The sequence below is a fragment of the Molossus molossus genome, unplaced genomic scaffold (assembly GCF_014108415.1).
Source record: "Molossus molossus isolate mMolMol1 unplaced genomic scaffold, mMolMol1.p scaffold_m16_p_16, whole genome shotgun sequence".
Lineage (NCBI taxonomy): Eukaryota > Metazoa > Chordata > Mammalia > Chiroptera > Molossidae > Molossus > Molossus molossus.
The window spans coordinates 50599405-50743583 of NW_023425351.1; the positions used below are offsets into that span (position 1 = coordinate 50599405).

The following is a 144179-nucleotide window of genomic DNA, read 5'->3' on the forward strand; positions in this document are numbered from 1 at the left end:
ACTACTTACAATAGCTAAGATCTGGAAACAGCCCAAGTGTCCATCAGTAGATGAATGATGAATGAATAAAAAAGCTGTAGTACATATACACAATGGAGTACTATGCAGCTGTAAGAAAGAAAAATCTCTTATCCTTTGAGACAACATGGAGGGACCTGGAAAGTATTGTCCTAAGTGGAAACAAGCCAAGCAGAGAAAGACAAATATCATATGATCTCACTTTTATCTGGGATATAATGAACATAACAGTCTGAGGAACAGGCTAGACCAAGAGATGTGGAAGTAGGGTAGAGATTGACAATCCTCAGAAAAGGGGGTGAGGGGGAGGGAAGAGATAAACCACAGAACCTATATGCATGTATGCATAACCGATGGACACGGATAACAAAGCCAGATATGGGGTGGGGGGGATGGAGAGGAGGGTATCAATGGGGAAAAAAGGAGAAACATCTGTAACAAAAATAAATTAATAAAAAATTAAAAACAAAACAAAACAAAAATTAACTTGCCCAAGAGCACACAATTTATAACTGGCAAATAATTCAAACCTAGTTCTTAACCACTAAGTTATCAGTTATTAGGGGAGATACTGCTTAGAAAGTTTGAGCAAAAGATGCCCGGCTGTTGTGGCTCAGTGGTTGAGTATTGACCCATGCACCAAGAGGTTGCCGGTTCAATTCCTGGTCAGGGCACATGCCCAGGTTGTGGGCCAAATCCCCAGTGGGGGTGGGGGACATGCAGGAGGTAGCCAATCGATGTTCTCTCTCATCAATGTTTCTATCTCTCCCTCTCCCATCCCTTCTCTCTAAAAATCAATAAAGAAAAAAAAAAGTGTGAGCAAAGGGGAAGAAAAGGATGATCTCATGTCTAAATGACACAATCAGTAGTGATAAATATGAATTTGAGTGGAGTGAGAAGTAGAATAAGAAGAGTATTAGAATAACTCTTTGTTTTTTTGCATTTGTGAAAGCACTATCCAAGATACTCTGAGTAAAAAACCTGGGACATTTACATTACACTAAATCAATTTCACATTACAAAGGAATTGACCGCTGATGGTCAATAATAACACTTAAAAGTCAAGGTAACATTCTCAATCCTTCCTTTTACTCCATTCTCATTTCTGGGAAAGTCAAGTGAAACATGGAAGATAACAAAAACACCTTCATTTAAAAAAAAAAAAAATCAAGGTGATTTTTTAATTTGGTAACTTTAAAAAGGTCAGTATTTGCCTCAATTTAATATAATAAAGTTTAGCGATGGGAAATAGCTTTAACTAATCAATACTTCCTTAGATTCATACACCAAAGAAAACCTTTCAGGATCCAGCAGCATGCTTTAGTCATGCCATGTTCAATTCACTCAGAGAGATGCAGAGCCTGGCTGATATTGCCAAGTCAATGCTTTCTTCTGGATACACACCTGATTAAAGGCTGCAGGATCAAAGAGCAAACCACTTACAGCAAAGTGCTGCGGACCCAAAAGCTCATCTGTGAATGGATCTACTTAAAACTATTTTAAAGAGTCATCACAAAGAGGGTGCTTATTTTTAGAAATGAGTTTTCTTTTGATACAAGGAAAAATGTTGTCCATTTCCCTTATGTTTATAACAACATTCCAATTTAATCTTCAGTTTAAAAATTCTTTAATTATTGCACAACAGTGTTTTGTTGATTGCACAACACCCACATCTCTGTTTGATACTAAAAATCTAGATTTTTCTACAAGTGTGTGAGCGCAGGGACATTCATCCTATTTCTTTGTGGCAATACACATCAAAGCTATGGTTTACGATTTTAATTCTGCTCTTAGGGGGAAACTATAAACAGGAACGATAAAAAAAAAAATGCCTGTTATGAAAACATTGTATTTTTACTAATTTCATTTTTACTTACCCAAATCTTTTTCTAGTAACAGTGGTGAAGCTGGAAAGAAGCAGGGTATTGCGCAGGTATCTGTTCAAGTCTCTGCTTCGGAGTTCCAGGTTCCTATTCTCCACCACTTAGAGCCATTGAAATGTGCGTATACATAGGTCTTCAAGTATAAAGTAACTAATAGGTGTTGGAATTAGGGTGATGATTAGAATCTCCTACAGAAAGGCTTTTCAATCTAAATCTCCTTTTTTGATTATCAAGACTCACTGAAAAATCTGGAAGTACATATGCCAGAGCACACAACCACATGTTTTTATGTCCAGTCAGACATAAGAACGCAGCATAATGATTCTTGAATAAAAATCAAAATCAAGTTTATAAGAAGAGATCTATGTTCTTTTAAATACTAGACCTCATCTAGCATTCAGTTGATAACAATCACTGTATTTACTTCACTTTTGTTTATAGTGAAATTAAAAGTTGAAAGACAAGTTACCAATTTAAATAAATTATGTGGGAAAAAACACTGCATACCACTTTATATCTTTATATGCCTTCAGCGTTTCTATTTTGAGGAAATATATTGTTCCAATGTAGTACAACTTAAATTTTCTTTGTCTTATATTGTTTTATAAAATTTAAGAGTGAACTTTTAAAAACAAGCAAGCAAACAAACAAAACACAAAAGAAGTTTGTCTGCTCCTAGAAGACAGAACCAAAAAAACATTGGGTAAATTTTAAAAAAAACACACACACATTAGTTTTGCTTCTCTACAATTTAGTCATTATAGTAGAATATAAGTTTCAAACACACAAAACCTCGAGTCTCCTGGTGCATCTTGTGTTACCATCTCTTATTCCACTGGAATTCCTATGTTGGAGAAGAGTGTTCTTAGGATAATTTAGCTAAAAAAAAAAAAAAAGAAAGCTACAATTTTTTCTTGCTGTCTATTCAAATATCCAGAGATGCAAAAGGGAGTTTTTCCACTTTTTTCCCTCAGATGCTCCAGAAGAGAGAAATCTGTTTCAGTTTTTCTTTACTTGATGAATACTGTTTCACCTAAATGTTCATTCTGTTTTCTAAGAAAATGTAGCAGCTTCCTTTAAAAAATTTTTTTTTTCTTTATTAGTTTTAGAGAGAGAGGGAGAGGGAAAGTTAGAAACATCGATAAGAGAGAACATTGACTGGCCACTTTCTGCACACACCCCACTGGGAATTAGGCCCACAACCTGGGCATGTGTCCTGACTGGGAATCGAACTGGTGACCTCTTGGTGCATGGGGCGACACTCAACCACTGAGCCACACCCAGCCAGGCTGTAGCAGCTTCTAAACAATTTTGTCAGTATGGGACTATATATATATGTATACTGTTTAGTCAACTGTTGTTCCAAGAGTTCCTAAGTCACACTAATGGTCAGACAAGAAAAGGTTGCGAGATGATCAAATGGTAAACCTGAAGAATAATGTCCAACTTACATTACAAGGTTGTTTTGGGACTCACTTGAAACGATGCTAATGATTACAGGCCAGGGTTAAGTAAAAGTGGAAATCGGGAGCAAATGAGAGGCATTATTACTGATTATTAATGAAACCTCATTTGAGTCCTACAAGTGTTCGGAGAACAAGGCCCGAAGCACTAAGGTAAGGAGTCATAGCTGGACAGTCAAGCACCTTCTCTATGCCACCTATTAAAACACGGGACATGTCAATCACATCGAGTTCTGGACCGCTGCTGAATCAATGAGACCATCCACCTCCACCCAATTATTTTCTAGGAGTTATACTAACTCACCAGAAGAAATTTAATTTTTTAAGTAAAAAGAACAAAGTTCCAATACTCATTTGTCACAGCTTCTTAGCTTTGTCCCTCTCAATGTAGTGTTGACACGGACAGCAGCACACATGGCACCAATGTGCTGACCTTGGAATACACAAAGATCAAGCTTCTGGTCTGCCATCATGGGATTCATGCTTGAAGCTTTGTTTGTTTTGTTTTGAAGAGTTGTGATGATTTTAAGCTGATCTATGTGCACTCTTCTCTGGTCTCCCTCACATCCAGTGGCATGCACTTAAGAAACAGCTGGCAAAGGTTCAAGGTGCAAATCTGTGGCTAGGAGTGGAGAAACACTAACTGGTTTATTCACAGATGGACCAACAACTCTGACCTGATTAACCAACTGAACAAAGACACAGCTAATCATGTGCTTCCTCTCTATACAGACCATTTCTCTTTAAAATGAAGTGAAAAGCTGTACATTCCCTAGAAGCCAGAGGGAATCACATCAGCACCTCTCTGCTAGACTGCTGTGTTTAGTATTTCCCAAATGTCACCCGTGGACCTGAATGAACAAATGGGTAATGAAAGAGTAGATATCTCTTAGTATCTACTATTATGCCTACTGTTTGGGGAGTACAAAGATGAACAAATCATGGTTGCTGTGCTTAAAGGGCAGTGTAGAAGGCAAGAAAAAAATGTCCACAAATAAACAAAATCCAATGGTATTTTATTCCCGTAGGAAAGCTGCCAGATTTCAAGTCCCGACTAAGGGTGTCTTTCTGTGATCCAATTTTTCTTCCCATGCCATTCTGCACATAGCCATGCCTCTGGACCTCAAACAGCTGCTGTCTAGCACTGACCACATGGGATCTTAGATGTATACCTTTAAGCAATCAGACTTACATATACACACCTAAGTATACTTAGCTTATTCACCTGGAATTGTGCCTAAGTGCCCAAGCTGTTTGCCAGTTCAAAACGTCAACTTCTCCTCATGGCTCAATTGTCTTCACAACACTTAAAAACAAAATTAATCAATCTGGCACTGTTCTCCCAATCTCATCAGACTAAATGGAAGTCAGCAAAAGAGTCACAGTTTTAGAACCAAAATAGGAGATGGCCTTAGATTAATGTTATTCCTTAAAGATTCTAACAGTCAAACAGTTTATTAAAACCATGAAATGAAAAATTAACAAAACATAACAGTGTTTGTGCTACCTCTCCAGGAAGTTAACACTTTTCCAGAGGATGGCTTGATCTCTGAAAGAATTAAAAATGCAGGGGAGTGAATTATGCATGGAAAACACACAAAACAGTTTAACAGCAGGCTATTTTCTAAGAGTCTAATTAATGACTCATTGGAAGTTTTAAACATTTCACTCTAGCAGATGGTCTGGCCCCAACCTTGATTACTTTTCTTACTGATGGTCTTTACTGCTCAGTATTTTACTGACATTTACTGCTGAGGCAAATCTGATTTAGGATTTCAGTTGCTCCTGTGTTAACAAGTGGCACTAGAACCAAAAGGGTTGTCAACATAAGAGACATTCAAACATATGAAGAATTTTTGTGAGTTTATTTGAGCTAAACTAACAACAATTGCCAGGAAGCAAAATCTCAACAGATTGAGATAATGCCCCAGAGAATGGCAGTTGTGCACCTTATTTTATACGTTAGAATCAAAAGAAAAGACGCAAGTGAATTACATGAAATCCATTGGTGATAGATTAGGGAGGCGGGAGAAAGTAAAGCGGGGAAACCTCTGGAATTGGGTGAAAAGTAAAATGATAGACACATGCATCTTTTACATAGGTGGGTACAGGATAGTCCACAGTCAACAATTAACTCCCTAACAGAGGATTTGTGGTCTCTGCAAAGGGTGCCTGTGCTCTGAGGGGCCTGAAAAAGGAAAATTACTTTGACATTCCAAAGATATGTTATCCTAGATGCAAAAAGAAAATAAGCTCAATTAAGGTAAAGATTGACCTTTGTCAGAAAAAATGCTGGCTTAGGACATGACTACCTGCCATAAACTGCTTTTAGCTAAAACGTTTTAATTTCAGACCATCCTTTGTGGTTACTCTAGGTCTTGGAGTTTGCAAGGCTGCCACACAGGCCTTCCCTGAGCTTGTCAGGTTAGCATGTGGCCCCTTTTCGTCCACAGGGTTTACTTCTCAACTGACCTCTTAAAGGTGCTTGAGGTATTTGATTATACCGGAACCCCCTCCTTTGCCTACACATCTACCAGGTGGAAAACAAGAGTGGTCATATGTGGGGATCAACAGTAGGCTGGCAAACAATACAAGTTTAAAATATGGTGAATTTGGAAGTCAATTATTATATATGCTGTCCAGCTGCTTTCCAGACTACTGGAAGTAAAAAAGGAAGGAAAACATTTGAAATCAGTGGTATACGTATTTGCCTCTCTCTGTTTTTATTTCCACCATTACCAAGAAAGAGCCAAGACCAAGAGAAAGACAAGTTTTGAAACTCCTCATGAATTGCAGTGACATGTTTTTTAACAAATCTTCAACTGACCTTTACCATAAAAAATGTATCTTATAACAATACTTCATAAGTCTGTTTTCACATACAATAGTACTTACTCTATTGTATTATGTTTGTGTCTACATCTCAGACATCACCTGTGAACTCATGGAGAGAACGGCTGTGACAGTCTTTTGTTTGTGTCCAACCTCAAGTAGCTAGGCACACAAAAACAGTTCATATTGCCATTAGACAGATTAGGAAATCAGAGAAAAAGAAATATATAATTTTGTCTAAGACCACTTGATAATAACAGAACAAAAATGAAGGGTTTTGGACAAGTACATTTACTTATCAACATTTCTTTTCCCCTTCAAATCCACATTTTTTCCATTATTGCATTCTGAACAAGACTCATTCATTCAATGAAAATTCATTCCGGGTCTAATATGAGCCAGGCATTAGGGATTCAGTAATGAACAAGACAAATGTCATTCATAAACAAATGAAAATAACAGTCTAGAACAGACATTAATCAACTAATTATAAAATAAATTATGTAATTACAAGTGGCGTAAGTAATACAAATGTGACAGACACTGTAACAGAGAAATCTAGCCTAGTCTGGGGCTAAGGAAAATTTTCCTTCAGAAAGGAAATGTCAGGTTTTCCTTGATATCTGAGTTGAGCTCTGGAGAATAAATAAAATACAAACTAGAAGTATGTGAATGCATAGTAAGTGGGACGGAAGGGAGAGAAAATCCTCAGGTAGTGGAAACAGCACTTTAAACATCAAAGCACAGGATACATTGTTGCTCTTCAAAGCAGATTTCAAATGTGCATTGATACCAATTAATAGGACATAATCACAATTACACAGAATAAAAAATAGAGATCATCGCATATAGTAAGGGTGGATATTATTTTACAAAACTTTTGTACCAGTTAAATATATTTATTTTTACAGTACTGGGTTATGATGCAAAACGTTTTTCTCACTCTATGTAGCAGTCAAAATAGCTTGAAGGACTGAGAAGAGGCCACGGGGGCTTGCTGGGCATATAATGAGGCTGATGCTGCAAGCAGATAACATAATGACAGCCCTGTTAAGGATTTAGTCTTTAGGCTAAGAATAATGAAGAGCCACTAAAGGATTTTAAGCAGGGGAGAAAAAAAATGCTACAATGTAAATTTGAAAACATTACTTTAACTCCACAATATGGAAAATAGGTGAGAATAAGGGGTCAAGAATAGTTAAAATGAGAATAATTCAGAAGCTACTATATGCATTAAGTGATGGATAATTTGGGTAAGAATGATGCAGAGTAGATTCAAAACACAAAATATAAAATAACTTTAAAGAATACAAGTGTGCACTGGAAGTTTAATAGTATGAGAGACTACCAAAGATGAGAAAAATCATTCAAATACATTCAATGGACATTTAACATCAAATTAGACACAGTTGAAGAGCTCATTAATGAACTGGAAGACAGATCTGACAAAATTACCTCAAATGCAATGCAGCACAGATGACAGAGATAAAAAAAAATATATGATAGGGAGTGAGGTTTTTCTGGAGTCGAAACTAAAAAACCTGAGAACCAGAAGAAATATCCACAGATAATTTTCTAGAACTATTGTGACACAAAAGCCATTTTCAGACACAGGAGGTCCAGTAAATCCCAAGCAGTATACATTTTTAAAAAAATTCACTTAGATACATCATAGTGAAACTGCACAACACCAATGAAAAGGAAATCCTAAAGCAACCTGAGAAAAGTCTAATTACAAAAGGAAAGAACAAGAAAAACATACAAAATGTCAAAATGTTGAGGTTCCCATATAAATGACAGAATATGGACAAAGATAACTCTCTGGAAAGATAACTGCAGTAAAAGCCTTCCTCATATTGTTTGGGGACATATTAATTTTAAGACTTTAAAACATTCGTGTTGAAATTTCTAGGGTGACCTCCTTAAGAATAAAAATAGAATGTTTAGATGACTAACTAGAAGGAGAGAAAAACAGAATCACAAGAAGGGGGAAAAAATCCAAATTGGAAAATTAGAGAGCTCATAATAAAATGAAAGAAACAAATCTATGTATGTTAGTAATCATAATAAAAGGAAATGAATTTCTCTCTCCATTTAACTGACACATGACCATCAGCCTGGTTCCTAAAACTCCAGATAAGAAGATAAGTCTGTGTTCATAAATACCTCAGTGAATTAATTACGGTATAATCATACAATGTTAATACTACAATGCAGTGAAAAACTGAACTAGAGCCAAATACACCAACATGAATAAATCAGCATGGATGAATCTCAGCATTGAGAAAAGCAAAACAAGATCCAGTACGATTTCAGCTAAATATACGTCAAAACATACAAAACTAAACATTTTCGTTAGGATGGATGGATGGATAGATATAGATAGACAGACAGATAGCATAGATACAAGTGAAAGAAATAACAAAAAAATCACTGTAGTGGTTACTTACAGGGGTAAAGAGGAAACTAAGATTAGTGACGGGTGCACACGCTCTTCAAAATTACTAGGACCACTGTGTTTTGTTGCTGTTGTTAATCCTCACCCAAAGATACTTTTTCCCATTGATTTTAGATAGTGGGAGGAATGGGGGGACGGGCATCAATGTGAGAGAATCATATGATTGGTTGCCTCCCACACACACCCCCTCTAGGGCCTGGGATCAAGCCTGCAACCAGGGCACGTGCTATGCCCTTAACTGGGAATCAAACTCTTGACTCTTTGGTAGAAGCCAACACTCTAACCAAAGCCACACTGATCAGGGCTGGACCACTGTATTTCTTAAGCTAAGTAGCAGGTAGGAGGTATTGGATAAATGGGTATTGGTTTTATTAATTTTCAACTGAATATCTATCTATAAATAGATATATCTATTCTTTTGTATATTTCCTATTTTTAAAAGCATAAACACAAATGCTTGTGAATGCATAAAAACTTTTTAAAAAGAGACAACTCTTTCATGTGAAGTTCATGAACTCTTGTTCTTTGATGCATTCCCAGAGCCTGTAAAAAGCTGCTAACACACATGAGGGTGTCACTATTTATTGAATGGAAACAAAAATAAAAAGCACAAAAAAAATTTTATTAGTACATAATTTATGCTCTCAATATCTTATTGGGATCTCTTACTAGTTATCAAAACTTAAGGTTAAATCCAGAACCAAATAACTTCAAAAATTCATATTAATTAAACAAATGTTGGTAATATATAAAAATGGCCATTAGTTTTTTGTTTTGGTAATCTTCACCCTAGGATACGCCCCTATTGATGAGAGAGAGAAAAACAAACACAAACATTGATGTGCAAGAAAAACATCTATTGGTCACCTACTGTTCACGCCCGGACTGGGAATTGAACCCGCAATTTTTTGGTGTACAGGATGACGCTCCAACCAACTGAGCCACCTGGCCAGGGCTGGCCATTAATTAGTTTTATAGATTTTTTTCTGATTGATACTAGTAATTCATGCTGGCATATCTTTCAAGTTCAAAAAGCAGCAATATGTGAAAAGCAAAAAAGTGGTAGAAAAAGTGAACATTAACTATGCATATAATGGATAACCTTTAAGGAGTGGAACATAAATAGAAAAAAATAATCAGATATATTCATCAAAGATTTTTATATTCCATTAGGTTTTTCTGTTTGGTTTGTTTGTGTGTGTGTGTGTGGAGCAACTAGTATCCAATGATTATACTGGTAGAAAAAAATATAATACCCTTTGCTCCATTTGAAGATAATGGTGTTAAGAGACATAGTTTTGTGGATCAAGAGCCTCACTTACAACTTAGTAAATGTATATCCCTTAACCCACTGTAAATTTAGTCTGGAAGGAGTCATAAGGCAACAATGATGTAAGGAAGGGCAGTGATATAACTGAAAAAATGTTTCCAATGCCTTGCTTCAACATTTACTAGCTATAATTTTAAGTAACCATCTGTGTATGTTTCCTCATCAATAATATACAAATATTTGCACCAACATTTCAGTTGTCCAGGTACTCAAATATTTTATTTCTTAGGGTTGTTTAGAGATATAGATACGAAAATGCCTAACACAGTAAATAATATTAGCTTCCTATCATTCTTCCCTGGGGTTTTTACTCATCCACGAAGGTGCATTAAATAACTATTGGACTTACTTTCAACTGCTGGCTGTTATCACCTAGAATCTTTGCTGTTAATGTAGCTTGGTTGAGCTATATAGTCTTAAGATAAAAAGTGAAGATTAATGTCTCTAAGAACTTTTTGTCCTGGGTCACTGGGTAAGAGGGAAACATATTCTATATAGCCTAAATAATGTATGCAATTTTGCATTATAACTATAGTTCTACTTCTTATATATCTATACTTTTGATCCATGGAATTAGCTCCTACACATGAAGTAAAAAGGGTCTGTTTCTAAGTACTGCCTTATATGCCACGTCTTGGTACTTTCTCCATGAACCTTGACCATTTTGTACTACAAATGATCCTCTAAACTGAGCATTTTCACAACACTGATTATAGATGGAATAAAAAAATCAGCGTTTGGTTCACCCTACCCTGACCAGTATTTCTCCCCATAGCTCTAGTTTTGGGCTACAGTTTAGAACTGCACTGCACACCAGGGGTCTGAAACTACAACACCTGGGCCAAACTAGGCCCGTATTCTCTAAACTTAACTGAATGTCCAGGAATATAAAAGAACAATATGCATATATCTTTTATCTTTGTACCACACCTTGAAAGCAGAACAGACATTTCTGTTATTGGATTTGGTTTTAGTTCAATGACCTAAGAGAAAATGAAACCACTTCTGTGTAAAGGAGACTCAATTGGGACTTTATGTACATCGTAAATACCTTGGGTGTGCAGTAAACTGTGTGTGTGTGTGTGTGTGTGTGTGTGTGTGTGTGTGTCTGTCTGTGTTTAAAATATTCTAGAGGGCATTTACAAAACTCAACTTATACCCTGGCTGGGTAGTTCAAATGGCTGGAGTGCCGTCCCATACACCAAAAGGTTGTGGGTCTGATCCCCGGTAGGTGTGCATAAGGCAGGCAGCCGATCGATGTTTCTTTCTCTAAAATCAATAAAAACATTTTCAGGTGAGGATTGAAAAAATTTCAGTTTCATTATATTAACCAATGTCACCCCAATAAAATAAAAATACTTTTTTTCAACTTATACTCTTTAGTCTCTGTATCTGTCTAGTGTATGACTAAGGAGCCACTTTAATAAATTAAAAAACAGCAATGTTTATTTGTAACAGCCCCCCAAATGGAAACAACCAAAATATTCTTCAAAAGGTACATGGTTAAACAATGTGATACATCAAAACCATGGAATACAACTAAGTAATACAAAGGAATGAACTCCTGACATATCTGACAACTTGGAATGATCTTAAGGGCATTATGAATACAGAAAGCTAATCGCAAAGGTAACAATGTATAATTCCATTTCTGTAAAATTTTTGTAATGACAAAATTATAGAAATGGTGAACAGATTAGTGGTTGCCAGGGATTAGCGTCTGTGGGAATGGTGTGGGATACGTGTGACTACAAAGAGGTAGCATGAAGCCCTGGCTGGCTTTGCTCAGAGGTTAGAGCATTGGCCTGTGGTCCTGAGAGACCCGGGTTCGGTCCCGGCATGTACCTTGGTTGCAGTTTGTCCCTGGCCCCAGTTGGGGTCATGTGGGTGGCAACCACTTGATGTGTCTCTCTCATATTGATGTTTCTCTCTTTCTCTCTCTCCCTCCCCACTCTATCTGAACAAAAAATGAAAAAATGTCCTCGGGTGAGGATAAAAAATAAAATGTCTAAAAAAAAAAAGAGGTAGCATGAAGATCTTCATGATGATAGTTTGAGCTATGCACACACATTGTACCAATATCAATAACCTGGTTGATATTGTACTTCAGTAACATAAGATGAAAATATTGGGGGAAACTAGGTTTAGGCTACATGAGGCCTCTCTGTAATATTTTTGCAACTTCCTGTGGATCTATAATCATTTCGAAATAAAACATTAAAAAACACAGTTGCATACACAAGGAAGCTCACAAGATAATGAAACACAGCCAATTTTATTCAAATTCTCCAAAATGTATACGCAATATGTTGTTTCTAAAATGTATGTCCCCCTTTACATAACTGTTTTATTATTTCATCTTTCTTTTATAGTTTTGTGTGTGTTTTTGTGTCTTTCCTTTACAGTTCTTCAGTAGAAGCCAGAGTCTTGAGTTGCCCAGTTAGGAGCCTAAAATATACAAAAAGATACGGTGAAAAGAAAGTACTTTCTGAAAAAACTTACAAAAAAGTGATACTAGCATTTCCTTTGATTCTAGCAATTCCTGCCAAACCATTCTCTAAAATTTTAACAACCTCTGCAATTACTAAAAGTCAGATGTTCCCCTTAGAACAAAATAAATACATCAAATTACCATCTGATATTTTTGACCAATTATAAAGTATAACAATGACAGTACCACCAATACTATACTAATTGATCCTAAAGCATACAAAAAAAAAAAAAAAAAGAACCCATTATATAAAAGTTATTTTTCAGGCTCAGTCATTCTAGACTTGGTTGGAATAGCCACTGACAATAATTTCCTAATTCATCCTTCTCTTTTATAACTGAAAGACTATTCTAAGGACACAAACCTGTTACTAAAAATTTCAATCAGATGAGGTTCTTGAATGTTTCACAGCTGCTTCCTAAAAACTTCCCATCCTCCAGTTATACATAAACACAATGGCTAACGATCATTAAAAGTGATTTGGGATTCCAAAATTACAAAGCCATTCAAGTTCTTTTAAGGTCTAATATGTAGGATCTCTATCAAAAAGGGGATGTATATTTTTTGACATAAACAGATCTGACATAGTTAAATAAATCAAATTTTAAAATATTAATACTAATAGATATAATAAAACCAACATTTTACAGGAGTGTTGCTTTAGATTTTTAAAAAAATTACAAATTTCAAGCCCTCGAAAGAGGGCTATACTTATAACTTATCTTCTGGTATCAAAATGATGTGTGGAAAACCCTGAGGAAATGAGTTAATGAAGTCACACAAGAAGAGTAAAAGGAAAAGAAACAGTTACAATAGATTAGGAACACAATTTTTTTCAGTTTCCCTAACCAATGCATATAATACATCTAAATAAAATTATTTTCCAATTAGTAATTTCTTAAACAAAATGTTCATACCTCCAATAAACAGAAATACAAAATCAGATACAACTGATACTACTATGTTCTCAAATTAAGTCCATGTAACAGTTACATTACATTCATTATTGCTAAATCCCATATAGAATAGAAAACGTGTGGTTCTTACCTCTGACCTACTATTCTGATTAAGTTTCTTCTCAATATTCATGGCCAACATCTGGCTTCTAAATGAAAGGCTTTTGGTCTTTTCAATCACTTGCTGATAGGGTGAGACTGCATTGTTACCCATAACCACATGACCCTAAAATAAGACAGAGGAAAATTGATCCTGTAATGTTAATGACCAGGTTTCCCAAGTAAGTCTCAAAGCATGATATCAAAACATTACATGACTGTTGCACATATTTTTATGCACTGTAGAGTGATGACAATATTTACCCAATACCAAAAAATAGGTTGCGCCCTGGCTGGTGTGGGTCAGTGGTTAGAGCGTTGTCCCGTGCACCCAAGGGTCTCTGGTTCAATTCCTGGTCAAGGACACATATCTGGGTTGCAGGTTTGGTTCCTGGCCCTGGTCGGGGCATATGGATGAGGCAACCAATCAATGTGTCTCTCTCACATTGATGTCTCCCCCCTAACCCCCCACTCTCCTTAAGAATCAATGCAAAAATATTCTTGGGTAATGAGTCAGTCAAAAAAAAAAAAAAAAAGAGGTTGCTGTTGCCTTCAAAGAATTATTATACATTAAAACAAAACAAATTATTAATAAAATATCCTAATAAATATTCAAGAAAAAGTATAAAATAACCAGCAACTGATAATCTAGTTAATGTAGGACAGTTAACATAATACTCACTAATTTAGAATCAATCTTGGCATCCAGTCTTGCATTTCTAATCAAATTTACAATCCACCTTTCAGCTTCTTCTGGAGTCATGTTCAGTTTATCTGCCAACATGCTAATAAAAAAAAAAGTAAAAACAACATTAAATGAGTCTAAAAACTTAGTTTTAAGTACATATTTTTTAGGTGTTTATGAATTACATTCTCTTAAATATTATGACTCTTAATAACTGCACTGTTCAGTTCGTGTGATTATCCTGTATTATGTATGACCTATCCCATTTTACTAACCAGACTTTAAGATTCTTAAGAAGAGGGAACATATTCTACATTTACAGAAATCCTTCTAGCTTCTAGAAAAGTACCTTAACACTTAACAGGTGCTCAACCAGTAATAATCTAAGGGAGCAAATGTTTCATAATGTATAATGATTATATAATTAAACCTACTACAAGGAGTATCATATACTGAAAAACATAACTAAAACTGAGGGCTGATGTGTATGTTTGTGTTGTAAACTCTGACAGCACGCCTTGCAATCATGTACTATATACATAACCTAAATGGTCCCTGAATTTAAGACAAAACAGGCATGCACATGTGCATACACACACAGCAAGAGGGAGGGGAGGAGGGAAGGAGGTGACAGACACCAAGAACCTGATCTAAAGTCTAATGTCAACCAACCTGCATTTTAATTTTTTCAATTTATGATCAGGTTGAAAAAGAGGCCATTTCAGGGCTCAATTTAACTGGACTAAATGCAAGCTCGAGCTTTGGTAGTAGTAAGTCAGCTTATGGAAGAGTATCTATGTTTGCATGTACAGTACTTAAGATTATATAGTATACATACATGCATATATGGATATTTAAACACAAACATTAACTATCCCTTTTCACCTCTCTTCATTGCAGATAATGCACTTGCCAGGCCCTTCTAATATTATCACTGGTTTGATGAAAAGAACAAGAATATCAGTAAAAAAAATCATTCCTTAGAATTAATTACAAATGAAAATTCCTGACCTGACAGCATGCCCAATTTTAAAATATAAATATTCAAGACATTGACAATCATATAATTATGTAATTCTAGCACTCCCAACCCAAATATAAGTAACCTAGTTAACAAAAATACCTTTATGTGCCTAATATAATCTGTTATCCCTATTTTATAATTTTACTGACAAAGAATTAATAGAATGTCATTCCTAATGTCAAAATTAAGCTATCAATAAAATTATTATAAATTAAATTACAAACTAAATCTGTGAGGACATAATCACTTAAAAATGTATCCCTAAAAATATCATGATAGGTATGAGCTAACTCATGAAACTCCCTGGATTTGTGTGTCAAAATTTTGTTGTTTTTATGACCAATTTTTTGTAAGTATAAATTCTCAGCAAACATAAACAATTAACCCATGACTATTACCTCAATTTCATTTTATTCTCTTTATCACTGTTCTCTAACTAAATCTCATTTTATTTAAGCTCCAAAAAATAGGGAAGTGCGTCATTATACTTAAGTAAGCAGGCATTTTTCTGACTAGGAAAAATTCCTAGAGCTGCTGTTTCCAGTGGCTTCCCAATAAACTCCTTGTGTTTCCTGCTGGTTTCTGACTCATTTCAGAGGCATGTAAATTTCATTCTCTTCTGCATGGCTAAAGTAAGTCAATATCTGATACATTTACCTGAAGGTGCTACTCTATAAAGAACAGGTTTTCTGAAACATACTCAGTATCACCACCTATAGCAATTTATCTTTTGTATGTCTCCTGCACCCCCGAAAATACAACTCTTTAAAGTGAGTCCAAAGCCATTTTACTCTGAAAAGCACAAAGAAAACAATTTGCACTAAATATGTTAAAACTCCAATCTTTAAGATCTCTATATTGTGCTTTTTAAAAGAAACATTATTCCCAGTAAGCTACTAATTATGAATAGTTGATATTATGAAGATTTAAAAAAATTATAATATAAAACTTGTTTATAAAGGCTGTTTAAGTAACTAAAATTATAATGAAACATTCAACCTTGAAGTGTAGGTTATCAAATTCCTCTTCTTGCTGTGCATATCCAATTTAGAAGTCCTATCAATTATCTCTTTAACCACTGTCTCTTACGTAAGTTCCTTACCAATCTACTCTCATCTTTAAAGACTCTTCTCTCCAACCATCCATACTAAATCTTTGTTCATTAAACATGTCATGTTTTTAACCACTTCAGGGCCTTTGCACAAGCTTCAATGAGGAAGTTCAATATCAACAACAGTAGTTTCAGAAAGAATAATCAGTGAAACAACAGAGGAGAAATCATTAAAGAAATAATTCAAGAAAATTTCCCAGAACTGGAGAGCTGGAGTTTCCAAATTAAAAGGGTCCAGTATGAAGAATTAAAATAGACCTATACTAAGGCATATCACTGTGAAACAAAGACAAAAAACAAATCCACCAAATTTCTAAAGAGAAAAACAAAAGACCCATATAAAAGATAAAAAATGAAAATGGTTTCTGACGTCTGTAACAGGAAGTTAGAAAGCAGTAAACAGAAATTTTCAACCACTGTGACAAGAAATTTTAAAACATGTAATACCTGACTATTTAGTCAGGGGCACTGACCTCTTTTTCCTTAGATTGTTAAACAAAAGAATAACAACAGCCAGCACAACAGCCATCTGGTATGAATGAATAAAAAGTATACCTATTTTTTGTCAGACAGACTGGCAAAAAATGTATTTTTGGTGTAGCGTAAAATTTTAGTAATTAGTTTATGTGTGCCATAAAATGAAAAAGATTGAAAATCACAACAATAGAACAATGTCTCCAAAATTCTTAGTTTTCAACCTAAAGTGCATTATTGAAGTATGAGAATAAAATAGACATTTTTAGATATGAAAAAATGTATCTTCAAAGTACCCTTTCTTATAAAGTTATTGAAGAATATGCTTTACCAAAATATGATAGTAAACCAAGAAATAATGTCCAGGAAGGAAACTAAAGCTCTCTAACAGGAGACAAGGGGAAGGGAATCCCCAGGACAAATACATTACAAAGGGAGAGAAAGATGCACCAGGACAGACAGAGATCAACTAGTCCAGGTATTTTTCAGGAAGATAAAACTGATCAAATAATCTTGAGAAGAGATTTATAAACTGGCAAAGAGTTTGAAGTGGAATTAATGATAAAGACATTAAGAAAAACAAAAATGGGGGAGGGGGAAATTAGCAATTATCAACTCCAGGGAAAACAAATACAGAACACTAAAACATATTACAAATCTACCTTATCTGAAACTATTTGGTGCTGATTCAAGAATCTATAGACAATAGTAATTAATTAAAGAGTTCAGAAAAGGCCCCATATACAAACGAAAATTTAAAATGTGTTATGAGTAGCTTTTTAAACCAATAAGAAAAAAGATAGTTTTCCAAAAAACCATGCTGGCTAGCCATTTGGGGAAAAAAGGCAGATAGATGTCTTTCTTACTGTCTATTCCCAAATAAAACTTTAGATGGATTTAAATTGAAGAAGTAAAGCCTTAAAGGTTCTAGAAGAAAACACAGGCAAGTAACATATAAACATATTCTGAGAAAGAATTTTTAAATAAAACAAAATCCAGTATCATAAAAGAAAAAATTAATAACTTTGACTACATAAATATGTAAAATCATTCCTCCAGGGGGAAAAAATACACAGTATCCTAAGTGCTATTTCAATAGACATAGTAAAAGTAAGTACTTCACCCTCAGTTCTATTTCACTAATTAAATATGTTCATGTCTCTAGTATAAAACAAGATAGTTTTCTTGTTCTGGGTAATAATTAAGGCCAGTAGTCTCACTTAAGAACATAAGATATAAGAATCTAAATCCAAAGAACCAATTAGGGTTTCATCAACCCTAGGTGATTTTCTATCAGGTTTTCAAAATTTAGTCTCCCTCCCATACTACACCCCATTCTCCCCAGTGTATGTTAACACATAAGGCGTTTTACATGGTTATCATATTACATCTTTAAATTATCTGGCTTTTCAAATTTTATTCGATAAGCACAATGTATTTCAAATATTACTGACTTCAGCATTAAGCTAGGAAAACCTCTGGTCTTTTTTAAAAAATCCTCACCCAAAGATATGTTTTCTTGTATTTTGTTTTTGTTTATTACTGATTTTAGAAAGAGAGGAAGAAGGAAGACAGAGAAAAACACTGTTCAGCTGGCTGCCTCCCATACACACCCCAAAGGGGGATCAAACCTGCAACCTAAGTATGTGCCCTTGCTGGGAAGTGAACCTGCAATCTTTTTGGTGTAGGGGATGGCGCTCCAACCAATTGAGCCACCCTGCCAGGGCTCTGGCCTGTTTTTCAATGAAGACTGTGGCAAACTATTTAGCATGTCCAAAGTACTGTAGTCTTTTATAAGGATATACTATGACAACCAATGAAATAGTAAGTGTTAAATATAAACTGTGTTTTAACTGTGAGATCAGTAGAAAGAAAACAGAAGAAAATTGAAAAATGATAAATGCTGTGTGAAAATGTAAAATTTTCATTGAATTTTTCAACATCTCATTAGTAAAAAATAAGAGTATGTTATTTTATTGTTAACAAAGAAAAGCAATAATGGCTTTTGAAACTATTTCATCTGCATGTGGAAGTGACCTTTCTATTTCTCTCTAATATTAGGAAGTATAATTGTGAATATAAATTGCTATCTGGTAATAAGAACTTTAAGAAACATATTAAGATAAAGAAATGCTACTAAAACAAGCAAAGTAGCCCTGGCCATTTTTCTCAGTGGTTAGAGCATCGGCCCATGGACTAAAGGGTCTCGGATTTGATTCCCAGGTCAAAGGCGTCTCTGTGGGTTGCAGGTTCAATTCTCAGCCCCCTGTTGGGGTGCATGAGGGAGGCAAACCAATTAATGTGCCTCTCACATCAATATTTCTCTCTCTCTCCCTCCCTTCCACTCTATCTAAAAAAAAAAAAAAAAATCAATGGAAAAATATCCTCGGGTGAGGAATAAGGAAAAAAAAAAGTATCTTTGATGAAGCAATAAAAATTTTTTAAAAAATAAGCAAGTACAAATGATCTCATAACTTAAAGAAATGTGAGAGCAGTTGGCAAATATTTTGTGAAAAGCCAAAACTAAACCCCCTATAGGGAGATTATATTAATATATGCTCCAACATGTTTATCATACACATTCAAAATATTACTTCCATACTTTGTTTTATCTACATTTGAAAACGGGTCCAAGACTTATTCTAGAACAGCTTTTAAATTTCAGACACACACCATATCTAATAAACTATTCAGCTATACTAAATTAAATCCCACCACTGTAATCTTTTTTGACATATGTTGCATACTTTACGGTAATCAGATGCATAACTTATCCTACAAATCTATAGAACTGTATATAAACTGATAAAAACATTCTTAATATGCATTTTAATAAAGATATGACTATCACATATGCCTCCAGTCATTTAGTGAAGAAACTTATCAACAGAGAAATGTTCCAAATCATAAATGAAAAGAGTTGTTTAATAAACAACCATGGTGTTACAATACTATTCTAGTCAGCATTTGAAATGTGTGCACTGGGGAAAAAAGGAGTCCAGAGACAAATCCTTCCCTTCCCTGCTAAAAACAAAACAAAACAAAAAGACCAAATATCAAATAACTTTAAACTAGAGGCAGAGATAGGAAAGCATAAACTAGTGAACAGAGTAATTTGTAATAATTAGTATACAGGGGAAATAAGTCTACTTTGGGACTTAAAGATAAGCCACTTAAAGAGTTATCAGGGTTTACTGAAACTTAATTTCAAATTACTTCTGATTTTGCAATATACAAATTTTGTCCATGTCATCCTAATTACTCTGTATTTTTCTTCAAAACATCTATCATAGTTTATAATTTTATCTTTATTTAGAATCTGTTTCTTCCTCTGGATTTTAAGCTCTGAGGGGTGCTCCCTACTATCTTATCTACCCAATGCCTGGTCAGAAGAGTTGTTCATTCACATTTGTAATATTTTATTCTTGAACAACTTAGTCATACTGTTATTAACTAATTATATCATAATCATTATTCATAGTGTACAAAGTTGAACATTACCTTTTAAAACAGTTCTTGCACATTCTTGAAAAGACAAAATAATAGAAATGAACAGATCAGTAGCTGCCAGGGGTTAAGGAGAGGTGTGTGTGTGGGGGGAGGGGGGGAGGGTAGCTATAAAGAGCAATTTAAGGGATCCTTGTGGTGACAAAATCGTTCTGTATCTGAATATATAAATATTAACATGCTAGTTGTGATGCTGGTTTACAAGAAGTTATCACTGGGGGAAACTATAAAAAGGATGCAGGGAATCTCTATTTCTTACAAATGACTATGAATCTATAATTATCTCAAAATAAAATAATGAAAAAAGAGGTTTTGCATCGAAATTACTCAGGAGCTTTAAAAAATACAGATGCTGAGCCCTGGCCGGTTTGGCTCAGCGGTTAGAGCGTCGGCCTGCGGTACAGAGAGACCCGGGTTCGGTTCTCGCTAAGGGCATGTACCTTGGTTGCAGTTTGTCCCCGGCCCTGGTTGGTCGTGCGGGTGGCAGCCACTCGATGTGTCCCTTCACATCGATGTTTCTCTCTCTCTCTCTCTTCCTCTCTCTCCCTCCCGCTCTATCTGAACAAAAAATGGAAAAATGTCCTTGGGTGAGGATAAAAAAAAAAAAAAATACAGATGCTGAGATCTTATCCCAGAGAATGTTTGTATTAGGCTTTAGGTTCAGTCATCCATTATTTTTCCTTATTTTTTTAAAATTTCCCCCTTGATCTAGAATGCAGTTAGGACGACAACTCACCAATTTAGAGCAATGATTCCCAAGGCTGATTGCAAAAGAATCACCTGGGAAGCTTCAAACCCAGATTCTCAAGCTGTAATCCCAGAGATTCTGATTCAGAAGGTCTAAGTGAAGTCAGAAAAATCTATTCTTTTTAAGTTTAAGAAGTTGTTGCTCAAGTTGTTCAGATGATTTTGATGTAGAACTAGGTTTAAAAACCTCTGGATTAGAGAACAATGATTTATTTTAATATATTGTTTAAAGATAAACATTAGCTCGATTGTTCATTATCATGGAGTTTTTCCCTATTTATAAAAGCCCAACTTAAATGCTTAAAATTATTTTCAGTCATATTCTTAACCCATTAAAATCACGAAGAGGCTTACCCAGGGCTGAATGAATGCCTCCTCACCTTTTCTTGAATCTTAACCTGAGATCTCATTGTTGCTCTAAGAAAAATATATCTTTTTCCACATGAAGCTACACTTTCAGCTCTGCCCCTACTTTCTTAATTCATTATATACTAAATATTAAACCACTGATTTTTTTACTCCATTACTCTAGAACAGTGATTGTCAACCTTTTTCATCTAATGGCACACATATACTACTTACTAAAATTCTGCAGAACACAAAAAATATGTACTTTCTGCCGATAGGACAAAAAAATAGGTATAATTTTGATTCATTCACAGTGGATGGCTATTGTTGTGTTGGTTGTTTTCATTACTTTATTTGACAATCAAAGGGAAAAGAAGTCAGTGCCCCTGACTAGTTCAGGTATTATATGTTAAAAAAATTCTTGCAGCACATCGGTTTAAAATTGCTGCTCTAGCAGGCTATAATTATGTGCCTAAAAAATTGCAACCTGATGCAGTGGTTCTCAATCCTGGATGTGCTTTGGAATAACCATACTTAAGCTACAACATAGTAGCCCCATTACACATCATAGCATAGCATACTTAGAAAATCTGATCCAGAAAGTTTGGAGTGGCTTCCAGGATTCTGTATTTGTAAAATAAAACAACATAAGACTCTACAGAGATTCTGAAACACTGAGTTACACAATGACTTATGGTTTCCATTTTTATGCTCTGGCTCAAGTGATACACACATGACAAATTCGTATAAACCTGTTATTTCTAAAAATATCAATTAGCCCTGGCTGATGTGGCTTGGTTGGGCATTGCTAGTCAGTCATAAAAGGTTTCTGGTTTGATTCCCTGTCAGGGCACATACCCAGGTTGTAGGCTCAATCCCCAGTAGGGGGTGTGCAAGAGGCAGCCAATTAATGTTTGGTTCTCACATCAATGTTTTTCTCTCTTTCCTTCTCCCTTCTAACTCTCTCTAAAAATCAATAAATATATTTAAAACAACATATGTCAATTGTTCACAATGAAAAAATAAAGATTTTACAGTGAGGTGCAATATGATGAATGTAGAAACCTATTATCCCAGACTCTGTCATTAAATAAGACTTAACCAGCTTAATGTCTGAGCCTTAAGTTTCTAGCTACAATCAACAAGAAATTGTAGAGAATCAGTGTTTTGTAGAACTCTGTTTCCAACATTCCACAGAGGTGCCTTAGCAGCTAGGATGGAAACTGAAAAAAAGTACAAGCTAAACAGGGTGAAGGAGCTCTGATTTGATTTGCTTACACAGATTCAGATGACCCATAAACAATGCAAGGGGGTTAGGGGCAAAAACCCCCTGCACAAATATCTGCGCATAACTTGACTTCCCAAAAAGTGAGCTGATCAAAACTTTCTCAATAACATAAGCAGTTAATTAATACATTTTGTATGTTATGTGTGCTATATACTGTACCCCCACAATAAAGTAAACTAGAGAAAATGTTAAGAAAAATAAGAGAAATACTTTTACAGTACTGTATTTATTGGGGGAAAATAACACACGTAAGTGGACCCGTGCGTTTCAAACCTGTGTTGTTAGAGTGAACCATAAATGAATATACATACTCATAGATATATAATATGGGATTTGAAAACAAGTCCTACACACACACACACACAATTTAAAAACCATGATTCTATAATTTGAAACCTGAGCCACAGTTAAAGTGCTCAAAAGCCACATGTGGCTATTGGCTACCATACTGAACAATGCAAAAATAAAACATTTCCATCACTGTAGAAAGGTCTACTAAAAAAGGTCTACTAAAAAGTCCTATTATCAATGATCTAATAATTGTGCAGTGTTAGATTAGAAGTTTGCTATTTCTTCCAGCTCTAAAATTCTTCCCTAACATTTGAAGAAAATGTATTATCCTATGTATTCAAAATCATCTGTTAGTAAACAATCCACAGGTAGTCAAAAATATTTAAACAACATAAGTAAAAAGAAAATACTGTCACTGGAAGAGAGAAACTGGTTTTGGACTTTAGAAAAGACAACATACTGAACAAGAGAAGGTATATGTCAATGCTACATCCAATAAGGAGTTAATATCCAATATAAATAAGGAACTCACACAACACCAAAAAAAAAAAAAATCCATTTAAAAAATAGGCAGAGGAACTGAATAGACATTTCTCCAAAGAGGGCATACAAATGGCCTCTAATCATTAGGGAAATAAAAATTAAACCATAATGAGATGTACACCTGTCAAAAGATGTGGAGAAAAAGAAACCCCTGTGCACTGTTGATGGGAATGCAGATTGGTAAAGCCACTGTGGAAAACAGCATGGAGGTTCCTCAAAAAATTAAAATTGTACTACCATATTATCCAGCAATCTCAATTCTGAGTATTTATTAGAAGAAACCAAAAATATGAGTTTAAAAAGATAGATGCATTCCTATGTTCACTGCAGCATTATTTATAATAGCCAATATATGGAAGCACCCCAAGTGTCCATCAACAGATGGATGAATAAAGATGTGGTATATACAATGGTGTTATCACTCAGCCATAAAAAAGAATAAAAGCTGCCTGGCTGGTGTGGCTCAGTGATTGAGCATCGATCCATGCACCAAAAGGTCACTGGTTCAATTCCCAGTCAGGGCACATGCCCACGTTGTGGGCCAAATCCCCTGTTGGGGGGCATGCAGGAGGCGGCCAATCAGTGTTCTCTTGCATCAATGTTTCTCTCCCTCCCTCCCTCTCCTTTCGTCTCTCTAAAATCAATAAAGAAAAAAATTTTTTTTAAATAAGTAAATAAAATCTTACCATTTGCAATAACATGGATGGACCTAGATGGTTATTATACTGAGTAAAATAACACAGAGAAAGACAAATACCATATGATTTCACTTATATGTACAATCTAAAAAAACAAAATAAGTGAACAAAAAAGTAACAAACTAAAATTGGTAGTCACCAGATGGAAGGGGATTTGGAGGAATGGGTGAAAAAGGTGAAGAAGTACAACTTGGCAATTACAGACAGGCACTAAACTTATCGGAGTGATCACTCAGTTAAGTTATACAAATGTTGTACACCTGAAACTAATATAATATTGTATGGCAACTATAATTAAAAAATAAAACTTAAAGAAATAAAAGGGTACAGTGACGTAAGTCCTACAAATTCTTAGATAATGATAATGTCACATAAAAGTTTATAGCACTAGTCCCACTATATTACGTTACTTGAGCTGTACATCTCTCTTGAGTAGATAGGACAAATACTTTATTTTACTGGTAAGGATAGTAAACTGAATCCTAAGAAGCAAAATAATGAATACAAGGTCCCAGACTTAATAAAAAAAGCTAGAACTGGCACAAACCTTCTTATTCAATGTACCCTCAAGCAAACACCATGACAGAGCATTGTCATGGACAAAAATATGAATTCACTAATAGAAAGGAAAGACATTTATTCAATTGACATATATTTATGAGCATGTATACTGTACAAAGTTAGTATACTGGAAACTAAAGATATAAAGAAGAGAATCACCTTTCAAAAAAAACAACAAAATCCATGACCAAATTCTAATTAAAAATGGGGACAATTCACCCTGGCCAGTTGCTCAGTGGTTAGAGCATCAGCCCATGATGTCGGTTCAATTCCAGTCAAGGGCACATACCTCAGTTGTGGTTTGTCCCCAGCCCTGGTCAGGGTCATGTGGGAGGCAACCAGTCGATGTATCCCTCTCACATTGATGTTTCTCTCTCTCTCCCTTCCACTCTATCTGAAGAAAATAGAAAAATATCCTTGAGTGAGGATTTAAAAAAAGAGGGGTGGGTGGGAATTGACAAGGGAAATAAAATACTACCATCCCTCTTTCATAAGCCCAATTACATTGTCCACCAGAGTCCTGTACAGATATGTGACACCTATCTATTTCACAGCTACAACACACTAGGAATTTGCAAGTATTCTTTAAGGGAATCAGATTTTTTAAATTATAGGTCTGCTCACTATAGTAAAGTACTAAAAAAACTGAAGTCAAGGTTTCAATTCCCATAGGAAAAGCCCCATGATCACACTATACTTCTGGCTCTGAATAACCACTTCAATGACAACCCACTAAAATTAGGCAAGCAAGTATGGATGCCTTAGTGAAAACAAATGTCACTAAAGAAAAACTTTGGTCTACACACAATTCCTAAGAGGCAAACATTAAAGTAGTAAGTTTTAAAATATTTATGGAGTATTTACTGTTTGACTTCATCTGTGGCCAAAGGGCACTGGTTATTTTTCAAATTCTAATACGTAAAATTAGTTTCTAATAAGTTATGTAAGTTTCACATTTTTCTCCAATACTTTTCTCACACAATAGAGACCATTTCAACTAAAATTCACCATAATTTTTCCATGTTTCAACATTTTAAGATGTCATTGGAGTTTACTATATAAGAATTCAAATATATAATCAAATAAAACAAACTCAATTAACTAAAATGATTACCAAATGTGGTCTTTCAAGAATATTTCCGATTTACTAAGGGCTAAATCCTTATTTGAACTCCTGTTGGAAAACCATTCTAAAACTGTATATTTTTCTTTTCTTCCTACTAACAGTATAATAGTACTCTTTTTAAAAAGTAATTGACGATCATAATATTGTCCTGAAGTTATCATTTTCAAAAATCATGTTGTGCCACACACAGAAGCTACAGAGGATATTTCTGAGTCTGCAACCCAGAATTCAAACAAAAGTTAGAATTTTTAATAAATCTCTATCAGACTATTTCCTTTTTTCTTCTAAAGCAAAGGGAAATAAAATAAAATTCAATTAACAGGAATCCTATTAAGTGTAACCTTACAATTAATGGAAATCTCCAGGAATTTAAAAGTATAAAATACAAATCAAATCAGGATGTTCTTACTTAATGCTGATACACTGGTGGATGCGACAAAAAGTCTCAAATATGAAGAGACGAGCATTTTCAATAAAATCCTCAAGACAAGCCACCAAGAAGAAGTCATTCACAAGCACCTATATGTATAAAGTGTAAAAGAAAAAAATTAATGGCACTGACAAGCAATTTTAACTTGACTCAAAAACTATGTACGCCTTACTCAGTTTCCTACTCAGTGGAATTCTCTCATCTAATATCACAAGTTCTATATAAAACATCACTTTCTACCACACTATGTTGACGCCTCTAATAACTTAAACAAGTAAACAAATGCTAAAAGACCTAAAAATTGCAATGTTTCCTTGTTCCATTGATGATATGAATAACCTTATGACAAAGTAGCCTTGTCCTGTCCATTATCCTACATAAATGCTTTGTAGATAGCATATCTTTTCCAGCTATTTTGAATAACTATGAATGGAGTAAAGATATGTATATTTGTGATAGTAAGTAGACTTGGAAATCAACAAAGGAGGTGGCTCCTATTCCACAGATGATAATCATAGTTAAAAAGAACATCTGAACTTAAAAAATGGCAACCAAATGCCCCTCTGCCTTAGCAAGGCCTAGGTATTTAGCAAAACAGATATATACAAATATTTAATAATGCCATATGACATTAGTAATTTGATGACTACATGAACACATATTACACTGGACTGTAATTTAAATTTTGTCCAATGTTTGCTTTACATGATGATTTTCTCTTTCTTAGAGAAATGACATCTTAGTCCTTCAATAAATTTGTCCCATTTTTGTGCTAACATGCAGGTTTAAAAATGAAATTGACAACTAGTAACTTGTAGATTTGGTAAATGCATTTAACAGGCAAATTCTTAGTTTAATTTGTTAAAAATCCATAAATCTAACTTTCAGTTGCTCTGAAGGTACTTTTAGTTTCCACTAACCCAGCAAAGGCATTGTAGTTATTAAAACAAAAAGAAAAAAATCTCACTTTTAGCTTGCCTGGTTTATAGCAAATGTTAAATAATAATGTGAAAAATTCTAAAAATAGGCCCACTAATAATAAAACAAATTGAGAATCACAGTTGTGAATATGCAATTCTAAACAACCTTGCCCACAGATATGAAATATTTCATGTACTTATTCAGGATAAGACATGGAATTATGGGTTGTAAGTATGAATTTATAATTCACCCAGTGTTTAACAAACTGTTCCAACTAAAGTGATACACACATAGCAACAATATTAAAAATGTATTCATCCTAGCACATTTCTAAAAAAAAAAATGACGCTTTAAAATTAATATACATTTCTGATATAATTACTTTAATAAAACACTGCAACATAAAAAATTTAAGAATGCTATTAATTTATTAGTAAAAATTCATACTTACAGATTCACATTCCCTCAGCTTTTTCTGAGCCCCATCAAAGTCAAAGTTAACATATAAACATTCCACAAACTCTGTAATTGGGTCTTTATATGTGTAAGACTCCTGTAAAATAAAGTCAGAGGTCAAACTGGATTTAATTCAGCACTCTTTAGTAGATTACCCCTAGAATATCCCAATCTTCCTATTTTATTTTCTCCTCCCTTACCAATAATTTCTAACAAATTACCTAGTATTTATCTTCTCAAAGAATTGCTTGTATCCTGAATCCAGGCCACACCTTAACCTTTTAATGCCTTCCAGACCACGTTCTGTAAATTCTCGTCCTAGAACCATTCCAAAAGCTTTCAAATTCCTCTACTGCCAAAAGTATCCCTTAATAGTGATGAACTTTACCCAAGTATAAATAACAGTATTTATACCCTACTGAATGAAGTTGTCTTTTTAAATTTAATTTATTCTTATACCAAATAAATATTTAGGTTCTTTTCTAACCAAGTTATTGCTGAGAAACTCACTAAATGAACCAGCAGGACTGCAGCTTTTGTACAACTTGGAAACTACTCTATTGTATTCTATATAAAGGCCACTGCTCTGGAATTATGTAGATAGTGAGCCCCCAAGCAGCACTTCTAGGCTCCAGATACCCTGTACTCTTTGCAATAAGAGCAACACTAATAACAATGTATATTAAGTATCTACTTGGCATAGAGCAGTGTTAATTAAAACCACATCTAACATAAATATTTCTTGAATTTAAAGATAGTAAATGTTCATTTGGGGCTCTTGGGTTTTCCTATCTTCATGTATATTTTCCTTCCATTTTTAAAACATCTTTACTTAAGAGTAGTACTTGAGAAAAAAAGCTTAAACTTCAGGCATATTTTTAAAAGATTTTAATTTCTACCTGTTGAATAACTTTGACTAGATCTTTCAGCACCTGCCGGCGTTTTCGAACATCTTTGTTTGTTATGACTGCTGTAGTCAAATAGCGAAGAATATGTGGACACATCGTCTGAATTGCGTTAAGATACCTAAGGTAAAAATATAAAGGCTAATTATTATCAATAACTCATCCAGTTTCTCTAGACCTATAATTACATATGATTTAAAGAAAATATTCAAACAGCCTATTAGATAGTACTGTATACTGTTTAAGCTACCTAGGATTGTAAACACTTAAGAATGAATACTAAGGCCATCTCCTCCAAAGAAATACAGAACCACAGAACTGATATACATGTATACGTAACCAATGGACATAGACAACAATGCTGGGGGCGGGATTGGGGGAGATTGGGAGGAGGGTGTCAATGGGGGAAAAAGGAGAAACATCTGCAACAAAAATAAATTAATAAAAAAATTTTTTTTAAACCATTAATGACAATGCCAGCTGATATTCCCTAATTTGGAGTGAGACTCACTTAAAAGGCAAATAATCCTATTATCACAGTTCAGTAAAAGAAGTTTTGGAAGATCCTCATACATGCCAGCAGTCTATTCCAAAAGATCGCCAAGCTATGACTTTTGAGTCATTTGTCTATTAGAACCAATGTATGAAAAACTTGTAGGTGCAAATCACTCATCATAATCAGAAAATCAGGCACGTACACAAATTAAAGTATTCAGGAAATGAAAGACTGGAAACTACAAAGAGAATGAAACTGTTACAGGGCTCTGGTTAAATTGGTAGTCCTGGGAATTAGAAAAGGACTAGATGTTAGACAAATGTATTAACCAAGGCCCCGTCGACTTATCAAATACTGCTATTCTGATGACCTGCAGCTGGCCACCCTCTGTCTATAGTAATATTTCTCCTGTATTTGTCCTGTTCAAGTCTCCTTAAATAGCTCCCCAATTTTCATCCAGCAAGTACCTCTGAGTGTCCAGCACCACGACAAGCTCGGAAATATGTCAGTAAAACCCATTTCTCTTAGCTGAATATTCAAGCCCCAAAGTACCCATCCAGCTCCAGCTCCCACCAAACCATCATTGACCGCTTCCTGCTTTCCTTACACCTCACTCCACATGGATTGCTCTCCCAAATACAAACCTGAAACTTAAATTCTACTCATCCTTCAAGGTCAAGCTCAGATACCACATCTTCCAAGTTGCCCTAGACTATAATATTAATAAACCTTTATGTTTTATCATTGTAGATCCCCCATAAAACATTGAACTCTTTAGAGAACCCTAGAATCTGGTAATAACTAAACACAGTATCTAGTCCCACTTAGCCACTCCCTTCAATCCCCTCCAAACAAGGCACGGTATGAAAAGAATTAACACTCACTTAAGAATAAAACAATTTCTAGGAAAAGATAACTAAACAAATTAGCTAAAAAGCTTTATCATCTGAAAATTTAAGCCTGAGATTCAGGCAAAAATTTTAAACTACACCATTGGTTCAGAACAACTGTTTGTCTCTATACTCTTGCCAGAGATTTCATGTACAAGTTCAGGAAAATATGACTGTTTTTCTTAGTATCAGTTTTAAAGTAGGTAATTTTAGTAGGCATTTATGGAACTCATTCATAAATGTATTCATATAGGATAAAAAACTGCACCACATAGATTTTCATTGTTTTTTAAGAGGATGACTTCCTTGGGAAATCATCTCTCTCTCTTTCTGTGTCTATATGGCAGAGGTCAGCAAAATGTATGTAAAGGGACAGATAACAAAGACTTTAGGGTTTGCAGATCAAGAGAGCAAAATTGAGAACATTATGCAGTTACTTATATAAAAAGAAAATAAATTTCCAAAGTATTTTATTGATAGAAGTCAAAAACATAATAGTAGCACATTTAACTTTATTTAATTGGACTCAGAAGTTAGAGATGCCTATTATTAAAATTTATTGCAAATGTTTATCTCCTAAGGTTGATCTGTAGTGAGATTTTACATATTTAATCTTTAAAAATGTTTTTCAAGCACATCAGTACCACCAATTACTGATATCAATTGACAAGCATGTGATATTAATTTAGTATATTTGTCACTTGGCAAGAATTTATACAATTCTGCTAAATTCTTCTTTTGATATTGCTTTTTAATATATCATTGTATTTCAGTTGATTCACTTCCAGTTCAATTGCACAGTTAAATGAATTTTGAAATAAGAAAATTTCCTTTGTAATTACAATGAGGTCTAAAACTTTCTGGAACTGTATTTTGGGCTTGAAAAATATATCTTTTGCAAATTTGTGTGGGAAGGAAGGTCTCATTTTCTTTTAACCTTTGAAAGAGTGAAAAATGTATTAAACGGCTAGACACCTGTGATTCATACTATATTAGCTCTCATCAAAATGACCACTGCAGCATAAGTTTTGCAGATAAGTACTATTTCACTTTGTAATTTTAGGATGAATTTTAATTAAAAAAAAACACAACATTATCTAGGCTATAACAAAAGTTAATTTCCAGAACTATTCAGGACATGATTAATATTGGTTGAGGGCAATTTTTTCTTGTTCAGAAAAATCCCAATCTCACCTCAAGCTCAAAAAAGTGGAATCTAATGAACAAAATAAACTGATGAACAAAACAGATCCAAAGACATGGAAGTAGGGAACAGAGAGACAAACCTAAGAGGGAAGGGGAGCAGGGAAGGGAGGTGGAAAGAGATAAACCAAAACACTTATATGCATATAAGCATAATCAATGGACACAGACAAAAGTGGAGTGAAGGCAGGAAGTAGCAAAGGGAGGAGTGGGGAAAAGGGGGTCAACAGGGGAAAGAAAGGAGGGACAACTATAATACTTTCAACAATAAAGATAAATTTAAAAACAACATTGTTACTGTGAATCCATCCAATTGTTGCATAGTAGGAAAAATCAAGATACTCTATTTTTATTTCTGACATAAATTCATGGACTGAACAGTTACATCCATGGGAGCAAATAAACTCACTGTGGATCCTAATGGTTCAGTAATACACCACAGATTCAAATATTTTCCACAGAGTATATGGTGATGAGTAATGCAGTCAATAACCATAAGCTTTGAACACGTCACATTGTCACAAACTTTGTAAATTTGTCCAACTAAGCCCTTTTCTCTTCCATACATATTTAACACCAAAAGTTTTGGCACAACTTAGCTAATTCCACTTCAGGCTGCACTATATTAGTGTTTTCTTAACTTTGAAAATATTTTTACCTATAGTTCCACACAGCCTATTCATAGAGGCATGTTCTTCAGTCACTTCAAATCCATGAGATTCCTCAAATCAACAACTAAGCCACATTGGTAATATCGTTGACTCATCAAGAGCCAAGGAAAACCACTAAAAATCATATGCATTGTTTTTAATTGATTGTTGATGTTGCTCCCAATATCTTCAACCCTGAAACTGTCCTCACTGAAAGCTAATAGTTTCAAACAAGTTTATTTTTTCTAGACATCTTTCTTTGACTGCTTCAACTGAACATGAAATAGAATTACCATCGGTAAATGGCTTTCTTCAGTTGGCTAACAAGAGTCACTCAGAAATCTACTTTGGCTGAAGTCTCGTTTCCATTAATTTTTGTGAGAAAATTCTGCTGCTAAAATACTGTTTTAAATTTCCGTGCTCACAGTTTGGTAATGGTATTGTTGTACTCTCTTAGTATACCTATAGTGTAAATTCAGTGCTTTACTTTTTAATTTGATACAAAGTAAGTCCTACCCCACTGTGCCTTAAAAGCACATGTGAAGTCTACTTTTGTTTTGACATGACTGAGTATGCACTAGTAATAAAAAAGGCAAAACACTGCAGTATGGTGATGAACAGCATCTGAATCATGGGATTCATAAACAGAACGTGAGGCAAGGAGAGTGCAACAATGTATGATCTCTGTCACAACTTAACTCTGTCAAGGACAATACAGTAGTTCCCTCTTATCCATGATTTTGGTTTGCACAGTTTCAGTTACCTGTGTTCAACCATAATCCAAAAAAATTAAATGAAAAATTCCAGAAATAAACAATTCATAAGTTTTAAATTGCAAGCTGTTCTAAGTATTGTGATAAAATTTCATGCTGTCATGCTCCAATCTGCCCAGAAAGTGAATCATCCCTTTTCCAATATAGTCACACTGTATACAAGGTTGGGCAAAAGTAGGTTTATAGTTGTTCGTATGGAAAATACAATAATTAATAAATAGTAATACAAAAATAAACTCTGGGTTAAGTGTACTCTCAACTGTAAACCTAATTTTGCCCACCCCTGTATGTATACACTACCTGCCCATTAGTCAATAAGTATCTCAGTTATCAGATCCAGTGTTGTGATGATACAGTACTTGTGTTCAAGTAAGCCTTATTTTACTTAACAGTGGTCCTAAAGCCCTTCACATAACTTTTATTACATATATAAAACATTATATGTCCCTCCAAAAAATGTATACACAACTCAATAATTATAAAGCCAGTGTTTATTAAAATATATCTCATTCTTGCCTTGCCCAGTTTTGCTCAGTGGTTAGAGCATAAGCCCAAGGATGGAAGGGTTGCAGGTTTGATTCCCAGTCAAAGGTACGGCCAGTTGGGGTCATGTGGGAAGCAACCTATCAATGAATCTCTCTCCCACCAATGCTTCTCTCTCACACTCTCTCTCTCTCTTAAAAAAAAAAAAAAAATCAATGGAAAAATATCCTCAGGTGATGATTAACAACAAAAATTTTTTTAAATAAGATAAAATACATTTCATTTTCAAAATGTAATAGAATCTACAGACATCCTGTATACATTTTTGGGGGGATAACCTGTACACAGGGTTTGAATATTTATGGTTTCAGGTATTCACTGGGGGTCTTGGAATGTATCCCCCCCCCAGATAAAGGTGGGGACTATTGTATATGGACTAATGAATGTGGCTATGTTCCAATAAAAATGTATGAACACTAAAACTTTAATTTCATGGTATTTTCACACAGCACAAAATATTATTCTTATTTTTTTCCAACCATTAAAACTGTAAAAGCCATTCTTTTATTGCAAGCTATAAGATAAAAAAGGCAAATAGGCCAGATTTATTAGTCCATGGTTCATAGTTTGCAGACCCCTGGTATAGAGCGTTAACATGGCTCTTGACTTCCAAAGATAGCAGGAACTCCCTACCTTCCATGGCAGAAGTGATCCTTCCCATGTATGTATGTATATAGATTGGTACAAAAAGGAGGCGAATGGGGATTAAGGGTGATTCTTGTGAAGTTATCTTAGTTCACATTCTATAGGACCAGTAATTATGTATTTAGTTCAAATATAAGCAAAACCACAGATGAGGTTAATAACCACACATGACCTTTGTACTCTCTCTCTTTTTTTAATCCTCACCGGAGGACATTTTTCAATATTTTGTTCAGATAGAGTGGGAGAGAGGGAGAGAGAGAGAGAAACATCGATGTGAAAGGAACACATTGAGTGGTTGCCACCCGCACGACCAACCAGGGCTGGGGACAAACTGTAACTGAGGTTAATGTCCTCAGCGGGAACCGAACCCGGGTCTCTTAGGACCGTAGGTCAGCGCTCTAACGGCTGAGCCAAACCGGCCAGGGCGACCATTGTACTCTTTTGTTCTACTTCTCTTTCTTATCATCTCCTTCACTGTCATTTGAAATTTAAAGGCCAAATCAATTTTCACCTTCACCGGCCTCTTCTAACTTGTCCAGGTCTCACTGATAACTGTTATATCTACAGCGGGTTTAGCATGTACAATACAACTGTACTTAGTTAAATATATCCTTAGACTACTTCTTGTGTATTTGTTTGGGTTATAAACTATGTAAGAACAGAAACTATACTGTCCTTATATTTGAAATCTAATTTTATTATTTTTTATTTTAATTAAGAGCTTCTGTATTTATTGTATTCTGAAGTTGTAATATCATGATAGGTCAGTAAAACTGGTTTAGTTTATTTTTTGTCTAGTATAACCTTGCTCCAATTGTGCAATTTTATGAAAGTTTTCTACAGCGTTTTCTAATTGCAAGCCAGAACATTAAGTATGCTTCCAAATAAAAACATATTTAAGTATCTATAAGGTGTAGCATGTTAAAGAATATAAAGAATAAAAATTCGGTCCTCAAATATACTTGTAATCTCACTGCGGAGATAAGGCAATTTTAAGTTTTTTGTTTGTTTTAAAGGCATTACATAATTAAATAACAAATACATGGTAGACACTATAGGACTTCATGAAGAAAGTAAACCTGAATTGGCGTTTAAAAAAACAGGCAGACTCTGAATAGGCACAAAAAAGAAAAAGGCACTTCCAGAAAGATAAGCTAAAAAAACACTTCGGAGGAAAAATTTTTGGATGGGGAGCTTAGAGGTCATCCTAAGCTAGAGCAGGTAAAAATACCGCATTAAAAAGATCAGGAACAATTAGAAAATACAGGGGGGAAAAGGCAGAAAGGTCAGTCAAGGATAAATTCTGGACACTAGCTAATAAAACCTGAAATTTTATTTAGAAAACAAATTAAATACTCTTGTGCTAACTAAACTTTAAATCTTTTTATTTTTTAAATTGGAGAGTAACTAGGGCATTGTATTACAAATGAATTCTTTTCCCTAATAACATCTACATTTGGTGGCCAAGCCTCATCTCTAATAGCCTATGAACACTGCTCTATCTTACACCTGATACCTTATCTTATATATTATGTTACATTTAAAAGTTCAACATTTTTCAAATGTGTAAATCATCTCCATTTTAGATTCAGAATAAATTATAGCAGAAATGGTAATATAAATGATGTAAGAGACTTTAACCTGCACTTGAATCTAAACATTTACTTCAAGGACAAAAGTATAATTTATTTCCAAAGTACTTTTTTATATTAAAAAAATAAAGCCTAAAATCACAATCTACATAAATTACCAATTTAATATACATTCTATGAACCACATTAAATTGTATTAGAAGAATATGATACTTTTTCCATTAATTTCTACTATCTATCAGAGACAACTGAAAAACACACACTGATTGTAAACATACAAAGGCAAATTACAAGCTATGTAACTACTCTACTTAAAGAATACCAAGTCCAGGAAAATAGATGAAACAATGATCTGTGAAGCCAACTGAACATATTCTCATACGAAAAAAGTTAGAATTACAAAAAAAATCAAAATAAGCTACCAAAAGTTGGATGATCAAGCAAAGATAATATGAACTGAATTTTTCCTGGGATATCTATATCTATATCTATATATTCCTTCCAAATAATATAGCCTAGAGCCTTAATTTTAAAGCTTTAATGTATAAATGGATTACCTGGATCTTGTTAAAATGCAGATTCTAATTTAACAGAGTAAGGCCCAAGATTCTGCCTGATACTTATGCTGTTGCCTAGGGACCAAACTCAAATAGCACTTTAGAGGGCTTAGAGTCACTTTTATCTAATTTCTTGAAGAGTTACACATAAGCTTTTTCCTTTTTTTTACCATTTTTAGAATTTTTATTTTTTCAAATATAGTTGAAATTCAATTATCATTTTATATCAGTCTCAGATATACAGCATAGTGGTTAGACATTTATATAATTTACAAAGTGATTCCCCCCCCACCCCGCCCCACATATAAGCTTTTTCAATTAACAAGCACATATATACCAAGAAGGGAAAAATTGGCAATAAATTTCAAATGTTAGAAAGAAGTCATTTTTAAGTTTTAAAAAATCTATATAATTTCATGTAATTAAAGCCAATATTATATATTAAAATTAACTTACTGTGGCTGGTAAAGGAAGAGATCAATAATATTATCGCGCCCTTTGGGGTGGTTGAAGAAAACAAACAGAGACCAGTGAATGAGCCATGTTCGCTGTTGAAGAGACTGGAGAGGAGAACTCACAGACTAAAGGGTTAAAAAAAGTACACAAAAGAAATAATACTTGAGAGAGAGGCAAGGTATTAACATTGCTCATCTCAGAATTTTAATTAAAAACAAGAACCTTCTAAGGCATGTGCTAGGGTCATTATGATCAAAGTCTTCATGATCCTCAACATTCAAAATTTCTCCATTTTCAGAGATAGAGTGAATAATGTCCACTAAGACATTTTTACAGAGGCTGTAAATTATACTTATTTCGGAAAACATTTTATTTGTTTGTTGTTAATCCTCACCTGAGGATATTTTCCCATTGATTTTTAGAGAGAGTGGAAGAGGGGGAAAGAGGGAGAGAAAGAGGAACATCAATGTGAGAGAGACACACTGACTGGTTGCCTCCTGCACGTACCCCAACAAGGGCCAGGGACGGAACCTGCAACCCAGCTATGTGCCCTTGACCAGGAACTGAACCGGAGACCCTTCAGTGCACGGGCCAACGTTCTATCCACTGAACCACACCGGCCAGGGCCAGAAAACATTTTAAAAGCAAGAAAGGAGTCCAGCCAGTGTGGCTCAATGGACTGAACACTGTCCCATGGACTGAGAGGTCCTGGTTTGATTCCCAGTCAGGGCACATGCCTGGATTGCGGGCTCGATCACCAGTAGGGGGCATGCAGGAGGCAACCAACAGATGTTTCTCTCTCACATAAATGTTTCTCTCCTTTCCTCTCTCTCTGAAAAATCAATAGGAACATATTTAAAAGCAAGAAAAGAACCAAACACTCCAAAAGAAGTTAGTTTTATTAGACATTATAGATGAAAACTGGCATTTGCTGCAAAGGACTTTCAATAATAGGTAGCACCAATAGTATTGTGTCATTTTCACTGATACAAATAAAAAAGGCACAGTAGCTGTGACAAAAAACTAAGTTATTTTCTCTAAGAGCCAAAAGAAGTGACAGCTTTCTTCAAGAAGATTCAATGAAACCAGTCATCCCACTAACCCACTGCAATTTTTATGTTAGGTTAACAAAAGCTAATCTAAAGTTTCCTTTTTTATTTTTAAATTACACAATATTTTCCATATCATAATGTATGAAGGACACACAGAAATTCCAAAAAAAAAAAAAAAAAATCACCCTTAAAAATGCTGAACTCACATTATTATCTATGGTCTCTTTTAACCGTGTAAGGTCTTCCATGGCTGCATCCCAATTCTGCATTAAGATTTCAGAGGCCAGTTTTCCCCAGAGTGAACTCAAAGCATTTCTATCCGTTGCTGGAACCTGTTTGAAACATCATAATTAATTATATTCTATAGTCTACATACTCATCTAGCCAACTGAAAAACCGGTGGCTCCCTACCCCAAACTCCAGTCATCTAAGTCTTTACTGGATCACACTAATTCAAACCACTTTCATTTAACTTAATTATACTGAAAAGACTCAGGTCTTTAATATTCAGCCTAAATCAGAAAATAAAGAGAAACTTAAAACTAGGATATAGCACCAGTGTTTTTGTGCAACCCATTTCAGATAACTCATATATAACTAATCAAATTTTAGGCACCTAAAATTTTGGAAACAATTAGATTCAGAGACAATTTGTTGCTGAAATCAGTGGAATGAAGATGTAGGAAATCAAGACTTTTGGGTCTCATTTACAATTTAGAGAAATTATTTCCAGAACAATTTTTTTTCTAAATGGAAGGGGTTATGAAAAGATCTACTGGTTAATAACAATTATTATCAAATGAGCATGTGCTGAGAAATAGAAGTTTGTTTTCACATATTACCTGACAAAAACCCTAGAAGGTAAGTAATAATTTATTATCCACATTTTACAAAGGGGAAACTGAGGTAAAGAGTGCAATTTGCCAAAAATTACACTTCAAATCATGAAAGCTATAAATTTTATACTGCAGTCTTAACTTACAAAAGTTGACTGAGGCTCACCTTACCTCTTCTCACCACTGGTAGGTAGAAGAGGGTCACAAACCCAAAACAACTATAATGACTATGCTAAATAACAAAAACGAGTAAAGGACACTCAAAACACGACCAAGATAATTAGATAGAAAAATTCTGAACTGATCAGATGTACTAAAGCAGCAGAGGGTATTGGATGAAGAAAACATTTCTATAGCCCAAGTTAAAATTTTGAATTTCATTTTTCACTGAAGCATTTACATGATAGTATAATTATAAAATACTATTTAGTGTATATATAATTATATATTAAATAAAATTGCATGGGTAGGACTGGAAATCAAACCGCCAATAATTCTGGCTTTACCACTTAGTATAAAGAGCTAAACCATCTGAAGTTTAGCTTCCTCATCTATAAAATGGGGACAGCAATAGAACCTACCTCAGCTGCTGTACAATCCAAATGACATAATGCATGTAATAATATTATAACATCATTTGATACATATAAAAACTCAGGAAATGGTATCAAGTGACAATGAAACTGGAAGTGATTATCAGAGCACTATAGGTTGTCCAAACTATGAGGAACACTCTGCCTATAATAAGATTCTTCCTTTGATGGCAGTAATTAACTCAAATGTAGTCAATAACATTTAGCAAACTCTAAGAACATGCAAATAAAAAATTAATTTGTAAATTAAATTTGGACACGTATCCATGAAACCACTGGTTCTTATTATATGAATATTCATGACAACTTTGTTTGTAATAGACAAAAACAAAGTAATCCAAAAGTTCATAGCAGCTGAATACATAAGCAAATTGTAGTATATGTTCATAGAATAGAGTAAAAGAACCAAACTTTTGGTAGACACAGTAACATGAGTAAATCTCGAAAACATGCTTGTCAAAATAAGGCACGCACAAACATATATATATCATTCCACTCATGAAAATCTAGAACAAGCAAAACTAATGGATAAACCAAGATAAGGTATGACTACAAAGGGATACCAGGGGTCTGTCTAGGGGAAGAGAGAAATTCTTTATCTTGACCTAGTGGTAGTTGCACAGCAGTATCATAGTGGTATCTTGACTCATTGTAATTTAAAAATTGATTTATAAAAATCCATAAAATTACAGTTCAAATAATAAAGGATAAAATGTTTGATCCTTACAAAGAAATCTTGAGTATTAAAATATTTTGTCAAATCTATGATGCCATCAACTTTAAAAATAGACTATTATTTTGTTTGTTAAACCCAAAGCACAACCAATTCAAGACACATTCCAATTTCACAAAATCTATTAAACAGTGGATCTGAAAACCAATATGAAATAGGTATCTTTTATACTGACATTATCAAACTAGGAAAATCAGATCTAAAACTTTGGCCAATATCCTAAATCTTCCAAGCTTTACTCAATCATCACTCAAACTTTCTGAGTCAAGAGAAAGAACCTTTAAACCAAACGGCAAGTACTTACAGTAGGTACATTTTAAATTCTGAGTGGAAAAATAAAAGGCGCTGGCTGGTTTGGTTCGGAGGTTAGAGGACTGGCCTGCAGACCAAGTTGTTGCAGGTTTGATTCCCGGTCAAGGGCACATACCTGGGTTGCAGTTTGATCCCTGGCTATGGGAGGCAACCGATTAATGTGTCTCTCTCACATCGGTGTTTCTCTCTCTCTCTCTCTCTTCTTCCCTTCCTCCCATTCTATCTAAAAATCAATGGAAAAATATCCTCAGATGAGGACCAACAACAATAAAAAAACACTAAAAGATGATCAAAAACAGTCCTTGTATTTTAAATCACTTTTATTTCAAATAGCTGTTGGATGAGGGGCAGGGGTTATATTTTTGAACCAGACCAAAGGCCAGAGTGAGGGCAATAAGAATACAATGTTAATTAACTTTTAAAACAAAAAATGTTAAGAAAATTTCTACCAAATCTGTTTCACTATGTCACTTCAAATTAGTGCATTTCTTAGAGCATAAATCAAAGAAGTTTCACCCCCAAATAGGGTATATCTAAACATTCCTTGATGTATTCTAAAAGCCACCAAGTCTTTTTAAAATAAAGGTAGATTCTAGGGTCACCAGCTTTAATTTATACAACACTGACCTACAATAGGTCACTAGGAGAGTCAAATTCTAATCTCAGATCATAGTTACAATAGTTCTTTCATAGCTTATATTTCTCTAGCCATAGATTCAAAAGAATAACAAATCACCAGAAAAGAACTCAGAAATTAAAAAAGACGATTACAGAAAAAAAACCAAATTAAATAATAAGTAAAACACTGAACAGTATGCATCTCAAAAACAAAACATGATTTTTATCTTTGGTAATAACAAAATTTGAAATACCCAGATTTGATAGTGTTACCTATCTCAATCAAAAGAAAAAGAGAAATAAAATAATTTATATTTTATTAAAATCTAGCTTTGTTAGCCTTTATCAATATGCCAACAGGAGGTAACCAAGTACCTCAAATGTTTTGTGGCACAAAATGGGACAAAATTTTAAAAATGAATTGCATATAATTTCTAAGCACCATCCAATGACTATGTGATAACTGCTCTTAATGTAAAATACTAATTTTCTGTTCAGATCATGGTATTCAATCACTTAACCATGTATCATTTGAGTTCCAGCACAAGATTTGTTAGGCAACATAAAAGCTTAAAACTAACCCAGAATTTTTTAAGATTGGGAACTAACTTGGATCTTCATATTTTAAAAAAGTAAACATAAAAACTCCCCAAACCTTTAAGTATATACCTATCACTTGTAGAAATTTTCAGACTTAATTATAAAACCATACTACGTAAATATAATAATACTATTAAAACTAGAATACGTTGTATGTGTTGGGCTAAAAGCTTTTTGTAGCAGCGCAGCACGTTTCTTAATCCCCAAAAGGTTCATGCATACTACTTTGGCTCAAGTCCATGTCATTACAGTTGGCTCTTCATACTAACCTGCTTTCAAGGGTGGATATGCTAGAAGAGTTTCAATATCTGGATTTCCAGCAGTTACCTTAAGTTTCCATGTCTTAGCAAAATGGCACATTCACTCACTGACCAGCAACAATAAATTTACTGTGCTAGAACTCTAACATGACACTAAATCTTCATTCTCAAAATTCACTCCCAGCATTAACAAATGATATGAATAACCAGCTCTTTTCATGTTCCTGTAATCATATCAGGCTTCTGATTTTACAATCCTGGTTTAAGCTGTTTACATTTCCAAAGTAATCAACTTTTGCTCTCCTAAATCCTTCATAATATTCAAAGTAAAACTGATGGAATTTTCTGATAAGTCACTACAAGTTTAGCATCACTGATTACCTTCAATGCACTTGCAAGCTAACCACAGCTAACCTGTAAATTAAGAATTTGCTTACAAATGGGAGCAAAAGAAAAATATTCTTATTCCAATTCAATCTTGAAAATAAACTGAAAATCTGTATTTCTTTAGAGAAAGGTACTTTTAAAAAATGAAGTTGTTTGAGTATTTTCAGGTGTAGAAATTATTTGAATTAATAACACCAATCCCAACCCCTCAAAATAGAAAATTTAATTTCCAAGAACATAACCAAAGTAGCAGCCACAATCTTTTCTTTGTGACATGTTGGGCTAAAAGAAAAAGGCACCGAAAAATAAACAAAAGAAACAAACTCTTCCAAAATTGAAGACATAAAGTCCCTGTCTTAAAGAGGCCATTTCCCAACTGCTAGCATTAACTAGAAAATCAGAGACTTGGGTACTCTGCTTAGTAACCCAAAGTGAGTAAAAAATTATAATCTCTCAAATAAACTAAAACCAGGACATTTCTGACAACTCTAGAATGCATTTATTAATATAATTACATAAAGAGAAGGCAGAGAAAGATAAAACGTCAATTTGAAGGTCTGATTTTTTTCTTTAGCTTCACACAATTCTCCTTCCCTAACAAAAAGCACTGAATCTAGGAACTTGTCTAACAGACAAATGAAGAAAACAGGGCAAGGTATGATTAAAAATTTGCTCTAAATAGTACCATTTAAATTAATCTACTCCCTGCATAATGAAAAACCATTGAGCTTTATATTTTAATAGCTGATTCCAAAACTAAATGGAAAAAAGTCATTATTAAGGCATATCATTCCCACAGTTTAAAACAAGTTTAAGGAATACATATACAAGAATAACGGATTTATTCAATAAATATTTTTTAAGCACTGACAATGTGACATTCACTGTGCTGTGCAGTTAATATTCATTACATGATAGAATTCTGCTAGTGTTAAATACAATTATACATAAAATAACAAATCAGTGGTTCCCACTTTTGGGAATTCCAAGAACAAGTTCATTCTCCATCCATATTTTGAGGCTTTGTATAGGGTTTCCTGTATCTATTTTGTTTGCTGGAGAAAGTTTTTTTTCTCTTTTTACCAATGACTATTGAAAGCTTAATAGACAGACCCAAATCTATAGATATGTTATGAGAATCCAAGGAAATCCTACAAAAGAGAGGACAAAGAAAAAAATTTACTTACCAATACTCTAAAGAAGTAAAGATATTCTGCAGCTCCAGAGTAATTCCCACATTCATACTGGAATTTTGCATACCTGTAGAGTGTATCTAAATATTCTTGCCTAAACTAAAACAAACAAACAAAAAGCTGAAGGTCTATTTTTAAATTTTGAGTTTTAAAATTTACTCCTTTATACGCCCTCAGAAGTCCATTCTTTGAAAGTATCCCAAGTTGCCACCAAAAAATAAATATCCTTAAAACATAAATTAGAAATTGGTGAGCTTAATATTCATAGTTCTGGCCCCCAAAATTATGAAATGTAATGATACCTACTTTGTTACAATTGATACAATCTTGAATTGCTGCTAAAGGTTTGATGTGTAAGTCTGTTAGTTGTTGAATGAGCTGAGAAAACTACCAAACATATGCATCCCTGTAAGGTTTTGTGATTCAGTACAAATAATATGTACAATAAACTGTTCTCTGTGAGAACTGGCCCCCAAATTACACCAACTTTTAGAATTGATGCAAACAAAAGTGAAGAAATCTAAGAGAAGGGCTCCAGACTAGATCATTAACAAATCCACTGAACATTCTACATGGAAACCAGAAAAAGTAATCTGCAGTGGTCAGCGTGATTCTTGTTACAATAATTGTTAAATGAGAGGTAACACCTGAATGCAAGTTACAGAAGTGATTGTACGCAAAGCCTTATGCTTTAACACAAGAGAAAGGAGATTGGGAGTTGGCTAGAAAAGCCTGTAACATTTCTTATTTGTGAATCTGGGGATTTCTGAAGGCCTGAGAATAATGTTAAGAGCTACTCTATTCCACAAGACAGCCACAGTATTACTTAGTTTTATTACTCAAGGCATTTCTAATTGAAATTTAGTTCTCTTTACTTATTTGTTAACCCCTCAGAAATATAAAGCACTACTACAGTGGTTCTCAACCTTCCTAATGCCACGCCACTTTAATCCTCATGTTGTGGTGACCCCCAACCATAAAATTATTTTCATTGCTACTTAATAACTGTAATTTTGCTACTGTTATGTCTTAGGCGACCCCTGTGAAAGGGTCCCTCAAACCCCAAAGGGGTTGCGACCCACAGGTTGAGAACTGCTGCACTACTATCTGATTATTCTGAAAAAATAAATCCAAAGTTTTGAAAATTGCCGTTACCTAAAAAAATAAGTATATTATTTCCTTATCATCACCAATTTTTAAAAACTAAAGTTTCAAAAACATACCAGGTATTACATTTAACAAATGAATCTGGAAATTATATTCTTGTCCAGTCAGAAACCTATCTATACAGCACTATATTCTTTAATTACCCTTATAACATGACAACTATAAAAAATTTAAATATACCACTTACACCATGCTTGTCTGCCAAGTAGTCAAACAGCATCCGACCATCCCTTAATAATAAAAAAACAATAATTACTGCATTTTATAGTCCACAAAAAAAAGCATATCCAACTTTTAATTTATTATCCATATAAAACTATTTAAATATCTTAATAAACACCAGAAGTAAAATAAGACTTCCAGAATAAACAGAATATTACATGTTTTGAATAAGGAATAGAAACTCAATGAGAATTGCAAACTTTAAAATTCATTTCAGATATTTTTTAGTCCTAATTGAAAAGAATGTGTCTGTTCAACCACATCTAAGGTAATGCCTTTAGAAGTGTTTTTAGGTAATAAAACCAGAACATTCTGACTATTTTTATAGAGCGATCAATAGCCTACGTAGGTAGAAACCTACTGAGAAGGATACATATGGTCCCAGACTTAAGATGGTTTCACTTATGAATTATCCACTTTGCAATGGTGCGAAAATGATACTTCCAATTTCAAATTTTGATCATTTAATGGGCTAGCATATGTGGTGTGATAACTCTCTCACGATGCTGGGGAGCAGAAGTAAGTCACAGCTCCTAGTCACGAAGATAAACAACTGACACTACAATGTATTCACTGTGTTAGATGATTTTGCCTAACTGTAGGTTAATGAAAGCGTTCTGAAAAAGATTATGTAGGCTAGCCTATGCTATAATGTGCTGGGTAGGTTAGGTATATTAACTGTATTTTTTTTTTCCATTTTTTGTTCAGACAGAGTGAGAGAAACAGAGGAAGAGAGAGAGAAACATCGACGTGAAAGGGACACATCGAGTGGCTGCCACCCACACAACCAACCAGGGCCAGAGACAAACTGCAACGGAGGCACATGCCCTTAGCAGGAACCGAACCCGGGTCTCTCTGGACCGCAGGCCAATGCTCTAACCGCTGAGCCAAACCGGCCAGGGCTTAAATGTATTTTTTACTTACAATATTTTCAACTTATCGTGGGTTTATTAGGACATAACCTAGTGAACAAGTCGAGGAGTATTTGTATTTGCTCTCTTGAAGGTACATCTCCAACAAATAATATATTCTTATAGAACAGAGACTGGAATATGTGTACTGTATAAACTAGAAGGAATTAATCCTATATATAAATTTTGTCACCCTCCCCATTTTGTTAATATTTTTCACAAGGACAGTTAATTTAGCAAATTTACAAGATTACTAAATCACGTCTTATATGATATGTATGCTACACACCCTATAAAATTATTATCCATACCAAAATGTCAACCCAATTTAACTTATATTTTTAGTTTTCATAACTTGATATGTTGGCAGGATGATAAAATGGTAAAAAAGACACCAAGGAACAAGTGATAGATGGGTACAACTGCCTACCTTCTAGGCACTTTCAAATATAAAAACATTTTTTGTGCTACTTGCAAGAATATATGCAGCATGGCATGTCTTTCAGGAGCATCTTTTTACTTGAAGGTTTATTTAATGAGGGGTGGATATGTTATCACTAAAATTAACATGGGAGCATTATACTACAGAATATGTACATGAAATTTCAACATAAAAAGTTATTAAACACTTGCTCTGGATCATAATGAATGATTGTTAACATTCCTCACACCCCTCACTGTTCTCTTGCTGACGGGGTATTTCTGGGAAAGTATGAGATTTTATTATATGTTCAATAAAATTTTAAAATGGGGAATTGGCAGGGAGAGGTTATTAGTTTGAAAATAGCTTATAAGTTACAAGTTGTTTGTTTTTTTATCCTCACCCGAAGATATTCCTGTAAAAATACAACATTTTCAGACAGAGCGGGAGGGAGAGAGGGGGGAAGAGAAAAAAACATCAATGTGAGAGAGACACATTGACTGGTTGCCACCCACACGACCTCAACCAGGGCCAGGGACAAACTGCAAACAAGGTCCGTGCCCCCTCCAGCGAGAACTAAACCCGGGCCTCTCTGGTCTGTGGGCCGACACTCTAACCGCTGAGCCAAACTGGCCAGGGCTAGGTTACAAGCTTTTAACACACATTCCTTCTTTTCATTTATCTCCAATTTAGTATCTATGAAAAGCTACAAGAAGCTCTCTCTAACATGCAGTGAACAAATACATATTCACCTTATTCATATCCTAATCCCATTACTTCCCAGTGTTTTCTGTGACTTGCCTAACTTTGGAATTTAAATCCTAAATTTTCTGTTGTACCCTAACTTCTGGATTATATCAGCTGTTCCTTTGGGGTCACTTACATATGACTCGAAGGTCTATAATTACTCATTATAAGTGTATACAAGTAGTTCAGTATTATATATGTGTATATATACACACAGACAGCTATATATAGAGATATTATATATGACAGCTTTATAAGATACAGCTATCTTTGTGTGTGTGTATATATACACACGTGTGTGTGTATATATGTAGTAAAATATGGTGTGGTGCAATAGACTACATTATAATACATACAGTAATAGTGTAGTATTTGCTGATTTTCTAAAAAATATCTGGTAACACTTTCCCAAATCACAAGTGAAAATTCAGAGCCAACCTCTCTAAAGTTTGACTTGATCACATATCGTTAAGAACTAACGGTACAACATGGCAAAATCTTTCACGATTCCTCAAGTGAATATATTGGTAGCTAAGAGTTACCACAATGGCAATATTTGATGTAGATTTTATTTTTAAACATTTCTAATAACTTACAGGGCTACAATTAGATATATATTAAGTCAAGAGTAAGGCAACACACTTTCTTTGGAAATTAAACATTAAGTCTGTTTCTAGCTAAGGAGAAGTTAGGAATAAAATAACCTTATCAGCTCTACACTACCCTCCCTGGGCTGGGTATCAGGTTGGAAGGATATGGGAGAATGTAGCAAACTGATAAAATGAGCTCAGGTTTTCCTTACAGCTAGCAACCATGTGCTCTAGGTACTACTGCCCAAGCACGACGTTTCTTAACCTCAGTACTAAATGATAAATGGTAAAGAAGTTCTAAAAAGAATTTAGTATTAACATTTATTATTAAGGACTTTCTGGTCCCTACACAATAAGGATAAATGAAAAACAATATATAAAGGAATCAATTAAAATTTGAATTAGCATTTGTATTAATCCAAAGAAGAGAATTTTTATAATTCCACTTAAAGAGAGGTTACCTGGTTGACTGCATTTGCCTTGTAGTTTCTGGATCTTCAAACATCTTCACAATTGGTTCCGTTTCTGCCTGAAGCTGTTTCAGTTGTGCAACAACTGTGGTTCTTTTTTCTCTCAAAGCTAATTAAAAATGCAAAGGAGTACTACAATGTTAAATTAGACTGCTCCCCAAGAGGATGTCTCTGGAAATTTTTCATTTATTTAAATTGTGCATATATGTATTTACCCTAATAGATTCACATACCAATAACCACCAACTCAATCATTTCCCCAGATCAAATTTTTTCTTTCTAGCACTGCAAAGGCCCAAAGGAAGAAGGAATCCTCTTTTTACTCTTAAGAGAAACTGAGGAATATACAGATACAGCCTGGGGGAGGGGAGGGAAGAAGGGAGGGGTGTCAAAGGAAAAATGATCTAACTCTACATTTCAGAGACTACATTCCCGGTGTTTTTATATTTGTTCTCACTGAATTCTCTCAGGTGAATATATTATCCCAGTTGCCGAACAGAGGTTCAGGAGTTTACATATTACCACAGGTTTTCAACTAGGTTTAATGGAATTTAAATCCAGTCAGTAATCTCTTTTTGCTATAAATGTCATCTCTCAAACTCAATTCTATAGTTTCTTTTTACTGAATCATGAAGAGTCAGAAAAAACTTGCATATAACCTAGCATGCTAGCATGTTTTAAAATTTCAGTGAAAAATAATTTACTTTTTCGACACACACTAATATTTAAAGAGTGAATGTTATTGCAGGAAACTGTAATATAAGTCAAAGGTGATTATGTTTAATGTAATAACTGTATTCTATATTATCAAGTATACATTAGAATAGTGTTTCTCAAACACAGAAGGGAATCTGTCATCCAATTTTGAGAACTGTCAATTTAAACAAAATAAACTGTATTTCTCTACTGAAAAAGTTCTTAGATTCTTTTAAAATATTATGTACGTGAAAGAAATAATAGAATTTTTTTAGTATTTTCCAAACATATAGAACCACCTTTTTTTTTATGAAACATCTATTACCACAGAAAACTGGGATTTAGAAAACACTGGACCATCAATTCTCCAATTTGGGTGCTGGGCCTCAGTCAACAGTTTCTGGTTAAGTAGATCTGGAATATGGCTGAAGAATTTGCATTTCTAACAAGCTCTCCCAGGTGAATAGATTATGCTGGTCCTGGGGACTGTACCTTGAAAACCATGGCTATACCAAATGAAAAATAAATTTCTAAAGCACACAAGATGCTAACTGAAAAAGTTGGCAAACCAAAAAACTGCCAGCATTCTCAGATAACGCTAAGGTAACAATCTGATTCATAAGCACAACTCTGATGATGCCATAAACTAAATACTATGAACTAAAGGTATTTGATGGCCATGTTTGAAAGTAGTTGCACAACTTTTTGGTGAGAAAATAATAGGCTTCAGAAGATCTATAACCTTAATATTACCTTTCATCCAAAGAAGTTTTAAATAGTTAAGACGTTTGGCTAAAGCGCTTTTATAAATCACAAAACTTTAATTCACACACCCTCTGTTCACAAGACAAACTTCAGTTCTAATGATAAAACTTACCATGTGGAATATCATCAGAATAAAGGTTTTTGTATACATCCATAGCAAAGTCTACCATGTTGGTATCACTAAGAAGATCCAATTTTCCTTGTAATAATTCTTTTTCATTATATATCTGCAAGAGGAAATTACTTTCTAATAAATACACTGAAGTTCCTCCAAATAAAATTAATACTAAGATTAGTTTACCTGGAAATATACTTCCTAAAATACTATTTTTTAGGTAAAGTAATACACTATTAATTTCAGCCTCTTGTAAGAAGGCAATCAACCTACAGAAACATAAAGACTATTTTGTTACTTAATTAAAAAATGAAAGCAAGGCACATTGCAGATCCATTCCCACCTACTTCTGATTACTTTATTTTGTATGTGTCCCTACAAGCCATCTTTTCTCCTTTCTAGAACAAGACTGTGCCTAAATAAAACAACACACCAGCTCCACTGGTAAGCGCATATAGTTGTCTCCCCCTCCACATCCAGATAATTAGAAATCAACTTTTAAATGTATTTACCATTTTAGTATCTCAACATCTACATGATGCCTACCCATCTCTACTTAAGGTAGCCTCTCCTTTACCCCCACATATTTTTTCACTAGTTAGTCCTTTATAATGCTTCCCCATCCATACCATTGAAACATAATTAGCAACCAATTCTCTGAGTCAACTATGCCCAGGTTTTTGCTTTACAAAAAGTTGAAGAAACATAATTTAACCCATAGTACAGGGACCAAATAAGCAAACTCTCATAAACATGAAGTGTATTAAGCAATATTTAGTGATTCTAACAACAGTACTCACAGAGAGAAACAGCAATCAAAATTAAAAATACATTTTTTTCTTTATTGATTTTAGAGAGAGAGGAAGGGAGAGGGAGAGATAGAAACATCGATGAGAGAGAACATCCATTGGCCACCTCCCACATGCCCCCGACTGAGGATTGGGCCCACAACCAGGCCATGTGCCCTGACAGAAAATCAAACTGGCGACCTTTCAGTGCAGGGTAGATGCTCAACCACTGAGCCACACAGGCCGGGCTAAAAATACATTTTTAATCAAATAGTCATCAACATAAGGCTTCAGCAAAAGAAAAGCTTTTTTTTCCTCACTTGAGAATATTTTTCCATTTATCATCAGACAGAGTGGGAGTGAGAGTGAGAGAAAGAGAGACAGAGAGAAACATATATGTGATAGAGCCACATCGACTGGTTGCCTCCGTCACGACCCGACCAGGGCCAGGATGAAGCGCAACTGAGGTACGTGTGCCCTTGACCAGTGACTCATTGGTCTGCAGGCTGACGATCTAACCACTAAGCCAAACTGGCCAGGGCAAGAATAGGTTTTTATACTAAATTTAATTTTGCTAAAGCGGGGGAAATATAGGAAGATTCCATATTTCACACCATGAAAAGAAAAGATGAAGGTGGTCAAGTGGTATAGCCATGAGAGCAAAACTGAATCTTCCAAACCACATAAAGAACCCCTACAAAAAAGTAAGAGATAATCCAATTGAAAATGGCTAAAAGATTAATAGGTACTTCACAAAAATTTAACCAAATGCCCAAAAACACTCAAAAGGTTCTAAACTTCATTAATCATAAAAGGAAATGCAAACTAAAACCACACTAAAAACTGAAAAAAAAAAAAAAAGAAGAAAAAAATGACAGTACCAGCATTGGTGTAGAATGTAGATTGAACATTTGTTCTGGTGGCAGGTGTACAACCACTCTGGAAAGCTATTTTTATCTCTTAAAGTTAAACATACATTTTGAACCAGCAATTATGTTCCCAGGTGCCCAACAGAAATGGCATTTCCAATAATGTTCAGAGCAGCACTATTGTAACAGTCAAGTCTATCAATATTGGACTGAATAAACTATGATGAAAACACTCAAAAAGGATTAACACTCAGTATTGAAAATCAACAAACTACTGCCACCCTAAAACTTGGATGACCTTCACAATGTTGAATGAAAAAAGTCATACAAAGCAGTACATGTTAGTAAATGCTAAATTCTATTTACATAAAATCAAAACCAGGCAAAACAATTCTAACTTTACATTAGGGCTTACCTTTGGGAGGTGTAATGACTAAAAGAAGTCAGAAAAAGGGTTTTAAGGATATTTGTAACGTTTTATTTATTCATCTGGATTGTGTTCACTTTCAAAAAGCATTTATATCTGTGTACTTTTCTGTAGGAATGTTGTATATGATAAAAAGTTTACTTAAAAAATTGAAGCTTCCTTTCAGTCTGCCCTATAGAAACCCTATTCTTAGGTGAAAACATCCTTTTCATAGCATGCCACCTCTTCTCGCCACCCATTATTAGCTTTTAATCTGTACTGTTTCTTTCTACCATAATCAAGTATTGCTCCTCTGCCATCAGACATTATTGGATTCTATATCACCCTCTCTTAATTTTGTCACATAAGCACACTTATTCTGTAAAGGGCAGACAGTAATAGTATTTTAGACTTTGTGAGCCAAGAAGCAAACATCAAGAATACTATATATAAGAACTGTAAGAAACAAATTTTCACAATTCTTTTAAAAATAATATATAATAATTATAATAGAATAAAATTTTTTGCAATATAGATCTACCAATGAGAAGAATGGAATTCTTTTGGGGCAGGAACTTGAATTTCACTTTGGGGTACAAAGTTAGTATTGCATAATTGAAAATATTTGCAAAAGTTCATTTGTTGAAAGTCATTTCAGCTTACAGTCCATAACAAAACAGGCAGTGAGGGCTGTACTTGGTTCACAAGCTATAGTTTCCCAACCCTGGGTCTAGTAACCTCTTGAAAACAGCTCCCACTACTTTTAAGTATAAAAATGTATGTCGCTGCAACTTCCACAGGGGCTTGTATGCCTGGTGTGGGAGCTACCAGGCCTAGAGACCATTCTTGAAATAGTGGGCGCACCAACATGTCCTGTGGTTGCAGCACTGATTCTGATAGCCACATTGCCATTTTTTTTTCACCTGAGGGCTGGCTCTACCAAGTGGAATATGCTTTTAAGGCTATTAACCAGGGTGGCCTTACATCAATCGTTGTCAGAAGGGAAAGACTGCGCAGTAATAGTCCCACAGACAAATTATTGGATTCCAGCACAGTGACTCACTTATTCAAGATAAGTGAAAATATTGGTTGTGTGATGACAGGAATTACAGCTGACAAAAGACCCCAGATACAGAGGGCATGCTATGCGGCAGCTAATTGGAAATACAAGTATGACTATGAGATTCTGTGGTCATGGTGTGTAAAACAATTGCTGATATTTCTCAGGTCTACACACAGAATGGTGAAATGAGGCCTCTTGATGTTATACGATTTTAATTGTTATAGATGAAGAACAAGGCTCTCAGGTATCCAAGTGTGATCCTGTAAGGTTACTACTGTGGGATTTTTTTTTTAATCCTCACCTGAGGATATTTTTCCATTGATTTTTTTAGTGGAAGGGAGGGAGGGGAGAGCGAGACAGAAAGAGAGAAAGAAAAACCCATTAATTTGAGAGAGAGAGACATATCGATTGGTCGCTTCCCCCATGACCCTGACCAGGGCTGGGGATCAAACCTGCAACCCACGTATGTGCCCTTGATCAGGACACGAACCCAAGACCCTTCGGTCCAAGGGCCAATACCCTAACTGCTAAGCCTAACCAGACAGGGCACTACAGTGGGATTAAAATCACTGCAGCAGAAGTTAAACAATCTGAGCCAACCAGCTTTCTTGGTTGGGGGGGGGGGGGTTGACTGGATACGTATTTGAACAGAGCAGAAACTGTGATTATAAGCATGTCTACTGTTCTATCAACTGATTTTAAGTTTCAGTCACAGAAGTTGGAGTAAAGTTAAAAATCCTAAATTCAGGATTTTAACAAGCAGAGATTGAAGCTCACCTTGTTGCTCTAGCAGAGAGAGACTAAACATTGTAGTTTACCAAATCCATAATGCCACTTGCCTGTGTGTTCCTTAAGAACAGACCAATATTATGAGGCTCCTAGAGAGAAAAAGGAACCTCTCCTACTCCTCCCGCCCCTGAATGGGATAGGACTCTATATTCATAAAGTGTTTTTTGGGGAAACAATAAATAAAAATCTTCTTTTGGCATCTCTTCCTATCATCTTAAACAAATCCTACACCTATAGTGATAATTTTTAAAAAACCCAAGCCTTAAAATCCCTTTATCCTGCAAATTATAACAACTTTCATCCAGTACCTCAAATCCAAGACTTCCAACTTAAATTCATCACCTGTTCTATTATTACCATTAAAATGCTTCGTTATCCTCAGCACACACTCTCCTGTGCTCTTTCTAATTTTCATATCATCCTTTTTGGTTTTAACTTTCTACATTAGTTTAGTTATCACTTTTGCCTATTTCAAAGATTTTCTCTTTTAACAGTATCATTGATTCCATCCTTTTTCTCCAACCAAATAAAATTCAGTGTTAATCTCAAGCTCTGGAAAAAAGTCATATATTTTCTATGTTCTGGCTAGGGATGACTATGACGATAAGATGTTTCAAAACTAGGCAATATATATTCATTCAATCACAAATGTGCTTTTCTCTGTTGGTTAGCAATTCTTTTCATTAATCTCTAAATGGTACTTATCTACAAGACTATCTCCAAACATTCTACACTACTCTAACAACCTTTCACCTCTCCCTTCACTCTAAGAATGACCACCATTAGCTCTTTAAAAGTATAATCTCTGATCTCAGTTGGGCCCTCCACATTTATCAGTCCTTTGTACTTTTCTTTAGTCTGTTTCCTCGGTCACCATTTTCAGTTTTTACCGCATTCTTTAAACCCTCAAATGGTTGTCTAACTCCCCTCTTATACAGGGCAGGCTAACCTCCTAACAGAAAACCTTTAGGAATACTTACTCTATCCCACAAGACTAAGTGCTTTATATGTATTATCTCATGTAATTTTTCTAAGCACATGAGGTTGGTGGTAGTACCAACACTTTAAGCATGAAAAAATGCTTTATTAAGATGAAAAAGAAACTGCTCAAGGGCACAGAAGTATTAAGTGACAGCCAGGATCCTAATCCAAGCAGGAGTCCACCAACCAGAACCCTAAACACTACCAGACCTTTCACTTTATATGGGAATAAAAAACAGTAGACACTCCCTGGCTGGTTTGGCTTAGTGGCTAGAGCATCAGCCCGTGGACCAAAGAGTCTTAGGTTTGATTTCAGTCAAGGGCACCTACCTTGGTTGTGGTTCAATCCCTTGCCTTGGTCAGGGTCCTGCGAGGGGCAACCAATTGATGTTTCTCTCTCTCTCTCTTTCTCCCTCCCTCTGTCCCACTCTATCTGAAAATCAATGGAAAATTATCCTCGACTGAGGATTAAAAAAAAACAACAAAACAACAACAACAACAGCAGACACAAATACATATTCATTTACTCATTTATTAAATAATCATTAAGAGCATTTATGTCAGTCTTTCTTTTATGTGCTGGAAACAGAGCAAAGACAAAACAAAGTTCCTGCTTTCGAGGAGCCTGGAACATATCAAACTGCCCTCATGTACCCTAATCACCAATTCTAACTACCTAGACTTCAAAATTCAACTAAAAGCCTCTGTTCTTCAAAGTTCTTTTTGCCCACTGACTAGAATCTCCTCAATTTTGATAACACTCTGCCACTACTTCTCTGACACATTACTTTTTGCCTTATACGTACAGACCTTTATCTCTAAAGGATACATAAGATTTTTGCGGTGAGACGTCTGGATTTTACCTTGTATTATTCATATATCCACAGTAGCTCCATGCTTAGTAATTGCTAAATAAATATTCCAGCAACTGTCTGTCTTCCTTTTGCTTTCACTATGGCCACCTCACCGACATTCTCTCTGGGCACAGTTATTTTCCCTGGTTCTCAGCTGCCATTTATAGTTTTTTGTGTTTTTTTGGGGGGGGTGGGGAGTACGTGCCCCTAGCAGGAACTGAACCCGGTACTCTCTGGTCCACAGGCCGACGCTCCAACCGCTGAGCCAAACCGGCCAGGGCCATTTATAGTTTTTGTATTGCCCTATGATATACTGAGTTACACTTACATATTCCTCCCTTTTATCTGTCTTGAAAAACAAAAAGTATAAAGAACATATACAAATATTCAGTTTGGTTAGTTTAGAAGCATTTCTACAAGTAGCTGGCAAAGGATTTCAAAACATGGTTATTCCTCTATTCCTTGAGCTGTGGTAAATTACCTGTACTTATCCAGAAAAGAAAACAGAAGGCAGACTGGATTATTCAAGCTCTAAAATATAGGTGCAAGTACATACTATGTGAAGAAAAACCTTGGCAAAAATATGTCCTTTCGAAATAAAGCTTTATAAGGAAAAACATTCTTGAACACTTTGAAAATAAACTCGGTATTCCTTAACATCAACAATTTTAGAGTGGCCAAATGTGTTTAGCAAAGGATCACATGAATCTGAGGATTATGTCTGTCTAATAAACCATATACAGGAAGACTTGAAAAGTTATCCGAACAAATTAATGTTTACTTGTAGGGCTTTTTTGTCTTATTGCTGTTGGGACACACAATCTATTTCCCAAATCCTGAGCTCCCTAAGTAGACTTCTGTTATAATATGCTTCCAGAAACAGAATTCACTTATTTTTCTGGCTTATATTCTAATCCCTTCATCAAAGTAATACTACTTTATGATTATCAAAATGCATCACCTTCGCAATAAACTCAAAGTATAATCTAAACTCAGTATTTCAAAACTTTTACGGCTGAGACATTCTCAAAAAAAAACAGGTACCAGAGCCACATGGTGCTTATGCAATATATTCTGAGTTTAGATTATATTCTGAGTAGCTAAATTAACGTCAACCACCCATTCAAATCCCTCCAAGTCTATGTATCTTAACTGGAAAAGAGCTTTTAGGTTAAAATTAGTCGCTTTGCTTTATTTGGGTGGGGTCCCCGTCCCCATCCCACAAAATACTGCTACACTTGCAGAACTGGCTACTTATGGAAAGACCAGGAAAACCCCGTGCAAAGAACTCACACATTTGTGTAAAGAAAAGCGCTGGCTATTTAAGTGTAAGAAAATTAATCCAAACGATCTGGCAAGCCAAGTGCAACCCTCCCCACAGCTCCCGAAAGAAAAGAAGACTCTCTAACCTGCCCGCTGGCTTTGCGTCGGTCGGAAGGGAAGCTCGAGCGTGACGAGCGAAGCCAGCAGCGCACCGTCAACTTCCGAGAGGAACTGACGCGGAAGCCCCCTGGGCCTGGCACCGCGCGTAAAGCCGAGGCCGCCTTCTCCCCTGAACGCCCTACTGTCACCTCACCCCTCCGTGGGGCCCAATTCCGTGGTCCCAATCAACCCCGACCACGCGAAACTACCGGCAGGTCCTCACTGGCCGGCCCGGCACCCAACTCGCGGCCGCCCCACACGTGTGTCTGTCAGGCCCGGGGCCACTGCCGCGGCCTCTCGGCCTTGCCCCGCACCGCACGCGCTCCCACGACTTCCGCGCACTACGAGCCCCGCTCACCTCCTTTACGGAGAGAAACTCAAGCAACGGAAAGACTAGATGCCGATCCAAAAAGTGCGCGATGCGAGTGGTCAAGTCGTACTCCGCCATCTTGCCAAGGAAAAGGAGACTCTTTTGCTCACAAAAACTTTATTGATGGTGCCGACAAACGAACAGACAGGCACTGCCGCGCGCATGCGCAGTGGTTAAGCTAACTCCGGGGTGAAAGGGGCGGGGTTCAGTCCAGTCCCCTACGCTCTGAGAACAAGCGCGCATGCGTGGGACATACCCTGCTCTGGGCCACTCTGGGACGAGGCGGATTGGCGGGCACCTTTCTTGTTTGAAAGCCTGTCCGCGTCCTCTGATCCATTTCGTTAATAAACACTGACGACTCAGCATTGATTGCTGAAGCGATGTGGATTGCGTTGTGACGCGGCAGACGACAAGATAATGAGGCCCCTGCTCTCCAAAAAGTTACATGCAAGGAGGAATATGAGCTTTAATTTGGAATATAGTAATTGCTTTGTTAAATTGTTTATAGATAGAAGACAAGTAAGATAATTTCTGATTCTAGGAAGAGCCATAACTTAGTGGGGATGGTCGCGTTGGACCTTTTCAATTAGGGTAGTTAGAAAAAAATCGGATGGGAATTAAAGTAGTTAGAAAAAATTCAGATAAGGTAACAATTTACCTGAGCGTTGTGGTAAGAAAAGGAGGTGACCAAAATTAGACCCTGGTTAAAAACATGCCTGATGAAAAGCACAGACAAAACAAAGGACATGAGACAGGAAAGGACTTGGTGTGTATCAAAAATTGACTATCCTGGGTGATTGAAGAGTGAGACAAAGATGGTGAGAAGGTCATGATTAAGGTAAGGAATGCAGACTTTATTCTAAGTGCTCTGAAGTCTCCTTGGCTGGTTCCTTCTGATCTTTCAGGGCTATTCATTTTGGAATGCCTTAGGGTCTTACCTCTTCTATATGTAGGCCAGTGCTATAAGTAGTATCGTGCAACCTCATGGCTCTAAGTGAAATCTGCACATTGACAACTCTCAAAGCTCCAACACAGACTTTTAGTTAACCGTACACTCACATATATCCAACTACCTACTTAACATCTCAACATTAACATGTCTAAAACAAAACTTCCCCACTCAGCTCATCAAAACCTGCCCCTTTTATACTCCTCCAATTCAGTGAATGCCAGTTCTATCTGTCTGGGTGCTCAGATGCAAAACCTTGGAGCCACCCTTGACTTTTTCTCATACACTCTACATTGAATCCAAAAAAGCCTTTGGTTCTAACCTTTAAAGCATATCCAGATCTAGTCTGTTCAAACCACCTCCAAAATTAATCCCTAGTCCAAACCATCATCATCTCTTGCTTTGCTTTTTGGAATGGCCTCTTCACTAATCACCTTGTTTCCCCTCTTTTCCTCCTGTAGTTTATATTTCATACAGCAGCTGGAGTGACTTTTAACATCTTTCTTTTTAAAAAAAACAAAACATGTTTTTATTGATTTTTTTTTAGAGAGTAAGGCAATGAGAGATAGAAACACTGATGTGAGAAACATACATTGATTGGCTGCCTCCGGCATTCTCTGACTGTGGATCGAGCCCACAACCTGGGCATATGCCCTGACAGGGAATTGAACCGGGACCTCTCAGTTCATGGGGCAACACTCAATCCATTGAGCCACACCAACTGGGCTAGGGTGATTTTTAAAAGTCAAATTGTGGCTCTAGCAATTGTTGCTCAGTTGGTTGGGTAGCATCTGTGCATGGAAAGGTTGCCAGTTCAATTCCTCATCAGTGCACAAGCAAGGGTTGCTGGCTCAATCCCCAGTAGGGGCCGTGCAGGAGGCAGCTAGCTGATGAATGTTAAGCTCTCCCATCAGTGTTTCTCTTGCTTGCTCTAAAAATCAGTAAACTATTCTTTTAAAAAAGTCAAATTCTGCTCAAAATCCTCCAAGCCTTATCTCACTCAGAGTAAAAGACATATCTGATAATAGCCTAAAAAGCCCTAGTTTACCTGGACCCATTACCTCTCTGACTTCATCTTACCCATCTCTTCCTCTTGCTCACTCTCTCCCAACCCTAAGCAACCACTAATCTACTTCTGTCTCAGTAGATTGTCCATGTAAGATTTTCATGTGAATGGAATCATATAATATGTGGCCTTTTGTGTCTGACTTTTTACTTAGCATAATATGTTCAAGGTTCATCCAAGTTGTAGCAGGTATGAGAACTTCACTCCTTTTTATGGCCAAATAATATTCCACTTTCTGGACATACCACATATTGTTTATACATTCACTCACTGATGAACATTTGGGTTGTTTCTACCTTTTGGCTACTAAGAATAATGCTGCTGTAAACATTCATGTACACGTTTTTATGTGGACATATGTTTTCCATTCTCTTGTGTATATACCCAGAGGTGAAACTGCTGTGTTTTACAGTAACTCTTTGTTTAAGTGCTAGAGGAACTGCTAGACTGTACTATGTTTGCAAGATGTTACCACTGGAGGAAAGGGTACACAGGATCTCCCTGTATTGTTTCTTACTACTGCATGTACATCTACTATCTCAGAATAAAAGTTTAATTTTAAAAATGATTTCTAGATTTGGATTTAAGAAAGCAGATATCTACTGGTGACTAGAATAGGGGGGGAAGAATGGCAAAGGAATATTTATGGGTGCTAATAACAGGAATTCTATTTGAGACAGAATAAGATCCTTGTTAGATATCTAAGAAGTGATGTCTAGTATGAAAATGGAGATACTATTTTGGATAAGTTGATATAGTTGTTACTCACTATGCAGGTAACCTTGAACTAGATGTTTTCAAGGATTTGGGAGTAAGATATGATCTTAGCCATTGTGCCATTTACAGTATTGTTGGGAAAGCAAGGCAGAATTCCCGTGAAGCAGAGAATACATGATAACATAGGCTGCTAAACTGTGGAGGATAGTCTTTGTGGCCTCTAAGAACTGAGAAATAACAGTTGTAATCTGAAATTTCCTGAAATTCCAGAGACTAACGTTATAATAGAATATAGAGAGGAAAAGAAGAAATTAAACAGAGAAATAGCAAGAACTGAAGCTTCTAAAAAAAAAAAAGTGAGCTGTGACAGAGGAAGGAAAGAAGCAGGTGATAGCATGAAAACTTGCCAAAAAAGAACATAGAGCATCTTTGAAAATCAAAGAGAAATAAGATGTAATTTAATTTGATAAACATGTTAAACTTTTATCATATGAGAAGTACTAAGTTGGGTATTAATGGGAATATATTATCAGTCAGAGCTAGCCCCTGGTCACAGAAGCTTCCTTAAAGGTGACAATTACTCCCTCATTCAGTACAAATTGAATACTTACAATGTGCTAGGCACTGTTCTAGGCCCTGGGAATTCACCAGTAAAGAAAACAAACCACCATCTCTACAGAAGCTTATATTCAAGTGGAAGGAGACAGATAAACACATTTTAACAAATATGTACTTTGTTAGGTGGTGTTAAGCACTATGAAGAACCATATGCAAGGTAAAAGTTAAAGAATGATGGGGAAAGATTGTTAATTTATATAAAATGGTCAGAGAGGGCCCCTCTGATAAGATAGAATCTGAAAAGACACCTGAAGAAACTGAGGGAGTTTGTGGTTTTCTAGTGGAGGAAAATTCCAGGTGAGGGAACATTAAGTATAAAGGTACTGAAGCAAAAGTGTGCTTGGTATCCTTGAGGAATAGCAGGGAGTCTAGAAATTCAAGAGCTGACTGAGCAAGAGGAAGTGTGGTAGAAGATGTCAGAGAGGGAGTGGTGGACCAGATGATGTAATGCTTTGTAGGTCATGGTAAGGACTTTGGGTTGTATTCTGAATGCGCTGGGAAGCTATTGGAGGATATTAAGCAGAGAAGTCACATAATCAAATTTATGTTTTTAAAAGATCCCTTGGAGGGATTGGGGGTGGGGGACAAGCATTAACAGAGAGACCAGTTAATAGACTATTGAAATAATTTAAGCAAGAGATGATGGTGGCTTAGACCAGAATGGTAGTAGTGAAAGAGTAGTGGACAGTAGTGAAATTCTGAATGTATTTGAATGCATAGCTAGCAAACTTCGCTAATGAATTAGATGAGAAAGAGAAGAGTCAATGATGATTCTAAGAGGTAGAAGAGCTGAAAGGCTATTTGCTGACAAGAGGAAGGGTGTTTCAGAGAGGTGAGAAATCAAGAGTTTAGTTTTGGACATATTATGTGTGGATGCCTGTTAGACATCTAAGTGGAGATATTGATTGGGCAGTGGTGCATATGAATCTGGAATTCAAGAAAAAGGTAAGAGCTGGAGATAGAAAATTAGATCTTGTCAATGTATTAGTGAAATTTAGACCCATGGGACTAGATGGGATCAGAGTGTGAATGTGTTGGGAAAAGAGACGAGCAGGGCTAAATCTTAGGCACTCTAATTTGTAGAGGTTGGGACAGTTCAGACCAAGTAAGGAAGCCAGAGAAGGATTGGTTAATAGATGAAGGAGAGAAGAGGAAGAGCAAAAGAAAGTGGTGTCCCACAGCTAAAGAAAGAGTGTGGTCCAAGCAGCAAGATGCAATGAAATCTGTTAGTTCAAGGTGATAACTGAGTATTATTGCCTTTCAGCTTTGAAAATGTGCAAGTTATTGATGACTTCGATAAGAACAGTTTCAGTGAATGGTAGATTTTGAAGTAAGCCTGAAAGATGGGAGGACAGTAAGTAAAACATACATAAACAGATCTTTTGAGGAATTTTACAAGAAAGGGAAGCAGTGAAATGTAGTCTAGGGAGGGTGTTTTCAAAGGTGTGTGTATGCTGATAGACATGATACAATACTTATTTAAATAACTGGAATGGAAAGATAGACCATTAGATAGATAGGGGATATGGGAAGAGCATGGGGTTCTAATCAGACTGGCCTGAAACAGATTAGTGCCCAATGGGTGTAGGAAAAATGGAGGAAGCTTGGTAGATTAGACATTTTTCATATCGGGACTGCTGACTTTTACAACAGATATGGAAGAGAGTGGTGCAGGTGGTTCAGGAACAATCTGAACACTGGAGAGAAATAAAACCATGAAAATGTAGGAAATATTTAAGAAAGACCACTTGGGAAGTTAGCTGAAGATTGAAGACTATCAGGGAAAATATACTGGAAAAGAAAAACCAGCACCAAATAGTCTATGTGAGGAATTTGAAATTTATCTGAGGTCATGAGGAGCCTTAAAGTATTTTTGAGTATGAGAGTGAATTATTCAGTCTGTGTCTGAGGAAGAGAATTCTGATAGTTGCGTGGACAGTGGATTGTATAGATGAAATGCAGCCAGGCTGTGGAAGTTCTTCAAAACCAGACTGGAAAACTTGGATTTGGTCAGATAAGCAATGGGAACCTCTCATTAAATTCTTAAAAAGAAAAAGACATGAAGACAGTGGTGTTTTGTCCTTTAAAATTAAACTGGAAGTGATTTACAAGATGGTTTAAAGTGGTGACAGATTGGAAACTCTGCTGATTTGCCTGGCTTTTCCTCTGGAATTTTCCTTGCTGGTTTGTGAAAATATCTTGTTTCTTTTTATAAGAAGAGATTTATCCCCAAATGTGGAAAATCTGACTTTTTGCCTTGGTCGCTTCCTAGTGTTTTAGTTTAAAAGAGAGATTACACTGGAAAGACAGGAAAGGGCTCACCTGGTAGTATCTAGATGGTATCAGGTGAAGACTTTGATTCTCATACATTCATTATTGAGTATTATTGAGTGCTTTCCATTCACTGATCACCATCTCAGGCTCTGGGGAAACAAAGGAAACTAATCCTGACCCACAAGGAGTTTACAGTTTAATGGAGGTGGCAAGCATGTAAAATGTAAAATAATCATAGCCCAATGTGAGAGAGTCAATGCACAGAGTGCTCCTGAGAATCTAAGGGAGGAATTGACTTGCTACCAGAGAGAGTAAGAGCTTCACAGGGAAGGCAACAGTTGACAACCTTTACCTGAACACATGCCTAAGAAAAGGGGAAAGATGCTTTGGGCAGAGAGAAGAGCAGGAACACAGGCTTCGCCCTGAGAAAAGGCACAGTGTCATTGGAAACTCTGAGAGAAGGCCTTTGTGCTGGAGGGTAGCATGTGTGATGTCGAATGGCAAGCATGAGTCTGCATGTAGGGTGCATTGTCAAGGGTGCTGTGGACTCTGCTGAGAAGTTTGAATTCTATCCTGCGGGCCAGTTTTTGGGGTGATTTTTTAACATCTCCTTTCTATATGCTCCTCTGTCTTTCTAGTTCAGGCTGTAATCGTCTGTTGCATAAACAACTGCATTAGTTTTCCAAAGGGTCTCCCTGTCCTAGGTTCTGCACCTGTCTACCTGTCTTCCACCCTGCTACTTGGGTGATCTAAATGCACATTTAACCCTGTTATGAGTTGAATTGTGTCCCACTTTCCAGAATACATATGTTGAAGTCCCTAACCCCAGCACCTTAGAATGTAACTGGATTTAAAGATAGTATATTTTAAGAATAAAGTAAGCTAATATGTGATCATTATGTGGGCTGTAATCCAATATGATTGGTGTCCTAATAATAAGAGAATATTAGGGCACAAACATACAGAAGAAAGACCATGTGAAGACGCAAGGAAAAGATGGCCGCGTACAAGCCAACGAGAGAACCCTGTCAACACCTTGATCTTGGACTTCTAGCCTCCAGAACTGTGAGAAAATAAATTTCTGTTGTTTAATCTGCCTGATCTGTTATACTTTGTCATGGCAATCTTAGCAAACTAATGTACTTTGCACTTCCTATTTTATATGGTATAAAGCAAACACTTCTTAGCATACTATATGGAGTTCTTTAGAACTTTGTCTCTTCGGAACCCTACACCCCTTGCACACTCAGCTCTGCCCATACAAGGCACCAACCTCATTGTTTCTTCACTTGTTCTTCGGCAGCTCCTTCAGTTCAAACTGCCTTTCTGCCCCATCCCACACTGTTGACCACCTCTTCACTTTTTAAGACCCAGACGAAGAATCATCTTCCCTATTCTGTGTTTCCCATTAGCAGAAGGTATCTGAAGTAATCCCTCCCTCCTGCTCCTCTCTGCTGGCAACTCACTTATCTCAGGGCCTTAACATTTGAGCCCATTTTTAAAACATGTTTCCTCCTATTAGACTAAACATAGTGGGTAGAAAGACTATTAGTATCTGTCTTTATAGACCCAATTCCTATCTTAATTCCTGGCACATGACAAGTACTCAAGAAATGTTGTAGAAATGAATAAATGCATAGAGCCTAGATGTCCAGACCTACACATTCTTGAAAAAAATTCATCCATATTTTGCAGTAGTCTACTGTAATGGACACATTTTTAGATCCTGTCTAATTAGCTTTCTTAGATGTTTCTAAATAACATTATTTTCAATCCAATCATCCTTTGTATGTGCTGCATGGAGATGCCTGTTGCATTTTAACAGGTCTGCCTTCTTTAGTTATATTTCCAATTTGTTTTTATTCAACGCACATTTATTTGGTCCCTATTCTGTGCCAGACACAGTACTAGATTCTGAGGTTAAGAAAACAACTAAAGCCCTGGCCGGTTTGGCTCAGCGGTTAGAGCGTCCGCCTGCGGTCCGGAGAGACCCGGGTTCGGTTCCCGCTAAGGGCATGTACCTTGGTTGCAGTTTGTCCCCGGCCCTGGTTGGTCGTGCAGGTGGCAGCCACTCGATGTGTCCCTTTCACATCGATGTTTCCCTCTCTCTCTCTTCCTCTCTCTCCCTCCCACACTGTCTGTACAAAAAATGGAAAAATGTCCTCGGATGAGGATTAAAAAAAAAAAAAAAAAAAATAGAAAATAACTAAAATGCTGCTCTGACATGAAAGAACTCAGTTAGGCAGAGGGACAGATCCATAAACCAATTGTGCTGCAGTGTGGGAAGTGCCATGATAGAGATGTGCACGAGCTATATCGATGGAGTGCTTTAATTACATAGGAAGCAGAGACACTTCTGGCATGTAGGTGGGTGCTAAGTTTTTTTCCCCAACATAATTATTGCCTCTTGGAGTGTGTATCTTTAGAAGGTGACTTTTTCCTGACCTATGGTCTTGCTCTGGAGGGACCTTATTGGAACTCCATGCCTATGTGAGAATTTCCAGAAGCCTCAGTCCTGCTGTCATCCTCATGAAAGAATCACATGGAGAGAAGGCTTAAATACCCTTCTTTCTTCACTTATCACCTCATATAAAGCTAGGATTGACAGCTAATTCTATTCCATTCTGGGGCCTTGTAATATGCGAAGTGAAGGATATTGGACAGAGGGAATAATCACTGCTCTTTCTCATCCGTCCCCAACACTACGACCTGGAATGTGGCTACCCCATTCTTTGGGGGGGAGGAGGGGATAGCAAATCCCAGTAGTTGGGAGTATCTGAGAGGAATCTGAAAGAATTGTGATAAATCTAAGAGCTGACAAGCTAATATAAACAACTAGGCACTTCAGAACATAAAATGCCAGCCTGTTTAAATACTTCTGATTCTAAGTGTCTTTTAATTAATATTCTGTGTCTATGTTATCTGTCTTTAAAAATTCCTGCAGTTGCCCTGGCCGGTTTGGCTTAGCAGTTAGAGCGTCAGCCTGTGGACCAGAGAGACCTGGGTTCAGTTCCCTCTGCAGTGGTTCTCAACCTTCCTAATGCTGGGACCCTTTAATACAGTTCCTCATGTTGTCTGTGGGCGTATCTGCATGTGGGCGGACCCCCCTGGAGACAGATAGAGGAATGGTGTCTGGGTTCCTAAGACCATCAGAAATATGTGTTTTCCGATGGTCTTAGGTGATCCCTGTAAAAGGGTCATTTGACCCCCAAAGGGGTCGCAACCCACTAGTCGAGAACCGCTGCTAATAAGGGCACATACTTCGGTTGCAGTTTGTCCCTAGCCCCAGTTGGGGTCATGTGGGTGGCAACCAGTCGATGCATCTCTTTCATATGGATGTTGCGCTCTCTCTCTCTCTCTCTTCCTCCCTCTCTCCCTCCTACTCTATCTGTAAAAAAAGAAGAAATACAAGTAAACACTGCCTGGTTACCAGAATGGTGTGGTTAGTTAGCATCCTGATAGAAATACAGTGGTGCAGACTTCAGACTTCTGTACATCAGTACAGTGGTAGAGATAACAGTGACAGTTATCATTTGAACATATTATCTGTGCAATAACAACCAGCTTCAATTATCGGGGCTAAAAATCTTATTTAGCACGTATTTGAAAAATGTGATGTGAAAAATATGGACCCTTTAAGAAAGGCATTTTAAAATAAATGTTACAGCCCTGGCTGGTTTGGCTCAGCAGTTAGGCGTCGGCCTGTGGACAGAAAGATCCCGGGTTTGATTCCTGGTCAAGGGCACATACCTGGGTTTCAGGTTGATCCCCGGCCTCAGTCAGGGTCATGCGGGAGGCAGCCAATCCATGGGTCTCTCTCACTAAGACGTTTCTCTCTCTCTCTGTCCCCCTCCCTCCCTTCAACTCTTTCTAAAAATCAATGGAAAAATATCCTCAGGTGAGGATTAACCAAAAAAAAAAAAAAAAAAGTTCCAGGTTACTTTAAATTATGTATCTCAAGCCAAAGCTAGGATCTACTGGTTATTGTATGCAAATCAAGTTTCTTCTGATCTAGTGAATGAAAGGTAAATATTGAGATGAGGTAGGGAGCCAGGCAGAATTTCAGCCAGGAACACAAACTGGAAAACAGGATTTTCCAGACTCTAGAGGCCCAAGGCAGAAGAGTTAATTAGGAAGAAGAGTAACAGTATTCATACCTATGGTCTACCCTTTGTCACGTTGTATTTACTTACCCATTTACACATCTGTCTCTCCCACAGTGACTTCTACAAGGTCAGGAATAGGGTGTATTTATTTCTATACTCATGTACCTTTTGGAGGAAATAAAGAAAAGGGAAAGAAGGCCTATAAGTGGCCCCAAAGAAGAAGAATAACGAATTCATGGGAAGGCGTGTGAAAATTTTAACATTATCAAACTAACCAGGTGATATAAAACTATGGATATGGTTGAGACATCTTCCAGATTTTGCTATCTAGAATAGCATCCCCCATTTCATCACCTTGTTTCTTTCCCTCCCAGTGCTTATCACAATCCATAATGATCTTGTTTATATGTTTACTGGCTTACTGGTCACCTTAAGATAATTCTGTGAAGGCAGGAACCTAGTCGGTGGTCTTGTTCATTACTGCCCAGTAACAATTTGGGGCATAATAACTATTTGCTTTGAATGAATATATGTGATTACGGGCAAAACAATATGTTTGTGTCCTGAAAATTTCTACATGATAGAAAAAACTTCCATACCAGAAAACAGTGGGCACAAGAGGAAGTAGAATTATTTAAAAAGGAAAGAACTTGAAAAATGCTCTGATTCCTGGTATTGTATCTCTGAAAGGGAGATCTCCCCTTTTATCCTCCTAAGTGGCAATGGAAAATTAACTCAATGCCAGTGAAGGAAGGAAGCTGGCTTAGTGGTATTCTTATCTTTGGCTTCTCTGAGTCCTGATAGGAGATGAGGGAGTTGTCACAGGAGTCAAACACCAGTTATTTAACAAAAGCATTCTGTACCTGCCATGGGACAAAAACTGAGTGGAGTCACAAGATACAAAGATACCTAAGAGAAAGGTTGTAAAACAGCAACAGGTAAAAAGCAGAGACTCCGTCTGTAGCAGCTGGGAAAGATCTGTGTACTAGCTACTCTTTCATTCTTAATTTCTTTTTAATTTTAAAAATATTTTCTTTAAAAAATTTTTTTTAATTCCTCTTTTTCACTTTGTGTCTTTTTTTTTTTTTTTCCACCCTCACCTGAGGACATTTTTCGATATTTTGTGCAGATAGAGTGGGGGGGGGGGGGGGGGGGGGAGAGAAACATCCACGTGAAAGGGACACATCTAGCGGCTGCCACCCACACGAGCCAATCAGAGCGGGGGACAAACTGCAACCGAGGTACGTGCCCTTAGCGGGAACTGAACCCGGGTCTCTCCGGACCCACAGGCCGACGCTCTAACCACTGAGCAAACTGGCCAGGGCTCACTTTGTGTCTTTTAAGGCATTGTGTTTATTTGCTCTTATATTCCTTTTGGTTTCGTCTTTGTTTCAGAACTGATATTTTTCTTTTATTTCTAATTCTTTTCTGATTTCTGTCACCTCCATGCTGACCGTTTCTAACTCTGATTCATGATGTCCTTTCACACCTTGCTTCATTTTCTTCATTGTCTTTTTAGGCTTGGTCTGAAATGGTAGGTTACAGTTTGGGGCCATTTTGTGGGCACATCTTGGTCTGCTGTCTTTGTAGGTTGTTAGCTGGCTCCTTATTTTTTTAATAATAATTTTGTATGGGATTTTCCCTTGGCACTCTCCTCGTGCTCATTTCTTTGGGAAATTCGTTTTTCTTCCGAACTTTTTCAGGGAGGTAGGTGGAAAAAGGCCTTTCTGGCTTCAGCATGCTCCCTCTTCTGTTGTTTTTGTGTAGCGGTCAAAGCCTTGGCTTGCGCTCTGGGATTCCCTGGTCCTGTTTCCAACCCCCTGGACCTCTTTCTTTACTTTGTCCCAGTTGTACAGGTGTTGCTGAGATTTACTCAACTTGCAGCTTCTCCTCCTCAGGGTGGGGTCGTGTCCCAGTCCGGAGCAACACCGAGTCACAGTTTTGGAGTTACAGCGGGGCTCTGCGGCTCAGCCCCAGCAGTCACGCCGGCGGGGCAGACAAAGCGCTCGCGCCCACGGGGGATGAGCGCGGCTCACTGCTGAGCCTGGAGCGCCCGCGGCGATCTTGGCGGCCCAGCGCACCTGCGTGCACCTGCTGCACCTGAGCTCCCCTGCCCACTGCTCTCGCAGGGCCTGGGGTTTCACAGCTGCCTCCCACTGGCTCCCTTCTTCCTCCCGCACAGACCCTGAGAATCTGTGATGATTGGGTGTTTGGCCCCCACCCACCTGTATTTTGGGGTCCCCTAGCTTTGTTGTAAATGTTGCCCAAGCGTTTTAGCTTCGCCATATAGTTGATGTGTTTTTGTATTATTTGCTTGTTTTTGCTTTTTGTTTTGTAGGAATTCAGATTTAAAACCTGGGCTTCCTCAGTCTCTCCTGAATCCCTGTCCACTGCATTTAAAGCTGGGAAAAACCTTGCGCTAAGAAAAATAGGATCTTCCACACAGGCTTTTTGAATTAAAGAACAGTCCTAAATATTTATTAAATGTATTGCCCCTCTTTATCCCTGTCAACACTCCCTGCACACGTAGCAGCTTATATCTTTCCTAACCAGTTCTGCTCTGTTCAGCTTTGCCCTCACTCTCCATGATTGGTTTAAGTCATCTCCCTAACATGCAAACATGTCCATGTCCCTCCCCTATTCCAATGGTTTAAACCCTAAACTCCTTGGCAGGGCATGCAAGACCTGCTATGATGGGGGCCTTGCTCTCTCTGTTACCTGACCTTCTGATGGCTCACCTTCAAAACCTGTGTATTAATATTACTGGATTGCTTGTAATTACACCCATATATGATACTGTTTCAAGACTCAGTGATTTTGTGTATCTTATTGCTTTTGCCTGAAATGCCTTTTCCACCTTTATTATTTTCGCTAATTTTTATTCAACTTTCCAGACTTAACTGCCCCCCTCTGGAATCTCACAGCCTCTTGTACTTCTTGTCATAAACCAGGTAAAATATATCATATGTGACCTGCTAAAATGTCTGTCTCCTCCATTGACAGTACACTGGGAACCATATCTTACTCACCTTCGTGCCCGTAAGTGACGTACAGTGATTTGCACATAGACAGTATTATCATTTTCACTGCTTCTTCCTTCTACCTATTTTTTTAAAAAGTCATTCTATCTGCTCTTGGTACCTCAGCTATTCCCTATTTTATTTACTGCCATGGTACATTGAAATGAAAAATATAAAATTTCTCTCTGGCTCAGGAACTTCTTTTGAGCTTCAGATCATCCATTCAGTTACTCTGGTAACATCTATATTTGCATGTCTCCCAGGAATTCAAAATCAAGATCTGGTTCTCCTCTAATGTTCCTTTTCTTGATCAATGGCACCTTGTTGATCATGCCACAGAGTAAAAGTCATGCTAACTCATTCTATTTTCTAAACTCGACAAACATCAAAGTCTCATTGAGTCCACCTGCCAAGCCCACCCTTTTCTCATTGCACCAGTGGAAGCCATGTCATCTCACCTGAAGGCATTTAAAAAAGATTACTGATTATATTCCTGTATCCATGCTTGACTTTCTTTAATCTATTTTACATACAGCAGACAAAATTACTCTTTGAAAATGATAACCTGATCATAGTGTCCTTTGCTTCAATCCAAGCAATGACTTTTCATTGCTCTTAACATGAAGTTTGAAAATCCTTAAATCGGCACCTAAATCCCTGTTTATCCTTCTGCTCATTGGTTTCAAGTTCTAAGTTCAGCCAACTTCTTCCTGTCACCCATACGCTCTTCCCTCTGCCTGCTCCTCTCCCTCCTCCTTACTAGGGCAAACTCATACTTAACTTTCATATGGTAAATACTTCTCTGCTCTTCTTCATAGTTATAGCACTTATGTATTCATTCCTAAACAGCACAGTTTTGTTTTGCTTATTTTGAAATTTGCATGAATAAAATCACATTGTATTCATCCTTTTGTGACTTGTATTTTATGTCCTACATTAAGGATTCATCCATGTTGTGGAGATATAGTTTGTTTACTTTCATTGCTCTATAATATTCCACATTTTCTTAAAATCTGTTACAGAGTCAATGAACTTCAGGGTTGTTTTCACTTTGGAGCTGTAATAAACTATGAATGATGCTGCTTTGAACCTTCTGATACATTTATTCTGCTCTACCTATGCACCCATTTCTTCAAGGTATACCAATGAGCTTTGGCAGTTAATGCCAAACTGTTTTCTAAAGTGAGCATTCAACATAACACTCCTATCAGGAGTATATGAGAGTTGTTGCTGACTTTATAATTCATGCCAGTCTGACAGAGGTATATTTTGCATACACTTTTTATTATAAATTGATACTTTAAAAAACAAGAATATGACAAGATGTGGTCAATTGTTTCCAAAGATGGCCACAACAATATATCACCCATGTGCTCTTCTGTAGTGTGACTTTGTAGCTCCTCCATTAAATATTGGAGTCTGTTTCTCTTCCTTCCAAATCTGGTCTCGTGCCATGCTAGCTTCGTCTTCTAGGTTTAGGTCTTAAGAGGACGGGCGGCTTCCACTTTCATTCGCATGGGATCCAGCTGCCATTTAAATAAGTTCGGGCTGGACTACTGAATGATGAGAGGCTTTGTAGAGAGAGGCCAAGCCAGCCCCAGCTATTCCAACTACAACTACTACCAGACACATGAGGGAAGCCATCTTAGACATTCCAGCTTCAGTCGAACTTTCAGCTGAATACAGTTGCATGAATGAACCCAGCCAATACTATGTACAGAAATAATAAATGGTTGTTGTTTTAAGCCACTAAGTTGTGGAGCTCTTGTTATGAAGCTATAAATAACTGAATCACAATGTATATCAAAAATGCTAATACCCTCCATCATCAATGTCCTTCTTTTAACTTTCTTACTGAAATATTTTTATAAATGTGTAGAAAAAAAATTACACTATAGTGTTATTTACATTTTTTAAAGTAGAAACAATAGGGAAGATAACTAGTGATGGGAAAAAAAAAAAATGAGATAAAGAGGAAAACTTTTTTTTTTTTTTTAAGTAGAAACAACCTCTATGTTTTAAATTTAAATGTGGAGTAATTAAATAAATTAGGATGCTTTTATAGGAGAGAACAGTCTACAGACAAATAATTTTAAAGGTGTACAAAGAGTTTCACTGTAGTGTTATTCACATTTTTTAAAAAGTGGAAACAACCTCTATGTTTTAAATTTAAATGTGGAGTAATTAAATTAGGATGCTTTCATAGAAGAGAACATTCTGCAGACAAAACTACACTGAAAGGATTTTTAGTGATGTTGGAAAATGTTGCAGAAAACTATCAGGTGGTCATATATATATTCTTGACTTGTTAAAAAAATTGTGCATTAAAACATTGGAAAAAATAAAGGGATTCAAATTGCAAAGGAGGAAGTGAAACTCATTATTTCCAGATGACATGATATTGTACATAGAAAACCCCAAAGACTTCATCAAAAATCTACTAGAGTTAATAAATGAATTTGGCAAAGTAGCAGGATACAAAATTAACGGCATTCCTATATACCAATGATGAAGTCACACAAAGAAAAACTAAAAAAAAAATTCCATTTACCATCACAGCAAAAAAATGAAGATACCTAGGAATAAACTTAACCAAAGAAGTAAAGGACCTATTTACAGAAAACTACAGGTCGTTGAAAAAATAAATAGAGGAAGATATAAAGAAGTGGAAGCACATACCTTGTTCATGAATTGGAAGAATTAACATCATTAAAATGTCCATACAGCCCTGGCCGGTTTGGTTCAGTGGTTAGAGCGTTGGCTTGTGGTCCAGAGAGACCCGGATTTGATTCCTGCTAAGGGCATGTACTTTGGTTGCAGTTTGTCCCCGGTCCTGGTTGGGTTGTGCGGGTGGCAGCCACTCGATGTGTCCCTTTCACATCAATGTTTCTCTCTCTCTTTCTCCCTCCCACTCTATCTGAATAAAAAATGGAAAAATAAATAAATAAATGTCCATAGTTCCCAAAGCAATCTATAGATTCAATGCAATCCCCATCAAAATACCAATGACATATTTCACAGAACTAGAACAAACACTCCAAAAGTATATGTGGAGCCAAAAAAGACCTCGAATAGCCACAGCAATCTTGGGGGGGGAAAAGAACAAAGTAGGAGGGATCACATTACCAGATATCAGGTTATACTACAAAGCCACTGTAATCAAAACAGCCTGGTACTGGCACAAGAACAGAGAGATCAATGGAACAGAACAGAGAACCCAGAAATGGACCCAAGACAATATGCCCAATTAATATTTGACAAAGTTGGCAAGGGCATACAGTGAAGTCAAGACAGTTTCTTCAATAAATGGTGTTGGGAAAATTGGACAGCTACTTGCAAAAAAAATGAAGCTAGACCATCAACTTACACCATACACAAGAATGAACTCAAAATGGATAAAATACTTAAATGTGACTCATGAATCCATAAAAATTCTAGAAGACAATGTAGGCAACAAAATTTCAGACATCATACGCAGCAGAATTTTCACTGATACCACACCTAAGGCAAGAGAAACAAAGGAAAAAATGAACACATGGGACTACATCAAACTAAAAAGTTTCTGCACAGCGAAAGAAACAATCATCAAAATGGAAAAGGAACCCACCATATGGGAGACCATAATTGCCAATGATGCATCAGATAAGGGAATTTTAGAGAAAGTAGGAGGGAGGGAGAGAGGGGAGAGGGAGAGGGAGAGAGAGAGAGAGAGAGAGAGAGAGAGAGAGAGAGAGAGAGAGAGAGAAACATCAGTGTGAGAGAGATACATTGATTGGTTGATTGGTTGCCTCTTACATGACCCCAACTGAGGCTGGGGATCAAACCTCAACCCAGGTATGTGGCCTTGACTGGCAATCGAATCCTAGACCCTCAGTGTTCAGGTTGACACTCTAATTGCTGAGCCACATTTGCCAGGGCCCCTACTTTTTCGGTTGTACAGGCTGTGGCACTCTGCTTCTCTTGGTGGCAATCAGATTTTAAGAGCAGACCTGAAGGCTCAGTAGGAAAGATTTTTGAAATTGAGACAACAGAGACTTTCTAAGTCATTATTTTTCTAAATGTGCAATGATTTCATAAAATAAAGGGCATTTCAAAATCCTAAAAATAAGAAGAACCTAATCTCAAAATAAAGAACAATCCTTAAAATACATTTAACTTTTATGAAAAACTCACAAGACACTTAATTTTCATTTTGCCATGAACTAGTGGAAATTTCATTTAGGAGACTGGTTCAGGGAAGGAGAAAATAACACTATAACTTAAAATCACTCAGGGACAGCAAATGTCATAGACATTCATCCTCAGTAGAAAACCACCTAGATTTTCCAATAAAATTATCTTGAGAGTAATGGAACGTCAGAGTTATGAGTCAAGTAAGGCTTCCTTCCTGGGCGGAGTTCTCCAGATGGCAGTGTTTATTTAATATTCAATCTCAGGGACCCATTCAGATATACTGAGATTAAATCCCTGGAGTGTGGCCCCGGAATCTACATTTTAAACAGTATCCTCAGGGAAGAATTCTATACCTAAAATTGAAGGAAACATTTGGCTTTTAAGGGTTCTCTAGCTTGATCTGGTTGGTGGATCATAGCTATAACTTAAAAATTCATCAAGATATATACTAACTTGTAAGTTATACCATAGTATAAAATAAGAAGAAACAAAAAATACTTGGAATTATACATTGCTTTAGCAAAATAAATAAGTCTATTATTTAGTACATTTTTTTTTTTTTTTTTAATCCTCACCCGAGGACATTTTTCCATTTTTTGTTCAGGTAGAGTGGGAAGGAGAGAGAGGAACAGAGAGAGAGAGAGAAACATCGATGTGAAAGGAACACATCGAGTGGCTGCCACCCGCACAACCGACCAGGGCAGGGGACAAACTGCAACCGAGGTACGCGCCCTTAGCGGGAACCGAACCCGGGTCTCTCAGGACCGCAGGCCGATGCTCTAACCGCTGAGCCAAACCGGCCAGGGCTTATTTAGTACATTTTAATTAACACCTGCCATACTTTGTTTTTTGAAGCAGATTGTTTTGCAATTTTAAAGCAAATTTAGGCACTGGTTATTTTAGAAACAATATTTTACATACTTTTGGTTTGAAATACAATTACTCTAGTTTATAGTCAAATTTGATTGAAAAATAACCCATCATTTGTTTTCTTTGATATAAATAAAACTTTTTATTTTAGATTTCAAAAATTTTGTATTTCTTTAGGAAGTTGATGTTTCAAGTAAATGGTTCTTTAAAAATCCTTTGCTTTGTGAATGTAAAGAAATGACAATTTCTGCACAAAGGAAGGAATGAAGGGAGGGAGGAAGAAATGAAAGACAATGGAAGAAAACAGTGCCCTAAGGACAAAATATTCTTGCTCATTCTCTCAAAATAAATCCCCTGAAATAGTTTAAGATATTTCACGTTTTTATTTCTAGCTATTTGTTCTCTAATTTCCATGTAGAATTGCATAATAGCTTATTGTAACACTTTATATTTGAAAATATTTTGTTGTTTCTACTAGTATATATTTGCATCATCATCATTATTATTATTGAAAATATGTGCCTGTTTCTGTGTTAGAAAGAGAGGAGGAACTCACCGTGAGGGGGCAGAGCACCTTTAAGAATTTGTGGCCTCTGATTTTGATGCCTAATTTATCACACACCTTCACACTTTTACTAGTGTCAGAAGGAGGCCTGTTTTCTCTTGGAATGCTGCATTCTTTGGGGATGAAGTGTTCAGTCTTTAACACTGTATTGGAGTGTCTCCTGAGTATTTAGCATCTGGATAGAGCCGTCATCACAGTAATGAGAGACAGAGCAGGCCAGAACTGACTCTGTCCAGAGGAAAAGCAGGATCAACACCAAATCTACCGTGGTTTTTCCCAGTGTTGCAAAACCAGTAGGTCAAGAAGGCATCTATATGAAATACTTCTGCAGCCTTGCATTTAATCTGGGTTATTGTCACCCAGCCTATACATAGTTAGAAAGTCACTCTGTAATTGATGATATGTCTCTACAAATTTAGAAGATTATGAACTTTAATTTCCATAACAGTTGCAGATTGTTATTGTAAACTTCGTTTCTCTCCTACATATATAATAGTATCTTTTTTTCAATATAGTGCTAAAAATATTAGAAGAATTTCTAAGATATAACAAATAATCCACATTTGCTCAGTATTACCAAAACAGACTTCTAAACTATATAAACCATCTAACTTAGTTTTTATTCATAGAAAAACTCATCATTGTTTTTATTATATAATCACACATACAAATTATATGTAATAAAAAAATTTTAAAATTCAGATAAGCTAATAAAATAATTAAAATTTTTGCTAGAATAACCACTTAGAAAAAAATCTCCATTAACATTCATAGGTAGAAATACATTAGGAGTGAGATGAATAGATCAGTACATTTATTTAGCACAAACAATGTGCTAGACTACTTGCTTTATGAGTATTAGTTCATCTGCTTCAAAGAGAGGTGGTACTTTATAACCTCTATTTTATAGACGAGAAAGCTGAGGAACAGGTCATAGTACTAGTAGGAGGCAGTGCTAGGATTTGATGACAGTCATTCTGACTTTGGAGTCTGTATTCTTTTAGTCACTTGCTAAAATTACACTTTCCAATATATTTTTGAAACAGGTTTATGGAGGTACAATTGACATACAATAAACCACACATATTTAAGATATACAATTTGATAAGTTTTTAAAACCTTAACTATTTTAAGTGTACCATTCAGTGGTGTTCCACATATTCACATTGTTTGTTGTGCAACTGATGTCTAGAACTTTTTCCTTTGCAAAACTGAAACTCTAAACCATTAGACATCTCCCCATTTTCCCCTCCCCCCAGCCTTTGTCAATCACCATTCTACTTCCTGTTTCTATGAATTTGATTAATTTAGATACCTCAAATAAATGAAATAACACAGTATTTATCATTTTGTGACTGGTCTATCTCACTTAGCAAAATGTACTCAAGTTTCATCTACATTGTAGCATATGACAAGATTTCCTTCCTTCTTAAGGCTGAATAATATTCCATTTTATATTTAGATTGTACATGGTTTATGCATTCAACTGTCAGTGACATAGGGTTGCTTCCACTTCTTAGCTATTTTGAATAATGCTGCAATGAACACGAAAGTGCAAATATCTCTTTAAGATCTGGCTTTCACTTTTGGATAGAAACCTAGGAGTGGGACTGTTGAATCATATGGCAGGTAATTCTATTTTTAATTTTTAGAGGAGCTGCTGTAATATTTTCCATGGCAGTCACATGTTACAATTCCATCAACAGTGAACTTTCTCTGCATTCTTGCCAACACTTGTAGTTTTCTGGTTTATTATTATCATTATTATTGACATTGTAATAAGTATAAGCTGATCCCTCATTATGGTTTTGATTTGCAATTCTGTAATGATTAGTTATGTCAAACATCTTTTTTTTTTTAATCCTCACCCAAGGATATGTTTTACTGATTTTACTGAAAGGGGGGTGGGGGACAAGAGAAAGAGAGAGAGAGAGAAACATCGATGTATGAAAGAAACTTCCAAGGGTTGCCTCCCCTACATGCCCCCACAGGGGGTCAAACCTGAAATCTAGGCATGTGTCCTGACTAGGAATCTAACTGGCAACCTTTTGGTGCACCGGATGACACTCCAGGCAACTGAGCCACACCAGCTAGGGCTATGCTGAGCATCTTTTCATATGTTTGTTGGTCACTTGTATATTATCTTTGGAGAAATAATCTAGCCAAGTCCTTTGTCCACTTTTTAATTAAGTTATTTGTTTTTTGCCATTGATTTGTAGGATTTCTTTATATATTCTAGATATTAATCCTCAAATATATTTTTTAACATGGAATAATACTTATACTTTGCAGACTGTTTTTACAAAGTGCTGTTTTAATGTATTTTAAATATACTATTTAATATTAGTTTGCTACATGACCTATATTCTCTCATATGCTTAGAGTATAATTGTATTTTTTATCCTCACCCAAAGGTATGTTTTATTGCTTTTAGAGAGAGAGGGAGAGAGAGGGACAGAGAAACATCAGTGTAAGAGAGGGACATCATTAGGTTGTCTCCCGTATGCACCCTAGGGCGATCGAACCCACAACCTAGGTATGTGCCCTGACTGGGAATCAAACCCGCAACCTTTTGGTGTACATGTTGATGCTCCAACCAACCAAACCACCCGGCCAGGGCCAATATAGTCTAATTTTAAGTGATCTCTCTATTGTATACATCTTATGCTATTTTCATTTTTTGCTATAATAAACTACACTGATTTTTCCCCCTCACTGATCTTATTTATTGATTTTATGATAGTTTCTGTACTAGTTTCCAGAGTCTGCTCTAATTACTACAAACTTGGTGGGTATGAATAACAGAAGTTTATTCTCTCATAGTTCTAGAGGCTGAAAATTTGAAATCTGGCAGGGCCACACCGCTCCCAGGAGTCTAAGAGAAATAATGCACTTTGCATCCCTTAACTAGTGGCTGCATCATTCCAATATCTGTCTCTGTGGTCACACTGTCTTCTCATCTGTCTGTGTGATTTCCCTCTGCCTTGATATTATAAGGGCACTTGTCATTGGATTTAGGACTCACCCAGCTAATACAAAATGGTATTATCATCTCACGATCTTCAACTAAATTACATCTGCTAAGATCCCTTTTTCTTACAAAGTAACAGTATCAGTTCTGGAGGACTAGAACATGGCCATAGCTTTTGGTGGGCAACCATTCGAACTTCTACAGTTTCATTAAGATAAATTCCTAACATTTAAATTGTCTGTTCAGGCTATGTAAACTTTAAATGTTTTTAGAGATATATTTCTAAATTGTGCCCTAGAGTGACTTTGAATTGCATTTTTAATGTTCTTAAACATATGTGTATTATGGCCCTGGCCTGTTTGGCTCAGCGGTTAGAGCATCGGCCTGCGGTCCGGAGAGACCTGGGTTCGGTTCCCGCTAAGGGCATGTACCTCGGTTGCAGTTTGTCCCCGGCCCTGGTTGGTCGTGTGGGTGGCAGCCACTCGATGTGTCTCTTTCACGTCGATGTTTCTCTCTCTCTCTCTCTTCCTCTCTCTCCCTCCCACTCTATCTGTGCAAAAAAAATGGAAAAATGTCCTCGGGTGAGGATAAAAAATAAATAATAAAAAAAAAACATATGTGTATTATGCATATTTGCATATGTACCATGTAAAACCATATGTGTACTCTGAAAATAAAAAAGGAAAGAAAAGAGAAAATTGGAGATCGGGGAGAAAATTTTTTAAAAAATGGTGGTGGGTTGTTCGAACTGTTCTCCTTGATAATTTAAATTCTATCCATAGTTGTTTCATTAAAACATACCCCATGTGGCCAAACTTGTGTGACTCTATTTGATTATCTCTGTTTTGTTTCTGTCTAGAAATATTTTTTTCCAAAACTTTTGCATTTTTATGTAAAATAATTAATCTTTGATGACAACATACTGTTTTCCATTTAAAAAAAAAAACTTTTTCTATTTTCTTCACTGTCACATAATTTTTACAATGTAGAGTATAATATTTTGGGATTTTAAAATCATTTGATGAATAAGTTAAGAAAGGCTTTCTATGTATATATTTATTCTGTTGGGAGGTGGAATACTGTCAGGATTGAGTATTTCTTTTCTTAAATGTAGTTCAGAAGTCCACCAAAAAGGAATTATGTCTCAGGATAAAAGTCATTTTCAAAAGCATTTGGGTAATAAATCATGAGAAATTGCATTTCCGAAACTTTAAATAACAATGAAACTTCTTGATAGAGGGTGACTTTTTGTGACCAACTTGTAGAAATTACACATCCAGTTGAGTGTGAGTCCTTCAAAGTCAGAGGCCGTGCACTTATTCCAGGAATTTGACCATTACTCAGACTCTTGCCTAATAGTACCTGCTTTTTTTCTGCACAGCAAAAGAAATCAGCATCAGCCCTGGCCGGTTTGGCTCAGCGGTTAGAGCATCCGCCTGCGGTCCGGAGAAACCCGGGTTCGGTTCCCGCTAAGGGCATGTACCTCGGTTGCAGTTTGTCCCTGGCCCTGGTTGGTCATGCGGGTGGCAGCATGTGTCCCTTTCACATCGATGTTTCCCTCTCTCTCTCTCTCTCTTCCTCTCTCTCCCTCCCACTCTATCTGTGCAAAAAATGGAAAAATGTCCTCGGGTGAGGATTAAAAAAAAATAATAATAAAAAATATATATAAAAAAAAAAAGAAATCAGCATCAAAATGGAAAGGGAACCCACACATTTGCCAATGATACATCAGATAAGGGGTTAATTTCCAAAATATATAGAGTACTCAAACAAAAGGAAGACAAACAATAAGGCCGGGGGGGGGGGGGGGGGCCAGGGGGCAGTGGAGAGGAGGGTGTCAAAGCAGGAAAAAGGAGAAAGATCTGTTATTTAAACAAATTAATAAATTAAGTATTTTTAAAAGGTAGCTGTTTTTAATTTGTGGTTTAAGATTTACAAAATAAATCTATTTTGTCCATATTTTCTATTAGTTTTTCAGTCTGACTATCCATTGGACATGGTTCTGAATAACTTTTATCTGGTTCCAAACCTCAAATCCACTTTCATGGACAAATAATTTGCCACCATAGAAGATAATCAATATGTTGCTACATTTAAAAAAATGTTTTAAGCAACAGTGTTATCATTAGAATAATTATATGGCCTCCTGAGGAGATTGAACTGAGAGGGAGAAAGAACACTCAGAAGTGTTCTTTGTGGTGTGCTTTCATAAATATCCCGACACATTGTTATAAAAGTAACAATAACGTTATGGGATACTGGATTGTATGAGGAACAGGCACTGTTAAGATTTTCTGGTCAAACTTCCTAACTTTGCAAATAAGGGAAGGTGAAGTTAAAGCCTCTTAAAGAAGTTGCAGAAGGCTAGCTACATCCTTAGTTGGTGATGGAGTTAAGGAGATCCAAGTTAATATGGTGTAGCTTAAGTTGTGAATTGGCAATTGGCTAGTGAAGTTCAACCTGCATGTTTGCTTTAGCTAGAAAAATTTAAAACCCTTTAGGTGGGGCAATAATTCTCTACGTCAGATTAGCAATAGGTTTTGTTCATGAATTAAATTTATGGCCTTTGGATAGGTGGCCAGATTAACAAATAAAATTTAACAAAATAAATTTAAATAAAATTTAAATTTCAGATAAAGAATGCTTAACTTTTTTACTATAAGTATGTTCACAACACTGATGTAATATACTCTTACTAAAAGTATTCATTTAGCCTTGGCCAAGTGGCTCAGTTGGTTGGAGTGTCTTCTTGTACACTAAAAGGTTGCAGGTTTGATTCCCAGTTAGGGCTCATGCCTGGGTTTCAGTCTTGATCCCCAGTAGGGGGCATGGAGAAGGCAGCCGATTGATGTTTCTATCTCTCTCTCTCTCCCTTCCTCTGTCTCTAAAAAAAAATCAAATATATATATATATATATATATATATATATATATATGTGTGTGTGTGTCGGAATTAAGGTACCTAGGAGAACTATTAGGTCTACAGTATATTTTATGTGTAAAAAATAATCCTTTGTCTGTTAATTCATTAAAATTTCAGGGTCGGTTTGTTACTGTAGCTTAGCATAGCCTATACTGATTAACACATTGTGTATCATTATATAAATTAAATAAATTCTGTGAGCTTAAGTTTACTGTTGTTGTTTTTTTAATCTTTATGGAGTTGTCATGAACTTTTGTGGTTTGTTTGGAGGACTGAATGAGAATTATAGGTGAAAGCTTCAGGATTTTGTTACAAGGTAGGCTGCCACAGGTGAGAGTGATATTTAATTATATCTTTCCCATTATGAATATTGTTTTAATTCTCATAACGATCTTATGTAGTTTGTATTATTATCATTTTCATTTTATCAGTAAGGGAAATGAGGCTTGGAGTGGTTAAATAATTTACTCAAGGTTATTTCACAAATTTCTTATTTAATAAAGAGTCTAGGTCTCTATTCCATGACATTCTCCAAAATCTAAACTTTCCAATCTATGTCACATAAACATTTGCTTTTGACATACAGAAGCCCATCTCTTCTCTGTGTCACTTACTCCTTTTAAAAACATTTACTGATTGCCTATTGTATCAGATGCCCTATATTAGCATTAGAATACAAAGATAAAAGGCCAAACCAAATCTTGCCCTTAAGGAAGTCTATGTTTTGCTTAGGAAAATAAATATAAGATAATTACATGACATGTTATATGACAGAGGGAAGCACAGGCCCCTGAAGGAACACATGTTGGGGATGGGAGTGGGGTTAGAGCAGGTGGTAAAGCCTGAACTGAGTCTTGTAGGATGAATATAAGGTGGTCAGACAAAAACCAGCTGGGTATTCTAGGGGGAGAGAATATGTACTAAGCATGCATACATCCTTTTGGTGTTTTAGTTGCCTGCTTGGGTTGCTATCGTGCAGTGAGTTCAGGAGCTGGGTGTAACTGGTGGGAACTAGAAACACAGCAGAGGCTGCTGAGCGGGACTACCAGATTAGGGCTGTCCAGGAGGACAAAGAACAGGTAGATACTAACAGAGACGCACACAGAGGGATCGAAATATCCTGACTCACTTCTTCTTCCTGCCGCCCAGTCTCCCACCACTACCTCCACTGGGCAAACCCAATCAGGAGCCAATTGGCAATGAAGCTAAGGAAATGTAATCTCAGGAGCCAGCTTTTTGTCATACAGAACAGAATAGGGAAGAGTGAGAAATGGACCCCAGAACAGATAATACAAGAATATCAGTTTCAGCCCCTGCTCTACAATGGGACTGCTCACATTCTTTATAATATTAAAATATTTTGTTGTCTCCAGTTGAGTTTCCTCAGAAACTGACCTTGAGATGGAGATTAGGATATAGGAAGTTTACTGAGGAGGGTTTCAGGATCAACTCTTGTGGAAGAGGATAACAAAGTGTGATGGGGCAGAGGGGGAGGGGGAGCTGCAGTGCAGTCCCAGCAAAGGCTCAGCTGAGCCCAGGGGTAGCTGTGCAGCCAGGATGGTCTTTCCGAGCTGTCTCGAGTGGGGGCACTGGCATCAGACCTTTGTACTCCCATGCTGACTGGTCACTGGATTCCAGCCATCCTGGGAAGGAAGCATGACCTTGGGCAAGGCAGTTTTCTTCAGCTGAGGAAATCCCTGTAGAAAGCTGAGAGCGAGGATGATCTTCCAGGAGCTTTACCAGAAGCTGGGTGGTGGTGGTGGTGGTGGTGGTCTTGCAATATCTACTATAACCCACCCCTTGTGCCCCTCAGTCTTTGCATGGTTTCCATAAGCAGCTCCCCATGAGTCTTCCTTCCTGGGGGCAGTTTGGAAAAGAAAGGTGAGTGGGACAAACCAGAGTTCCCACTGCTGCAGCGGGTCACAAGGTCACAACTAACACTGTCTCTCTCCTCAACTATGCTTTCTAGATTCTCCTCACCCTCAGCTATCACCTCTACTGGTCTTAGTGGCTTACCTGGTGGTATGACCCAGACCCTTTTCTCTCTGCTATCTGAGTATTGCCACATGACCCTCTCTGACTAGACTTATTATACTTGTCAGTATTTCATCAGAATTGGACAAAGATGTACTAAGGATCACCCAAATGGATCACCTGAGCTCCATACATAACCAGCCCTACATTTCTTGATGATTGGCATCAATTTTCTTCACAAAAATGGTGATTCCTCATCTTGCTGCCTGGTCTCTGAACACAAACAGCCAGAAAGAAGCTCTACTTTGCAGTCCAATTGGACTCTTACTAGGTTCCCAGCAGAAATATTCTTCCTTTGGGAACCAGGATCTCTATACCCATGGAGCCCAGAGTTCTATGCAGACAGTAACAAAGAAACCTAAAAATTTCAGTGAAGATCAACTTGGAGGGCACTTAAAAATTTAGAGGCCATGCCCTGGCCAGTGTGGCTCAGTTGGTTGGACATTGTTCCCTTCACGTGGGGGTTGCTGGTTCAATCCCCACTAAGGGCATATGCAGGGTTTCAGGCTCATCCCCAGCAGGGGATGTGTAGGAGGCAGCCAATCAATGTTACGCTCTTGCATTGATGTTTTTCTCTCCCTACTCCTTTCCCTTCCCCTCTCTCTAAAAACCAATTTTTAAAAATCTTAAAAAAAAAAAAAAGGAGGCCAAAAAAATTAAGAAAAGCTAGAAAAAGAAAAAGGAAGTGGCTAGTTACGTAGCATATGATGTCTCTGGAGCTAAAAGAAGAAAGTTTTTTAAGAAATAGTTTTGATCAATTCTTGTCAAATGCTGCTCTGAGAGGTAGAATAAGATAAAGACTGAGAATAGACCACTGGATTTAGCAAGAATTTGTGACCTTGAAGAGTCAAGAAATGAAATCCTGATTAGAGGGGTTAAAAATAGGAATAGGAGGAAAGAAAGTGAGGATGGTGAGTATAGATGCTTTTAAGATTTTTTTCTATAAAAGGGAAGAAGAGAAAAAGAAGCTAGCTTGAGGGGAAAGGCACAAAGGAGTTTTTAAAGGAGGCAGATGTTTTATAACACATTGATGGAAATGACCCAATAGAGAGGGAATGCTTGAGGAAGCCTAATAATCGTCATAGATGTTTAACAAAACGTACTCAGTACATGCTAACTACTCTGATTATTTAATACGACTTTTAAAGCCAAACCAAATTATAAAATCATTTGCTTACTCTCTTGAATTTTGAGTTGAATTTTTTATTTCTAGCAAGTTTCCAGGTAATGTCATCAATATATCCCAAATTTAAGGACTATGAATGTTGCTGTGAAAATAACAAAAAGTTTACTGTTTCTATAACCATGTGAAAACAAAATTACATACATTTGGGGGCGGGGGGAGAGAAGAATTTATGTAGGCCAGTCTGTGTATCTGAATGTAAACCTATTTCCACAAAAAAATTTAGAATTATGATAAGGTTTATTATTTGAGTAGATTTTTGTCAATAGTCAATAAGAGTGGCCTGTAGATGTGTAGGGGCCACTACAACAAAGAAATAAAAGTAACACACAGAAAAAAAGAATAAGGCCAAGGGGACTATTGGAAAGCATTGAGCACGGTTTATGTGTTCAGATAAAAATTCTCCCTTTTAACAAGTAACTGTGGTGCCTAGTATTAGACCTAATACTGTAGAGAGTCTAGGACATGGACAAAAAGAGGGTGTGGTATATAATTTTTGTTACTTTGAACAAAAGAGAAAAAAGTGAATTTCTTTACTCGTGAAATTGTTCAATTTCTGTGTGAGGAAAAGCCATAACTATAACCAATCAGAGCCTTTGTCCAAGTAAAAGATTATAGAGAATTATTGTCAGATGCTGGATTTTCCCTTCCAGAGAAATGACAACCCTATATATAGACCTTGAAAACTTCAAGAGCAGTCTTCCAAAACCCCTATAAAATATTAAACTAATATACTTACAATTTTAGTACGAATCAGGAAATGCAGAAATTGCAGTACTCAGAGTTATATTAACTAAGTTCACAGGGCACACATGTAGGACTTTTTATCCCAAAGCAGCCCAGTTTGAGACGTTAATATTTCTTTGGGGACTGAATACTTGTATTTTCCATCTTCTCTGAAGTAAGATTAGAAAACGAAAATAAGAGTTTGCATACTTCATTTAAAGTTTAATTTCTTAGCATTGCCAAGATGTTTGGCTGACCTCTGATTTCGTATCAATATTTAAGGGAAGGTATTAAATGGGATATCTTCTTGAGGCAAATTCAAAGACCATGTCATGTCCTAGGACTTTTTCTAATTTATTTTTTTATATTTACAATGCAGCAATTTTATTTTTGTGACTAGTTTTCATAGCATGTTTCCATCAGTTAAGAAGAGAAAAATATTTAATTTCTAAGGGCAAATATCCAGTTTTTCACTTTTTTTATGCTGTAACATTAAACAGAAGATAATCATGTAGACAATTTAACATTTTACTTACTTTTCCTAATTAAAATTTTTCTCATGCTGTTTATTTTTTTTAAACATCCAAATATTTTGATGGATATAAATATTCCAGAAAATACGCATTTTGATTTGGGAGCTGATGAAATACTTCTAAAAGTCATGATGGCATTTCTACTTGCCAATATAAAAGTGGGCATAACTAAAATATCCCTCAGTTCCACACTTTTCAATCGAGAAAAAAATATATTCCTTTTAAGAAATATAACAAATCGCCCTGGCCAGTTTGGCTCAGCGGTTAGAGCGTCAGCCTGCGGTCCGGAGAGACCCGGGTTCGGTTCCCGCTAAGGGCACGTACTTCGGTTGCAGTTTGTCCCCGGCCCTGGTTGGTCGTGCGGGTGGCAGCCACTCGATGTGTCCCTTCACGTCGATGTTTCTCACTCTCTCTCCCTTCCTCTCTCTCCCTCCCACTCTATCTGTACAAAAAATGGAAAAAATATCCTCGGGTGAGGATTAAAAAAAAAAAAAAAAAAAAAAGAAATATAACAAATCAACCAATGTGACTTTATCATATGGGCACAGTCTGAGGAGGTGTGTGGACCACAACTCAGAATTTGTCCACTCAAGGGATGGGCAAGGGGAATATTTCTTTACTGATTCTTGTCTCTCATTGTGTTAATTTCCTCATATTTCCAGGTGTGTATGTGAGTCACAATTTAGTTGAATAGGTTCCCACAGGCAATGCAGCAAAAATTCCCTGATTTTTAGTGTACAGCTGGTTGTCATAATTATACCTGGGCTTGAAATATGTTTTAAAAATGTGAGGTAGGGCACAAAAGGTATTTAAATCCCCCCTCATGATGAATTTTTGAAAAATAACATGGCATAATTATCAATAGATGTAGTTACTTGCAAATGAATGGTTAAGGTGACACAGGAATACCCAAGATTTATCAAGGTAACTATAAGAATGCCTAAGTCTAATCAATCATATTGTATTTAAGTAAAGAAAAAAGCTATAGCTAAAGAACATTTCCCACAGAGACATAGAAAGGAGTATGGTTCAGACTGACAAACCTCAGAGTAGGGGCTGGCGGGGAGGGATGAGATGAACCAAAGAACTTATATGCAGGTTATGCATAACCAATGGACATAGACAACAATGCTAGGGGAGTGGGGGGCGGGGGCGGGATAGGGAGCAGGATGTCTAGGGGGAAAAATATCTGTAACAAAAATAAATTAATAAAAATTGGAAAAAATTAAAAAAAAAACAAAAAAAAAACATATCCCATGTTTTCAAGTCTACACTGGGGCCTATTAAGAGGAAGGCAAGCCCTGGCTGATGTGGCTCAGTTGGTTGGGCATCATCCCATGCACGAGGAGGTTACCACTTCTATTCCCAGTCAGGGCACATGCCCAAGTTGCTCAATTCCTGGTAGGGGGCTGCAGGAGGCAGCAGATTGATGTACTCTCACATGGATGTTTCTCTCTCTCCCTTCCTCTCTCTATAACAATTAATAAACTATTTTTAAAAAGAGAGAGAAAGGCAGAAAGTACTATAGCAACTTTGTGTGTGACTCCAATATGGTTACAAAGTATTTTCTCCTATGAACTGGTCAAATATTTAGTCTGTTTAGCAACATGGTTTTCAGTGAAGAAAGGCATCAGGCAACCATAGCTTACCAACATTAACTAGGAATATAATCTAACTAATTTTATCTATTCTCCTTCCAGGTTTGCAAAACAGCTTTCCCATTCTATAGTGCCTTCCTCATAAATTGGTCTACAGGGATAAAATGGACTCATTTTCAACCTGAGTACTTGTGTTTTCTTCACGGTCATATTTATTATTGTAAATTTAAAAATCGGGCCATGGTTTATATATCAGTCCTTTGCCAATGTGAGTAGCGTGAGATGAAGAAGACTGAGCATGGTTGGGATACTGTTTAAAAATATTTTAAGCATGGATGTGACATGGAAAGTTCTAGTAAGGAAAGCAGTTGCGGGAAAGTGGAATAATACATGTTTGGGAAGGAGTGAAAGGTGTAGAGTGTGCTGACTCTTCTCCTTGGCTCTGTGGGCAAAATGAAGGAGGCTTGAGAAACAATATCGTTTTCAATTCATGTGCAAGAGAGTGTTTGAGAAAAGGTTCAAGGCTATGGCTTGGCTATTTTGACAGTAGAAAGGGTACTGCAGGAAACTGTAGATCAAATTATCCTAAATTTTTAACTGGAGTGTGGTGTAATGGTGTCTTCCACCTCAGCACAATTGCTCCTCCAAGTTGGTGGTTTGACTTGACCCATTGCCAAAAGTCTCTGGAGATGGGAAATAAATGTGATTGCAAAGCATTTGGTAAACATAAATTAATATAAAACTCGATATTAGCAACTTTCCAGCAAATACTTCTGAAATAAGTGGTATATTTTGTGTAAAATTTCAGAGTGGTTTCTTGATACATTAAAATGTTTTTCTCTTATTAGTGATGCTTTCATAGTTGGCTTGATTCACTTGATATCGATGATCTACACTGTAATAAAATTTAAGCAGAGAAACTTAATACAGTTTGAATTAGGAACCACAGCTTCGTTGGGACTTAATGTATCGTATTGCAGCATAACATTGTAATATATATAATTTCCTAAATCGTGCATTGACTTCAGGGAGTACTTAAATATTCAGCTCAATTTTTCCTAAGTGTCCAGAATATAGTTAACAATATAATGTCCTCTATGCAGAAGGCAGAAAAGCTTCCCTCCATACCCAGATTTGCCAGCAGAACCAGAAAATGAGGCAACAACTAACTATATCAAAAAGCTCCCTGGCAGAGTTATATTTAGTACATATTGATGGGATACAAGAGGAAGAAGACTCAACATTTTCTGAATGCCTACTATGTGCCAGCCCTTTTACTAGAATTTTAACACATTTTAATTATCAAAACAAATCTGCAAGTATAGGTATTTGTTGTTCTCATTTCACTTTTAAGGAAAGAAACTAAGCTCAGAGATACTGTTGAAGTTAACACAGCTGTGGTGGAGAATGTAATACAATCCTGTCTTCATTCTGTTCATACATTTGACCATGTGACAGAGCTCTGCACAATAGCTACCTGCCATCATGGGTATTTTAGCATAATTCCTTCTGTGGACAATTCTTTCAGTGTTGTCAATCTAGTCATGTATTTAAGAAAGAACAGAATCTCTGCTGTTTTCTTAAAGACAAAAAGGGGGTTATCAGACAGGTCTTTGCTTTCTTAGTGACAATAGGTGTGGTGGTTTCAGGAACCAAGCTCTAACATGTTCATCAACTGTAAACTCATGATGGCAGAGGCCATGACTTTGACTTGCAATTTCTAATTTATACCTGGCTTAAAAGAATCTTGCCCAGAGTCAAAGTATGGTAGTAGTAGTTTATGTTCCAGTTGCTAAATTTTTGCTTCCTCTAAACACTGAAGACTCAAGCCCTGAATTATGCCAATGACTTCTGAAATAAACCAATGCTTACACTAATACAATCCTTTATTTATTTAATATAAGTAAATAAAGAAAACATTTAGTAAATTCTGACTTTTATAGTGAATTGGGTTTGGTTTGTTTGGCTTGTTGGCTGAGGGACAAAGGATTTGGATATGAATATTTCCAGTTGGCAGTAAGGAGGAGAAAGAATTCTCCATTTTCTCCTCAACGTTGTTTAAGGAATATTTTGTGCTGTTATCCTGATGGATTTACAAATCAACATAAGCAAGAAATGGTAACATAATTTTCAGTGGAAGATAATATTGGGTAAAAAGATAAGTATATTTTCATTTTCAAAAAGGTAAAATCTGTCAGTAGGAGGAAAGGGAATTCTTATTCTGAGACTAAAGTATAAAATATTAACCTCCAATGCCTTCACAGGCAAACATAATTCACTTCAACTTCATCAAGGAGTTAAATACACAAACAAACTTCAAATGAAGAACTGAGAAGTTATCTTATTAAGTGGTGTAATATGCAGCCTCTAGAACAGGCCCCCAGTGGTCCCTACCTCTTGGTATTCTCATTCTTGTGTTATCCCTTCACATTGAGTATGGTTTAGACTTAGTGATTCACTTAAAAAAAATTTTAAGTGACTCACTTTTAATGAACAGAATAAGGTGACACTAACCATATATGTCATATAAGGCAGTGTGGTCTTTCTCTCTCTCAGATCATTCACTCTGGGGGAAGGCAGCTGCCCTGTCATGAACAACTTTATGGTGAGGCCCTAGCGACAGGAAACTGAGACCTCTTGCCAACAGCCATGTGAGTGAGCTTGGGTGACTATGGCCCCAGTTTGAGCGTAGCCTCCTGAGAGACTGAACCAGAGCCATCCAGCTAAGCTGCTCCTAGTTTCCTGATGCTGAGCAACTGTGTAAGATAGATAATAAATGTTCATTATTTTATTTTTTAAATATGTTTTTATTTTTTTTTAGAGAGAGAGATGGAAACATCGATATGAGAGAGAAACATTGATCAGCTGCCTCTTGCTAGGAATCGAGCCTGCAACCTAGGCATGTGCCTTGACCGGGAATCAAACTGGGACCTCTCAGTCCGTGAGATAATGCTCAGTCAACTGAGCCACACTGGCTGAGCAAATGACCATTATTTTAAACCACTGAATTTTGGGGTAATTTGTTGTGCAACAAGAGATAATTAATACAAGGGTGGCAGGAGTGATATTGTGGCAGTCTAACCTGGAAAGGATTGGGCTAGGAATTCATTTCACCAAGAGGACTAGACAGGAATCTATCATCTCTAAGTAGGTCAGTTAAGGCAAAGAAAAGCAAATATATGGTACAGGTCTTGATAGTCAGCATGCTAAAGGCTGGAGAACTGGCGAGCCAGCTAAACTGACACACTTTGGAAAAGTGGGTACCTAAGAGCTTAACCCCAAAGGTTAGCAGAGGATCCAGGTGAATTTGACCTCAATAGAGACAGCTACAGAGAAGCTAGAATCACTTCACAGATTGGAAGACTATAAGACATATGATGTGGAAGTTGTCTTAGTTATCAGAGTTCAGTCAATTAAATAGGCATGCTTGCTACCCTCTACGAAATTATATTTTTAAATGGACAAATTGAGATGTGCAAGCATATCAAAGGGAGTAACTCTAAGTTCTAAATGAATGTTCCTCCTCCTCCTCATCACTCTCTCTGCCTCCTGCATAGCCTAGGCTCTCAGCACCTCATGCCTAGCACTTAATTATTACCAGGTTTTTTCTTGTTCGTTAGCCTTGTCTTCTCAGCTACACTGTGGGCTGCTGAAAGAAAGGGTCATGTCTCATTCGATAATCCTCCTCCAACCACAAGTTCTTATTTGAAATGTGAGTATATATGGACTTATTTCTGTATACCTTCTCTGAAACCACAAAAATTTTGGATCACAATATGTGAATCATGTCAACTTGCCACCATCTTGATTCCAAATGAGAGTCAAAGCTCTCTGGGTTATTTGTGTCTATCCTCATTGTGCGTCTCTATACTATTGGTTACATTCTTTCCAATTTTTGCAAAGGTGTATTATCATTTCCTTTGTATTAAGGGCATTACTCTGTAGTGCAAGAAATCTGCTAGGAGGACATACTGCTGTAGATAGGATAGGCATTGACCCTGCCTTCCTGTCATTTGCTACCCATGTAATCTGTATAATATTAGAAAACAATAATATAGTTAAGCGATGGCAGTTCCTGAAAATGTCTGAAGGCAGTACCCATGATATGTGTCAAGATGTTTCCCAGTGGAGGATCCTTTTTTTTTTTTTATCTGACACTATGAAAAGGTGGTATTTCCTACCAAAGAAGACCTTCTTACACAGAAATATTTTCAGTATAGGAGGATGCACTCACATAAAAAGATACAAAGAAGACAAATGTTGGAAAGAGAAAAATGAAGTACCTTAAAAGCAGGAAGCTAGCAAATGTCATAGCATATTGACACAAAGTAAGACCTTAGAAAATAACTCCTAAATCTTAGTATCTAAAAAGTTTTATTTGAGCAAGTGTATTTTTAAAAGACCTTAACACATATATTAAATGATTCATTACAATTCTATAAAATGACTCACTCCTTCTAATCCATTAGATGTCCATTTAAAGTTGTTTCTTCTAGGAATCCCTCCCATGTAGTCCCATGGTCCCTTGTTCTATACATAGAACAAATTTGAGTAATTTAATATTTAATTATCCATTTCTATCCAATAAACTGTGGGCTTTTAATGAGAGTAGGAACCTTTCTTGGTCAACTTCGTTTCTCCAGTCTCTAACTCAGTGCCTCGCACATGGCAAGTGCCCCCAAATATTTTTGTAATGATAAAGGAATAAATACATGAAGGCAATGAAGGATTTTTTTGTTAAAAAGACCAGTTTCCATATATGTGCTTTCTTCAAAAAGATAGAGAAAATATCAGAAATAAATGAAATCAACACATAGGGCTATTAAAGCATGTTTGATGATAAGAATTCTGCTAGGAGTATATGCATTCATTATTTTTCATCCATTTCTTTATTTATGTATTACCTTCTTTCTGCATACTAAACAATACCAGATTTTATGTCTCCTGTTTATCTCTGGAGCCTTCCTGGGAGGCTCTTACCAGGTTTGGCCCTGGCAAAAAGACCTGAAATTTCTGGACTTACTCTCTTTCCTATCTTTTGCTTTGAAGAGTGTGATATTGAACAGCCCTAGCTTGCTCATTCATAGCAGGCTGAAATTTTTCAACTTAATTCTGCCAACAGTAGCAGCCACTAAACGTTCACGAGCAAAGAAGCAACACTGCAAAGCAGAGTCCACAAATCTTCCTCCAATGATAGAGATTAGAAGTGTTTTTTTTCTTCAGAGAGTCTGATGCTGAAGATCCACAGTTTTTAAGGAAAGGAAGTCCATGCAATGCTAAAGGATGAGTAGTTGTGAAATGTCTTGCACTTAGTTCCCAAAGGGTGTCATTGGCATGAGTTCAGTGACAGAAGAGATGAGGTGGGATGGCAGGGTCCAGGGACCCTCAGTGGTGAAGGGGAACAAAAGTTAGCTTTGAAGGATAAAAATAATTTAGATAAATAAGAATACATATGACTTGTTTACAGGAAAACATAGAACATAGTTTGGTTATAGCAGTGGTTCCCAACCTCAACGCTGGATTCATTTGAGGGGTTCAATAAAGTTAGGATTTATGTGATCTGTCAATGCTCTTTAGCCAAAGACAACCGGAACACAACTACAGTTGAAGGAGCTTGAGTTTATTAATTCATTGCAAAGAGGGAGACCACACACCTTAGAGAACCATCTAGTGTCTCAGTTAAGAGAGGGTTAGAAAAGAAAACATAATATTTGGGTTTGTGCTAGTGATTTGGGGAAGGGTCCAACGAAACCGGACTTTGCTCTGGATTAGAGGTTGTCAAGAAGAAGGGGTAATTCTATGATTGGGTATCTTCATAATTCTTACCTAGAAGATGGGAAAAAACAAGCAATGCTGTAATTGTAATTAATAAAGAAGCTGCAATCAGTCATATCATCCAGAATAAGGGGTATTTGGCCATTTTTGTAGTTTGGGCAATGTTTTTGTTGTCCGTGCTGATACTTGATTACAGATTGGTCTCATGGTAACCGAGTGGCCTTGTCTGATGTTGGTGTTCTGCGAAATTGCTTGTGTTCAACAGGAGAACACTATGTCCTAGCTGTGAGTGCCAGGCCAGCTTCCAGATGGCAGGGACTATTTTTCAATTTTTTATATGCTGTGCAAGAAAATGATTCATTAGTGGACAAGAAATCTATATTTCTAATAAGATGCCTATGTTAATCTTATTGAGAGAATCTAAGGAACCAGCCTTCAGAAACACTTCTATGGTAGGAAATAAGGCTGAATAAGAGGGGCAGATTGTAGAGATTCTTGAAAAACAGGCTGATAGGTTTGAACATAATTTTTCCAGTAATAGCAGCCATTAAAGGCCTATGAACAAAGATGCAACATTGCAAATCAGGGTTCAGGAAGATTGTTCTGTTGGGAGTTAATAGAATGGTTAGATAAAGTATAAGGGATGGGGGTTCAGGCTGGCATGAGCAGGGAGAATACAGGCAGACAAACCACCAGCTAGGAAACACATGCAAGGGTCTGATCCCAACAAGACTATAAATTAGATTAAAATATTGGCAGTGGGAATGGAAAGAAAGGATTGGATGTGAAAGACATTAAATAAGAATCTAAAATTTAAAAAAAAAAAAAAGCATCTAAAATCCATTTACTATGAGCCTAGAGGGCAAGGCTTATCTTGATATTCTTAGCTCCTAGGTTTATGCTTTTAAGGACTGAATCAATTAGCTAACTAATAGGATTATGTAACTGACAGGAATGGGGAAGAGCAAGAAGGAAAAATCAAGAGTGGTTTGGAGATAGTTTGGAAGGAAAAATTACTCCAGAAAAAGGAGCATTCAGTTTGGTCATGTGGACTCTCTGTGATGGCGAAACATCCAAGAGGAGACACGGAGCCGGTAGTTAGCAACGTGACTTTGGAACGTGAATGCAAGAGAGAGGTTAAGGTCGTGGTGGCCGGGTGAATACATGGGAGAACGGAAGTCCCTGGAGTACCTGGAATTTCTCAGGGTGGGTAGAAGTAAGAATGGAAGCCAGAGTAAGCCGCCTCTTGAATCGGCATGACGATTATTGCTCTCTACCCTAGACAATGAGTTGTCACTGAGAGGGAAATACTTATATCTCTTTCAGGAATACAGTGTAGGTCTTATGAGCACATCTGTGGAGTCAGCAGACAGGGTTTCCAGTATATTTCTGTCCCAATCAAGTTGTGACTTCTCGTGTATTTAACTTCCCTAAGTTAAAAATTCCTGACCTGCCCTGGCCGGTTTTGCTCAGCGGTTAGAGCGTCGGCCTGCGGTCCCGAGAGACCTGGGTTCGGTTCCCACTGGGGTCACGTACCTCGGTTGCAGTTTGTCCCCGGCCCGGGTTGGTTGTGCGGGTGGCAACTACTCGATGTGTCCCTTTCACGTCAATATTTCTCTCTCTCTCTCTCTCCCTCCCACTCTATCTGAACAAAATATCAAAAAATATCCTCGGGTGAGGATTAAAAAAAAAAAAATTCCTGATCTGCAAAATGGAGATAATAAATGTAAAGACAAGCTCTTAAAGATGGATCTAGAAATTACATGTAAAAACAAATCTCTTATAGGAATGGATGGGTGATAACATGCAGTACGGTGAAGCTTCAGTTTGCCCTCCCTAAACGTGACCTCGTAAGTAAGAGTGACCTCCTTGGTGACTGTGCCCTTTCATATCACAGGACGAAGACTAAGCGTTTACACTTACCCAGTTGCTGCCCCTAAAAATGGCATTTTCAGGGCACTCTCCAGAAACTGAGTCAGTAAAAAATAAGTGGGAAGATCCTTTTGACTTGACCAGATAATACTATATCCAACCATTAATGGAGTTGTTAAATAAAAGTAAATGTATTTGAGATAGTTCTTGCCTAGCCCATTCTGAGGTTTGTAAAACTGAATTTTTAAACTACTTAAAATATGTCTTTCTCATTATAATCTAACCAAAAGGTGGCAGTGTTCAATACAAATGTTCACCAGTCCCTTAACTATTACCTGTGTATTTTGCAAGATAAATGTCTTAACAGTATACCCTATGAGAATCAGAAAAATAAAACCCCAGGCTTCATTGAAAAAAATTGAGATTTATAAGAAAACATCTTTAAAGTACAATGCAGAACATAACACAGTGTATTAGAGTACTTGTATTCCCGCAAGGATTTCTATGATATGCCAGATGTTGGAGATATAGAAGCCTGAAGCATCATTTCTATACTTAATTCATACATGGTTTTCTTGCTTATCATACTGTCCATCTGAACATTCTAAAATTTTATTTTATTTTTTTTTTCCTTAGACAATCTCTACTCCCCAACCGTCTTCTCAGTGTGGCCTGCCAGTTGGCTGTAACAATTTATGTAATCTATGGGAAAAGAGCACTGGTCTGCATTTGAAGATACCAGGTTTTAATTCAGGCTCTATCCTTATCATAAAATGGAAGAAATAAACATTAATTGAGCACCTACCATGCACTAAGCCGAAATACATGTAGTCTTCCTTAAGGAGAAAAGGAGATCCAATAAGGGAAATATCATTAGTCCCACTTCACAGTCCCAGAGAAGTTAAATAATCCATCCAAAGTTACTGACTAGGATGTAAACATTTAAACTAACTTTGAAGTCCCCAGTTCTTGCCATTTTTTCATCTCCTATGACTATTAATATTGCGTGGTTTTCATTTGATACTATAGTTAAGGAAAAGTTACCACAAGTTAAGAACGTTTTCAGGCTATCAAGATATTTTTGTATAGATAATTTTAATACAAGAACACAGCACAAGGTAGATGTGAAGTATAGAGATCTGGAAGTGTGCGTTCTCAGTGGGCGCATTTTAATAATATTAGAATAAATTAATTAGTACTTTGTGACCTTGTTCAATTTTATATTTAAAGCTTAATGTGAGATAAAAAGACTGAATTACAACATAAGACGAGTATCCATAACTAATTTTTATGCATTAACCTCTATTATTTTTTGAGGAGGTAGATTTCCAACGTTGTTGAAGGATTTTAGATTGCCCAGTATTGTGTTTTTCCAGCCCAAATCTTTAACAGACTCAGTCCAAATTCAATTGATGCCATGGGCTAATTTCCCCCCCTTCTTTTAATTGAAACAGCCTATTTCACTGGAATATTTTAAGGCTGTTCTTACCATTTCCTGTTGGGTGGGACTTTTTTTGGCCATGCTGTTTGCTTAAACTATGAAGCCATTGCAAGTGGACATGTTTTATCATCCTTTTTTCCCCTCTAGAGGAGCCTCCCTCTAATTTGAAGTTGTTAATAACCTCACCAAAATGACACTTCTAGTATTTTTTTTCTCACTGGCAACACAGAATAAAGAACAGTAGTTTCTCAGCACCAGTGATCGTTCCCATCCATTGACAGAAAAACTATAATGAGTTGTTGGTTATGTATCTTTTCAATGAAACTGTGTGTTATAAAAGGGAGCTATTGTAATTGTAAATATAAATAAAGCTAATAATGCCTTTAAATATAGCTCATCCATTTGGAAGCTGAAAAACCGAAACACAGTTTCTAAGGTTGCTTTTGGAGAGGAAAAGGTATTAGAATTAAATCACTTAAGCGGGTATTTTAGGCATATGTGTTATTATTGTTATTATCAAGACACTTTATTCATAACAAAAATGTGGCATGTTTACCCATTTACATTTCATCATATAATCAAAGCAAGTGATATACTCTTTGGAAACTTATTAATGAAACAGAACAAAAATGACAGGGACTATATTAAGCCAATAAATAGACATTAGATTAAAAAAATTTTTTTTCTTTATTGATTTTAGAGAGAGAGGAAGGGGAGAGGGAGAGAGACAGTAACATCAATGAGAGAGAACTCAACTGGCCACCTCCTGCATGTCCCCCACAGGGAATTTGGCCCACAACCTGATCATGTGCTCTGAACAGGAATCAAACTGGCGACCTCTTGGTACATGGATCAACTCTCAACCACTGAGCCACACTGGCCGGGCTACATTGGATTTTTAATTTTTTTTTTTAATCCTCACCCGAGGACACTTCCCCATTTTTTTTGTTCAGATAGAGTGGGAAAGAGAGAGAGAGAGAGAGAAACATCGACGTGAAAGGGACACATCGAGTGGCTGCCTCCCGTACCACCCAACCAGGTCCGGGGACAAACCGCAACCGAGGTACGTGCCCTTAGCGGGAACAGAACCTGGGTGTCTCTGAACCGCAGGCCAAAGCTCTAACTGCTGAGCCAAACCAGCCAGGGCTACATTGGATTGTTGAAGGTGAAGGATAAAATGGACATCCGTTCCCTTTCTCTGATGCAAACCTGAATATGTTTTTATAAAATTATTTCAATGTTTCCTGCTTCACTGGGGAAGAGTTTCTCATTTTGAAATTCCCCGGAGAAGGTATCCTGACTTTAGTAAGTTACCATTAGGTGCATTCCAGTATAATGCTAATGAAAGCAGATTAAACCTTCTTCCACCCTACCTCTTGCTCTAGCCAGCTGTCTGTCTGTGTGTCCTGGCTTTCTAGATTCACTGGGTCAAAGAGTGTGACAGAACTAGGCATCCTGAAAAAAACAATTCGCAGTATGATATACTAATGTGAGTGAGCACTGTCCTCTCACACCTTGTAACACATAATCATTCCTTATTTTCAAAAGTTGTAGAGAAAGTACTGGACTGGGAGTCATTAAACTGAGGTTCTGCTTCTAACTCATTTTTAACCTTGATGCAACCCTTGGAAGTCACTTAGCCTCTCTTGGTCTCAGTTTTCCAATCAGTAAAATGAGGGACTTTTAGGCTATAAAGTTCTCGAAGATGTCTTCTGGATTTGAGGCATTAACAAGGCCTACAACATCTATATTTGATGACAGAGATAAACTGGAACAACTATAAAATTATTAAGTAAAATATTGAGCACTAGCAAGGGGTCTACACTCATCTTCTGAGTAATACTTTGAAATTATTTAAATTACATGACCCTTTCTAAATATCATAGCATCATACCATGTCCTTTAACCTATTAGCATATATGCCATAAGAATGAGTAAAATTCCTAGTAACAAAACTGCAATATATAGATTACTTATTAAAATTGCCAAACATGTATTCTAAACAAACATGCTAAAAGAGTTATTACCAGGCCCGGGCTGTGTCACTCAGTGGTTGATGCACCAAGAGGTTGCTGGTTTGATTTCCTGTCAGGACACATGCTTGGGCTGTAGGCACAGGGGGTCATGCAGGAAGTGGCCAGTCGATGTTCTCTCTCATCAATGTTTCTATCTCTCTCTCCCTCTTCTTTCCTCTCTCTCTAAAATCAATAAAAACAATATTTTAAAATAATAATAATAATTAAAAAAGATAAAAGTTACTACTTAGAAGGAAAAATAAATCAAGTGAAAAACCACTTTCTTTTCTTTTAGAGAAGCCAAAATGTTTCTGTCATCTACTTTAAAAATTAAGAATAGAGAATATTGCCTTATAGTTGATAAATTTAACAATGCAGAGATTAGAGAGAAAAATAAAAATAAAGGAAAAGAAAATGAAGGGAAGAAAAGAAAAATAAGAAAATATATTCATAGAGATAGAGAAATAGACAAGTCAGGAACAGGGAGAAAAGAAAAACATCAAAAAAAGTCTCATAGAAGTTAAGTAGAAGCCAGAAAGAGATGAGCACTTAACAAATGGAACATAAGTCACTCTAAGAGAGGTTTTCATAGAAAAATAGTTTAATCAATGGCTTTTAATGAAACAGATAGATTTTATAAACATATTAGTTTTAAGCAATGATGGGCATATAGGGGTATTCACTTTTGGTAAATGATGGGAACTAGAAATTGAGACCTCTTTTAGAAAGAGGATGAGAAAAATTTAGGACAAAATAAAAAAAACAACAATGATTTTTAAAAAGTATTTCGTTTCCATGGGAAAAATAAGTTATAAATTTTCATGAAAGTGATTTATTTATAGCCTTTTAAATGATGTGTAAACCCTCTTATCATCAATTTCTTTTTATATTATCAACACAAAATAAAATATTTCTGATATTAAAGAATTGCTCATTTTTAGGTATATATGAATGTAACTGTTCTATTTTTTAAAATAAAAAATAACAGCATAATTCTTATTTTTTAAAGCCCTGCCAATTGGAGATATGGTAGATGTGTATGAGTGAAATTCTTAATTAATTTAATATAATTTGTCCAAAGAAGTGTGTGTTAATAGATAAAACAAGTGTCAAAATATTGATAATAACTGAATCTGGTAGGTGGGTACATAAAGCATTGTATTTTCTCTCTATTTTTGAAATTTTTTATAACAAAAAATTAAAGCTTCTGTTCTTTAACTGAGTCGACTATGTATAAAACATTCACTTGTTCAGCAGAAGTAGCTCAATGAATGGACAATCTCAGTTTCAGGGCATCATGAAAGATTTTTAGGGAATTTTTGTTACAGAAATTTCTTTGGTTTCTACAATTTTTTTTTTTTTTTTTTTTGCAATAACTTCTACAACTTTATTTTTCAACACCATCTAAGTTTTATTTTCAGAACAGCTTAACTGTGTTTTTATAAATTTCCACTTCAGAAACACAGGAAGTCTTAAGAAATGGATGAGAACCAGGTACTTAGGATACAGTTTTCCATTGTGTTTTATTTAACCTAAATCCCGAATTCTAAAAGCAGAAGTGGGGGTATCTTTATGCCTCGGGTAAAGATGTCTCAATTGTTCCATGAGAAACCTGGAGAAAGAGTTGCATTTGGAAGCCTTGCCTTGGCTATCACCTGAGACTGGTATCCTAGAAGTGCAATGTACTCTGTCTCCTGGAGGAGAGTGCTTGCCTCTTACTCACACACTGCTTTATTTGCAAGTTAAAGTCTCAGAGGAGACTGCCTGTCTACCCAGCTGCAGAATGTGTATGTGATTATTGCATCTGTTTCCATGACAACTAGAATATAACTGATAAACTACACACCCCAAACAGATTAAAATTGAGAAAAACTATGTAGGGTTATTACAAAACGTATGCTAACACATCTTTTTACCATACCCCCGCCCTATTTAAAATGATAGCTTATGAAGTAGAGTTTTCATAGAAATTATTCTCCCTAACAGTTTCTGGTGGTAGCAAGATTACTGCTGAATAAATCCTTAAAATGGTTTAAAATAATTGCACTTGACAGCAGATAGAGGAGTGGCTTAAATATGTGTATGCTAAGCATATGTAAATAAGGTAGTGATATATTTATGAAAAATTATGAGAGTCCCAGAAATCTGGCCCAAATGTGCTTAAACATGATAAAAATAAATTTATTTCTGTTTTAACATGATTTACTGTTTCAAAGATTTGTTACTATTTTGTTGTTGAACTTACATCAAAATAAACTTAACAATAGCTATCGCTTATTCAGCATTTACTCATAATAATATCAATCAGATATGGAGATGCAATCATCAGCACTCTTACAGAACATTAGTTAGTTGAAATGAAGATACCCCCCCCCCCCCCCGAAATATGACTATTATAGCTAGGAAGCTAATTGGTCATTTGGAGAAACTGAAATATTGTGGAACAATCGTTTTTTTAGGTGGCAAACATTTAACAAAACTGTATTTGGGGGACCAAGGGTCAGAATTAAGGTCATTTGATAACAATTATAATTTTTTAAAATTCCCCAGCAAAAATAATCAATAATAATATGTACTAAGGGAAAAGAGCAAGAATTGGAAAAGCCCTTGAACAATTTTAGATTTTTATTGTGTAAAGAATTTGTTTTCATTTTGGAATTTTAGAAAACAGCCTTCTAAATTACACAGAGCAAGAGAACAACTTATGGAGGACGTATCCTGTGGAAACGCTGAACAGTTTATTTTGTCATCTTTTAAGTCAAAGGAGGACTAGAAGGTCTGTTTTCCCATTTGTTGCTCTGCAGGTTTAGGAAGGGGAAGGTTTTTTGGTAGAAAGCTGAAACAAAGTTCCAATGTTCTAAATTCTGACTTTGGAAATGACTCATAGCTTCTAAAGTAGGACCTGCTAATGGTCTATGTGCAGATGTATGGAATGTTCAACAGCCTAGGAATGGTGATAGCTGGATCTTAGTCTAGTCTCTGTTTTGCCATTACCTGCCTGTGGATCTCAGACATTTCTGGCCCATGGTTTTCTCATCTGTCAGATCTCGGCATGGAGTGCCAAATAATCTGTAATATTCCTTTCAACTCTAATTAGAATCAAACTGTGTGGTACAATGTTTCTGGCCGACTCAACCTCTATTCAGAATTTCTTTCTCCCTAATCATTTTCCAGTATTGGTCCAGGGGCAACCATATGTTTCATTCTAACCAATTAGCTGTTACTGACTGAGATTCCAGGAAAGCTTTAAAATGACAGATTGGGCTGAAACGTTCCTTTGGTCTTTTGAACCTATTCCATATTACCTGCAAAAAATGCAATGCCTAGAAGTGCAGCAGCCATCTTGTGACCATGAGGTGACAAGCTAAAGAGTAAGAACAGCAGAAGAAGGGAGATGGAAAGAATGTATATTTCTGATGATTTCTTTGAGAATATGCGCCAACCTTGGACTGCTTATAACTGGATTTTTGCCATATGATAAAAATAAACCCATGATTTAAGCCATTGTGGTATGGTTTACTATTATTTGGAATATAAGTTATGCCTAAATAATATTGTTTAATGCAACAAATAAAACTAAAATGTTCTCTGGCTTAGTGGTTAGAGCGTCGGCCTGCGGTCCCGAGAGACCCAGGTTCAGTTTCCGCTAAGGGCGCGTACTTCGGTTGCAGTTTGTCCCCGGCCCTGGTTGGTCGTGCGGGTGGCAGCCACTCAATGTGTCCCCTTTCACGTCGATGTTTCTCTCTCTCTCTCTGTGTTCCTCTCTCTCCCTCCCACTCTACCTGAACAAAATATAAAAAAATGTCCTCGGGTGAGGATAAAAAAAAACAAAAAACTAAAATGTTCTCATTGAAGCAGGTTTCTTGTGAGGTGTATTAAGATGAATACTGTGATCGCTTCTCTCTAGAAGCTTCTAATTAAGCAGAAGGTTAAAAAATAAGCACTACAATGGCCACAATACCAGACAAAATGCATTAAGAAGAGGTATAATGGCAGTGAGAATTTAAGCAGAATAAAATCATATTTGATTTCAGGGAACGATATAGGGAAATCAGGAATAATAGAGCCTTAAATAAATAGATAAATATGTATTCTTAGAAGTTTATGCTGCCTTGCAATAATTACATTACTGATAATTAAATTATTAATATAGAGTTAATGTTAATAATTGGACATTAAGTTATGATCACTTGCCTAATTATGCTGCTTGCTCTAGAGATAATGTTCATTTCACTAAGATGTTATATTGTTTAAGCTTGATATTCAAACTAAAATTTTAGCAAAATATCATTATTATGGAAAATCCTTTAAGAGATTTGCATATTTTTGGAATGAAAAATGACTGTAACTCTTTGTCTTCCACTCTGGCTTAGACAATTACTCCCAGTTCTCTAATAATTTCCTGTTTGAAAAAAAAATGTATGAAACTCAATGCCTATCCTCCCTCTTTTTATATACTTTTTTCTATTGCTTCTGCTGCTATCCTTACTCTACCCCATTGTCCAAATCTTTCCTCAGACTGTAAAATGATAAATGATTCAATATAGATAACAAAAAAAAAAAAGGCTTAATATGCTACCAGCTCTCCCTTAGTGTTTGCATTTTTATAACATCTAATCCAGTGATGATAAATCTTAATCTTATTTCAGGGAAGCTTTAAAAAATACCAACTGTAGCCCTGGCTGGTTTGGCTCAGCAGTTAGAGCATTGGCTGTAGACCAAGGAGTTGCAGGTTTGATTCTGGTCAAGGGCACGTACCTCAGTTGTGGTACATCTCGCATTGATGTTTTTTTTCCTCTCTCTCCCATTCTATCTGAAGATAAATGAAAATATATCCTCAGGTAAGGATTAAAAAAAAAAAAAAATTCCACTGCAGATTCCAAGATGGCTTCAGAGTAGGTGGAAGCTACTCACCTGCCCTTGGTTCCAAACTGGATTTACAGCTAAATTATAGAGTAATCAACCTGAATAACCAACTGAAGGCTAGCTGAACTGAAATACTATAACCAAGGATTTACAGAAGAAGCCACGTAGAGACTAATAAGAAGGGTGGAGACAAAGACAGGGCTGGCCCCACATCCACATATAGTAGCTGAGAAGCCAGAAGGTTATCTTAGCTGCAAAACTCCCTCCCTCCAGAAGCATGTGGTCTCAACCCCATGCAGGAATCCCCAACCCAGAGCAACAGAGATGGGAAAAGGAGTCCGCATCGCATCTGGTGGTGAAAATCAGTGGGGATTCAGTCCACCTGGGAGAGAACAGAGTCTACTTGAGACCCAAATGCCACCTTCCCAGGGGTGAGCACTCCTGCTGTTACAATACCAGGCTGGGGAGTGCACTGCCTGGTCTTCCACTACTGGTGACACCACTCTGCCATGCTCCCATCCTACAGATGGGTCTGCTGGCTGGACCCAGCAGGGATCTTTGAGGTGCTCTTTTTCTAGAGAAGCTCTTGGTGGAGACTCAAACAGTGATTGAACTGTGTAGCTTTGGAAAGGAGACAATCTTTCCCACCTAAACTGCACAGCCACTGCCCGCCCCCCACCTGTTGAATCACTTGGCTTCCCACTCCATTACCTGTGGCCCACCCTGCTGACTTCATTCCTGCAGAGGAATCAGAGTGCTGAACAGAGCTGTGACATTCAGCATGCATCCCCTGAGGAAGTGTTTGTTGGGGAATCAGGTGGGTGCTAGGTTGTGTGGCTACATTGTGGGGGGTGGGGTTGGGGTGAGTGTGGTCACTCCTATCTCCCTTAGGAGCTCAGCCCATGCTATTCCTTCAGTGGGAGACTAGTTTGACCTGAGTTTCCAGCAGCCAGGGCCCCTGCACTTTTGAGTTCAGTTCTGTGGAAAATCAGATAGCTGCTCATTGCTGGGAACTTTGGTGTATGTCTGCCTTGGAGGCTTTTGCCCAGGAAGGGGAAGAAGTGCCCATCCCTTTCCTATAGGCTTGCTGGCACACCCAACCCTCACAATGAGAGACTGTTAGGATCTACCCTCCCAAGTCCTGCTGAGCTCAGCTCTGTGAGGGGGGGAAGGGAGTGCTGTTTGGAGCTGGGACATTCAGAGGGTGTCTGCCTCAGAGGCTATTGTCTGGGCCCAGGATGAAATGCTTGGCCCCCTCCTGTGGCTGGACAGGCACCACACCCAACGCAAGATTCTTTTGATGTCCTCCTAAGCCACAGTAGCTCTGCCCTGCTGACCTTGCTCCTGCAGAGCTGATGGCTGGCTGACGCTCAGCCTGAACCTGTGGCACACTTCCGGGGGAGCTAGAGTTGGAGATGCTGGCAGAGACTGAATGGTATGTCTCTGGAGGAGGGGCAACTGACCCTCATTGAATGCCTGACCACATGGTCCCCAAGTATGGGACCCACTAGCCCCATCCTCTTGACCCCAGGTGCCCGGATCTACCAAGCTCATGCCCTATGGAAGGGACTGTGGGTCACAGCCACCTGGGCCCACTCTACAGTCTTTCTTCCAAAGGCTCTGGAGGAAGACCAGGCAACTTCAGGAGGAGGCAGGTGTGGGCAAACCTCAGGGAGCCTCAGACCTTTTATAGATCTGTCCCTAGCTCTAAGCTAAAGGAAGCTGACCCTTGTACACAGACTGGTCCCTACCCCACACAACCAGGTCCAGTAGATGCAGCCACAAACAGTGATTAGCTTGGTAGCTTTAGACAGGTAGCCCAAGTCTGGTTATACACAACATCTGACATTGACCTGTACTTTAACCCCACCCAAATGGACCCAGAACCAATACAACCAGTGGTGGGCTTCAGACCATACCAGAGCTTGACACAACTAACCATATAAGCAGCACACTCAAAGGGCAATTCTGGCAGGCACCAGACCCTGCTAGGAACAACTCTGCCCTGGGGAACAGCCCCTGCCCAGTGACTCATACGTGATTATCCTTATAGTCAGCCAGTCTGAAGGATAAACTCTATCCACAAAAGAGCCAACAGCATTCAAGATTCAACTACAACAGGATGGTGTACATAACACACAAGAAATATTCCTGGAGCCCTGAGTTCAGGTGATATGAAATATTGTGCAACCAAGCTCAATAAGACATCTACATTATAAAGTATCATGACAAGTTTGTGAGTCACAGCAGATCTACCTAATACACAGACAAAATAGGGAGACAATACATCCCAAATTTAAAGAATAAGAAGAGAAATCTCCCCAAAATAATTAAATAAAATGGAAGCAACCAAGATACCAGATGCAGAGTTTAAAACAATGCAGAGTTTAAAACAGTGGTTATAAGGATGCTCAGGGACCTTAGGGAAGAGTAGGTGACCTCAGTGAGAACTTGAACAAGGAGATGGTGAGCATTAAAAAGGACATTGAAACCATAAGAAAGAACCAGTCAGAAATGAAGATTACAATATCTGAAATGAAGATTACACTAGAAGGAATCAATATCAGGTTAGATGAAGCAGAGGATCAAGTCAGCAATTTAGAAGACACATAGAGCATACAAAGGAGAGAGAGAGAAAAAAATTTTTAAAATGAGGAAAGTCTAAGGGACCTCAAGGACAATATCAAGCATAACTACATCTGCATCATAGGGGTACCAGAAGAAGACAGTGAAGAAATAATGGCTGAAAATTTCCTTAGCCTGCTGAAGGAAAAAGTCACACAAGTTCAGTCAGGAAGCATAGAGTCCCAATCAAGATAAGCCCATACTAAGACACATCATAATTAAAATTTAAAAGGTTAAAGACAAAAAGGGAATCTTTTTTTTTTTTTTTTTAATTGAGGAAAGGAGAGGGAGGGGGAGAGAGAGAGAGAGAAATATCAATGCAAAAGCATAACATGATCAGCTGCCTCCTGCACACCCCACACTAGGGATCAAGGCCACAACCTGGGCATGTTCTTTGACCTGGAATAGAACTGGCAACCTTTTGGTGCACTGGAAGATGCCCAACCAACTGAGCCACACTGGCCAGGGCAAAGAGAGAATCTTAAAAGCAGCAAGAGAAATCAACAGAAACACTTCTGGCCAGCAGAGATTGGCATGAAATATTCAAAGTGATCAAAAGCAAGGAGCTACAACCAAGACTACTCTATCCAGCAAGGCTATCATATAAAATAGAAGGTGAGACAGAGCTTCCCAGACAAAAATAAAAAAAGATAAAGGAGTTTATTATTACCACCAAACCAATACTGCAAGATATGTTAAAGGGCCTGCTTTACAAAGAAAAAAAAAAAGAGAGAGAGAGAGGAAAATAGACATAAAAAATAAGCCCTGGCTGGTTTGGCTCAGCAGCTGGAGCGTCGGCCTGCAGACCAGACAGTCCTGGGTTCGGTTCCTTCTAGGGGCATGTACCAAAAAAAGAAAAAAGAAAGAAAAAAGAAAACATGACCCATGTATCTGTTGTCTATGAAAGACCCACCTCAGAACAAAAGACACAAATAGACTGAAAGTGAAGGGATAGAAAAAGTATTCCATGGAAATTTCAAAGTATTCCAAACAAAAAAAGCTGGGGTAGCAATACTTATATCAGACAAAATAAACTTTAAAGCAAAGGCCATAACAAGAGACAAAATAGTCACTATATAATACTACAGGGATCAATCCAACAAGAAGATATAACCCTTGTAAACATGTATGCATCTAGCATAGGAGCATCTAAATATATAAAGAAAATCTTGATAGACGTTAAGGTGGTGATCGACAGCAATACAATAGTAGAGGATTTTAACACCCCACTGACATCAATGAATAGATAGTCCAGACAAAAAATCAATAAGGCAAAAGCAACTTTAAACAACATGCACTGGATCGGATGGATTTCATTAATATTTACAGAGTATTTCGTCCCAGAAGATACATTCTTCTTAAATGCACATGGAACATTCTCAAAGATAGACCACCTGTTAGGACACAAAATAAGTCTTAATAAGTTCAAGAAGATTGAGCCCTGGCCAGGTGGCCCAGTTGGTTAGAACCTTGTTCTGATATTACCAAGGTTGTGGGTTTAATCCCCATCAGAGCACATACAAGAATCAACCAATGAATGCATAAATAAGTAGAACAATAAGTCTCTCTCTCTCTCTCTCTTTCTCTCTCTCTTCCTTTCTCTCTCAAAGATCAATCAATTTTTAAAAATTCAAGAAGATTGAATTCACATCAGGCAATGACCACAATGGTATGAAACTATAAATAAATTAGAATAAAAAAACTGAAAAACATTCAAACACATGGAGGTTAAATAATATGTTACTAAACAATGAATTGGTTAATCATGAGGACAGGAAAGAAATCAAAAGTTACCTGGAGACAAATGAAAATGAGCACACAACCCCAAATCTATGGGACACAGAAAAAGCAGCCCTGAGAGGGAAGTTCATAGCATTACAGGACTACCTCAAGAAGCAAGTAAAATCTCAAATAAACAATCTAATCCTACACCTAAAAAAACTAGAGAAAGAAAAACAAAAAAAAGCCCAGAGAAAGTAGAAGGAAGAAAATAATAACGATTAAAGGGGAAATAAATGACACAGAGGCTACAAAAATAATACAAAAGATCACTGAAACCAAGAGCTGGTTCTTTGAAAAGGTAAAGAAGATTGACAAATCTTTAACCAGACTCATTAAGAAAGAAAGAGAGAGGACCTAAATAAATAAAATCAGAAATGAAAGAGGAGAAGTAACTGACACCACAGAAATAATACAAATGAATAATTATATGCCAACAAATTGGACAACCTGGGTGAAATGGATAAATTCCTGGAAACATACACTCTTCCAAAACTGAATCAAGAAGAATCAGAAAATATGAATAGACCAATTACAACTAATGAAATCAAAGCAGTAATTAAAATAAACTCCCAGCAGCCCTGGCCTATTTGGCTCAGTAGTTACAGCATTGGCCCATGAACCAAAGGGTCGAGGGTTCGATTCCCAGTGAAGGGCATTCACCTGGGTTTCAGGGTCTATCCCTGGCCCCAGTTGGGAATGTACAGGAGGCAAGCAATCAATGTCTCTCGCACATCAATGTTTCTCTCTCTCTTTCTCTATCTCTCTCCCTCCCTCCCTTCCACTCTCTCTAAAACTCAATGGAAAAATATCCTCAGGTGAAGATTAACAAAAAAACAAAAACAAAAATAAAACAAACTCCCAGCAAACAAAAGTCCTAGACTGGATGGCTTCATTGGTGAATTTTACAAAATATTCAAAAAAGAATTAACAACTATTTTTCTCAAACTATTCAAAAAAATTCAAGAGGAGGGAAGATTTCCAAGTTCTTTTTACGAGGCTAGCATTATCCCAATTCCAAAACAAGATAGAGACACTTCAAAGAAAGAAAATATAGTCCAATATCCCTGATGAACATAAATGCTAAAATCCTCTACAGATTTTTGGTTTATTCTTTTCCCCTCCCAGATGTTTGGTTCATTCTCCTCTTTCTCACTGTGGCTACTCAAGATCCCTATATACATATATTTGTGCACCTGAAGCTGTATCCACCAAGAGAGTTGCCCTTATGTGAGCACAAAGGTTCCTCTGGAGGGACACAGCCTCACATGCACAACACTACTGGTGGTCCCATGGCTGCCTCAGAGTTCTCTAGTTCCCAGCAACTCTGTATAGGAGACAGATCTAGGGTAAGAAGTAGTTTTTTTTTTTTCGTTGTTGTTGTTTGGTTATGCAAACATTGTCTCTGGAGAGAGAAGCTATTGGCCCAGCATAGTCAGGAGCCCATCCCTGATCTCACCTATGTTCTATGAAGCAGGCTGATATGGCAGAAGCACAGTTGTAGAGGACTCATCCCTGTATGGGGAAGGGGACACTTCATTATAAAGGGCATCATTCATGAGTTGGAATATTAACTGACAAGGTCAACTTGATCCCTCAAAGAACTAACTTTGAATATGGGAGCTAAGTCTAACATCCACAAGTCTCTCATAATCCTTCTGTCAGTGGAACAAGCATGAAAAACAAGAGGTCATTTCTAACTGGTGTGTTCTATGAAAACATCATGGAAATGGATAACATTTTTTTAGACAATGTAGGGAAAAAGGCCAACCAGACAGGCAGAAAGATTTAGTGAACAAATGCATGGAAGTGAGAATGGCAACTATTTTAGATTGATTGGACCACAGGGTTTAAAATGTAGTATGTGATAAAGTTGAGACTAGGCTGTGGAGATTTTTGAAAGTCAGGCTAAGGAGAAAGGATTCCTTTTAGAAAATGTAAGGCTTTTGAACAAGGGAAATATATAATTAGACTAGTATTTTAGGAAAATTGATTTCTTTCAAAGTGTCTAGTAATAATTAAAGAGGAGATTTGAAAATAGATGAGTAGATCAAGTAAGAGGCAAGACTTGGGCTAATCTAGGCTGATGGTGGTAAGAATAAAATATAAAGACAGAACATTCTTGAGAACCATGGGATTTCAGGCAGCATGCCAGGGGCAAGGAGAGAGAAATTTGAATTAGAAAGCATATTCCCAGTGTTTCGGCCACATACAGAATGATAAAGCCAGTCCTTGCTAACAAGTTATTTTTAAAGCACCCGATTATATTTATTGATTTCACTTTATTAATTCATCATTCACTCACTCAACAAACCTTTATTGAATGTCTTATTTAATCAGACATTATAGAAGGAGGTGGTTTTAATAAAATGAATAAGACTGGTTTCTTCTAATGAGGATATAGGCATGAAAACAATGAATGAGAAGACACTGTGAAAAGTGCCACATTACCTCATAGGGCTGCTGGGAAGATTAAATGAGATCACGTCTGTAAAATGCTTAGTTAGGCACAGTGCCTGGTACCTAGTAAGCGCTCAATAAATAGAAACTATTATTCCATATAAAAATCCTGTGAGAGCAAAAAAAAAGGAGTGATGAACTGTCTCAGGATATTGAGGACAGCTTCAGAGGGGAAGTGAGATCATTAAACAGGCAAAGACCAAGATGGGCATTATAGATGGAAGGACCCGCATAAGAAAAAGTGTGGTCTGTTTTGAAAAGTGTGGCTGATATAGGGTGTGGGAGGTTTATTTAGGAGTGGCAGGTAGGTTGGGCATAGATTTTAGATATATTTCAATAGCCAGCAACGTTTTGACTATATATTAAGCAATTAGAAGCAATGATTGGATTTCACACAGAGAAAGGGGGAACTGATTCCTTATGAAAAAGATCATTCTGGGGATAGTTTGAAGGATGGACTAGGGTTGGGAGATTAGAAATAGGTCAGATAAAAGAAACTGTTAGTCTACTTAAGTCATCTGAGGTAAAGAGCATGAATCAGATGGTTCCAGTGGGATGAAGCAGCAGAAAAAATGGTGATATGTTGGGAAAACTCAGTTGTTTTTCATGCTATGTAGGGAAAATCCGGTTCTTCTCTATTGTGTTTCTTCCCTGTGTGCCTCCGTTACTATTCGCACAGAACAATCACTTCCAACACTTCTTGTCACCAAATATATGGAGGTTTCCCCCCACACCAATCAATTCTCTGTGACACCAGCTGGGTGTTCTATAACTTAGCTCAGTTCTAACACTGTCCACTGGAGATAGTGTCAGATCCTGCAGGTTAAGTGCTCAGTCCTATAAAACTGTTCTCACCCCACTTCCAATGCCAATCACAAGTAATAGGTCCCTAGGTTACCCAAAACTTCTGTCTGACTTGGCCATAAATCAGAGGTTCCCATGACCCCCTCCTCAGATTCACTTAATTGGCTGGAGTGGCGCACAGAACTCAGGGCAACTCTTACTTTGACCAGTTTATTACAGGATATGATAAAGGATGCAGATGAACAGCCGGATGAAGAGATACATAGGGCGAGGTCTGGGAGGGTTCTGAGCATAGCAGCTTCTGTCTGTGTGGAGTTGGGGTACCTCACCCTCCCAGAGTGAGTGTGTTCACAAGCCTGCAAGCTGTCCAAACCCATACTGTTGGGGTTTTATGGAGGCTTCCTAACAGGCATTATCAATTATTAACTCTATTTCCAGTTCCTCTCCCCTTTCTGGATGATGGAGCATGGACTGAAAATTCTAGGCTTCTAGTCACGGCTCAGTCTTCTGGTGACCAGCCCAACCAATCAGGACCCATCCAGGAACCCACTTTGAGTCACCTCAATAGAACAAAGGATGCTTCTAGTGTTCTTACCACTTAGAAATTTACAGGGGTTTTTATTTGCTTTTGACCCCCTCCATGATGTAAGGGGGTGGGTGTCAAAGGTAAATATTAGAACAAGAGATGCTCTTAATATTACCATTTAAGAAATGACAAGGATTTCAGGAGCTTAGTGCCAGAACCTGGGGGCAGAGACCAATATATATTTTCTATTTTCTCACAGATGATGACTATTTTTTAACTTTTACAACTCGTTTTTACAAAGAATTTTTGAAACATTTCCAAAAATCTTTATACCTTTAAAACTCAGAATGTTTATTAGAGTATGCTTGAAAATATTCTTAAATTAATTCAAAATGAATTACATTTTTACCACTCACTATTATAATGTTAGTCTCTTCTAAAACATAGAAAAACCATACTTTAGGGCAAAAACAAAACAAAACAAAACAAAACAAAACAAAACAAAACAGAAGAACCTTTCACAAATATCTATTATAATATCCCAGACTGGATTATTTGCAAATACAATGAGTGAAAATAATCTCATGTAAATGTTTTGTTTATATTTTTATTTATCTCATCCAAGGATCTGTTCATTCATTTCAGAGAGAGAGAGAGAGAGAGAGAGAGAGAAATATCATCGATTAGTTGCCTCTGGTATGTGCCCCAACCTGGGATTGAACCCAAAACCGTTTTGGCCAACCAACTGAACTACCTGGCAACGGCATGCAAATGTTTTAATGTTGTATTCTTGACAATCTTGCTTATACATTTCAAGGCTTTGAAATATTTACAAGTGCTTTAGTGTGCTGATGAAAATGCAAGTGCTTTAGTGTGCTGATGAAGACAATCCTTTTCTTTTACATTGTATGAAAACCAGTCAGATTACCTCGACATAGGTTTCGCATGGAGGCAGCTTCCCATGCTGACAAGTTGCTAAGTAGGACCTTCCTGACCCCTGGAAAAGGTCACTGGTTAACTTCCAGAACTATCTGAGGTCTTATTACTACAATTCTTGTGTGCAGTCAATGTCCATTCATTGAAATCCACTTAACTAGAAATTTCAAATAATGAGAAGTTATTTTTTACAGTCCTTTTATGTGAAAAGTCATCTTTATTTAAAAAACAAAAACAAAAAACCAAGAAGTGTAAGTAAAATGCTGTATTTTATTTTTTAAAAATCGGAGAAATTATATTTTATTTGTGACTATTTTAGAGTCTTTTTAAGTTAAACTTTTTATTTTGAGATAATTGACATGCATATATAAGAAATAACCAGAGAAATCCATTTTATCCCGTTCCAGTTTCTCCCAGTGGTAACATCTTGCAAAACTACAGTATAATATAACAACCAGGACATTGACATTGATAGAGTGTAAGGTCTATTTCTGGGTTCTCTATTCTTTTCCATTGATCTATCCATCTTTTCCTCTATTAATACTACACCGTTTTTATTACTATAGCTATATAAAGGGCCCTTACTGAGAAAAGTGATTCCTCACACTTTCTTCTTCCTTTTAAAGATTGTTTTAGGTATTCTAGGCCTCATTTTAGTGTCTCTTATAATGCTTTATTTCTTGGAAAAATTAGAAATCCAAGTATACAATATACGGCAAAACTTATTAACTCAAGTATTATGTTAATTATTAATATCTCATTAATCAAAATTCTGAATAAGCAAGAGGTTTTTTTTTTCCTTCTACTTTTAGTTCTAATTTTAAGCTAAAGTTACCATAAAATAAGTTACAAAAGCAAGTTATGGAAACTTCTTTGTATGTATCTAAAAACCATCTCTTCCTATGTGTCTGGATGTGCCATTGTTCATTTCTAACAATGCTAAGATATTCACTCTTTAAAATACTTTTAAATACTAGAAGTTTTACTATGTTAAAGCAATGGGGTGTTCTGTTTTATCAACCTTTAGTTATATTTACCTACCTATAAGCTTTATAAAGCAATAAATAACTGCAAGCACAGAACATGAAAAAATCTCCAAACCAGCTTGTTGAATCTGCTGTGCCATTTACCTTTGGAGGAAAAAGGAGAAAAAGACAAACAAAAGCTTCAGCAAATTGAAGCTTAGATATTAACTGTTCCTAAAGGTGAAGAATATGTTTTTAGTCATGAGAATGTATATTTTCACCAGCGGTGTTCTCTCATAATTGCCTATTTTAACTAATAAGTCAGGACACGGGATAAATCTGTAAACTATTGAATACACTTGCCAATTATTGAATTTCAAAACTATTGGCAATATAAAAATTTATTCAACCTTCTCTAATCCATGATACTCCTAATTTCTTTTTGAAGTAAAAGAGGGTTTTAATTTTTTCCCCAGACAATTGATTAAAATATTTGTAGTATCTTTCAGCAAAAACCCAGACTTTTAACAAGTTCATTTTTCATTTTTCCTCCCTGGAAAATAAAAAGGTAAACCCTTTCAGAAATCACTGCAGCATATAATAAAAAGAAACAAATAAAAAATAAAAATATTACCATCATATACAATGCTTTTCTATTTAATGAAATATTCAATCAAGAAGAGCTTTACAGTTTTTCAACAGCTATATTGAGATATAATTGACATAAAACAAATTGAACATATTTGAATTATATTAAAAATATGTCTTGTCTTGTCCGGTTTGATTAGTGATTAGAGTGTCCGCTCACAGACCAAAGGGTCTCGTGTTCGATTCCTAGTCAAGGGCACATATCTGGATTCCAGGGTGGATCCCCAGCCCCTGCTGGGGTCATGTCTGAGGTAACCAATCCATGTGTCTCTCTCACATCAATGTTTTTTTTTCTCTCTCTCCCTCCTTCCCCCTTCCATTCTATCTAAAAATCAATGGAAAAATATCCTTGGGTGGGGAGATACATATATATATATGTATGTTCTGACACATACATATCCCTATGAAACCATCACCACATACATGCAAAATAAACATATCTATCACCTTAAAAAGTTTTCCTGTGTTTTTTTCATACCTCATCTAACTCAGCCCAACCACTGATCTGCCTTCTGTCACTACATTATTTGCTTATGTTTTCTAGAATTTTATATAAATATAAATTGAATCATATAGCATATATTCTACTTTTTGTTGTTGTTGGCTTGTTTTGCTCAACACAATTATTCTGAGATTCATGCATGTTGCTGTATGTATAATACTTCATTAATATATTCCTGAAGTATGGATATACCACAATTTGTTTATCCATTCCCCTTTTGAAAGGTATTTGGGTTGTTTCCAGTTTGGGGCTATTACAAATAAAAATGTTATGAATATTTGTATCCAAATCTTTGTATGGACATATGTTTTCATTTCTCTTGGGTAAATATGTAGGAGTGAAATGATTTCATCATGTAGTAGGTATGTGTTTAGCTTTCCAACTTTTTCCAGCGAGGCTGAACCACTTACGTTTCTAACAGCAGTGAATGAAAATTCCAGTTGTTCACATCCTCGTCAATACTTTATGGTAAGTTATTTTCATTTTAGTCATTCTGTTAGGTGTGTAATGGTATCTCATTATGGCTGTAATTTGCATTTACCTAATGACTAGTGATATTGTGTATCTTTACATGTGCTCATTTGTAATACATGTACCTCTTTTGTGGAAAGTCCCTTAAAATATTTGATTTGTTTTCTTATTATTGAATTTGGAGAGGTCATTGAATATTCTGGATATATGTACTATATCAGATATATCATTTGCAAATATCTTCTTCTAGGCTGTGGACTGTCTTTTCATCTTTTTAGCAATATCTTCTGGAGAACAGAACTTTTAAATTTTGATGAAGTTGTACTTATTGTTTTTTCCCCTATAGATGGTGTCTTTTGTATTATATTTAAGAATATTTGTCTAAATTCAAGGTCTCAAAGATTTCCTTCTGTGTTGTTTTTTAGAAGTTCTATAGTTTTAGATTTTTACATTAAATCTATGATCTAGTATGAGTTAATTTTTGTATATGGTGAGAAGTGTAAATTGAAGGGGGGTTCTTTTTTTGTGTATGCATATTCAAATATTCCAGCACCATTTATTGAAAAGAGTATTTTTTTCTCCTTTGCACTGCCTTTACATCTTTGTCAAAAATCAGTTGTTTAAACACGTGTAAGTCGATTTCTTGACTCAATTCTTTAGTTAACTGATCTATTTGTCTATATGCAAATGGTACTATCTTAATTACTATAGTTTTATAGTAAGATCAGATAGTATTTGTTCTCTAACTTTGTTCTTTTTCTTCAGCTTTAACCCAAACAACCCAGGAATTATAGCAGAGTATAGCTGTTTTCAAACACGTCTCTTAGTTATTTTGGCCTGTCCTAAGAAGATGGAATAAAAAATCCAATTCAAGAAGGTTCTCTGAGGGATGTGCTTACACTTAATATGGTGAACGTTTATCACTCCACTTGTACTTTGGACTTTGTTGAGCATAGAACATGTTTCAATTATTGTGGCTGAAATTACTTTTCACTTAGACAAGTGAAAAGTAGGTGCTGAGTGTAACTTCCAGAAATCTTTTTTGTCTTTTGAGTCCTTGCTGCATTTAGAAGGAAGCTGGAATGAATTTTCATGCACATTTCTATTAAAAACTCAGCAGGACCAAGAACTATTGACTAAAATGGCACAAAATATTGATGAAAAAACATATCTAATCTTATTCAATTTCTTACAACAACTCTCAGTGGTCTTTACTCTCTTTTCAGTCTGATCATTTGCTTCAGATCATTGTGAGATATGGTAAGTTGTTGCTATGGTTTACTGAGTATTTACTATTTCAATTCTCGAGGTTGTTTTGTTTTTTCCCCAAAACTGATATTGTCAGTATACTATACTTCAATTAGGTTGGGAAATTTATTGATGGGAAATTTGCATGGGGGTTAGTAGCATAATAACTGAGGGCTTAGGCTTTGGATTCAGGCAAACTAGTTTTAAATTCTGCTTTGTATTAGTTATCTGGCCTTCATTATGCCATCAAATATCTTGAAACCCCAGTTTAGCATCTGTAATTGGGGATGGAATGGTGTCTGCTTCTTAGGATTATCACAAATATTGTTACATAATGTTTATAAAACATTATTCTAGGTCAGTGGTTTCCCTAACTTGTCTGTATGTTAGCACCACCAAAATATAAAAGTTAAATAAAAAAATTATGTCAGGCCACACCCCATACCAATTAAATCACAATCTCTTGGGATGGAACATAGGAACCAGTAGGTCTTTTTTTTTTTTTTTTTAATCCTCATCCGAGGACATTTTCCATTTTTTGTTCAGGTAGAGTGGGAGGGAGAGAGAGGACCAGAGAGAGAGAGAGAGAGAGAAACATCGACGTGAAAGGGACACATCGAGTGGCTGCCACCCGCACGACTGACCAGAGCCGGGGACAAACTGCAACCGAGGTACATGCCCTTAGCGGGAACCGAACCCGGGTCTCTCAGGACCGCAGGCCGATGCTTTAACCGCTGAGCCAAACCGGCCAGGGCGCCAGTAGGTCTTTTTGAAGCCCCACAGGAGAATCCAATGTGCAACCAAGTTGGGAACCACTGTACTAGGTGATTTATATAAATGATTGTATTTAATTTTGCAACAACTCTGAGTTGTGCTTTCATTCCTTTTAAAAAATGAGAAAACTAAGGTTCACATTGAGTATGTTAATGAAGGTCATTCAGCAAATCCCATTCAAAGCATTCAAACCCAGGTTGGTCTGACCTCAAAATCCCTGCTTTTAACTACTTGACTTATTTATTGAAACAAAGTTCTTAGAGAATACTAAATTTAACTAAAAATTGTAAACAAACAACAGAAGTTGTATTGCAAATACCTAAGCCAGAGTTGTGAATAAACAAATGGGAGAATTGAGAACACTGTATTGCCATTTGTGACGGAGTCTACTATAACCTACTAATACAATCTTACAAAATCATTAATGTTTCTTAATCAAGGTTTCACCATCACATATCAGGGAATTAACTTTGGTACATTATACACTGGAGTTAAATATGTGCTTTATTTTCCTCCCAGTCTCAGCAGTAGTCAAAGTCCAAACCACTAGTAAGAGCTTCTACCCAATGTTTTCCTGAGAATAATTCCCAGATGTGCTGCATGTACAATGGCCAAGATAATCTGATGACTACTTTGTGGAACAATACTCTGTTTGCTATAAAATGCATTCATGTGGGCATCCAATTTTTTCTCTAAACATCTAATTTAGGACATAGATGAACCAACATCACAGCTCTAGTGGAAATACTTCAACAGGTTTTGGTGTCTAAGTGGCAGATGGCTCTGGACATCACCATCAGCTATTGCTCTTCCAGTCTTGTGAACAAGCTACAAGAACTGAGCAAAATGACACTTCTGCATACATGATGACATAATTATGGGTGTAGACTTAATCCTAGAGAAGAATCCCAAAAGAGTTTATGTCAGTACAAATTGTAAAGACACTGACATAGGGGTATTTTAGGATTTTTTTTTACTACCACAGTGATTGCAAAGAACTCTGTGTCATCTGACAATAATTCTATTTGTGAGAACTTTCTGCTTGACAAGTAGGCAACTTGGTTCTTCAGTCTTATCTGACACTTTGAGGCTAAGGATTCTCCAAATTTCATCAACTGAAATAACAGTGGTTTGTATTCAGTGTAATGAGTGATGTAAACCAAGAAATTAATAGTACTTTGACATTTGAAATGTGTTTTCCCAACAGATAGCTACAACACTACAAGAAGTTATTTTTCAGTAGGCAATAAAGTACCACAACAAAGTTGATTATTTTAATTTGAGGTTTTTCAGTCTTTCAAAGGGAAAATAATTTTATTTTTCTTTCAGTTATAAAAATATTGCCAGCCATAAAGACTAGTGTAATGAAGAAGGAAATAATCTAAAATCTCACTATGCAGTCATAACCTTTAGGTATTTAGGTTTTCTACCCTCCCTTCTTTCCTAGCTATTTATCTATAAAAACACAATTAATACACATGGATGGAGAAAAATCAAATACAGAATGGGTGCACAGTGTAAAGCAAAATTCCCTCCTTCCTTTTTTTTCCACCCCTAAATCAGTTTTTCAGAGGTTAAATGTCTATGTTTTTCTGCTATTCTTTTTGATTTATCAACTTTGGATATTATCTGTTGATTCCCAGCTACAAAGGGAAGAATTTTGTCCACTCATATTACTTTCTACTTGTTTTTCCTTCTTACTAGTTTTAACAGTCATATTATTACTTTGATTACTTACTGACTTTAACTATTATACTGAAATTGCTATTGCCTGTTTCATCAACTGTCAAGTCTCTCTCTTCACTTTTCATGTTAGTAAGATGATACTAACATTACTATTCAAACTTCATCTCTCCTGCCCATTTTTTTTTTTTAACCCTTACCCAAGGACATTTTTTCATTTTTTGTTCAGACAGAGCAGGGAGGAGAGAGAGGAAGAGAGAGAGAGAGAGAGAGAGAGAGAGAGAGAGAGAGAGAGAGAGAGAGAAACATCAATGTGAAAGGGACACATCGAGTGGCCGCCACCCGCACGACCCAACCAGGGCCGGGGAAAAACTGCAACTGAGGCACGTGCCCCTGGCAGGAACCGCGAACCTGGGTCTCTCTGGACTGCAGGCCGACACTCCAAATGCTGAGCCAAACCGGCCAGGGCTCTCCTGCCCATTTTTAAAGCTTCAACTTCTGTATTTTTGTAGTGTTAAGATTTATAATATTTATATTTTGTTGTTCAAGGGTTCAAAATCAAGAGGCCTGGGTTAAAATTATATTTTCATTATATGGAAAGTATGTAATGTAATTCCACTAGGTCTCTGTAGCGAGTATATGACTTGTCTTTTTTTTTTTTTTTTTAAGGGTCTTTCGATGAACAAGAGTTTCTAATTTTGATGAAGTCCAATATATAACTTTTTTCTATTATGATTATTGTTTTTTACATACCAAGAAATCTTTGCCTACTGCATTATTGCAAAGATACTCTTTATGCTTTCTTGTAGGGACTTCACAGTTTCAGCTTTTGTTTTTAAGTCTTCAGTTTACCTTAGGTTAATTTTTTTATATGTTGTGATGTAGAGGTCAGAATATATTGATATCTAGTTCTAGCACCATTTGTTGGAAATATTTTCTTTTCCCCATTGAATTTCTGGCATCTCAGTTAACTGGCTGAATATATGGGAGGCGTATTTCTAGACTCTCTATTCTGTTCAATCCACCTATTTGCCTTTTCTTATGCCAACACACTGTCTTAATAACTGTAGCTTTATAATAAGTCTTAAAATTAGGTAGTCTAAGTCCTTGTTTTCTTTTTCAAGATTATTTTGGCTATTCTAAGTTCTTTTTTTTTTCATCCTCACCTGAGGACATTTTCCCACTTTTTATTCAGATAGAGTGGAAGAGAGAGAGAGGAAGAGAGAGAGAGAAACATCAACGTGAAAGGGACACATCGAGTGGCCGCCACCCACACGACCCAACCAGGGCCGGGGACAAACTGCAGCCAAGGTACATGCCCTTAGCGGGAACCAAACTCGGGTCTCTCCGGACCGCAAGCTGACACTCTAACCGCTGAGCCAAACCGGCCAGGGCTATTCTAAGTTCTTTATGTATTTCCATATAACAGTTCATGGTAGACTATCAATTTTCACCCAAGGGGAAAACAAAGCATTCTGACTTGAAAGTATATTGTTTCAATAGATCACTTTCAGGTGGAATGACATCTTTATAATACTGTCTTCCAACAACGTGCATGATGTATTTCTCCATTCATTTACATCTTTCTTAATTTCTTTCTGCAGTTCTATGGTTTTCAAAGTAGAGATCTTTTATACTTTTTCTTAAATTTAATTTTAGGTGTTTGATATTTTTGACAGTACTGTAAAGGGTATTTATTTTTAAATGTTATTTTCCAAGTTTTGTTGAAACAATACAGAAATACTGATTTTATATCCTACAACCTTGCTGAATTCACTTATTGGAGCTAATAGACTTTTGGAGAATTATGTAGACTCATGTTGTTTGTGAATAAAGGCAGTTTTATTTCTGCTTTTCTAATCTTTATTCGTCATTACCCATGTCTTTATATGTTATATCCATCTTTTCTTGCAGACTTTTAAACATATTTATCAGTGATTTTAAAGTTTTTCTCTGCCAACTCTAACACCTAGTTCCTTTGTTGGTCTCTTTCTATTGACTATAAGTCACATTTTCCCATTTCTAGTAATTTTTTTATTGTTATGCTGTGGGTAATTCATTGCAGAGTCTCTGGATCTTCCTCTGAAAATTGTTGAGTTTTGTTCTAGCAGACAGTTAAATTACAGACAGATTACTTTCAGTTTGGGGAAGCCTGGTTCTTACTTTGTTAGGGTAGGTCCATGTTTTAGTTTTGGTGACATAGACTTCAGCCGAAGATGTTTACCAAGCTCTTCTATCTTAGTTGAATTTTAATTCCAAAGTGTGTGTCACCTGGGGTGGGCAGCAGCTAACATGTTTACGTGGCTCTTGGGGCTGATATTTTCCGCTAGGCTCATTAGATTCTCACTGGCACAGTCATCAGTTGAGGCAGTCAACCAATGTTTTCAGGGGAGTTTATATGCATATTTTGGGGCTTCTAACTCACTAGCCCCTTCATTTTGGGGATTTCCTCTAGGATTTTTAGCTGCTCAGGCAGTCCTAAACTCAGTTCTCTAAATTCTTAGGCCAATAACACTGTAGTGTTCTTCTGAGTTCTATCTCTCCAAGCTGCACAGGTTGAAGAGTGGGGAGTGCTATTTTTACAGGGTAAATGGATGTATAAGAAATCTGATGTACAATCTTACAAAGTCTTATCAAACATTTTCCATTTTCCTCAACAAATCTCTTCTCCCCCAACTCTGATTGAATAAGAAGATGACTTTGGCAAGTCTTCTTTCTATTATTATCATCATAATTACACCAACCTTTAATTTCTTTTCATTTAATTCATAATTACTAAAAATTGGACTTCTTTTACAGTTGGTGTCATGGAGACTGTATGGGATTGAGGATCAAAAAACCAATTTTTTATTACTGCTTTTCCACCAATCAGCTGTGTCATATTAGGATTAGGGAGGTTCTTCAAATTACTGTTTGAACAAGAGCTAAGAATGGACTAAGTAATGTCTAAAGACAATTCTAATTATATCCTACACATACATACATACATACATACATACATACATACATACATAATTTCAGGTCCAGAGTTTCAAAAATCCCACTAACCCAAAAATTTATTTATAAAGATTTTTTTTATATCTCATTAATCAATATATCATGTCACCATATAGAAGTAATAGTTATGACAACAACAAAAAAAATGCTAGAATATAAAAACATTACTTGTATTTAACCCCTGGATTCTTTTAGCCTAGAGTAGGCAAATCAATCATCCTTTTTAAATGATAAGGGTGAAAGGTGTTTGAAAACTTCTTAAAATGACTATACCCTTAATTAACAACAAAAAGCAGGATATGTTACATTTTAATGGGAACTATTTAATCATTAAAGTTTTGAAAAATATGCCATAAAAGCCAAGTGCTGTCCTCAGTTGGAAGCTCTATTATAAACATCTATAAACCTGTTTTTACAAATTGCTTGACTTAAAAAAAAAATCATTTAAAAATTTCACAAAATGTGTAAACCTGAAAAGGTTTGCTTCTAAATACTAACTGTCCTTTTTATGTGTGACCCAACAAATTAACAGGCCTGACATGTTTTGTTTGACATTTCACTGAATTCAATTCAAGCTAAATATGAAAGAAATATGTGGGATTGTAAACTTAAAAATTAATGTTAAACAGTGCTTCTAGAAACTCTGCAGATGATTAAATATTACCTCACTTTGTGCCTTTCTGATCTACTTCAGAAATTGTTGATAGTAATAATACACTTTTAGTTAGACAGTCCATGTCTCTAGGGCCATTGCCCGCCCTTGTCCACACACAGATGTAGACAATCTCAACGAGTCTGTATTTTCATTCTTCACCTCTTTCTAGAGCACCACTTACATCATTGTTTAAAATGGTCACCTTTGTAAAAGCCAACTGCCTCCCTCATACTTTTCATCAGAGAAGAGAATAATATCAAAGTTATTACTATGAGGAATTTCAAGCTAGCGGGCTAGCCATTTCTTTTCCCACTCTTCAATTTCTTTACATTTAAATTTTTTCACCCAAGACATACATGCACATAAAGAGTTAACTTAAAGAGTTAAGTAGTTCTCTAAAGCAACAGTTGCCTTCTCCCTTATGTATTCTCTATTTCCTAATTCCCAGATGCAAACATTTGTTTATTTCCGTGTAAAATTTACCTGAAGTTTTCTAAATAACAGTTTTATTGTTACATCTTGATTTTTTAATTTTAGATATTATCTTATGTCAATTCTTTCCACATGAGGATTTTACATTTGTTTTTGTTTGAAAACATTCACCCTATTGTCTCCATCTCTCATCTACATCTCTCCACCTATTTATCTGTACTCTCCTCTTCCCAATATAGTTACAATCATGTGTAGTTAGATTAGCATTACTTTTTTGCATTCTAGGTAAACTACATTTTCTGCTGAGCCACATAACACACTAAGATTAATTTTATTTTCTTCTTATTAGACTTCATTGTCTTGCTTTTTTCTTTGATTAGTGATTTTATGCATAAATCTTTTGGTGTATAGAAATATCAAATTATAATATATAATCAAATATATCATTTATTTGTAACCACCTTTAGTTGTTTATATCCCTCTAAATATATCGAGACATATTAGGTATTCTATCAATTTTATCCTTTTTGAAGAAACCTCTCCTGGAGTTGTTTGACTTTTTCCAATATCCTATTTCTTTTCTACCATCTATATCTTTTGTTTCCTATATTTTATATCCTATATCTTTTCTTTCTTGATTTGTGCTCTTGTTTAATGAAACACATCCTCTAGCAGTTTCCAGTTTTGTGACTTTAGATGTCTGAAATGTCCATTTCCCCTCAGAGTTGATTGGTAGATTGTCAGGGTATAGAATTCTGGATTAGGAATCTCAGTACTTAAAGGCATTGCCTTATTGTTTTCTAGATTCCAGGGCTGTTGTTGAGAAGTCCAAAGCCATCCTGGATAGCTGATTCTTTTATGTACTACTCTTAGGAAACAGGTAAAATTTTCTTTTTGCTTTCAGGGTTCAAAAAATGTGTGATAATAGACATTGGTATGGATATATATTTTTCCATTTTGCCAAGATGTATACATTCAGCAGACTCTCTACATCTGAAAACACATATCCTTCAGTTCTGGGAAATTTTTTTGGATTATACTTTGTTGTAGTTTCTGTAGTTTAGTTGTAACTTTGTTGATTTCCTCTCCTATGGTTTCCATTTTCTCTCTCTCTGAAAATCCTGTTACTTGGGTACTATACTTCCTAGATTGGTGTTGGTTTTTTTTTGCTCATCTTTCCTCTCCTGTTTTCTCTGTCTTTTTACTTTACTCTCTGAAAGTATTCTGCAATTGTATTTTCCATCTTTTCTACTGAGTATTTGATTCCTGCTACCATCTTTTTAAATCCAAGAGCTTTTCAAAAAAATTATGGATGCTTTCCTCTTTCTTTTAAAATAGCATATTGAGGGGACTTCCGGTCAAGATGGCGGGTAGGTAAACGCGGTATCGCATCTTCCCACAACCACATCAAAGTTACAACTAAACTACAGAACAACCATCATTCAAAACCGCCTGAAATCAAGCTGAATGGAAGTCCTCCAACTACAAAATTAAATCAGCAGCCACACCGAGTCTGGTAGGAGGGGCGGCGGCGGTGCAACAGGCTGGTCCCACACCCAAGTGTGGCGGATAAAAATCAGGAGGCTCCCGTGGCTGGGAAGGTCCTTCCTGAGGACTGAAGCGTCCCCGTCGCACACCAGGTGCCCCACTCAGGGTTCCAGTGCCAGGAAGCCCCCATAACTTCTGGCTGGAAAACCAGTGGAAACTGAGGCTCAGGGAGGCTGGAGCCCCAGGCAGCTCCCTAAAGGGCCCGCGGGCAGACTTATCGGACTCTCTCCCTCTAAGCTTGGAGGGGAGGCAGCGCGAGGGGCACCAGAGACATACAGGGAAGAACTCAGCTGTTTGGCACTGGAGCGAGGGCTGGAGAGGGGGCTTTCTCGGGGACAAACGTGCTGTCAGAGGCCTTTGTTCCTTTGGTGAGCCCTTCCCGGGGGCGGCAGACAGTCTCCTTATCTGGGACTCCAGCAACCTGGCTCACACTGGTAGCCCCGCCCTGCTGACTCCCTGAGGCCCTGCCCCACCCGACTTTCAAGCCCACCCAAGCTGTTGCCACTTGCTTAACCATAGGATTGGCCTGTCTTGGATCCTGCTTCAGGTTTTTCCTAAATTCTTTCAAACGAGCAGCATCTGGTCTCAGCGAGCCCCATACCTCTCATTAAGTAATACACTGAAACAAACACAGGGAGGCAGCCAAAATGAGGAGACAAAGAAACAGGTCCCAAATGAAAGAACAGAACAAAACCCCAATAAAAGAACTAAGCGAAAGGGAGATAAGCAACCTAACAGATACTGAGTTCAAAATACTGCTTATAAGGATGCTCAATGAACTTAGTGAGAACCTCAGTGAACTTAAGGAGGGCCTCAAGAGCATAAAAAAGGACCAGTTAGAAATCATGGATACACAGTTAGAATTGAAGGAGGCATTAACTGAAATAAAGAATAATTTACACAGCTTCAATAATAGAGTATGTAAATCCAAGGAGCAAACCATCAATTTGGAATATAAGGAAGCAAAAAATCCCCAATCAGAACAGCAAAAAGAAAAAAGAATCCAAAATAATGAGGATAGTGTAAGGAGCCTCTGGGACAACTTCAAGCATGCCAACATTCGCATCTTGGGGGTGCCCGAAGGAGAAGAGAGAGAACAAGAAATCGAAAACCTGTTTAAAACAATAATGGCAGAAAACTTTCCTAACTTGGTGAAGGAAACAGACATACAAGTCCAGGAAGCATAGAGAGTCCCAAACAAGATGAACCCCAAGAGGCCCACACCAAGACACATCATCATCAAAATGCAAAAGGTTCAAGACAAAGAGAGAATCTTAAAAGCAGCAAGAGAAAGACAGCTAGTTACCTACAAGGGAGTTCCCATTAGGCTGTCAGCTGATTTCTCAAAAGAAACTTTGCAGGCCAGAAGGGAGTGGCCAGAAATATTCAGAGTGATGAAAACCGAGAACCTACAACCAAAATTACTCTATCCTGCAAAGCTGTCATTTAGAATTGATGGACATATAAAAACTTTCCCAGACAAGAAAAAGTTAAAGGAGTTCATCACTACCAAACCGTTATTATATGAAATGATGAAGGGTCTTTTTGAAGAAAAAGATAAACTGTATGAACAAACAAAATGGCAATGAATACATATCTATCAACAATGCAATCTACAAACAAAATGAACAGGTAGAACAGAAACATTCTCATAGATACAGAGAACATTTTGTTGGTTGCCAGTGGGAGGGGGGTTGGGGGAATGGGTGAAAAAGGTGAAGGACTTAAGAAGTACAAATTCACTGCTAGACTGACAAACCTCAAAGGGAAAGGGGTTGGGGGGGTGGGGGGTGGGAAGAAATAAACCAAAGAACTTATATGCATAACCAATGGACACAGACAATAGTGTGGGAAAAGGTGGGAGGGGGGCGGGAGTGGGGAGGAGGGGGTCAATGGGGGAAAAATGTGGAACATCTGGAATACATTTTACATCCAACAATAAAGATTTGAAAATAAATAAATAAATAAATAAATAAATAAATAAATAAATAAATAAAATAGCATATTGACCTTGCTTCTTGGTTACAATATTCATCTCTTATGATGATTCTTTTAAAGTAAATTTTCCTTCTTTCTGAATAGTCTTCATTTTTTCTATGTTGTTGTTTTTTATTTGTTTATTTGTCTGGTAATCCTTAGTTGCTCTTTATTTAAAGAGAGGGCCACTGACACCCAGACCAAGTTTGAGTGTGTGGATGGTGCTTCCCAACTGTGGGCCTCACTACTGGTGGTCTGCCCCTTCATTGAATTTCTTATGTTTATTATCTTTAGTCTTTCCTCTTGGGCTAATCACATAGTCCAAAGAAGACTTCAAATCTCTTGCCTGCAGGGCAAAGACCTATCTGTCAGAGTTCCAGAGCTGAATGAAGTAAGAGGTAGGATATCTCAGCATCCAGTATATAAACGTTGATTTAATCTCCACATTTTTAGTGTGATATTAGGAATACCAATGTCTCTAGTATCCCCTATTCCAGAGATTTAACCTCACTGCACTTTTTCATTTGCCATAGCTAGAGAATTACAATGTTTTACTGTGTTTCTCACTATGGTGTTTTGGCTATCAAAGCAGATAAAATTTAGATTAAAATATTTGTAGCTTTTCTATACTCAGTGTCTGCTTTCTACCAGGTACATTTTAGATATTATCTAAAATTTTCAAAACTACCCTGAAACTATAATTTATTATAATCTTTTTTGTATGGAATTGAATCATTTACGAAGAGTCACAAGCAAGTCAATGGCTTTTGGATTCAAAACCAAGTCTGGAACAATGACCCTAGTTTGATGCTTTTTCCCTCATGCAGCACCACTTTGTTAGTCTTAGGAGTCGACCCCGTAAGCCAGAAACACTGAGACCTATTGGCACAAATGAAATGTGTTACAAAAATGCCTCTGTTCTCCTCATCTCATGTTCATGTTTTAAAATGTATAATTCCCACAGTGGACTTAAATTTAAGGTGTATTTGGAGTAGGCATTGGGAGTGGAAACAGAGAGACAAGGACCATTGTAATGATGATTTGAAAAGATTGATGATGCAGCAACTAATAGGAAATGGAAAGGAGGGGGAAAGCTTGCGATAATATTTATATTCTCCATGTTTGGGTAATGGTAAAAGCCAAAATGATGAAATAAAAAATAGTCTTTCTTTGGTATTATGCATCTTTTTGGGGGGGGGGGGGTGTTGAGTTTGTTTCTTAAGGCTAGGCAATTAAATAAGCATTTTCTGGAAACAGTAATCAAGATTAGATGTTCTGACAGGTAATGTCCAGCCCACATCTAAAAAATGTTTATTAATTAGACCAGTTTTCCCACTCAACAATCTAGACTTCCCCTTCTACTATAATCAAATAATTATTGCTATCATTTGTGTCCCACACTTCTACTCTGTCTCCTAGACCATGGCACACCATATAAATTCTAAACTGATATTTATCAATTACCTAATACGTGCCAGCCACTGTTAGACATCAGTGACATAAAAAATGAGCAAGACAGGTTGCCGGCCCACTCGTGGTCCTGGGTCATGGTGGAGGTAGGGGGTGGGGATGAGCAATGTGCAGCGCAAGAGACTTAACAAAGGTATAAAAGGTGCTATCACCTCCCCTCCCCTCATGGTTGGCTTTTCTCCCTAGCCTTAATATGAATTGGGAGACTCAATATTGGGGTGTTAGTCAGGATTCTCCTGAAAAAACAGAACCAGTAAGATGTGTATTTTAGAGAGAGGTTGTGGGGACTGCAAAGTCTGAAATCCACAGGGGAAGAGGGCAGACTGGGAATTTGCAGGACTCCATGTTGCTGTTAGAAGGCAATCTGAGGCAGAATTCCTTCCTCCTCATGGATTTTCCTTCTTTGTCTTTTTTATTGGTTCAGTCTTCTCTTAATTATTCATTAGATTGTCTCTCAAATTTGTATGTACCGTCATCTCCCTAGTGCAAGTTCTCATAACCTCATATTTGGACATCATCCCAACTGGCCCTGCTGTGTCAAGTGTTTCCAATACCAATCCATTCTGAAACAGTGACTTTTGTTAAAACACTGATGTAATCATGTCACTGCCCTGCTCAGAATCTTCGGCCAACTTGCTGTTGCCTCTTGAATAAAGTCTGAGCTATTAACTGAGACAGTTAAGGTTAATGTGTCTATTTTACAATTTATCCTGCTAGATAGACCTCACTGTCCTAAAAAATGTGGAGGTTATTTCCAACTCTAAACCACTTATTGGCTATCTATCTGCATTACTTTAGGCAGTATTTTCTTTTTAGTTTCATGGGTCATGAAATCAGTATTTTTGGTGTTTAAATAAAATTCTTTATTTTTATTTATTTGTTTAAAGAGTATATCTATATTACAGTTCTTTATTTTCTTCTAAGGAAGTATGGATATTTGCAAGTTAGTCTTAAACTTTTAAATCAGCTAGTCATCGCTATAAATCACATTACCTCAAACTTGATTTCTCAAAACAAATTTTAATTGTTCATAATTCTGTGGGTCAGGAATTTAGGGAGAGACTGACTTGATAGATTTTTGTCTTTGTCAAAAGTCATGGTGTTGGGAGTGCTGGGATAATAAGAAATCTAAAATGGTCTCACTCACATGGCTGGCAGTTACTGCTGGTTCTTGACAGGGGACTCAGGTGGGACTGTTGCCAGGAACCCAGGTTTTCCTTCACATGGGTCTCTCTATGTTGCTGCTTGGGCTCCTCCTCCTCCTCTCCCTCCTCCTCCCCCTCCCCCTCCTCCTTCCCCTCCCCCTCCTCCTTCCCCTCCCCCTCCTCCTCCTCCTCCTCTATTGATTTTAGAGAGAGGAGAAGAATAGCGAGGAAGAGAGAGATAGAAACATCGATGAGAGAGAACATTGATTGGCCGCCTCCTGCATGCCCCCCACTGGGGATCGGGCCCACAACCTGGGCATGTGTCCTGGCTGGGAATCAAACTGGCAACTTCTTGGTGCATGGGTCAATGCTCAACTACTGAGCCACATCCACTGGGCTGCTTGGGCTTCTTCACAGCATAGTGGCTGAATTCCCAGAAAGTGCATTATAAAAAGAAAGATAGAAGATGTATAACTTCTAAGGCACAGCCTCAGAAGTCAAAGCATTTCCTCTGCTATTGGTCATAACAGATAGGCTAGCCCAAATTCAGTGGTGGAGAAAATAAACTCCGCATCCTGATAAGAGAGTATCAAACCCACACTGCAAAAGAGCATGTGAAATGGGTGATATTGTTGCTGGTCTCTTTGGAAAAACAATCTATTTACACTGCCTAATATTCATACTAGTTAAAAAAATATTTTACAATGAAAAATTTCAAACTTATATAATAATAATAAAAAAAAACAATGTAATGTAGCCCATGTATGTGTTTTCTTAGATTTTGTATGTGTCTATTGACCTCTCTTCATCACAGGATCAATTATATTAACTATATTTTCTTTTTCGTATTCTTGATGCTCTGCTATTTGGGAGACTACAAACCTGGGAAGAGACTGCCTCTCCCAGAACTAGCTAATTCCTAAAAATAGTAAACAACTTGCTTGAGTGCATGCCTGTAATATATAAGCCATCTACCTCCTTATCTAACTCTCACACATCAAGCCAATAGTGCCCCTGCCCAGATTATCCCAGGCCTAGATATCCTGCAACTAGATAGAATAATTCTACCTGCCAGAATTATTCAAACTGATCAATTATAAACTGTTTACCCTGTTCTGTCTTGCCTTCTCACAGAAACTCCAATAAAGGCTCTGGCATAGACACCCCTTGCTCCTGCATTGTGCCTCTTGACCACCTGGATGCTTCTACTGCAGCCCTGAGTTGATGGCAAGCCTCCTCTTCTTGGAAAACAAGCCAACAAGCCAAGTCTAATAATTGCTTTTCAGTGGCAATAGCTTCTCCATATTGGTACTTGGTAAACTCCATAATTTAAAATCCTATGGGTATGAATAGGACAGTATGTATCACCCACATTCAACAATTCAGCAGTTATCAACTTATGGTCACCTATATACCCACACACTTGATCATCCCACCTCTAAAATATTTAGAAGGAAATTTCAGATTATATAATTTCATCTATGAATATTTCAGTATGTATGTGCATGTATGTATTTATGTATAATTTTACATATGTATACATATTTCTGTTTAAATATAACCATAATATAAGTATCTCAGAAAATAATTTTTAATATCATAAATGTCCAATGTTGAAATTATTCCAATTATCTCATGAATATATATATATTTTAAAAAATAGTTTATTGTTTGAAATAGGATCCAAATGAGATCTGGACATTGTAACTAGTTGGTATGTTTTTTAATTTTCTTTTTATATACAACTATCTTCTTCATTTCCTTTTCACTTGCATTTTTTCTCCCTCTCTATTCATCTCTACCCTCCTCTCTGATAACAGTTATTGAAGAAAGACAGTAATTGTTTTTTTCCTATGGAGCTCCTAATACCCCATTCTGCTGGTATTCTCATGATACCATTTAACATGTTTCTGCATACCCTTTATTTCCTACAAGCTAGTATTTAGATCTAGAGGCTTTAAAATACTTGGGCTTATTTAGCAAGTGTTCTTCACAGGTGATGTTCTGTATTTCTCTTAGAAAGTACATAATGTCTGTTTATCTCACTTTCAGTGATGTTAACAACCATTGATGATTATTGCCAAGATCCATTAAATATTAGGGCTTGCAAAATAATGATTTAAAATTCCATCATTCCTTTATTGTTTATTAGCTGGAATACTTCCATAAAGTAAACATTCTCAACATCAGTCATTTGTTTCCTCTGATGTATAGTTCATTTTCAAAATAATGATAATCAATGAGGTTTTTTAAAGTATCATTTTGAAATTATAAATTTAAATATATTGGATTTCTATCAATCCATTGCAGTAAGTATCCTTATTGATGTTTGAAGGCCCAAGCCAACAAGCCAAGATATTACTAGATATCACCCTAGTAATGTTTGATAGTTTCCTTGCTTTCTGGTTGATATGATGCCCAAGGATCATCAATACATGTACTGTTTCAGAGTTCCTTTTAGTGAGAAATGACATTTAGAGACCACAAAGTGTGTTTTAAGGGTGCTCACTGATACTGGGTTCAATGTTCCTTGAATTTTTTGGTAGACACATTTAGAAAGTGTGCATTTTCAAAAAGGTAAGATGAGTTCCACCTAAAATTCTGGACTACAGAAACTTTTCTTAAGCTCATATAACTTTTATTTGTGTCTTCTATGGCAAAACTCTCAGTTCTCAGTGAATTCAACTTAATTACTCATTTGTTTTCTCATACAGTTACATATAGTCTCAGAGTAATAATATAAACACTACCATAAGTAATATAATTACTACAAACAATTAGAGATATTAGCCATTTGTCTGTGACACACTTTTTCCAAGTTGGTCATTTTTTTAGCTGTTCCTTTGCCCTCATCTTACACTATACACAGGATATAAAGTCAATTTACTGTGTTTTAAATCACTTCAACTAGTTCCTATATGTATGATTATGCCACTAAACTGGATATGTTAGTTTCATTCATTCTTTTCATTTCATTTTTTACATTTAGGAATTAAATTTCCCTGCAATTTCATTTTTTCTTATAATTATGTAATATATTTACATGATTTCAATGTCAGCTTTGTGTAATAAGGAATATTCAAAGAAATTAAGCTTCTATTTCTGTCTCCTGCATCCTATTTTTTTCTTTTTTTCCTGTTGGTAATCATTGTACAGTTTGTTTCCTTGATTATTTAAAAACATTTTTAGTAGACTTTTTTGAGAGCAGTTTTAGGTTTACAGCAATATTGAGTAGAATTTACAGAGATTCTGTGTATAATCAATGAACCTACACTGACACATCATTGTCTCCCAAAGCCTATAGTTTATATTAGAGTTCACTATTATTATATTCTATGGGTTTTGAAAAATATATAATGACATATATCCCCATTATAGCATTACATAGAACGGTTTCATTGTCCCAAAATCCTCTGTGCATTCCCCATTTCCTCCTCCATAATGCTGACAACCACTGATTCTTTTATTGTTTCCATACCATCCCCCCCCCCGAATGTCATATAATTGGGATCAGATAGAATGCAGAATTTTTAGATTAGCTCCTTTCACTTAGTAATATGCATTTAAATTTGCCCCATGTCTTTTCATGGCTTCATGACTAATTTTTTAAAAATAGTAAATATAATTTTGTTTTTGGATGTCTATATTAGAGACATTAGCCATTTGTCTGTGACATATACTTTTTCCAAGTTGGTCATTTTTTTAGCTGTTATATTATTACATTTTTAATTTTAATTTTTATCTAATCAAGTTTGTCATTTTTATTGCTTCTGGAGACCTAGCTTCCTCATTTTCAGGTTACAGAAGAATTCTATTGTATTTCCTCTAATACTTGTATAATCATAGAGAAACACAGTTTAGTGGATTATAACCAGCAATTATTACATGAGATAAAAATTAAGTAGAAAAAAATGTAGTGTATAGTCTTCATTGCACATAATAAAGTACTGAAAGAACCCAGCCAATGTGGCTCAGTGGTTGAGCATCGACCCATGCACCAAGAGGTCGCTGGTTCGATTCCTGGTCAGGGCACATGCCCAGATTACAGTCCCCATCCCCAGTGAGGGCATGCAGGAGGTGGCCAATTGATGTTCTCTCTCACGGATGTTTCTATCTCTCTCTCCTTCTCCCTTCCTCTCTCTAAAAGCAATAAAGAAAAATAAATAAAGAAAGAAAGAACTGAAAGAGCTTGGAAGTTGTTACTCTCATCTTCACAAGAAAAAAGGCTAAACAAACTGAATTCATCAACTCTTAGATTCTTCAGAGAACTAGGTCAAAGGACAAATTGTTTTCCCCAAAACTAGAGAGACAGGAAGATACAGAGAATCACAGTTTACCAAGAGCAGAAGCCAGCAGCAGGAGCCAGTATTGGTAGGAACACTTTAAATTCTAATTGATGAGTTGCTAAGTGGCTCAGTGTAGACTAGTTTGAGAGTTAAAAAACCCAAAGGGGCCTAATTTTAAGGGGACTCACACGTTTGTTAATATTACCTCCAGGGGCCCTATCATTTTCTCACTGTGAAGATGGGAGACAAATGCTCCAGGAGGAGGAGAGGGAAAGTAACTATTTGGAAATATATCTGGAGCTTTCTGTTCTTAACAAGATCTGCTCTCAAGGGAAACTATTTTACCAGCGCTTGACTGGGGTTTTACTAAAGCCTGAGTGACTCGGGGCTGGGGTGGGAGGAAAGGGTTGTGAGTACCCATGTCAGGCTCACTAAAAGACTGAGACCTAATTGTAGGACTACAGAATGTTTTCCCTTCTCCACATCTTGCCATCACATCAGTATCAGGAGATTACAGCTAAAAGAACTACAAGCCTCAGATCCCATTTAAGAAGTCTCTATGAAAATCAAAGACTAAAAAGAAGACAAAAGCAATGACACTAAAGGAAATTTATAGCCTCTGACACCACAGCTACTGTAAAGGTAAACACAGTCTTTTGTTAGTCAGATAAACATAAAGTATGTATTATTTTGTAACAGTGTATCTTTAACATAAATAAAAAGTTATGAATGTGTGTATTGGATTGTGATTAAAAAATGTATTACTTACTATGGACCACAGTCAAAAAGTTGAAATCAATTGGCATAGGTAATCTCTTGACTGTGCTTTCTAGAACCAAATGATACTGCTACCTATACACTCATTACCCATTCAAATACATAAAAATTCCATGAAGCAACTCAGTGAAGACACGGACAATGTACATTCATGAATGCTGTTTTGTTATTTTCAGTAATACCATGAGGACCTCGCAGACCAGCACTTTTCAACCAGAACTTAAACTCTTCAAGTCAGGGTAAGTTCTTACGCCCTAGCAATGCTTCTCTCTTAGCTGACTGGGATGCCTACTGAGCTGGCAAAGATGCCAAAGAAGCTAAAAGCCCTGTGATTCTCACTGACATAGTCACCCTTATCTTACTTGTGCTAGCCATTTGCAACACTATTGCCTGTGAAGCATGCTGAGCTTTTCAAGTAAAAATATAGCACATAATATATTTTCTTTAGCACTAAGCCTCTCAGTAATTTAGTCTCTTTAAGATACTACTGTATAGCTCTTTACAGCTTCCCATGTCTACACCTTCATTCTTGCTCTTAGAACTCACCTAAAGAAATTTCATCCATCTGTGAGGTCAAACTCCTCTTAAATCAAACTCCTGTATGAAATTTTAAAGATCCCCATCTAGCCTTCCTTTTATTTTTATCCCAGTCTCTAACTGTCTGAAGAATTTATTTCCTGAACCATTCTTTTCAACACAACAATTATTTACCATCATAAATTTATTACATAGTTATATTACAAGTATCAATCTTGACACACTCGTTAAATCACAAGCACCTGGAGTAGACAGTCAGTTCTTTTATGCTCCATTTCAGTCAATCAAAAGACTGGCACCATGTGTAGGTACTCATTAAATACTTATTCAGTGAATGGATTTATGAATATAATACATTAAGAAAGACTGTTCCTTTCTATTATTTTATGAATATTATAAAATATTTAAAAGTTCACAAAACTGGCAATCCTTGAGTTGGGACCAGTTCTTGTGACCATGTCTTTCTAGAATTTAAAAATAACACTAATGATGCTAACTCTCACAACTATAAAAACAGAAAGATGAATAATGGGGTTAGTCAGCCATATAGTCAGATGATAGACCTTTTTAAATAAGGCTATTTAGACCCTTCCTTCTGCATATGAAGCTTCTCATTAGCTTTTGAACTCTTACTCTCCTGGGGTTTTGCCACAGTATTCATCAGTCCAGTTGTTCTCTCAGTGATGCATGGATGCCATTCAAAACATATCTAAGTAAAACCTCTCTCCCCCCCCCCCCAAAGTGTAATCTTAACTATAAAATGAGGAAAATTCAAAGAATAAAAAATATGTAATTGAGTTATATTCCAGGTACAAATTCTTATTACTCAAGTTGGTATATATTTACATCATTAAACAGTCAATGAGCCAAGTGTTTAACATTGGCATTCTCCTTTTTTAAATCTGCCAGGCTCTTCTTTAAATACCAACATCATTGGAAACATTGACCTATCTTCAAATATTTACTGTATTAGATTTTGGGTCTATAGATACTTCTTGATTCGTTTTCCTTTTAAAAGAAAGTAGGATGTCTGAATAGTCCATTAAAATTCCCTGGTGTTTCACTGAATCTAGAGTATTTTCTTCTGATAACTACTACCCAAGATGTCAAATAACCAAGCAACTCAGCTAATATCTTGATTAGTTCCATTTACAAATAATTCTGATTAAGAGTTCAATTAGTTGTGTACATTCAAACCCTTACATGCTGTTCCTCTATAAATCAAGCATTTTTATAAACAATAAAATTCTTCCTTCTTTATTTTCAACAACAAATTTGTTCAAAATTTGTGTTAGCCAGCTTTTGTTGTAGTAACAAACAACCCCAGTATCTCTGTTGGTTATAACAACATGTACTGTATTACTTGCTCAAGTTCACGAGGGTGGTGGCTCTGCCAGGTTTAGCTGAGTTTGGTTGAGCTAGACTTTGGCTCCACAAGTATTTTTTTATTCCATAGTTCAGGCTGAAGGACTAAGCCAGTATCTTGGACATGTTGTTCTCATTACAGAGGAAAAATTAAGAGAGTGGGTGCCAAAACATGCGAAATATGTGAGCACACTTAAAACTTCTACTAAGATATTCTATTTGTCAAAGAAAGAATATGACCTAGGCCAAAGTCAGGGGACAGAAAAGAAGACTATGCTCACAGAGAAGCATGACAAACATGGATGGAAAGGATATTTATGAACTAATGCAATTTACCACAGCCTGCCCTCTTGTTCACTACCCTTCTGTAAATAAAACCTAGTCACCCATCCCAAAGATACTTCAAGGTCTCAAGACGGTTGAAATTTGGGATCTTGAGTGTATATCAATCCCAAATGTAGCTCCTCTTAATGTGGGAGACTGTTTGCATGGCATCCATTTTGCTAAAATCTGCTCTGCCATCTCCTGCCCCAAGGCAGGATATCTCTGTATACAATGTTTCTGCATTCTTTTAAGTAACCATTTACTCAGCCAGTTATGCTCTGTTTGTCTTTTGTTCCACCCTGGATATTTACCTGAAATTGCTTCAGGGTGGTTACCACAAACTTATCGCTTGGCAACAAATGTTCTTGTTTTTCTGCTTCTTGCCCTATATATACTGTGGATCTCCCCAGAATAAACGAGACTTGATCAGAGACTTGATCAGAGCCCTGTCTTGTCTCCATTTCTCGTGTCTCTTGTCCCTCCTCACCCTCACTCCCCCTCTAGAGTCCTTGTTGCTTGACCTGCGGGCCGGGTCATCTTAAGCCAAAGTCATATGAAATAAAAGACTGGTGATTTGTACTCACATACCCATTTAAAATCATGGAAGTGACAATAAATACTCATTTATAAATGGGATGAAGGGGACAACCCACCAATCACTGGTTTACAGCAATTCTGAAATTTCATTGAGCAATAGTTGTAAGGTCTACCAAACCAGAGCATAGGGAACTTTGCTTAACCAATCTTCAGTTTTGTTTCCTGGAGGTAGCTCCATAGTCTATTGTTTTTCATGACATTTGACTTTTCCTTTTAGGAGATCCTTCCTTTTCCAATATCATCTCTGGCAGAAATTGCCCTCTTTGGCTGCTGATAGCTTCCTCAGCCAGCCCATAGAAAGTTGAGGGCTTACGGGCAGTTTTATTGTTCAAACAATCACAACCTCTTTTAAATTCAGGTTGGTGGCAATTTTTGTACTACAAGTCTCAACATTGTTGGTTTCTTTGATAGCCTTGTTTTCTGTTAATGCCCCCTTTATCAACTAACTTTCATTGTGATGACAAACAATCTCCAAATCTCTGCAACTTACAACAAATAGTCATCTGTCACTCATGTTATGGGGCTCTGCTGGGCTCTTTGGGACACAGCTTCATTGTATGTCTTCTCTCTTTGCACCAAGTCTGAGGAGTAGCCACTACATGAAACGTGCCTTTCTGACTGTGGACGGCAGGAAGAACAAAACGAGTATCAAACCATGCAAGTGCATTTAAAACTTCTGCCCAAACGTGCTGTATGACAAATCTGCTCACACCCTACTGGTTAAAGAAAACCACATGGCCATGAAAGTTAACCAAAGTTAATGGGTGAGAAGAGCCAATGCTAACCATAGGACAGTAAGGAAAAGAATAACTATGAACAACAACAAAAATAAAATATACCACCACAAATAATTACTGAAAAGCAACTGTGTTCCTTTCAGCTACTAAGGATACTACAAAGAAAACAGTGTATCTAATCTCAGAAAACTCAGCCCAGTGGAACAATCAGCTAACTAAAGAGTCAGTTGAAATATAATATGAGGAACCTATGCCGCCTAACTCAGAAGCAAGGCCTTAGGAAAGGGTTCATAGAGGAAGCAGTGACTGAGCTGATACCTCGCTGGTGAGCGGGAGGTAGACATGTGAAAGGAGGTGTGGGACAGGGGACATGGAAAAGTTTTCAGTGGCTCAGCCTGAGCAAAGCCTAAGGGCAAGACTGAGCTCGAGGAACCAAAATATTTCAGTACGGTTGCAGTTCAGAGACTAATCTTATCAAATACACAAAACAATGTTATATGTTTTATGTATGACAATTTTATATTCAGAAGAATAATCCTGACTTTAAAGTTCTAAGTTCCATAAACAATCTCCTGATAGGATACTGCTGTACACTGAAAATTAAAAAAGAAGAGGAGAAAAAACAAATGAAAAAAACCCTGTGCCTTTCAGAGTTGGAATACTCCTGAGAGTGTGGCCATTTACACTTTACACAGTCAGGGTGAAAGGCAGAATAGTTTTATTAAAATGCATTGTGGTCTGGCACTTATATCCTGCCAGCATGCTTTGTGGGAGAAATCCTCAGGGTTGAAAATTGAGTTGAATGCTGTTAATGTGGCAATTATTTTACTATCGAGGCAACTGTTGGCAAGAGAAAAAATGCCTTGAGGTTTATAGTTTATATATCTGATCAGAAAATACAGTTGCTTCCGTCAATTAACTACATTAGCCAGATTTTTCAAAAACAAAAATTGAAATACGATTTTATTCTGTCACTTTTCAAGGGTGTGGCTTTGAGTTTGGTCTAGCCAGTGTGAACAAGTCTGAAGAACATCCCAATTTTGTCTCTTAGCACAGTGTGCTACCCTGTGGAAAAGTCTAGCACACTTACAACATGGGTAGGCCCCACTGTCCTTTTGAAATGGATAGCTGGAGAATGTTAACATGCTGATGACAAGCATAAAAAAAAAAAAATAACAGTTCTGGCCCAGTTTGGTATTCAATGCACGTGTATTTTAACAGAAGGAATCTTTTAAGTGTCAGCCATAAACTGCTTTGAAAACAGGATCTCATAAAAATGTCTTTGCAGAGTAAGCCAGGATACAGAATTTTAAAATATTCATCTGTGTTTAAGACACTATTCTCACTTCCTTAACCACCTCTATGAGGTGCTTATCTCTGTAAGGAACAGTCATAAAAAAAAAAAAAAAGAAGTTATAGTCAGTAAACAGCAAAAATCTAGAAAGAATCATCAAGAGCAATCTAATGTAGATACAATATTAATACACTACATGTGATCTTTTTATCACCAAAAATATTGGACACATGATGATACATTTGCACCTCAACTCCACCAGATTGTTGTTGACTGGGAATCTCTGATCTTATCATAGGCAAAAGTACTAAAAAGACAAAGTATGCTTTTGGTGTCTTCCATTCACCCAGGATTTCATTGCTCTTGCTACAATTACCTCTTTTTCTCCACTCTAGTATCAATAGCTACCATTTATGTGTTGTTTGAACAGTCTCTGGACACTGTGCTAGTCAATGTGTGTACATAATATAACAATAGTAGGTAAACATGTTTCTGTTATCTTACAGATGAGGATGCTGAGACACTTCAAACATTAAATAATTTTCTCAAGCTCATAAAGCTAGTAAAGTGGTAGGAAGCAAGATTCAAACCAGATTGTTAAAAAATTGTTTTTAAATATGTTTTTGTTGGTTTTTTAGAAAGAGTGATAGAAACATGGATGTGTTAGAGAAACATTGATTGGCTGCATCCTGCACACCCCCTACTGGGGATTGAGCCCACAACCTGAGCACGTGCCCCAACTGGGAATTGAACTGGGACCTCTTAGTCCATGGGATGACTTTCAATCCACTGAGCCACACTGGCTGGGAGAAACTAGATCTTTTTGACTGTAAGAAAATTCATAGTTGACCACTCCACAACACTGCTGTCTGCACTTGGATTTCTCACACACTGCAAGGCATGGTTAAGAGGGAAGTAAACTATTTAATACTAAGGTGTTAATGACTATAAACCCACATTCCCTTAATACACACACCCCCAAACACCTTTTACCTTCTTTTTCACTTTCAACAAATGAATTTGCTCATTCAAGTGAATCTCTAATTGGATTGATTTCGTGCATGATGACAAAAGGAAATGCAACATTTTAGACAAATTGTAGAAGTATCTGGAAATAGGAATGAGGAGTGGGAGTCATTCGTTGTCCTATGAGTCACTCCATATAGTTGGTAGTGTAATATCTTGGCTGATGAGTTCTTTTGGAGCACATCTCCTATCACAGACCCATACATCAAGTCAGCCTTGCTCACAGCCTCTTTCAAAAAATGTTTAGTATGATTTAAAGTTTTAACTAAAAAATATATTAAAGAAAACCAGTGAGGTGTAGTAATAATATGATATTTGAATGCAGATTTTGATTTCCCTGTTTAAGCACACAGAATGTTGGTAATAGAGGCTAGTAAATTTGTCTAATTCACATGAGTTTAAAGTCTCGGGTACCAATGCAAACCCTCCTCTTGTCCTCATCCATTATTTATTTACCAGGTAAATAATTTCCTTAACAGAATTATCCTTTGGTTTTTAGCTTAAACTCTTTTTCTGTACACTTCTCTACCTGCATTTACTTATAAAGTTAATTCCTCTTTCTATTGTATTCTGAAAGCATTTATCTCTCTATATATACCAGTTCTTACACATAACATTGTATTTTTTTACATTTTTTTTTTTACTTTAACGTCTCCTAGGGTCTACGTATAATATATATATATTTGTTAATCCTCACCTAAGGATGTTTTTTTTCCCACTGATTTTTAGAGAGAGTGAAAGGGAGGAAGGGAGAGAGAGAGATCAATGTGAGAGAAACACATTGATTGGTTGTCTCCCGCATGTGCCCTGACAGAGGTATATGCCCTTGATAGGGAATCAAACCAGTGGCCTTTCTGTGCATGGGCTGACGCTCTAACCACTGAATGCACTGGCCAGGGCAACTTATAGATTTTTAATTAGAGCATTTAACAATGTCTGGCATTGTTGAAACAAATAAAAATATAGTTTCTATATCTTCATTTCATATTTGAAAAATGCCAGCCAGAGGGTCAATGTAACCTAAAATGTGAGTCTGCAAAAGCTAAATTTTTATCTACATGAAACTGATTCTTCTAATTCATTTCTATTTCTTTTATTTGCTCACTTATTCATGCTTTCTCTTGTACTTGTGCTCTCTTTTGCTTTTGCCTTTTTGGTTTTTACTCTCTTTCTCTTCTCTAACTCGACCTGCTTTTCATCTTGTTTGTCTCTGCTTAGCTTCATTCTGCCACAGGCTCCTTCTTGTGGCAGGGAAGATGACCACTGGTACCAGGTTCAAATTTTCCAAGCTTAGCAACCTTAGCAGAAAGAGAACTTGTTTCTTCTAGCATCAAAAATGTCATTATCCTGCTTTGGAATAGCTATTATTATTTTTTGCTAGAAATATTCTTTTATGAAAGTAAGTCAGGAGGATATGCCGCAAGTATCTGAAACCTGATCTGTTACCTTCTTTGGTGTATTAGCTAGGTTTTTACTGTCTGAATGCTGTGTGATTAACAACCCCCAAAATCTCTGCTCCAGTCTTGGAAGATTCTCCCTGGTTGTTCCAAAAGCATTGCCAGCAGCTTTCAAGGCTACATGCTTCCTCATTAATATATTACATTTCTCTCATTCCTTACCCTTAGATTTAAAGTCTTGGGCTGCAGTCTAGTTGCACTAAATTAGAACCAGTCATAATTAGCTAATGCTAATTAGTTCAGACCTGAGCCACATGTGCCAGTCACAGAGCTATTTTCCTGAAGTACATGAGCTGCCAGCAGGGGTGTGGGTGGTTACCTGAAACACAATCAGGGTGGTAGAACCAAAAGAAGGTGATAAAAGGCTGCGAGAATCAGCAGATGTCCAACACACAACTTTATGCTTACATTTAGATTTCTTATTTCAGTTGAAGCTTGAAGTTTAGTCTACTTTGGTCTTAGGGAGAAGGATCAGGCAACAGCCATGATCTAAATTCTATATTAGTAGACACCATTTCAAAGACTGAACTGAGAGAACTTCAGAATAAAGAAGGAAGGGTGAAGAAGAGATACTTAGTAAGGGGTAATGTTTTCCTTCCACCACTTGATCTGGTGATAAAAAGCAGCTACTTAAGTTTTAAACTTTTTCCTTTCCTGAAAGAGTATAAGACATTCCAAATTAGAAACATCTGCTGGTACATCATTATTCCAGTTCTAGTGGGGAAAAAAAGAACAATAAAAAGTTGGTGATTATAGTGGGGAAAGAGTTACCCACACATTTATTTTCTTGATTAAAAAATATCAAAATATATATGTAATAGAGGACAAATATTAAATAATATAGGAATTCTGAAAGAAAAAAAAAAGCCAGTACATGGAAATATCTAATGTATGATAAGCACTTAAGAATGGTTGAAAAACAATTTTAACAATGCTGAGGACAAGATTATTACTGCTTCCTGGTCATACCTATAGAGTGCCTTAGAGTCAACATTTATTCAATGGACTGCTATGATTTATTAATAAAGAATTTCTATGTAGAATTCATTGTACTTATCAAGCTCCTACTTCAATGTGTGTGTGTGTGTGTGTGTGTGTGTGTGTGTAAAAGGTGGTTTTGACTGCTCTAGAGATTTAGGGTATTCATAACTCTACTTGAAGTCATTCCTCTGAGGATAGCTCACAATTGTCTGCTTGCTTATATTCTAGAGATAAGAAAATAATATATGAGATATGATTGAAATAGTCCTGAGTACACAGAAAGTGCTCAATCAACTTCAAGGCCAAGCATTTTTCTTAACGCTGCTATTATTTTGCCCCGTATCATTAAGATCATTTTTCTATAAGAGCAAATTCTATGTGCAAGTTTCTGCCCTCATGATTTGGTGGCAGGAAAGTCCTCCAATACCTTTGTCTGACCTCAGAGGATGAATGAAGGAAGCAGCTGGCTTCTGATATCTGCTTTGACAGCCCCTCAGAGCCACCAGAGTCTCGCATCCAGTTGGGGCTCTTGGTAGCTTCTGGAGAAAGAACATTTGAACATCTTCAGTATGCCAACATTTTTTCAGGGAATAGTATCCATGTGTCTCAAAGTGAAAATTAAATCCAAACTTCCTGCATCATCAAACACTTGCTACTCCTCTTTGAAAACTTGGTAAATCTGGTGCTCATGAAAACATGGGTTAGTGAAGACCAGTGTGAAAGGCCAAGTGACACATGTCTTCTTTCTCGTTGGCTCTTCATCTTCATGGTCCCAAAAATCCCTCAACAGAAGAAAAGCAAAATATAGAACTGATATAGGAAAAAAAGTATGGAAAACAAAAAATATTTAGAAATGACGCCAAGAAAGGACAGAATCATCCCATAGCTAATAAGAAATGCTAGTTTAATGCAATACAGCGTGCACTGATAATTAAATTCTGATCATTAAGTGCTAATTTAGAGGTTTGCAGTTTCTACATTTTTATACATGGTTTATTTGAGTAAAAGTTGTGTGATATGTTCTAACTGCAGTACTTATAAAAGAGTAGAGGCTATGTCACAAAATACTCAGTATTTTTAGTTTTTTATTTTAAAATATCCATAGAGAATTTTTTGAAGAGTATATTCAAACCATAGAGTGAAAACTAGAAAAAGTAGTGATGGTTATTTTAATACTTATTTACAGAAATGCAAATCAAAATGAGATTTTAAAAAAATGTTTCAGATTAAGCCAAGTGGAATAGCAGAGGATGTAGATGTAAATAGTCAAATATTTTTAAGGAAGAGCCACTAGGATTTGTTGATCAATTAGATGTGGCATTTGAAAGAAAAAAGAGGAATCAAGTACAATTGATGTTTTTAGTTTGAATACCCTGAAAGATGAATTTACTATGAACTGAAATGGGGGAAAGCAGGTATGAGGTAGGAGTGTGGAGGAAGAGTTTGCTCGGGGGCAAGATAAGTTTGAAGTTGGATTCTATTATCTTAAGTGGTTTAATCATTTTTCTGCAAATATATTTTGATTGTCTCTTGGTTTCCAGGGTATAAATCCCTTAACTCAAACTAACCCAAGGAAGAGATTTTGCTCTTAACGAATAATTTGGCTTTTCACAATTTCCAATAGTACTACTTTTTTGAGATTATCTACTTTGAAAAATAAAAATATAACTATCAGCATAATGTGTAGATTGTTATCATTATGTATTGAGCACTATGCTAAGTGCTTTAAAAATCTTATCTAATCCCCACAAACACTAGGAGATGGTACAGTTATTTCCTCCTCTTTTCCACTGAGAAACACTGAGGATTTAAAAGGGCTTGGGAACACACTGCTAGTATTCAGCATAGTTAGTGAGATCAGTTTAATTCTCCCCACTCCCTTTATTATGGGCTTTATCTGATTGGATGCTAGCCTTCAGTATAAACCCAGATGGGGCAGGTCCATCTCTCAGTATACACCCAGAGGGCGACAGGTCCACCCTTTAGTATAAACCCAGAGAGGGCAGGTCATGGACCCCAGCAACTGGAGGCAGAGACTGTGGCTACCTAAATACATCACACCATAAACACATACAGTCATCTTGGAGACAGACATTTATGAAAGTGGTATATGTCTCCCTTGATGTTTTGGCAATAATAGTAATAATAATAATTAAATAATAATAATACAAATGTAAAG

At 36.7% G+C, this 144179-nt stretch overlaps 1 protein-coding gene and 1 pseudogene across 1 annotated transcript; one reads left to right on the forward strand and one right to left on the reverse strand.

The window, feature by feature from the left end:
* Positions 1 to 12240: 12240 nt before the first annotated feature.
* Positions 12241 to 56860, reverse strand: EIF3E (eukaryotic translation initiation factor 3 subunit E). The gene is made up of 13 exons (XM_036263991.1): positions 56669 to 56860; positions 49136 to 49250; positions 47554 to 47671; positions 44389 to 44431; positions 43029 to 43133; positions 37709 to 37834; positions 36451 to 36575; positions 28640 to 28766; positions 27736 to 27837; positions 26343 to 26452; positions 14213 to 14315; positions 13523 to 13657; positions 12241 to 12432 (listed from the first exon to the last, which is right to left on the reverse strand). Exons 1-13 carry the CDS (start codon positions 56756 to 56758, stop codon positions 12394 to 12396), a joined length of 1338 nt encoding a protein of 445 aa, XP_036119884.1. The 5' UTR covers positions 56759 to 56860; the 3' UTR covers positions 12241 to 12393.
* Positions 52070 to 54276, forward strand: LOC118631838 (annotated as a pseudogene).
* Positions 56861 to 144179: the final 87319 nt, after the last annotated feature.

Bases quoted from the DNA above. Each gene is read 5' to 3' on its own strand.
- EIF3E (XM_036263991.1), bottom strand. From the start codon at position 56,758: ATGGCGGAGTACGACTTGACCACTCGCATCGCGCACTTTTTGGATCGG. The intron at 44,432-47,553 runs GTAACCTCTCTT...TTTATTATTAAG, and splicing joins AGGCAAATGCAGTCAACCAG to GGATGGTCGGATGCTGTTTG. The intron at 43,134-44,388 runs GTAAGTGGTATA...TGTTTGTTTTAG, and splicing joins ACTTGGCAGACAAGCATGGT to TTTAGGCAAGAATATTTAGA.